A 144,179-nucleotide genomic window follows, 5' to 3' on the forward strand; every position below is an offset into this window, starting at 1 on the left:
GGCAGTCTCCATACGAGCTCTGATTCATTCCTTTATGACTGAACTCATTTCAGAGCCATGTGTGCCAGGTTATCATTTCATGTATGTACATACGCACATGCGAGAGAAAGAGAGAGAATGAATGGGGAACTATGTGGCTCAGAAGACTGGGGATGATGCATGAAGCCTTGTATCACACAGCAACTGATGATGACTGAAAATTATTACCATCCTATGGCTGTTCATTGTGTTATGTGAAATGACCAGCTCTTTGTGGACAAATGACTTCAAAAAAAGAAAAGAAAACACCCCACAACTGTTTGTGTCACCAGTCTCAGCAAAGAGGCTAAGTGAATGGGTCACAGGGACTGAGCTTCCTTGCAGCGCTAGGGGACAGTGAAAAAGGAAGCCTGCATCACTGGTGCCCGTTGTGTGGACAAAACTTTAATCCCCACTGCTGCCCATGCAGAAAAACTTTCAGCAGCACTACGTTTGCTTTCAAATAAAGCAACTGAAGCAGATTTTAGTTTTACGTGGCTGCAGACAGGCAGTAAGGGGCGTGGGAATGGTCTGAATACCTGAAGCGTCGCCATCCCAGAGTTTACTGTCAACGCAAAAAAAATCCCAAACCAATCCCAAAACAACCGGTGGCAGGGAAAGCACATGGCCTTGCGCAGTTACTATAGAAATGTAGTAATCCCACGTTGTCGCCATCTCACAAGGTAGGATCGAAAGGATTGCAGAGCTGTCACTCCAGTCTGGAAAGGAAGGAGTTAAAGCATTCCGTCTTTCTCCAAGTCAACAGACAATCAAGGCATTCAGGGATAAAGTCAAGAACATTTGGAGAATTGCTGCAACCATCTCCAGAAAATGAAGACATCGAGCAGGCAGCCCAGCAGCATTCCCAGGATTTCTGCTGGGAATACCCATCAGGGCTGTGCTGTGTTTCCTCAGGTGGGTAATGCCCTGGCCACCACCATCACCACACCATTTCAGCTAATTGCCTCAATTGTTGCTGTCACCCCTTAATGAAAAACACAATTTGCCATGGAAGCAGCTATGAGAGCCTGGCAGACACTGGAATGCTGAAGATCAGCAGACGCAAGACTGCTTAACAGCAGTTTACCTCAAACTACAATTACACTGAGCGCACTGGGAACGATTCTAAACGGCTTCAAACCAGTTTTCCTTTCAGAATACTTCCACAGTTCCTTAGGGAATGTACACAGTCAACTCTTCAGAAGTCAAACAGAATACAATCAATACTTTTGAGCTAATTTTTTTTAATATCCATATTGAACTTTTTTTAATAAAACATACAAGCTGAACAGTTAACAATTCTCTTAATTTAATGACCGACAATAGAATCATCCCAATTCTCTCTCTCACACACTTTGCTATTTTACAGTTTTTGAATCGTTTTCAGAAACACACAACAATTATAAATGGGTTGGGGAAGTGGCCCTATAGACTTGACAGCTGCCCAACTTTATATTCAGTCACTTTCCATATCACAGAACGGAGACATACCATCATTAAATAGAGTTTGGAATATAAAAAACACCTGTGTAATGATGCAGGACAAAATGTGACAGGTTAATTGACGTAATGGCTCTTGGGCTTATCAAGGAAGAGACACTTGCTCAAGCCCACATGATTTTGGCCATGAGGGGCTGTTGATCACTTAAAGAGTGTCAAACCTAGAGATCACTTTAGGTGGGTTTCAGAGAGACAAGGTGGGTGAGGTAAAATCTTTTATTGGACCAACTTCTGTTGGTGAGAGAGACAAGCTTTCGAGCTACACAGAGCTCTTCTTTGTCAGGCTGCCACCCACCACTTCTATTTCTAGGCCACCATATTCCCCCCAATCTGAAATCTGCCTTGTGCTATAAGTGTTTGTGCAAAAACTACATGTAACCTTTGCCTATGAATTTAAGGAGGAACTACTACCAGGTTGCAGCAGTTTCAAGACTGTGTGCATGGGAGAAGTTCTCTCTCTGGAACACTCCCAAACCTCTGCCATCCTGAGGTTAGCCCCACCTCTGGGGTCAGTTCAGTAGCATATTCTGCTGTCATAATTTCCCTTTTAAAAACAAGCTGCTTTATGGAAATTGAGCTGCAGTCTGATTCTTAAGCACAAGGACATAATTCAGACATAAACTAACAGACTCAGGAAGTAAGTGCATGTGTGGAGGCTGCAGGGAAGAACTGTTCAGCAGCAGAGAAACAGTGTTCCTCACCCAGTGGTACCCCCTGTATGCAAAAAGTCATTAGCATTACCATCACCGGGACAGCTATTCCTGCCACTGCCTACTACCATCCCCCACAGCACAGTTAGAACGTAGCAAAGACTGCAAGGTCCTAGAAACAAGTCCTAGAATTTATCGGTAATTAAACATTCCCAAGAATGAGACAATTTAGTTTACAGACACTTCCCTTGAGAGTTCTAAGTTGAAGTATCCCCTCACAGCTACTGTTCTAACAGGCTTCTCATTCCCAACACCTCCACTGTGTTGGGCAATGAGGAAAGTTTTACTGGGGTGACACAAACAGGGAGCAGATGTTTCCTGTTTCTGGCTTGACTTCCATTTGATTTTTGCCATTGCTGCCTGTCACTCTCAGGGCAGAGGGATGAACTAAGAGTGCTAACACTTGCCCTGCTGTTTGGGATTTGGCAGAACTATAAGAATGGACCATCTTTCTGTTACAGTATGACCATCAAATATGATGCCTCCAACAGTTGCAGTACTGGATGCTAGTGAGGAAAGTGCAAACTGCCCATAATGCACCAAATAGATGGACACTATACCACTTGGGCAAAGAGGAGACTTTCTCTCTGGTTCCAGCTTGGGATCAGTTTATATGCTGGAGCACGAAGACTGATCATCCTTGAAAATTTTATTGTCTCTAGTGTAGACAGATAATATTCAGATCAACTTTAACCATGGAGAAACACCTTGACCCTCCATAACAAATGTCTAACCTTTTAAAAATTATACTAAGCCATGTGTTCAAGAAAGATCCTGTGGCAGTGGGTTCTATAGGTTAATCACAGGCTAACCCTTGGCAATTTTTCAAATGAGGGCAGCTTATATGGGTTTGTTTGCTAAGTATGTGTTATTAATATACTGCACATACACACACCAGCTGTAAAGTGGAATTCCTGCAGATGGAGGTGCATGACAATCTATCCTACAGCACATTGTTTTCTGAAGAGGGTTCACATATACAAACATCTATTTTAGCTGTTACCCCAGTACATGGATCTGCTGTATGAACAAACAACTGTTCCATCTTGATAAGGAAGAGCTTTGGGGATAGCAAAACATAGTAATGGCAGAAGATACATTTTCCTCTCCATAAAATGTCTTTTATATTGAATGGACTTCTCTTCTATGAGTATAGCAGAAAACCTGAGATTTATACATACATATGAGAAGTGTAGTGATGGTAGGGATATCTAAGTCTTTAAATTAAGGAGACCATCCCCTTGGCTGTGATCTGCGTCAATTCCCACTTGAAATATTTTTCATTTAATGCAAAAATGTTTAGCCCCCTAAACCCTACAACAAAAGATTGGATTTTTAATTTTTTTTTAAAGAAAAACATTTATCTTGCTAAGCAAAAAAGCCAGGCAGGGATCTTTGTTGCTCAATTACTTAAAGCCAACAACTAACCTCAATGGAGGTAGGCATGCCAGCCTTATAAGGGGAAAAACAGGCTGGATACATGTTGTAGCCAGTATTGAAAGCAGTTTGCATTTATACTGGTGGTTGCATCAAACCAAAAGAGTGTATTTAACAGAACAGGGGAGTCGTGTAAGGCACTCCTTACACAGCAAGATTCTGCTTTATCCTTCTGTATAAGCAGGCTCCACTGGAAAAAAGTGTTTGGCATTTTCAGTAGCCACAAGCATAGAACCTGTCCTGTATTTGTGTGTAATATAGAAATAGCTGCAGTGCTCTGCATTACTGTTCTGTGTATTGTGAAGGATGGATTAATATATCAGAACCTGGCATTAATCCTCTTCCCCTCAGTTATAACCCACACGCTGGCATTTTCCTTCAAGGCCTCAGGCTCATCTTAGCACTGGTCATCTTTTTTCTCTCATTGTTTTTTATACTCAAGTTTGCCTCCGAGCTGCCTTTTTACAAGCTGCCGATGTTGGGGAAGCTCTTCAGTTTCTCAGGGAAGTCATCTTTGTACAGGACAGGATCAGCACGATGCTCCACCACTTTCAGGGGCATGGTCCCAAAGACAGAGGCAAACTTATTGATGCATTCGGACCTGTATGAAAAAGACAGCAATGTAACTAAGTGACCATGCCAGCTACTAGCTCCCACCCCAAAAAGAACTTGATAACCTTATCTCATGTTCTTGGAAATATTTCATCCACACTGGCTACTAGGAAATAGGAGAAGGAGCCTCACTAGACAGAGGGTTTGGAAGAGGGCTAGTGCTCTTTGATTTATCCATTTAATCACAGTGAAGAGCAAGGGGATGCTGCCAGCAACACATGTGCACATGGAGGTCAAAGCTTCCCTTCTCCCTCCCCCCAGAATTCCAGTCATTCTTAAAGCATCACATGCTGTAAAGCAGAACAGATTATCTGCCAACACATCTCAAAGTGCCACTGGTGGGTCAAATTTAACTCATAATGAAGGTTTTGCAAAAACCAAGCATTTATGAAACTGAAGACCTATGGAAATGATTTTTCTGTTTTTTAGACTCCAACAGAAATGGATTTTCTTTACTAAATAAACAAACATTCCCCTATAAAGTTAGCAGCATTGATTGTGCTTGGGATCCTAAAAGTGAAGCAGAATAAAAAACTACAAAGTGAAACTGACTAGTTTATCTGTCCATATGAAGCAAAATTGAACAGTAAAGGATCAAAATTAGTGAAAAATTAGATTTCTGATCATTCTTTCACTTGTAATAATCTCAGGTGTCAGTAGCAGAGTAACAGGGAGGGTTGTTTAAAAAAACAAAGTGCATGATTTTTAACTGTACAGTCCAGTCCCCCTTTAATCTCTTCATTGCAAGGCTGGGAGTGGGGGAGGCAGAGTAAGGAAAACCTAACTAATCTCATCTCAGCCAGTGCTTAGCTAATTTTAGGTCTGTGTTTAACACAATAGTTTTAAAAAGCTTCTGACACTGCAAGTCACAGCAAGTGAGCCTCCAAGATGCTCAAGCGATGGAGAGCCATCCAGAAAATAAAAGGTCACTGCTTCTTTTGCTGGTCACAAATTAAAAGAACAGACAAAAGAGCAGCAAGTATTTTGGCTAGAGAAAGCAAGGTAGGACTGTGCTCCAACACTGGTGTGCTGCAAACAGTCTCAGGGCAAGTCTCTCCACCCCCATGCTCACTTTCAAACCCTTCTAAGGGTGAGGGGGTCATTCAGTCTCCAGGCTAGCTTTCCTGAGCAGAATTGGCCAATCATACCAACTAAGTGTGACAGTTTTGCAATGGGGACTGCTTCAGCACCACCCAAAAAACTCTCAAGACTGGATTTCAAAAGTTAATTCCTCATCTTTTAAGCCATCCTCTAGCTCCCTATTTAACTACAATAAGAGTAAACAAATGAAAACAGTCAGAATTTTTGAAAGTGCTACATTTCTGCACAGTTGTTTTCAACCTGTAATATAGTCACTCTCGTACTGGCTTAAAAATGTGGAAAGGGTTCAAAGCTAAGCAATGCAGATGATTCATGCTCTGCCATCGCCCTCTTTCCCCCCCAAAAAGTGTTCAAATCCTTACAGTAGGAAACAAATGAGAAGGAGTTTGGGGGGGTAAGATGGGAGCAACAGTGAGCATCACAGAACACCTGATAAATTGGCACAAATATTCTCTGTTCAGGAAAGGCCCAGGCCTGGAATAGTAAGGGAACTGTAGGTCAGGACTGAGGGACAGAGAGAACCAGCTATCCAAAATGTGGACTAACCAGGGCTGTTGTAGGGCCTAGTTAGGGTGCACTGGCAGAGAGAGGAACCTGGGGACTAGAGGAGTAGGACTAGAACAACATGGGGTACGTCTTCACTACCCGCCGTATCGGCGGGTAGCAATCGATTTATCCGGGATCGATATATCGCGTCTCGTTAAGACGTGATATATCGATTCCCGAACACGCTCACCGTCGACTCCGGAACTCCACCAGAGCGAGCGGCGGTAGCGCAGTCGACGGGGGAGCCGCAGCCGTCGATCCCGCGCCGTGTGGACCCCAGGTAATTCGATCCAAGATACTTCGACTTGCGTATCTTGGATCGATCCCCCCCCCCCAGGGTAGACCAGCCCATGGAGTGCAGCAGACTTCAGGGTCAAGATTTTCAAAGTGATTTTTAGTGCCTTAATTTTTGGGTGTCCACTCTGAGCCACCATCAAAGGCCCTGATTTTCAGAAAGTGCCGAAAATCCACCCTCTCAAAAACTGAATCACTAGTTACTTTTGAAAATCTTGGCTGGGGTGCATAATCCAAGTTGTGTGTTGAAGTCCTGCAGAGGGAATAGCACAGAGTTCCATGAGCTAGATGGACTAGAACAGGGGTCGGCAACCTTTCAGAAGTGGTGTGCCGAATCTTCATTTATTCACCCTAATTTAAGGTTTCGTGTGCCAGTAATACATTTTAATGTTTTTCGGTCTCTTTCTATAAGTTTATAATATATAACTAAACTATTGTTGTATGTAAAGTAAAGAAGGTTTTTAAAATGTTTAAGAAGCTTAAATTAAAATTAAATTAAAATGCAGAGCCCCCCGGACTGGTGGCCAGGACCCTGGCAGTGTGAGTGCCACTGAAAATCAGCTCGTGTGCCGCCTTCGGCACGTGTGCCATAGGTTGCCTACCCCTGGACTAGAAGAACGGTGTGTGAGACGTTTGTACAACTGCTGTCCCTCAGTGGCTTATGGAATACAGAGCCTTTCACTTCTAGGTTACTGATTCAACAGATATGTCAACAGATATGTCCTGTGGTTTATTATCCCATTAAAACAAATAGGCAACTAATAATGACTGAAAGTCATTGTGACATAGCAACTGTTTGGTGGCCTGTGTGGAGTCAGTTAGTTGTCTCAGTCTAGTTCCTAATGGGCAGGTGTCCACATCATAAAAGCCACTGTCACAACTGGCACTAAATGGCAGCCCAACAGCAAAAACCAAAACTGAACGGATCCTCTTCCCTCCAGAGGTCATCCATCTAGGTCAAAGATTAGGCAGAATGGCAGAAAACAGTGTAGGGAAATCTTACATTGCTGTGGCTCATGCTGTACTTATTCTGGGGATAGACTATGCAATGCCAATATAGCACATGTAACCATCATGAAAGCTGCTTCATTTTTAAAAGAAATTATACAAGGAAAAATCCAAATTAAAATCCTTTATGAACCTTCACCTTCACTCACAAAAGTCATTTCTCAGCAAACATCAGAACAAGGCTGAAGAACAGCATTTAAAAAAAAAAATGTGTCAGACACAAGTCACACAATGTGTCTATGGGGAGAAGAGCCTCCCCAGGAGGGGAGCTTTCATCTCCTGCATGGAGCTTAACAGGTCCAGCTTGCATTCTACAGGATCTGCCACTTCTGGACAACACAAAACAACACAAACACCTAAAGCATTAAACATTTTTGGCTCGGAAGCCAAGAAAACACAGTAGGTCATCTCATACAGAGGGGCAGGTGTTTTGGCTGGCTACTTTCATAGCTCTGCACATTTAAATTAACACACGCATCTTTGCTTCCAAGAATTATTTCATCTTTTTCTTACTTTGCCAACAACACAGAATTGTGCTCAACATGAAATTAAGTTAGTGTGAATTGAAAAACAAGATCTCAGCTGGCTTTTTAGCAGATTGGATCAGCTTTCTGGACAATCAAGCCTTTGAATCAATTCTCTCCCCTGTAACCACACCTAATTTTAGCATAACCTCTGAGACAAGAAAAGAGTTCAGTTTTCATCATCTAGTCACTCTTTTCTCCCTGCTGAGACTGCCAACAATGGGCTCACTCACAGATGGTTTTGCCGGGTGATCATCTGTCCTCCAGGAATAGGATGAAGATCACCAATTCTTTTCACATGTCACTAAACAGCCATCACCTGGTATCTGTGGGTCACTGTGCTGGTTTTGAAAAAGAAACCCCAAAGGAAAAACTCTGTACCACCATTACTAGCCCTGTACACCATCCATTTCACAACAATAGATTGATCCCCGGTCATTTGGGCTTGGTACTAACTCATATGTCAAGACCAACGTGTGTCAGACTTCTGCAGTCCAGGGAATCAGTAGTCTGGTATGCAAATGGACCTGTTATGGAACACTGTCATATACCCAAGGGCATCATTCTGGGCACTGGACATTACAATTGTTCTTCAAAGTTTCTTGTTGTCAAGGGCACCTCTCTCATTTAGAGTCTCTCCTAACATAACAGAAGGCAGTTGACATATCTGACTAGTGTCTGCATGAATTATAGGTATGGATGCTAAGCCCTGAAACCAAATCAGAGTTCTATCCATTGCGAAGTTAATGGGAACTTGCACTGAGAATCCTGTGGTTTATTATCCCATTAAAACAAATGGGCAGCTTATGGGATTCCATAAAAAAAAAAAAATGCAAGTTTTTCAGCTAGCGCCCACTAATTTCAAATAGACAGTAGGAACATGGGACTACATGGACCCTGGCAGTTGATTGGTATGTCAGCTCACTCTCTTACAAGTAGTAATGGTTTATACTGCTGAAGCCAGGTCAACCTAAACAGTAAGGGCAATCTTTAAAATATAAAAATCAAGTATGACTATATCACAGTTGTGTATCACTGCAGTTCTTCTTCAAGGTGCAGTTGCTACATTCCTTTCTAAATTCCTCTAGCTGGATAATCAAGTAGTTTTATAAACAAGTTTGATTTGCTATTACTTTCTGACACTTTCTCCAGCTTAGTTATCTCCACTGGTAGAAACTTAAATGTGGGGAAGAACACAGTTTGAGAGTATACTCACTAAACTGTCAGTAACATTTTACTTTTGGGACACCAATATGGTTACATGATAGAGAACATATCCTTTTGATAAAATTATAATGTTCTTTGGGACAGAGACTGCGTTTTTGCTGTGTGTGTTTTAAAGGGACTAGCATAGAACCACAGATATACAAGACTGGAAGAGACCTGAGAGGACATTTAATCCAGCCACCTGAGCTGAGGTAGGACCAAGTATACCTAACATCATCCCTGACAGGTGTTTGTCCAATCTGTTCTTAAAAACCTCCAATGATGGGGATTCCACAATCTCACCTGGAAGCCTAGTCCAGTGCTCACCTAGCTTTATAGTTACAACGTTTTTCCTAATATCCAACCTAAATCTTCCTTGCTGCAGATTAAGCCAGTTAGTTATTTGTTGTCATACATTCAGTGGATACAGAGAACAATTGATCACCATCCTCTTTATAACAGCCCTTAATACAATTGAAAACTTATCAGGTTCCCTCTCAGTCTTCTTTTCTCAAGACTAAACATGCCCAGTTTTTTTAACCTTTCCTCATTTGTGTTGCTCTCCTCTGGACTCTCCCCAATTTGTCCACATCTTTCTTAAAGTGTGATGCCCCAAACTGGACACAGTACCCAGCTGAGGCCTCACCAGTGCCAAGTAGAACGGGATAATTACCTACCACCGCTTACATATTACATTCCTATTAATACACCCCAGAATGGTATTTGCCTTTTTCGCAACTGCATCACATTAGTGGATCACAAATTGAATACGAGCCAACATAACCCCTAAATTCTTTTCTGCAGTAGTACTGCCTACCCAGTTATTCCCTATTTTGGAATGGTGCATATGATTTTTCCTTCCTAAGAGTAATAGGGTCCTGGCCCATAACAAACTCCTAGGTATTACTGCAATACAAACAACAACGATAATAGGAAAGAACTACTAAATCCATGTAGTCCATTCTTCAGCCAATACAGGATTGTTCCCTACAATATATTTTCTAGTACTTCATCCAGTTTACATTTAAATTTCACAAGGCTTCCATACTCCTTCCTTGAGAAATTATTCTATACAATAACAGATCTCACTGTTAGGAAGTACTTCCTGATTTTCATCTGACTTTTTCCTTTTCTTAATTTAATCCCTTCTAGAGTAATATATTCTTGTAGCACTGTGAATAACTCATCTCTGTCCTCGGTATTTACACTCTTTGGTACCTGAAGACTGTTATATCTCCATTTAGTCGTCATTTAGCAAAGCTGTATATACTTAGCTCTTTTAATCTCGTGTCATAAATCAATCCTTCCAGCCTACTAACCACTTTTGCAGCTATTCACTGAACTCACTTCAATATGTCAATATCTTTCTAGTAATGAAGAGCACACAAATGAATGCAGTGTTCCAGGTGCAGTCTCATCAGTGCAACGTGGAGAGGGTCTGTAGATGTTATGGTGATAAGTGCATTCAAAATATCTACAGCTAGACAATTTCCTTCCTGTTTCATGACTTGATGCCCCTGCAGCTAAGGCTTGCATTGGCCTATTTTACTGCCCTATCAGCCACAAACACATGTCTAATTTGTTGTTTACTATCATCACTAGTGTAGATCTCCCACGGCATTATTGTTTCCATTGTTTCTTCCTCCCATGAAGGGGAGGCATGTGCGCATTTCAGATTATTTTTCTCCAGATGTGTTTGTGACCAAATGCATTATTCCGTGCACTTGACAAAGTGAGAATGACTGATAAAAAGTAGTCTGAACACAAAATATGCAGCAGTATAACTGATCTTGGAAGGAAGGATCATATATACTAACCACTCAGCAGACTATAGCCATGACGCCTGCAGAGGAGACAATAGACTAAAGAGCTCATGTGGACATGCTTGGGGTATGTAGGTGTGTCAGTTCTGGGATTCTGGCTAAATTCCAAACAAATAATTAAGAAGTAATATTTTATTCTCAGATAGCCCTTTATATACAAGCATCTCAAAGCACTTTACAAAAGGGAAGTAAATATTTTCCCTGTTGAGAAGCTGAGGCACAGAGAGCTTTAGTGGCTTTCCCAAAGTTACAAAACTAGTCAACTGCAGAGTGCAGAACAGAACTCAGATGTCTTCTGATTCCCAATATTTTCCTCTAAACCCTTTACAAAACTGCCTCTCCAAATACATATCACCTTTCAAAAATAATTCTCCCTGTCATATAATGTTGCAACCACTGTTAAATAGCTGCCATGTTCAACCACACAGGTGACTGCACTTCAGCAGGAGAAGTGGGCTTTGGGATCTTTGGAGGAAAGAGACTGTATAAACATCAGTTATTATTGCATCAATAACACTTTCCCTTTATCAGTCATTTTTATCCTTGTTGGCCAATTGCTCTCTGACAGTTTATCAACTTCCTGTGTTTTTAAAAATGTTTGAACACTCATTACATTTAAATTTCCATCATAAAATGAAAAATTTGTATAAAAAATATTGTTGGCAACCTAAATTTCATACAATCTATGCGTTTTACAACCGAGCTGTTGAACTGGGTGCCCTTTCAAAGCTCTTCCTTTAAGCAGATTACTTGTCACTACAGATCATGTGCAGTGCGCCCTATTACCCATTGCAGGAATGACCCCATATGTGGGTAGACCAGATTTAGACAGCAATTTCAGAGTTCAGGAATATGGGCAGTGTGCACTTTTAGTCCTAATTTCAGAGAGACCCAGAAACTGGCCCTGGGAATCACAGTGAGGCACCCTCAGCAATGAAAGGAGGCCCACTCACCTTTCCACCATGTGTGTCTGGTCCAGCGACAATCCATCTATGGCTGTGCACTCTGGACATTTAAACTTCTTTCGTGGGGTCACCTGCACAAAGGCACGACAGACGTCATCGACAGAAGGGATATTAATCCCCTTGGTTGGAAAGTATAGCAATGCCTCTGAACATGCCTGCAGTGTAAATCGAGCACTCTCGAAAACTAAAAAAAGCCATGCCATTCCCCCATTCAGCTCCATCTGGCCCGGCTAACTGCAAAATTCACAGGGGCCCAATAAAAATGGTTTGGAGGGGTTTTGCCTTCTGTAACTGAAAAGAAGTGGCGATGACAAGCTCCTTAATTCCTGTTTAATGACTGTTTTCTCACTGCCAAGGTCCCTGTATAAACACCATTTGTTCTTGCAGCCATAACAGTGATGAAATATAGCTTCCCATACTTCACCGTAACCTTAATCCAACAGACGCTCTTTTGCTCACTTGAGTTAATAGCTGACTGGCAAACTCTGCAAGACTTTCCCAATTGCATTGAGGTGCCAAATTACTCTACAGTGCCCTTGTACAGCTCAAAAACTTTTTCAGAAAAAACACACACTTTATCTTCTAAAGACTTTTCTAGGAAACACAGCCACCAGTCCCGGTAAATGATGATAGACAGGCGGGAAAGCGGACCTTGCTAATTGAAGTAATGCCTGGCAGCCTCTAAATCTCATTCCAAGTTGACACACTTTGAAATGAATGTACAGAGTGAATGTCCAGACCTGAAAACATGTCGAAATATGTCAGGAAATTAATTCAGGGATAAAAAGTTCATTTAAAACTGATCTTGCAATTAACATTCTTGCAATTAACATTCCTATAAATCAGCTGTTGCCAGTCACAATACACAGGGACAGGATAGTTGGAGATTTTTTCCCCCTGGCAGTCTCAAAAAATATTTTTTTATAATTTAACCTATCCTCTCTGTGTAGGCAGCCAAATGATCAATAGTCAATCCTGTGTTCCCAATTGGCATGCTAGTCTCAATGAACTGGGCTATTCCTACTGTGGAAGGGAAACAGAACCATTCCAGAGGTAAATGAGAGGAAGAAAGCAGATAAAGGAGGATATTCAAAACCCACTAAACTAAACTTACATATCAATTTGTGACATGTTTGCATTAGAGAGATACATCAGATAAAAGTTGCTGAAAATCAGACCTTAATAACCGCTTTGCCAGTAACATTTGCCACTAGAAAATTCATGGCGATATCTTCACAATTCATGTGGGCGTCCACCCAGTTCTTGATGTCTCCAGGCATTTTGTAGGTGTAAAGGTAGTTAAAATACTGCAGGATAGAAAGGCGAGGGACAGGGGAGAAAGGAGAATACAACTTTAAATACAATTACAGTGACTGCCTGCCTGCAAAATATTCCAGTTATTGGGAACAGTAGACAACTAAGGAATGGAATGTGAGCAAACCCTGCTCCTCACAGTCTAGCGGTTGGAGCTGCATTTGTGACATTTCACCTTAAAAGTGAAAGAGTTGCTGCTTCCTTTTAGCCAGTCACAGCTTTAGCCTGCTATGCACAAATAGAGAGCCATCTTTGTGTGCCTAAGAACTATGCCTTCTTTGCCACACCATGTGTAGAAAAAGGAAATATTTCTGCATTTGCTTTTCTTCTTTTAAAACTTTAATTGCACTCCTATATTCACTGTGCAATAACACGTCCCACAAACTTTTACTATTTAATTGTGTTTTTCTATAAGTTCACCAAAATAGTTCTAGACAGAATAGTAGTTTCTATAGCAAGAGCAGGAGAATATAGCTTTAGGAAGGTCTTCAACTGGTTTTTGGATTGCTCTAGAAACTGTAACCACAGACTCACAAAATGAACCCCAAACAACAGAGCTACAGATGTGGACAAAAACACACCCCATCCTTTTAAATATTTAATATGGTGTATTGTTGGAGTCTCTTCTGCACCTCCATGCACCTTGCTTGCTCTTAGGGGGCCTGAACCTTCTCACTTTCTAAGAATGCATCAGGTAATATTTTGTGCCTCCACAAAAAGGTGTATAGAGGCCATCACTGACAAAAGACAACAAAGAGGGAAAGGTATCAAACATTAGAGCCAGATTTTCAAATAGGCCCAGTTTATTCTCAGTGGAAGCTGCTGAGCCCGTCTGAAAATCTGGCCACTTTATTTAGATGCCCAAGTAGAGGAGCATCTCTTTGTAAATAAAGGACCATATTTTTAAACACAATTGCATTGCCATAATTAGGGTAAGATTGCAAGGGTGGGTTGGGGGTTGAGAAAGACCTTTGAAAGTTCATGTATAAGTTGGGAGTTTCCCAAAAGTTGTATATTAAATTGCAAGCTCTTCAGGGCAGGGACCACATCTTCCTATATATTTGTACAGTACCTAGCTCAATGTGGGTGCTATCATAATATAAAAAATACATTGATTTTTCATTTTTTTCCCTATTTAACCCCCTCCCCACACACACACACACACACACCCCAACCATTCACACAGTACCTTCCTGTGCCATCAATATTATACCGCTTTTAAAAGTTTTGCAATGCCATCTATAGTAAATGACCAAAAAGGCAGCACAATAAAACTAAGACTTGAATTCTCAAATGAAAAACGATCAGAAATGTTAGTCTGACATGAAATATCATTATATCATCTTATAGGACACTGCATGGTCCACAAACTTCCTAATTATCTTGGAAATCAGTGCTACCTTGTGATAAAAAGCTGCTCCAGTAAGCACCATGGAGACTTCATTGGTCCACTCTGATTCATACTTCCATTTGTTCATCTCATGGTCCCACAGATGCAGGCGACCTGGATACCCAACCAGCCTGTCAGGAAACTCCCGCCAAACCTGCAGAGAGTAACAGAGGTGTTAAAGCCAGCACTGGCACAAACAGTGAGCTAACTCAATTGAGACGATTCAGGGAAGCTACTTAGAGAAGTTACAATTATAGGTGTTCCCTGGACCACTCCACCAATTCCCATAGGGAAAAATACTCAAGCAGGTGAGGCAGCCTAGCATTTAGATCTTGGAAGAATGCATTGTATATTTATGGACATTTTTGTTGTGTAATAGCTGTTCAGTCCCCACGCTTTGTACAGTTCATCTTGCTTAGTAAACAAAAATCTTTTGATGAGTTTTTATAGCTCTGAACAAGAGCGTAGCTATTTAACTTACATTTTTTACACATGTTCCCACCACTGCAAATTCTCTGAGTTAGGTGTTAAATTCAGAAGCTAGGGATGGGAAAAACCTACTGGGTTCCAACCTATTAGGGTTCTTTCTCTCGGGCCATTGAAGGATTGTTCTTTATTTTCTACTGCTTTGTCCAGTCTAGTTTTAAATGGCCCAAGAGGCTTCTATCATTTCCCTTACAAAATTATAACACAAACTAACAAATTTCTCCATTAGGAAGCTTCCCCTGACTCAACCTATTTCTGCCCCTTCATTTCCTCCCATTTCTTCCAAGCTCCCACGTGCTTCCTTAAATGATCCTAACAGCTTCATCTTTCAAACTGCTGCTACTCAGTTCATTCTGTGACTCTAATGTGAGCATTTGTGACATTAAAATTCACAGTGCTGGAAGAAGCTTCTATTGGGAAACAAGGAATTCTGAAATAATGAATGTCTGGGAAGGAAATACACGTAAGTAACTGTTTTATTTTGAGTTTGTTTTAAAAGAACCCGACATTTCCAAGTGTGGATGTGGCTCTTTAATTAATGCAAGAAGACAGGAAAACAGCACCAATTTTCCTTTTAAAAGGAACACAACTTTTCTGCTCAAAAAGAGTTAACATTGTTTAAGAGCCAAGCATGGTTAAAATGAAACTTTATACATGGTGGTTATGGCTACAACCTAATCTGCTTTCAGGGGTGAGTTTGGATTTAATACGCCCCTTTCCTTTAACAGGGACATTTTCAAAAGCTACATGTTATATTTCTTTATATTCTTTAATGGGTGCTTTGGTGAAGCTATTGCTACATGACAGGCGTCTTTGCCCTTGACTTGTTCCAGGCAGCTGGATACAATCAAGATACCATCCTTGTCACTTCATACATTACTCTGCAGCTGACTACAGGATCAAACACAAGTGGGCAAGAACAGGCACAGGGCATCATTAATGCAGCCCCCGTTCTACACAATGCTGGCCACATTAAACAACAGTCAATTTCCCAGGAGGGGAAAACGGATACAGTGTTCAAATTATTTACTAGGAGCAAATACTAACGAAATAGATGGGATTTTCTATTTGCCAGTAACGATGGTAACATTTATTTTGTGCTACTAATTTTAACCTTACAGCAATATTTTATCCCAGTGAGTGTCAGACCCATTTGGATATGGTGGGTAACTATTAAATCTTAAAATATAGTGTAGGGCCACAAACGTTTCTGATTCAAATTGGTGGGGTGCACATGCAAACTAAACCATTCGTGTCCAAGTTTCACTCTTTCTACACGTCAACAAGGAATTCCCTTTAACTGCTTCATCTTCATTCCATAAGCAGTCTGTCTTCATTCATCCATAAAGCTGGATTCACAGCAAAAGGGTTATCAAGGGTTCTATTTCACTGAAAGCCACATTGTGCAATTTATCTGCAGTTCCCTTAGTCCGGGCACCTTGCACATGTCAGTGCCTTTTAACTACATGACCTGGACTGTAAAAACTCTACTAAAGTCTTTGGGAAATGCAAGTAAGATAAAACAGTCAGTACTAGTTCTTGATCCGTCTCTTATAGACTTCTACTGTAGGTACATTACTACTACTTTACATTTCTATATCCCTTTCCATTCAAAGATCTCCACACATTTTACAAATGTCAATGATTATAGTTTTGGAATTCCCCCTAGGAGGAAGATTATTAACCCTATTTTACAGATAAGAAAACTTGCCAAAAATCACACAGAAACCAGGAAAGAAAATCAGATCTTCTGACTCTGACCAGTACCTTAACCGTAAGACCACCTTTCCTAGTAATTACAGGGCATGATCTCAGTAGTATCTAAGTAATTATGTAAGAGATCTCTCTATTGGAAGGCTACTGCAGGCAAAAAATGTCTTTGGGAGCTTTATAGCTCTCAAGAGAGAAGAGGCACTCAAGTTTTTGTCATAACTGGGTGTCATCAGCTGATAAGGAACTAGATGACTGTCAAAGAACCCAACGAAGGCTTAAATTACATTGCACTGCTTCTTTATAACATAGCTTCAAAATATTCACGCACAGCAGAACAAGTATATAGCTCACACTTTCCCTCCAGAGTCCCATTGCACCTTTCCTAGGACTTATATTTTTAATTATTACAATTTAAATTTAAAAAACCCTACTATTAAAATACCAGTTCCCCAACTGTTGAACTGCACCACAACATAAGCTATTGAGGCTCAGCAAAGGATTTGAGAGAACACAGCAGATTTGTAACACACACAGAGCTAAGAACTCCTGTACAAAGAATGACATGCATATTGAAGGCAGCTGAAGGAAGGATTAAACTCAACTACTGCTTCCCAAGGGACTGCAGTGCCCTTGTAGCACAGGAAAGGTTGCTTCATATTCCTTTTAGCTTTGCTGCTCCTTCAGTGAAAGATTTGCTAAAGTCCCACTTGACAAAGTAAAAACTAGGTTTTATGGATGGTGCCTTACAGTCTTCTAAAAGCACCAATGCAGGACGCACCACTAGCCTTCTGGCCTCTGGAAACTGACAACTTGCAGCAGCTAAAATATATAACCCAGTTGTTTTAAACAAAGATTGCTTTTAAAACTACTGCTAGTGATCTCAATGGAAATGTTGGTTTTTTCCTAATGTTCATCAGTAGTTCATTCGATGGCTGTTCTTGGAAGGACTCCAGATAGCTACCTTCAATTCATAGCCCAAATCAATCCAAGTACTTCCACAGCCAAGTTAATACATCCAGCTTCTGTTTCTATGGGAGATTTCACAACAGCTTATACTTAACATTCATTTCGTATTACCATCCTTTTTTGATTTGAGAGTTAGCTGCCATGTATCAATCTGCTAGGAATCCTTGACACTTTGGCTTGTGTTCTTGACATTTCTCTAAAGATAAGGAAGGTCGGGCTTGGATGGGAGATATTTAAGAAATCCTTAAGTGTTGACAATTCAGTAGGGAGTACTCATCTCACTAGTCAGCACTGTTCCAATGCTTCAGCATGATAGAGTATGAATGCTTTTAGACATGCCATCTTTCATAAAATCACAGAAATGTAGGGCTGGAGGGAGATCTTGAGAGACCTTGAGAGATCATCCAGCCCACTGAGCTACAGTAGGACCAAGTACACCTAGACCAATGGTTTTCAAACTGTGGGTTGGGACCCCAAATTGGGTCACAACCCCGTTTTAATGGGGTCACCAGGGCTGGCGTTAGACTTGCTGGGACCCAGGGCTGAAGCCAAGCCCGAGTCCCACCACCTGGGGCTGTAGCCCTTGGGCTTCGGCTTTGGCCCCTGAGCATGGGGCGGTGGGACTCTGGCTTTGTCCCCCCAGCCTGGCCTGGCGTGGCAGGGCTCAGGTGGGCTTAGGCTTCGGTCTCCCTCCTGGGGTCATGTACTATTTTTTTTGTTGTCAGAAGGAAGTGGCGGCGCAATGAAGTTTGAGAACTGCTGACCTAGACCATCCCTGACAGGAATTTATCCAACCTGTTCTTAAAAACCTTCAATGAGGGGATTCCACAACCTCCTTTGGAAGGCTAGCCCACTGCTTAACTATCCTTATAATTAGAAAGATTTTCCTAGTAAACCTAAATCTTCCTCGCTGCAGATTAAACCACTTACTTTTTGTCCTACCTTCAGTGGACATGAACAACTGATCACTGTCCTCTTCATAAAAGCCCTTAACATATTTGAAATGTTATCAGGTCCCCGCTCAGTCTCCTTTCCTGAAGACTAAACATGCCCAGATTTTTTTTAACCATTCCTCATAGGTCAAGTTTTCTAAACCTTTTATCATTTTTGTTGCTCTCCTCTGGACTCTCTCCAATTGGTCTACATTTTCCCTTAAGAGTGGCATCTGGAACTGGACAAAGTATTCCAGCTGAGGCCTTGCCAGTGCTGAGTAGAGTGGGACAATTATGTCCCACATCTTAGATATGAAATTCCTTTTAAAATACCCCAGAATATTAGCTTTTTTTCGCAACTGTGTCACATTGCTGACTCATATTCGTGATCCACTGTTACCCCCAGCTCCTTTTCAGCCATACCACTGCCTACCAGTTATTTCCCACTTTGCAGTTGTGCATTTGATTTTTTTTCTTCCTAAGCGTAGTACTTTTCACTTGTCTTTACTGAATCTCCAATTTGTCAAGGTCATTTTGAATTCAACTCCTGTTCTCCAAAGTGTTTGCAACTACTCCCAGATTGCTGTCATCCACAAATGTTATAAGAATACTCTCTATTCCATTAACCAAGTCATTAATGAGAACAGTGAATAGCACTGGACCCAGGATTGACCCCAATGGGACACAATAGATACATCCCTAGTTTGACTTCAAACCATTAACAACTACTCTGAGTATGGTCCTTCATCCAATTGTGCTCCCACCCTAGTAAATTCATCTAGACTACATTTCCATGGTTTGCTTATGAGAATGTTAGGTAGGACTATATTAAAAGCCTTACAAAATCAAGATGCATCACACCTACAGTCTCCCCCTCTGCACTAGGCCAGTAACCCTGTCAGAGGAGGAGGCTGGTGTGGCATGATTTGTTCTTGACAAATCCATGTTGGCTATTCCTTATACTCTATTATTCTTTAGGTGCTTACAATCTGATGTTTAATAATTTGCTCCAGTATTTTTCCCACTATTGAAGTTTGTCCGATTGGACTATAATTCTCTGTGTCCTCTTGGTTCCCCCTTTTTCAAGACAGCTACAAAATCTGCCCTTCTTCAATCTTCTGGGACCTGAGTTCTCAAAGATCATTGCTAATAGTTCAGATTGCTTCAGCTAGTTCCTTAAGTACCGTAGGATGAATTTCATCAGGCCCGGGTGACTCAAATACATTTTGAGATAGTTCAGTGGTTTGAGCATTGGCCTGCTAGACCCAGGGTTGAGTGTTCAAACCTTGAGGGGGCCACTTAGGGATCTGGGGCAAAATCAGTACTTGGTCCTGCTAGTGAAGGCAGGGGGCTGGACTCGATGACCTTTTGGGGTCCCTTCCAGTTCTATGAGATCGGTATATCTCCATATATTATTATAACTTATCTAAATATTCTTTAATCTGTTCCTTCCCCCTTGTTGTTAATATTAACTGTGTTAAGTCTCTGGTCACCATTAACCTTTTTAGTGATGACTGAAGCAAAAGAGGCATTAAACACCTCAGCTTTCTTGACGTTATGCATTATTAGCTCTTCTTCCCTGCTAAGTAGAAGACTTGCACTAGCCTTCATTTTTCTCTTGCTTCTAATATATTTATAGAACCTCTTCTTATTGCCTTTTATGTCTCTTGCTAGGTGTAACTCATATGGTGCTTTACTCTTTCTGATTTTGTCCCCTAGATGCTTGTGCTATTCTTTTGTACTCCTCCTTAGCAATCTGTCCATGTTTTCACTTTTTGTAGGATTCCTGTTTGATTTTCAGCTGAATAAAGAGCCCCGATGGAGCCATATTGGCCTCTTTCCTATCTTTCTTTGGCATCAGGATAGTTTGCAGATGAGATTTCAAACAGAAGTTCTGAAAATCTGGGTTTATTAAAGATCTTAGGATGTTCTACACAAGAACAGGATATTAATCCAAGTGTCCAAGCCTAATTCCAAAATGAGTGTTTATATTATGTCTAGCTAAAGTGCCCTCTGTAGTTTCACTTAGATACAGTGTGCTTTACTTCTTGGCCCAAAACTATTGTGTAGTCTTGCTGTGCAGTAAGAAAACAGCTGCCACAGTCCATTCCAGAGGTGACTTGAGTGATTTCTTCTTGTAGAGCACAATGGATGAAAGCTGCTATTGTAAGAAAGATATCAGCAATGGATGCACCAAATTAAGAGTTTTCTGATCTATTTTAGAACCAGTAGCAGAAAGAATAAAGTAGTTCCAGAAGAAGGCAAGATAAAGTGCAGTCCTATAAAAGTGAAATGCTGTTACTATCCTATGTGCATTAAGGACAATGCAATAAATCAGGGCTCTGTATCTTTCTCTCTCTCACTCCACGGGCAGGCTTTTCTCACTAGCGTTGCTGTTAAACAACATAAATAAGAATCCCAGACAAAGACAATGGATGCTTTCCATGATTCCAATTTGCAAAAAAAAATTTTAACCGCAACAAAATCTCTGTGAATGTTATGGATCCAGCAGAGTCAGTTTAGAGAAGTCCCACGAGGTGGCATGTAGGTTCCAAACTAACACAACATACGGATCTCCTTTAGAAAGCAAATGGTTACATTATTCCTGCTTTGTAGGGGAGAAAGACTGTACTAAGAAGAACCCTTTTAATGGGGCTATCCAAAACTTTAATTAAGATCACTTTTTGATTAATATGGATGTAATGGGTATAATAAATTCATCAGTGATCAGGCCATGATTTTTTACTTTTGAAGTATGGCAGAAAAATTGAGACCTTCAAAGTGAACGTTGGGGCAAGGCAAGAAGACCATCTAACAGAAGCAGGCAATATGTTTACAATTCCAACCAACTGTGGCCAACTCTTTTTCCTAGGTACATACAGAGAAAATGCAATCTGAAAAACTTCAGAGCAAAAATAGCTTGGAGGGAATAAAGTAATTCCATTTTACGGTATTTTTTTCTTATTACTTTAGTATTCAATGGTTATACAGTACTTGAAGTTGTAAAGTGTTATATATTTATTAATAACTCCTCCCAAAATCCATGTTTGGAAACTATTATCCCTTTTTTACAGATGGACAAACTGAGACACAGAAAGGTGAAGCAATTTGCCTTGAGACCACACAACCACCCAATTGTATTCTAAAGAGCAGGCTCCAAGTTCCTTGCTCAAAAGAAAAAAACCAATGGATTTCCCTCAATTTTTTTTTAAATGATGATAATCTGAATATATTTAGTTTCTTGACTTTTTTAATAATCTGCCTTGAAATGAAAATAGCAGAGGCTAATGAATGTTTAGAAAAGTTGTCTCGTTCTGTTTAGCACTTTAGTTTGTCAGTGCCTCTACTTTGGTGAAATTTTGTCACAGGTTTCTACAGAGATCCTATTTCAATTTACAATATTTTAGGTATTCCTACACCTCCTTATAACAGCAGCAGACAGGAGCAGCTTGCTCCTATAGTTTTTACATTATGTAATAAATCACTGAACTGTAAAAGTTCACTTTTAACAAGTAAAAAATGTCTGACACTGAGTGTTACTATAATTTTTTATGGCTGAAATTGTATGGAGATCAAAGTTGTGGGGGGGGTTGTTTTGAGTTTTATTTTTATTTTTTTTAAAGATCCTATACATCCACATAAATCTGTGTGACAGAGGGGTTTTGCCACATGTTTAAAAACAGAGTCTCAAGGATGAGGGGAGAAGCGAAGAAAGTACCTAAATGTCACGTTTCCAAATGCTTCTTGTGACTGAAGCAGACCTACTTTTAAAAGAAAACTTTCTTGTAACATTATATGCTGCTACTATTCCCTCTGGATTCCCCTGCAAATGAGTCAAGAACTCAAGAGATACTTTCCTGGTAAAATACATAAACAGATAAATAAATTATCACAGGCTGAGGACAATTTAAACATCTGGTAGCCAGTTCAGGCCTGTCAAGCAAGTCAAAGACACTCAGGGCCAGAGAAGATCAATCTGCAGTCCCTGATTCCTGGGCTGGAGAGCAGGAACTGTATTACCCGCGGCCTTAAGAGGGAAAATTGTAGAAGTAAAATAAGTTGCCATACTTTTGTATGATTCAGTATTTAAAAAAAACAAAAAAACTAGTAATCTAAAAATATATTGATTCAAACTAGCCTTGGGCTTGCTTCAGTTACATATTTGATAAGGTATTTTACTATTCTACCTACATGGCAGTGTATTAAACTAGAATGGTTTTACAGTTAAACTAGGGGACTGCAAAATATGTCTCCCAGACAAAGTAATGCTGTATCCAAACAGCTAAATTCACCCATGCAAGCTGTTACTCAGGCAGTCCTGCAACCCAAGCATCTGGCCCACAGCAGGCAAATAAGGGTTTCTCTACATGCAGAATTACTGTGCAACAAGCCAGGGTGTAAATCTACAGTACACTAGCCTGCCGAACACTAAGTCACCTACTGTGTGCTAGAAGTTCCCTAGTATGCTTTGACATACTGCTGTTTCAAACATGGCAACTCAGCACACAACAGCCTAGTGTGCTATACAGTTACACCCTGGCTTGCCATTCACTAAGTCTCCCTGCAGACAAGCCCTGGACTGGATAACGTGGTCTAATGGTTAGAGCAGATGGGGAGTCATGAGTACCTGATTTAAATTCCTGATACTTAGTAACTGTAAACTTGAGGAAGTCACTTACACTACTTTTTGCCACAATTTTCCCCATGAGGATAATAATCTCCTAACATGGGGGCATAAGAGACTTAACACCTGTGAAGTGCTTTGTTATGTATGTGTAAAGTATTACTTCTGTGGATATGCACACTCCTTATTTTTGATTCTCATGATTTCTTGCTGAAATACAACCTAAGATCACCGGCAGTAGTGACCTTCAGTTAGAGTCTTTAAACAGAAGCCCTCAGAGCTTTGCACCACCAGTAGTGAAGGTTCATTTTGGAACTACTTAGGAAACTTTTTAGGTTTTCTTGTATTTATTTTTGTTTCAGTTTGAGCAAGACTTACGGTGACACGAGAATTAAACTGGTAACGGAGGCAGTGTTTACACCGCACGCCAGTCAGAAGCTCTGTTAACATGACATTTTTCTCCTCTAAAACTTTCCACCATTACTACCACCACTTCAGCCCCACAGCTGGTAGCAAGAGTAGAAGCACTAATATAGACAGGGCTCTGATGGCTGCCAATGATATCACCACTTTGCTATCTAACCCTTTTCAGAACAGTTCTATGCAGTACAGTGTTTAAAATGCTCAGGGCAGTAGACTTCCCAATGACGGAGATGAACTGTCATTAGCAATGGGGGGAACATCAAGGGGAAAACGCAGTATAGACCAACATGGCCATAAAGAACCCTTCCCACAATTGCCTTCTTTTAGTTCTCCTTTCATGTCTCACATACTAACATGTAACCGTTACACTCCCAAGGGACATATTTCCCTGTGAAGACATGTGGCACTCTGTCTCCACTACTTTAAAAAAATTGTTATTGTTTAAGTCAACACACCTAAGTTTCCACAAATAACTTCTTGAATCCAAAAACTGGTAATTGGCTAAAAGTTTCTCTCACTTGGAGAGGATTCACATTACAGGGATACTAAAGTTATACATCTTGACAAAAGCCTATGTTAGCAGGTTAGATTAGTAACAGCGAACAGATTGCAACATTTATTTTACTTTCCAGTATTTTATGCTGTTCGATTTTGTTATTTCACTCTGGGCAATGAAATTAACTCCTCGGTGTCACGGTCCAGCTCTCACGCATTAAGCCCAGTGTCATTCTGTTTGAACTCCCCATTCTCCAGCAAAGTGTAAATAATACATACATACAAACAACAACAAAAACCCACCCTTTCCTGACTTGGTTTTAAAAGAAAATTTAAATTCACCCAATATTTCTACTAATACTAGATTTTGGAAAAAAGACTTCTATTTCCACAACACAAAGCATTGTTGTTTTTACACAGGTGTTATAGTAATGTCAGATTCTATATACTGTGTCATATACCCAAATATAAAAAAGGAAGGAGAAAAATGCCATAAAAGAAATTTCAACCCCCTTCTTTAAAACCTAAATTTCAGAAGCAAGTGAAACTGACTACTTCCCTTTAAATGTGTGGTCATTTTGACAGATGACTCAGGTACAGATTTAAAAATTTCACCTTCCTTCTAATGCCATGGCTAATTGATTTGGACTCTATTTTTCTATTTGTTGATACCATCACTGTAACAGCAGCCACTGCGTCCTCACTGCCTCCACCATGTGTCTTGTGCATCTCTCACTTGACAGCCCATATCAACCTCCCTTTTTGTTGTGCCGCACCTAGTGCTAAACACTTTCCCCTCAGGAGGCCTTTCCTGTTCTTAATACTTAACCTCTGGACCTTGCTTGTCCACTACTTCATACAAAAAGGAGGTGTACATAGGGTACTATCCAGTGGAGCAACTGCTAGCTACTGATCTAAGAGACCAGTAAACAGAAAACTTTCAGTCACATTTGATTCCCATTTGTTAGAATAGCTCAGGTGTTATGCTTACTGAGAATCATTCATTTATTTGAAGGTGCTTAGCTGCTAAAAATATTCTAGAGCAATGCAACAATATTTCTATTGGTCACAGAACAAATTGTCACAGCTGGACCCACCAAATCCAAGATAAGCAATAATACAGAATGGACACATGTGAACCTTATTTACTGTGAAGCTCTCCCATAGAAACAGACCTGAGGTATTAACTTTGGCAAAAAAAGCGGTTACTCACCTTTGTAACTGTTGTTCTTCGAGATGTGTTGCCCATATCCATTCCAATTAGGTGTGCGCGTGCCACGTGCACGATCGTCGGAGAATTTTCTACCCTAGCAACACCCGGTGGGTCGGCTGTGGAGCCCCCTGGAGTGGCGCCTTCATGGCGCTGGATATATACCCCAGCCGACCCAGCGCCCCCTCAGTTCCTTCTTGCCGGCTACTCCGACAGTGGGGAAGGGGGGCGGGTTTGGAATGGATACAAGCAACACATCTCGAAGAACAACAATTACAAAGGTGAGTAACCGCTTTTTCTTCTTCGAGTGCTTGCTCATATCGATTCCAATTAGGTGACTACCAAGCCTTACCTAGGCGGTGGGGTCGGAGTGAGACATCGCTGAATGCAGAACCGCTGATCCAAATGCAGCATCGTCTCTAGACTGCTGTACAAGCGCATAGTGAGCGGCGAAGGTGTGGACCGATGACCAAACTGTCGCTCTACAAATGTCCTGGATCGGGACGTGAGCCAGGAAGGCAGTCGAGGAGGCTTGGGCCCTCGTGGAGTGGGCGGTGAGGCGCGGCGTCGGGGCACCGGCCAGGTCGTAGCAAGCACGAATGCAGGACGTGATCCAAGAGGAGAGACGTTGCGAGGAGACCGGCAAGCCTTTCATCCGGTCGGCCACTGCAACGAAGAGTTGCGTCGTCTTCCTAAACGGTTTCGTACGCTCAATATAGAAAGCAAGGGCCCTGCGTACATCCAAGGAGTGCATACGCTGGTCTTGACGGGTGGCGTGCGGCTTAGGATGGAAGACCGGGAGAAATATATCTTGGTTCACATGAAAAGCTGATACCACCTTGGGAAGAAAGGCAGGGTGGGGGCAAAGCTGCACCTTGTCTTTATGGAAGACTGTGTATGGAGGCTCAGACGTGAGCGCCCTGATTTCAGAAACACGCCTTGCTGAAGTGATGGCTACAAAGAAGGCTGTCTTCCAAGATAGGTAAAGGAGTGAGCAGGTAGCCAGTGGCTCGAACAGGGGCCCTGTGAGCTTGGAGAGAACCAGGTTAAGATCCCACGCCGGAACGGGTTGGCGTTGCTGTGGGTATAGCTGGTCTAAGCCCTTGAGGAATCTGACGACCATCGGGTTAGAGAAGACCGAGGAAACGTGTTCTCCTGGGTGGAATGCCGATATAGCGGCCAGGTGAACCCTGACCGAAGATATCGCCAAGCCCTGCTGTTTTAGGGATAGGAGATATTCAAGTATAAGAGGAATAGACGCCTGCAAGGGGGGCGTGGCCCGCTGCTCGCACCAACAGGAGAAATGTTTCCACTTGGCTAAGTAAGTGGTCCGTGTAGAGGGCTTTCTACTTCCCAGCAGAATCTGTTGCACGGGATGTGAGCATCGTAGCTCTGTCCGATTCAGCCATGGAGCATCCACGCTGTAAGGTGGAGCGATTGCAGGTCAGGGTGACAGAGTCGGCCGTGGTCCTGAGAGATCAAGTCTGGGCACAAAGGAAGCGTGATCGGAGTTTGTACCGATAGCTCCAGAAGCGTGATGTACCAGTGCTGTCTTGGCCAAGCTGGGGCGACTAGAATCATACATGCCTTGTCTCTGCGTAGCTTGAGCAGTACACTGTGGACCAGTGGAAATGGAGGGAAAGCGTATAACAGCTGGTCTTTCCACGATAGGAGGAAAGCGTCCGACAGGGAGCCCGGAGATCGCCCTTGGAGGGAGCAGAACACATGGCACTTCCTGTTGGCTCGTGAGGCGAACAGGTCGACCTGGGGAAATCCCTACCTCTGGAAGATGGAATGGATGATATCCGGGCGAATCGACCACTCGTGCGTCTGGAAGGATCTGCTGAGACGGTCCACTAGAGTGTTCTGGACTCCAGGGAGGAACGATGCCATGAGATGTATCGAGTGGGCAATGCAGAACTCCCACAGGCGAATGGCCTCTTGGCATAGGAGAGACGACCAGGCTCCTCCTTGCTTGTTGATGTAGAACATGGCCGTGGTGTTGTCTGTGAGGACTGACATGCAATGGCCATGTAGGAGACCGAGAAATGCCTGACAGGCTAGGCGCACCGCCATCAGCTCTCGAACACTGATGTGCAGAGCTAGTTGGGATGCGGTCCACAGGCCCTGGGTATGGTGCTCCCCGAGGTGAGCGCCCCAACCTAGAGATGAAGCATCCGTGACCAGGTGCAGGGAGGGTTGTGGGGCGTGAAACGGCACTCCTGCGCAAACCGCCTTGTGATCCAGCCACCAGGTGAGAGAGGTCAAGACCGAGTTCGGAACCGTGACCACCATGTTCAGGTTGTCCCGATAAGGACGGTACACCGACGATACCCAGGCCTGAAGTGGGCGAAGCCGAAGTCTGGCATGCCTGGTTACGTAAGTACAAGAGGCCATGCGTCCCAACAGGCTGAGGCACATCCTTGTTGTGGTGATCGGGAAGACCTGGAGTCCGTGGATGATGTTTGTGATGGTGTGAAACCGAGTGTCTGGCAGAAGAGCTCGGGCGAGTCTGGAGTCTAAGACTGCCCCGATAAACTCTATTCTCTGGGTTGGCTCAAGAGTGGACTTTTCTTTGTTGAGTAAAATGCCTAACTCGTGGAATGTTTGTAGTATTATCTGGACGTGAGCTTGAACTTGCTCCCTCGTGCAGCCGCGCACCAGCCAGTCGTCTAGATACGGGAACACCTGTATCCTTTGTCGACGAAGGTATGCTGCCACAACAGCCATACATTTGGTGAACACTCTCGGAGCCGCGGACAAGCCGAAGGGAAGGACGGCAAATTGGTAGTGCACATTGTTTACTACAAATCAAAGGAAGCGCCTGTGGGGGGGGTAGATTGCTATATGAAAATATGCGTCCTTCATGTCGAGGGCAGCGTACCAGTCTCCAGGATCCAGGGAAGGGATGATGGTCCCCAAGGAGACCATGCGGAACTTCAACTTTACTATGAATTTGTTGAGTCCGCGTAAATCTAAAATGGGTCACAGACCCCCTTTTGCTTTGGGGGTCAGGAAGTAGCGGGAGTAAAACCCTCTGCCCCTTAACTCTGGCGGAACCTCCTCTATGGCCCCCATAGAGAGGAGCCCAAAAACCTCCTGTGTAAGGAGATGCTCGTGAGAAGGGTCCATGAAGAGGGACGGGGAGGGGAGAACGAAGAAAACTGGAGAGCGTATCCCCTGTCCACCGTGCGAAGGACCCAACGGTCTGAGGTTATAAGGGACCAAGCACGGTGGAAACGGGAGAGGCGATCCCGAAAGAAAGGGAATGGATCCTGGGTAGTGGCTGGCACGCCGTCCTCGAGCGCACCTTCAAAAATTTTGCCTAGGCCCCAAAGGTGGTCTAGGAGGGCCTTGGTTCTGACCGGGTTGGGGGCTGGTCGACCTCCGTCTACCACCTCGCCCCCGCCTTCTGGGGAAGTCTTGTCTTGGACGAGGAGGAGGGTAGAACCTTTGTGGCTGGGGCCTAAAGGGCCTGCGCTGGGGTCCTGGGACATGCACCCCAGGGAGCGCATGATGGTTCTGGAGTCCTTGAGGCTCTGCAACCGAGAGTCCGTCTTGTCCGAGAACAACCCCTGGCCCTCGAACGGCAGATCTTGCAGGGTCTGCTGCAGTTCTGGCGGTAACCCCGATACCTGAAGCCAGGAGACGCGTCTCATGGCTATCCCCGATGCTAGTGTCCTGGCAGCAGAGTCCGCTATGTCCAGGGAGGCCTGCAAGGAGGTCCTAGCCACCTTTTTACCTTCCTCCACTAGGGCCCCGAACTCCTCTCTCGAGTCCTGGGGGACCAACTCTTTAAATTTACCCATGGAATTCCATGAGTTGTAATTGTACCGACTCAAGAGCGCCTGTGGGTTTGCGGTTCTGAGCTGCAGACCCCCCGCTGAATAAACCTTACGTCCAAACAAATCGAAGCGTTTGGCGTCCTTCGATTTGGGCGCTGCCGCCTGCTGACCATGACGCTCTCTTGCGTTCACTGAGGAGACTACTAGTGAACACGGCGGAGGATGTGTATAGAGGTACTCATGGTCTTTAGAGGGGACAAAGTACTTCCTCTCTACACCTCTGGCAGTGGGAGGAATGGAGGCCGGGGTTTGCAATATGGCATTAGCGTTAGCCTGAATCGTACGAATAATGGGCAACGCCACCCGGGATGGGGCATCAGCCGAGAGGATGCTCCCCACCGGGTCCTCCACCTCCACTATCTTCTCAGCCTGTAGGTCCATGTTCCGTGCCACCCTACGTAACAAGTCTAGGTGGGCACGGAGGTCTATTGGAGGTGGGCCTGAGGCTGTTGTACCCGCCACCGCCTCATCTGGGGAGGATGAGGACACCGCCTCAGGGGGTAAAGGATCCAGATGAGGGTCCGGCTCCAAGGGTTCCTGATGTGCAGGATCCCCTGTACCGGGGTCTGGGGCCTGCGTGGGTGTCGGCACGGGAGCCTCCATGCCCCCTGGGGGAGGACGGGAGATGGTGGCCTCAGGAACCCTGGGCTCAGAATGTGCCGAGCGAGAGGCCGCTGGTGGAGCCCCTTGAGCTTGGTGATATGCCCATGGGGTCCAGAAAGACCAATGTGCAGGGTCCTGTCGAGGGTCCTCTGCCCCATCCTGCCAATGACCCAAGTCGTCTGCAGCCTGACCCTGAGCAGGGTATGCTGATCGGGAAGCCGCTTCCGACGAGCGAGACGCCGATCTTGAGGGCCAGGGCGGTGCCGTGCGTGATTGCAGGGGCTCGTCCTGGTACGGTGCTGAGTGGTGCCGGTCCACAGGCGAGCGGTCTCTGTGCGGTGCCGGTGAGCGGTACCGGGATCGAGAACGGTGCCGATGGCCATGCCGGTACCGGGATCCAGATCTGGATCGCGAAGATGAAGACCGTCTGTAGACTCGGTGCCGGGAGCGGCCTCGCGAACGGGAGCGGCGCTCATACCAGTGCCGGGAACTGCGTCTGGACTCCGACCGGTACCGATGCTCAGGTCGGTGGCGAGAAGTAGATCGGTGCCGGGAGGAAGATCTGGGCCGCGAGTACGACCGGCGCCGAGATGAAGATCGGTTCCGGGACTGCGAGCGGCGTCGGGACCTGCTCCGAGACCGGGAGCGGTGCCGCGAGTCCACGCTCAGAGATGGAGGGCGTATCAGGGCAGGCTTGCCCCTGGATTGCACCGTGCGAAGGGGATGCGGTGCCGCTGGCTGAGACGGTGCCGGCTCCGTGAGGGCGATGAGGTCTTTCGCCGTTGCAAAAGTCTCCGGCGTAGAAGGGAGACAGGGCTCAACCACCGGACTCGGCAGTGAGCCAGTCCGCACCGGACTCAACGGCCCTACACCTGGTGCCGGAGTCAACGGTGTTGACGATGCCTGCACCCTCTGGCGCTCCGAAGCCGGACACGGCTCTACCACCGGTGCGGGGGGAGCCGGTGCCTGTTGGACGGCAGCATCCTGGGTCTTGCGGGGTCTTTTATGTCCCGGAGACAGGGAACGGCGCCGAGGGGCTTGCGGTGGACGCGGTGCCGAGGGAGGACGGTGCCGTGGGGCCTTATCCACGTCTGCTCGCGGTGTAGTACCGGACGGCGCCGCTGGGGCGCTGCGCACCGAGGCGCTCGGTGCCAGAACTTGGCGCGCCGAAGGAAGATCTGGGCTAAGTGCCGCCTCCATAAGGAGCTGCTTAAGTCTAAAGTCCTGCTCCTTTTTGGTCCTGGGCCTGAAAGCCTTGCAGATCTTACACTTGTCCGTCTGGTGAGACTCCCCTAAACACTTCAGACAAGAGTCGTGAGGGTCTCCCGTTAGCATAGGCTTAGCACAGGTCGCGCACAGCTTAAAGCCAGGAGCCTTGGGCATGAGCCCGGCTGCGCGCCGGGGGAAAGTGGGGGATAATAGTCCCCTTAACCCCCACTAACTATTTATAACTACTCTACAAAACTATTAACAACAAACTACTAATCTAAAAGTATATACCAACAACTATCTACAAGAATGAACAAGTAAAGCTAGGGAGAGTGGAGAACAGCTATGCCGCGCTCCACAGTTCCAACGACCGTCACGGGCGGTAAGAAGGAACTGAGGGGGCGCTGGGTCGGCTGGGGTATATATCCAGCACCATGAAGGCGCCACTCCAGGGGGCTCCACAGCCGACCCACCGGGTGTTGCTACGGTAGAAAATTCTCCGACGATTGTGCACGCAGCGCGCGCACACCTAATTGGAATAGATATGAGCAAGCACTCGAAGAAGAACCTCTGTGACTTTTCATGCCAATAGAAGTTACTGAAATTAAAGAGCCATAGACTCCATTCCCACCTAGCAGGGATTTCTTTTGTTTAAAGTATACAGAATTTTCTGGAGACTCATGGCACTGACAGGCCATTTACAAGGTATTTACTGTTGGCTAAGAATTTTCCTATAGCTAAAAGGCTTTTCAAAAAGTTATGAGCCTCCAACCTTTTTTAGGCCAGATCCTCAGTGGGTGTAAATTGGTACTGATTTACTGAAGTCAATGGAGCTATGACGACTTATACCAGCTGATCATGTGGCCCTCTTCCCCATGCGATACTTATATATACACACAGTGTTAGGCAAATAGCATAACACAGTGAGGAAAAAAACGAATCCTCTTACCTCATAACCAAACTGTAGTTCATCAGAGGTCAACATGATGATATCATCATCAATGGCCAAGACGGCCTCCGTTTCAATCTCATCATAGGGGAAGAAGCGGTTACTAAGCTTGTTTTCTGTGGTCTTCACAACCTTCAGTGGAACCCGAATCTTTGGCCATAGAGAGTCTGAGGAGAAACATTAAGAGAGAAAGAATTCACTATTAGATTTTGATTCTTATTAAGACTGCATCCCATCCTCAGCTTGATTTTTCCCCTCAGTATTCTAACCCCTCACAAAAGGTTGTGGGTGTTTGATTTATACAGTAACTCCTCACTTAAAGTCATCCCGGTTAACGTTGTTTCGTTGCTGATTAATTAGGGAACATGCTGGTTTAAAGTTGTGCAATGCTCCCTTATAATGTCGTTTGGCAGCTGCCTGCTTTGTCCATTGCTTGCAGGAAGAGCAGCCCATTGCAGCTAGCTGGTGGGAGCTTGGAACCAGGGTGGACCGGCAGCTCCCCGTCAGCTCCCCACTCCACAAAGTTCCCTGTGCAGCAGCCGCCCAGTAGGCTAGCAATTGCCTGGCAGTTCAGCTGTCCCTCCCCCACTGCCATGTGCTGCTCCTGACCTCTGCCTTGGAGCTGCTCCTGGGAGCCTCCTGCTTGCTGTGTGGGGGAGGTGGGGCGCTAATGTCAGGGTGTCCCCCTTCCCCCCTGCTTCTGCACCCCATTTACCCCATCTCCATGGTGGGGGGATGACAGGACAGGGCTCAGGACGGAGGGAGCTTCCTGGGAGCAGTTGCTGTCTCAACTTGATGATCTATTTAACAAGGCAGTTTACTTAGAGTGAGGTCAGTGTACTTAAAGGGGCAATGTGCATCTCTCTCTCTCTCTCACACACAGGGTGTGTGTCTCTGTCTACCATGCTGTCTCCCCTCCCTCCATTTGTGCTGCCTTGTAGAGTGTGAGGCTACATTAACAACAATGGGTTAACCCTTGACGGCTCAGCCAAAAGCTAGTTCATCATTTAGCAGTAAGGCATTCCCTGGGAAATATCCCACCCTCTGACTCCACCACCTCAACCAAGTTTCACAATCATCGCTGTGTACAGTATTAAACTGTTTGTTTAAAACTTATAGTGTGTGTGTGTCTGTGTGTGTGTTTGTTTTGTCTGGTGAAAAAAATGTCCCTGGAACCTAACCCCCCCCCCCATTTACATTAATTCTTATGGGGAAATTGGATTCGCTTAACATAGTTTCGCTTAAAGTCACATTTTTCAGGAACATAACTACAACGTTAAGCAAGGAGTTACTGTACCTTATTTTCAACTAGGCAAAAATAGCAACCAGAGAGATAACCTGTTATATTTCCACAGTGCAATTAAGATCTTTACAAACATATATACACAGGGGTTACTAGGCCTATCACTGAAATGCAGCCACCACTAGCGCAGTATGTGGGAACTGTTTAACAGGACATAGTATTGCTATGTGACAGCTTAAGACAGGAAGCAAATAAGAATATTTTATCCAATTGAAACTGTAGGGAGAATTGAGGGAGGCAGAAAGTAATCACCTGTTCAGAATCTGTTCAGGTCAAAGAATTTGAAGGGGAGTTTACTCTTTACAGCTCCAACAGAGCTAAATACTAAATGCATCAGAGAAAAACAGAGATCGCTAAAAAGTTCATTGCCATTAATGGTTATAGATTGAATTATCACATATGAGAAAATTAATTTGGGGGGAGGGGGGGAGGTCTTCTGAAAAATCTAAGGTATCAGGATTAAACCAAGCTAAAAAAAGAATTCTACAAGTACACCCTATTACACGAACTATGACAAATTATACACAATAGTTTAACTCATAATAAAGTATACATACGCAAATGGAGCATGTCAACTTTGCCATGAGAATATTACAGTTTGGGTTTCTGTGCTTAAATTTGGTAATTGAAACAACTGCATTAACACTTATTTGCAGTTAAAATATATTACAACATGCTACACATGCATCTATTGTTGCAAAACATTGTATTCTATTCTATCAGAGACATAGCTTGAGTAATTAAAAATATTGTAATAAGCACAAAGTAATAGAGCTAAGATTTCAATATTAAGCATCAACTCTTCATTTTCTAAATTTGCATGTTTAAAAACAGTCTTTCTAATGCAAAAGGTTAACAATGGTAGCTATTGCAAAATTGATGGTTCGCAACAGTATCAAATTATCTAAAAGCTTTTTAAAATAAAATAAAATAAAACAGAGCTAACCTTGCCTACTCCACAACCCAGCCAACACTGGTTGGCTGATCTCTTGTAGTCACAGTTGTTTTTTAGGACAATTGGAATGAGGAGAGGGTAGTGACCTCATGAAGAAGGGTGCATAAGAGAAAGTGTAGAAGATGATACAGATATTTGTGGGATAACAGACAATTGGACATTGAAAATTGGTATTAATGATGGAGTGGATTATGCAAGGAAGTAACAAGATACAAGAGCATTAAAAGTAGGGAGGCACATGTTAAATGTATTAAGAACTGGCTAACTGACTCATAAGGTCCACGGGGAATCATAATTGAATGTGGATGCATCTAACAGGGTACTGCAGGGACTGCTAGTAGTCTTGACGTTATTCAACATTTTCAGTGACCTCAAAGCAAATATAAAATCGCTGCTGATAAAATCTGCAGATGGCACCAAGATTGGCAGAACAGTAAATAATGATGAGGACAGGGCAGCCATACAGAGTGACATATGTTTCTTGGTAAGATAGGCCTATTCAAAATAATTGTATTTGGCTCTATTAAAACACAAGTTATACATCCAAGAACAAGGAATGTAGTCCATAGCTACATAACAGGAGACTCTGTCTGGGAAAGCAGTGACTCGGAAAAGGATTTAGGGATCACAATCGACAAGCAACTCCCAGTGCAATGCTGTGGCAAAAAAAGCCCAATGTGATCTTTGAATATCTAAAGAGTAGAGTAGTGAGTAAAAGCAGGGAGGTGACTTTACCTCTGTATAGGGCATTTATAGATTCCAAAGACAGAAGGGACCAGTGTTATCATATAGTCTGACCTCCTGTATGGCACAGGCCACAGAACATCTCCAAAATAATTCCTAGAGCAGAGCTTTTAGGAAAAAAAAATCCAATCTTGATTTCAAAATTGTCAGTGATGGAGAATCCACTACAACCTTTTGTAAATTAGTTTCAATGGTTAATTACCCTCACTGTTAAAAATGTATGCCTTACTTCCCACCTGAATTTATCTAGCTTCAATTTCCAGCCTTTGGACTGCGTTATACTTTTTGGGTGAGACCGACATTGGAAGTTCTAGCGTACACATTTTTAAAAGGTTGTGGAAAAACTGAAGCAGCTGTAGAAAATAGCCACAAAAGTGATTAGAAGGCTGGAGAAAATGCCTTAACACAGTGGCATACGTAAAGAACGCAATCTGTTTAGTTTATCAAAAAGAGAGATGACTTGATTACATTGTGTAAGTCCCTTCATGTGCAGAAAAGACTGGGTACAAAAGAGCTCTTCAACTGAGAGAAGAAAACATAAAAAGAACCAATTTCTGGAAGCTGATGCCAGACAAATTAAAAAAAAATTATATATATATATATATATATATATATAGTACCTTATTTCTAACAGTGAGGGTGATTAACCATTGGAACAAACTACCAAGACAAGTGGTGGATTCTCCACCTTTTGAAGTCTTCAAATCAAGACTGGATGTCATCAGCAGTGACAATGAATGCGGTGGGGAGGGATGTACAAATTATACATGCACACATTCCCAACTCTGTAGAAGTCCAGAATCAGCCCCCAGAGTTGAGTTCCAGCTCTGCTTCTTTTTACGACTTGCAAGTAAACAGACATTCACCCTTTTCCCACTGTCAGTCCATTAACACTAAAATGAGTTCAGAACCTAATTAAAGAGCAGAGACACTGTAATACTGTTAGTTCCACAGGGGAACACACACCCACTTCATTCCAACACTCACACAAGTGGAGCTTGCTGCTGTGGGTGAATGTGCATGTTCTCACTGCCAGCTAGGGCTCTCAAACTTTATGGCTGATACAATACTCAAAAAACTCCCAGAGCTTTGCACAGTTCATAAGCACTGGCGTCCAAACACAAGACTACTTTACTGGGAAAACAAAACCCCCTTTCCAAACCACACTGAAGAATCTTCAGGAGCAGGTTTTTCTTGGAAAGATATTTTGGAAGGAGGGGGCTGGCATGTGTGAGTGGCCAAAAGAAAGGAGAAGCAATAGCATGATATTTACTGGAAATATGATTATTTCAGATTCCTACCCTGAGGTGGTTCTTGAGACTGTAAAACAAACAAACAAACACTTCAGAAAATTCATTTTCATCTGGGTGGTTTTGTGGGACCCATGCTCTGCCTTTGCCACACAAGTGGTTTACATCTGATTCCAGTCTCTCTCCCTCCTTGTATTGGAAGGCAGTGAGATTAACACTAGTGGGTGCTCGAATGACTTGCAACACTCAGTTTTTGTCAGCACCACAGCTCAATCTGCAGACTCCAAAGTAAGTCACAACCAGTCATCAGCTGAAAGGAGGCAGCAAGTGACTTGGGGTCTCAAAGCTATGGAGGATAAAGTAATATGGGGGAAATGAAAGAATCCATGGGGCTCGGAGAGTAGGTGAAGAATTCATCTATATGAACTTTTTATATCCCTGAATAGCAATCAAACTGTGTGTTCACACTCATCCAGCACTACATACTACAGTGCTAAACAAAAGCTACTGGCTCTCAGCCATTCAGGTCATCGGTAGTTAAGCATGCGAAAGCTGCATTGTTCTGACCAGAAACAGTTTTAGGAAATCCTTTGTCATAGTTAGATTCCAGTCAAAGCCCTTGAAGCAAGCAAATTCTAGATTTCACTTTGCATTTGTAAAAACAACAGAAACAGAGTTGCTATTATTTAATGAATAGAAGACTAATAATTTTTCATGGCAATTATTAGTATTTTAATACAAATTCTCAGAACAACAGATTTCTGCACAGCTTAGAGCAAGGTGGCGTATAAGCAAATATGGAATAAAGTTGTATTGATTACTTTCTCTATTTAGGTTAGTAAGGAAGATGGACGTTTTAAAACAACTCTCGCCTTCCTTGCTCTCCATGCTAGTAGATGATCCAACTGATTTGAGCAGAGCGCTGGGTCTCTAATCCTAACCATTATCACCATGACTTACAACACAGTGCAAGAAAACTCCCTCCATTCACCCATTGCTAATCTCAGGTTCTTTTATAAGGAAAAAGTCATTGAAATTCAATGTCTGATTCAGCACTGAGAACATTTATTTTCCCTAGTAACGTTCAATAAAAACTCCAAACATTTTTCATTTTACTAGTCATCCTAACATCAGGAGATAGCAAGCTTTAATAGTTAGAACCATTTATCAGGAGCTAGGACTCTAATGTTCTATTCACAGCTCTGCTACCCATTTACTCTCTAATGTGTAAGTCACTTACACCTCTGCTTCCTTTTATCTATAATCATATGCATCTACCTCACAAAGGTGGTGTAAGGTTTAATGTTTGTAAGACACTTTGAGATCTTTTAGAAGAAACATACCTGTGTATATGAATGGGGTAATACAAATTTAAATAGTTTGTGAGCCCACTAAAGGCCCCTGACTGTCTTCTATGTTTCGGAAGCCACCAGAACCTTGCTAGAGCAGCAGCGTGTATTTGTAACTAGGCCTTAAATGTTCCATACACTTAGGTTGTTTGTATCTCCTTGTGTGGTTCCTTCATATTACATATGTTGTGTAAAAACTAAAAGACAACACTACAGAAGGACAAAGTATTAACTTTGTCCTGTCTACCCCATCCACCCTTTTAGTCCAAGGTATCCACCAAATAAACAATGGTGGAGGTGATACTAATGTCTAAATAAGCCAATCTCAACACAATTAAAAAATATAGTGTAGAGCAGCATTTTGGGCTGATGGCACTATGTAATACCCTGAATAAATGAAATTGCAGCACAAAGTAATAGCCACAGCGATGACCATCCAAAGTAAACACCCTCCAAAGTCATAGGCTTGGGAACAAACATGGGGGGTGCTGGAGGGGAGAGGTTCTTCTTCTGCCTAAAACTAACATGATGAAAACTTGTTGGAAACTTCTATCACATGCTGTATGTATTTTCTTAAACTTCAAAACCAGTAATTTAGACTTAAATGCGAGCAAAAAGGGAGGAGGGAAGTATTTGATAGGATGGAGAGAATTTAAAAAAAAACATTTCTGCCTACACAAATATTCCAGCAGCAGACACTTAGACCACAATATTTATTTTAGTAAATGCAGAGCGAGTGAAAAACATCACTTTCTCCTATAATATTTCAAAGCTTTAAACCATTTTTTATTAATACCGTACACGTAAAGTCATGTTTGTCTGCTGGCACTACAGCTGGGCTGACAACCCATTTACATACAGTTCATATCCCATGCGGTCTAAAGTGACTGTAAGACCAGGATCAGAGAGATGTGTTTAAAGGGGCAGTGAAAAGGGGTTACGTTCAAAATTAGACATGTTTTTAAATGGTTATCAGCCAGGGGATTTCTTCTCAATTTTGTTTCAAAACAAAAATCCACCACTCTTACCAAGAAATTAAATACAAACGCCACTAAAATTTCATGTGGTCTTCAAAAGATTTTTTTTTTTTTTTTTTTTTTTTTGCTGTTAGTGCATTCTTCTGCAGCTGTAATTAAATTCTATTCCTAGAACATTGCTCATGACATGGGTTCAAAGGCAAGGAACCGGGATCTTGTTTTCCTGTGTCATCAAAAAGCATGTCATCTAACACTACACTGGGACATAGGCTTAGCAGTGACTGAATCATCATTGCCACTACTTGTAAGCACCTTGGTTTCGGGGGGGGAGCAGGGAGAGCGCGTCTTCCATTCAAGTACTGGAAGAGCCCAAGCTAAGCTTACTTTACAGAATCTAATAAGATCACAGCTCAAGATGGAAGACTGCAGATCTTAAAATCCAAATCAATGCTTTCCCCCCTAACTTTTTATTATTAATAGGGCTGTCAAGCGATTAAAAAAATTAATCACGATTAATTGTACTGTTAAACAATAACAGAATACCATTTATTTAAATACTTTTGATGTTTTCTACATTTTCAAATATATTGATTTTAATTACAACACAGAATACAAAGTGTACAGTGCTCACTTTAATAAATATTTTCACTGTAAAAAAACAAAATAGTATTTTTCAATTCACCTAATACAAGTACTGCAGTGCAATTTCTTTATTATGGAAGTTGAACTTACAAATGTAGAATAATCTACAAAAAATAACTGCATTCAAAATTAGAACAATGTAAAACTTTAGAGCCTACAAGTCCACTCAGTCCCATTTCTTGTTCAGCCAATCGCTCAGACAAACAAGATTTTTTACATTTGCAGGAGATAATGCTGTCGTCTTCTAGTTCACAATGTCACCTGAAAGTGAGAACAGGCGTTTGCATGGCACTGTTGCAGCTGACGTCGCAAGATATTTACATGCCAGGTATGCTAAAGATTCATATGTCCCTTCATGCTTCATCCACCATGCCAGAGGACATACGTCCATGCTGATGACAGGTTCTGCTCGATAACAATCCAAAGCAGTGAGGACTGACGCATGTTCGTTTTCATAATCTGAGTCAGATGCCACCAGCAGAAGGTTGATTTTCTTTCTTGGTGGTTTGGGTTCTATAGTTTCTGCATCGGAGTGTTGCTCTTTTAAGACTTCTGAAAGCATGCTCCACACCTCATCCCTCTCAGATTTTGGAAGGCACTTCAGATGCTTAAACCTTGGGTCAAGTACTGTAGCTATCTTTAGAAATCTCACATTGGTACCTTCTTTACATTTTTGTCAAATCTGCAGCGAAAGGGTTCTTAAAATGAACAACGTGCTGAGTCATCATCCGAGACTGCTAGAACATGAAATATATGGCAAAATGCAGCTAAAACAGAGTCGGAGACCTAAAGTTCAGTCACAAATTTAATTAACACTTTTTTTTTTTTTTTTTTTTTTAATCGAGCATCATCAGCGTGGAAGCATGTCCTTTGGAATGGTAGCTGAAGCATGAAGGGGCATACGAATGTTTAGTGTATCTGGCACGTAAATACCTTGCAATGCTGGCTACAAAACTCCCATGTGAACGCCTGTTCTTGCTTTATGGTGACATTGTAAATAAGAAGTGGGCAGCATTATCTCCATTAAATGTAAACAAACTTGTATGTCTTAGCGAACGAGAAGTAGGACTGAGTGGACTTGTAGGCTCTAAAGTTTTACATTGTTTTGTTTTTGAGTGCAGTTATGTAACAAAAAGCCCTACATTTGTAAGTTGCATTTTCAGGATAAAGAGATTGCACTACAGTACTTGTATGAGGTGAAGTGAAAAATACTATTTCTTTTATCGTTTTTACAGTGCAAATATTTGTAATCAAAAATAATATAAAGTGAGCAGTGTACACTTTGTATTCTGTGTTGTAACTGAAATCAGTATATTTGAAAATGTAGAAAAACATCCAAAAATATTTAATAAATTTCAATTGGTATTCTATTGTTTAACAGTGTGATTAAAACTGCGATTAATCATGATTAATTTTTTTATCACGATTAATTTTTTTGAGTTAATCGTGTGAATTAACTGTGATGAATCGACAGCCCTATTTATTATTATTATTATTATTATTCCAAACAAAAAATGCCAGAAGGGAGATGTTCTATTACAGGTAGAACATGGATCTAGAAGTAAGGGCTCCTGGTTCTTATCCCTGACTCTGATTCACTGGCATGGTTTTCATCATGTTTGTAATAGGCGGAAGAAAAAGAATTCACTGTATGACCTTGCACACCAAACTTAACCTCTCTCTTACCTCACTATCTAAAACGGTAAAATGGGAATATAGCTCACAGGATGTGTTTTGCCAAGTGTTTTGAGATGCTCAGATGAAAAATGCTACGTAAACATAAAGTATGCAAAGTACTATACTTAAAGCAGTTTGCTCTTTTTGTACATTATAATTAAAGAGTTGTTTACATATTTTTAATTTCTTATTTTAAGGAAGACATGCCAGCTTTCCAGTATTCACAGGGGTGCTGGAACAATTTATATAATGGGGATACTGAGAGCCATCGAATCAAACTATAAACCCTGTACATAATGAAAACCACTTCAACCGAGCAGGGCCAGTGCAAGGAAGTTTCGCGCCCTAGGCGAAACTTCCACCTTGTGCCACTCCCCCACCCAGCTAACCCCCCTTTCCCCCGGCGGCAGCTAACCACATCCACCCGCCCCCCCCCCCCCCACCAGAGGAGCCCCCCCTGCGGCAGCTAACCCCGCCCGCCACCCGGGGAACCCCCCGCGCAGCAGCTAACCCAGCCCGGGGAGCCTGCCCCAGCTCACCTCCGCTCCGCCTCCTCCGCTGAGTACGCCGGCACCGCCCTAATTCTCCTCTCCTCCCAGGCTTGCGGCGCCAATTGGAGGAGAATTAGAGCGGGGGCTGTGTGCTCAGCGGAGGAGGCAGAGTGGAGGTGATCTGGGGCAGGGAGCGGTTCCCCAGTGCGGCCCCCCCCGTTACTGCGGGCGGCCCTCCCCGCGCCCCCTGCCCCAGCTCACCTCCACTCCACCTCCTTGCCTGAACGGGCTTTTAGGCGCCCGCCTAGTTCACCTAGTGCTTGCACCGGCCCTGCAACTGAGCATTCCCAGCACCTCTAGTTCCAGCACCTATGCTATTCAGACTAGAAATCGTCTATATCATTGTTTTTCAAGTGCTACATCCACTTTTTCCTATTTCATATGAACAGGTCTGAGGGTAGCTAAAACTCCCTTACAGAAGTCACAGGTGATTTATATGGCAGCTACTAAGGTATGCTTAGTCATGCAACAACACTGAGTATACAGTAGGTGATCACTTCATAGGAAGGGGGAGAAAATTTATGTGGATAGACACCACTAGCATGTATTTATTTGGTTACGTTTAACCCATTTAAAATTAACATTTTCAACTGACTGACCAATTGCAAAATTTGGCATCCAATTAACTAATTATCAATCAATCAAGCCTCATTTTCAATTCTGAATAAACTGGATTAATCCCATGGCCTATTTTTAGTTTCTTGCACAGTTATAGAAACCATCAAAAAATAGGACACTGATTTTCTTTAGCCTCTGAAAATTGGCCTCCATAATTGCATGTGTTAAAAGGAACACAAATTTATTTAAAAAAAAAAAAAAAAAAAAAAAAAAAAAAAAACCACACTGAAAAGTGATGCAAGTTCCCTGCCCATCCCAGAGCTCCTTGCAGCCTTCCTGACTCTGGTGAGTTTTGGGCAGAGGCAGGTGAGAACATAAAAGAAGAACAGCCATACTGGGTCATGCAGATGGTCCATCTAGCCAAGGACCCTGTCTTCTGACAGTAGCCAGTACCAGGTGCTTCAGAAGGAATTAACAGAACAGGGCAATTATCAAGTGATCCATCCCCTTTCCTCCTCTCCCAGCTTCTGGCAATCAGAGTCTATGGACACCCAGAGCATGGGGCTGCATCCCTGACCATCTTGGCTAATAGCCATTAATGGACTTATCCTCTATGGACTTATCTAATTATTTTTTGAGCCAAGTTATACTTTGGACTTCACAGCATCCCTTGGCAATGAGTTTCATAGGTTGACTGTGCATTGTGTGAAGAACTACTTCCTTTTGCTTGTTTTAAACCTGTCTATTAATTTCATTGGGTAACCACACCTGGTTAGTGTGTTATGTGAAATAGTAAACACTTCTTTATTTGCTTTTTCCACACCATTCATGATTTTAAAGACCACTATCATACCCTCCCTTAGTCACCTCTTTTCCATGCTGAAAAGTCCCAGAGTTTTTAATCTCTCCTCATATAGAAGCTGTTCTAACAGGCGGGAATAACAAAGGGGAGAATACACACAAACGAGGAAGTTAGTTAAACAGAAATTAAAAGGTACAGTAACAAAAGTGAAATCCCTGAAAGCTGCATGGAAACTTTTTAAAGACACCATAATAGAAGCTCAACTTAAATGTATGCCCCAAATTAAAAAACATAGTAAGAGAACCAAAAAAGTGCCACCATGGCTAACCAAGAGAAGCAGTGAGAGACAAAAGAGCATCCTTTAAAAAGTGGAAGTTAAATCCTAGTGAGGAAAATAGAAAGGAGCATAAACTCTGGCAAATGAAATGTAAAAATATAATTAGGAAGGCCAAAAAAGAATTGGAAGAACAGCTAGCCAAAGACTCAAAAAGTATTAGCAAAAAAGAAATTTCAAGTACATCAGAAGCAGGAAGCCTGCTAAATAACCAGTGGGCCACTGGATGATCGAGATGCTAAACGAGCACTCAAGGACGATGAGGCCATTGCGGAGAAACTAAATGAATTCTTTGCATCAGTCTTCACAGCTGAGGATGTGAGGGAAATTCCCAAACCTGAGCCATTCTTTTTAGGTGACAAATTTGAGGAACTGTCCCAGACTGAGCTGTCAATAGAGGAGATTTTGGAACTAACTGATAAATTAAACAGTAATAAGTCACCAGGACCAGATGGTATCCACCCAAGACTTCCGAAGGAACTCAAATGTGAAATTGCAAATCTACTAACTGTAGTTTGTAACCTATCATTTAAATCAGCTTCTGTATGACGGGAGGATAGCTCATATGACACCGACTTTTAAAAGGGGCTCCAGAGGTGATCCTGGCAATTACAGGCTGGTAAGCCTGACTTCAGTACCGGGCAAACTGGTTGAAACTATAGAAAGAACAAAATTGTCAGACACATAGATGAACATAATTTGTTGGGGAAGAGTCAACATGGTTTTTGTAACAGGAAATCATGCCTCACCAATCTACTAGAATTCTTTGAGGGGGGTCAACAAGCATGTGGACAAGGGGGATCCAGTGGATATAGTGTATTTAGATTTTCAGAAAGCCTTTGACATGGTCCCTCACCAAAGGCTCTTATCCTATAACAGTTTACTTTGCGTAAGAGGGAAGGTCCTCTCATGAATTGGTAACTGGTTCAAAGATAGGAAACAAAGGGTAGCAATAAATGGTCAGTTTTCAGAATGGAGAGTGGTAAATAGTGTTGTCCCTCAGGGGTCTGTACTGGAACCAGTCCTATTTAACATATTCATAAATGATCTGGAAAAAGGGGTAAACAGCAAGGTGGCAAAATTTGCAGATGATTCAAAACTACTCAAGATAGTTAAGTTCCAAGCAGACTGCGAAGAGTTACAAAAGGATCTCTCAAAACCGGGTGAGACTGGGCAACAAAATGGCAGATGAAATTCAATGTTGATAAATGCAAAGTAATGCACATTGGAAAACATAATCCCAACTATACATATAAAATGATGGGGTCTATGTTACCATTCAAGAAAGATCTTGGAGTGATTGTGGATAGTTCTCTGAAAACATCCATTCAATGTGCAGCGGTAGTCAAAAAAGCTAACAGAATATTGAGAATCATTAAGAAAGGAATAGATAATAAGATAGAAAATATATTGCCTTTATATAAATCCATGGTACACCCACATCTTGAATACTGCGTGGAATTCTGATCGCCCCATCTCAAAACAGATATATTGGAATTGGAAAAGGTTCAGAAAAAGGAAACAAAAATGATTAGGGGTATGGAAAGGCTTCCATATGAGGAGAGATTAATAAGACTGGAACTTTTCAGCTTGGAAAAGAGACGACTAAGGGGGGATATGATAGAGGTCTATAAAATCATTACTGGTGTGGACAAAGTGAATAAGGAAGTGTTATTTACTCCTTCTCATAACACAAGAACTAGGGGTCACCAAATGAAAGTAATAAGCAGCAAGTTTAAAACAAAACAAGGTAGTATTTTTTTCACACAACACAGTCAACCTGTGGAACTCCTTGCCAGAGGATTTGTGAAGGCCAAGACTATAACAGGGTTCAAAAAAGAACTAGATAAATTCATGGATGATAGGTCCATCAATGGCTATTAGCCAGGATGGGCAGGGATGGTGTCCCTAGCCTCTGTTTGCCAAAAGCTGGGAATGGGCAACAGTGGATGAATCACTTGATGATTATTTGTTCTGTTCATTCCCTCTGGGGCATCTGGCATTGGCCACTGTCAGAAGACAGGATACTGGGCTAAATGAATCTTTGGTCTGACCCAGTATGGCCATTCTTATGTTACATATCCTTATTCATTTTTGTTGCTCTTCTCTGTACCTTTTTCCATTCTAATATATCTTTTTTGAGATGGGGCGACCAGAACTGCATGCAGTATTCAAGATTCGGGCATACCATGTATTTATATATATTTTCTGTCTTATCTATCCATCCCTTTCCTAATGGTTCCTAACATCGTTCGCTTTTTTGACTGCTTCTGCACATTGAGCGGATGTTTTCAGAGAACTATCTGCAATGACTCCAAGATCTCTTTCTTGAGTGGTAACAGCTAATTTAGACTCCCTCATTTTGTATGTATAATTGGGATTATGTTTTTCAATGCGCATTACTTTGCATTTATCAACACTGAATTTCATCTGCCATTTTGATCCCCAGTCACTCAGTTTTGAGAGATCTCTTTGCAACTCTTCAGTCTGCTTTGCACTTAACTATCTTGAGTAGTTTAGTATCATCTGCAAATTTTGCCACATCACTGTTTACCCCTTTTTTCAGATCATTTATGAATATGTTGAACTGCACTTGTCCCAGTAAAGATCTTTGGGGGGCACCACTACTCACCTCTCTCCATTCTGAAAACTGACCATTTATTCCTACTCTTTGATTCCTGTGTTTTAACCAGGAGAGGACCTTCCCTCTTATCCCATGACTGCTTACTTTGCTTAAGAGCCTTTGTTTGGTGAGGGACCTCATCAAAGGCCTTCTGAAAGTCCATACACACAATCTACACTGCATCACCATTGTCCACATATCTGTTGACCCCCTCAAAGAATTCTAATAGATTGGGGAGACATAATTTTCCGTTACAAAAGCTGTGTTTACGTTTCCCAAACAAATTGTGTTCATTGTATGTGTCTGATAATTCTGTTCTTCACTATAGTTTCAACCAATTTTCCTGATACTCAAGTTAGGTTTACCAGCCTGTAATTCTCAGGATTGCCTCAGGAGCCTTTTTAAAAATTGGTGTCACATTATCTATCCTCCAGTCATCTGGCAGAGAAGCTAATTTAAATGATAGGCTACATACCATACTTGTTAGTGCTGCAATTTCAAGTCTGAGTTCCTTCAAAACTCTTGGGTGAATGTGATCTGGTCCTGGAGACTTATTACTGTTTAATTTATCAGTTAGTTCCAAAATCTCCTCTAGTAACATCTCAATCTGGGACAGTTCCTCAGAAGCATCGTCAGTTGCAGTTTCACTATATCATTCTAACTAAACCAATCAAAGAGTTTGGGTCCCACATATCTGAGATGCCATCTGTCCCTGTATCACATGGCAACAATTAAGATCAGCTTCAAATTCTTATATCGGGGCCAAAAAGCAGGACATTCTTGGTAGAGGCCCTTTGACTGGAATTCACTTTCAACCCTGGGTCTGACAGAGTCTGTAGTTGTTGACTTTTAGGATCCATTGCAAAGTTTATCTTTCTACTTAGGCTATTAATAATTTGGGGCCTGACTAGGGAGTATTCTAGTCTTTTGGGGACGGGGAGTTTTTAGTGAACATTATGGCATCTTCAATTTTGAAAATGTATTTTTATTCTGTATTGTTCATAAGCCTAGAGAACTCTGGTTCGGCTTCTATAAAGTCATATTTCATCCATTAACAGCATCTACAGGGATTTTAAAATTTGCATTTAATTTGACCCTATTCTTTCCTAAATAGAGAAGAGAGAGTTCATTTTGCTTCTTTTTGACTGTTTAGTTATGTGATGTTCTGTGCAAATATAAAACCCTTGATTATACAACCCAGTCTCAAAGTGAGTGATAATTTTAAGCAGGAAAAGCATTTGGTATAGTTTTAATTTATAAAATTACTCTGGAGCGGACATGGGAAAGTAAAGAACAGTTAAGTGACATGCTTGTGTAGCACCACACTAGCCTTACCTCTGGAGACCTGGGTTCAAATCTGAATTTACTGCAAGTAATCACAAGGGAAAATTACTTTGATGTTTTCATCCCAGCCACCATTTATGCATATTGAAAAACCCACTGGCTCTGACAGCAGAAGCCCTGATTTGCCTTTGCACAGCAGACCCAGAAATGTGTCCCCTATATGGCAATGACCAGGAAATCCTGCATTTGATGCACTAGTACGTTAACTGTCCCAGCTTTACAATAACCAATTAAAAAAGAATAGCCATAAAAGTGCTGATACTACCGTAGGGTAATAAACTAGACCTTATCAGTGACAGTGGTGCACATTACAAACTTCAAACTCATTCCTTGCCCTAATCCATCAGAAACTTCCTGGATTTAATAGGCTATAAATGGCAGAAGCTTTGAAGTCCAAGGATTAGAGTCGCTAATAGAGAAACTGAACGAGTGACTAAGTGCAGCCAAGGCCTGCTACCCCACTGAAGAGCCAGGTGGAACGCACTGCATGGATCTGTATTAAAACAAATTAAATTAACTTACTCAAACTGCCCTCTCCTCAGCTGCAGTCCAGGAGATTACATGGGTTATCAAAGTGTTAAAAATAAATGGACAAAGGGGGGGAGATAAGAGCCACATGAGGAAATATAATTTATTAAAACACATATTTACTACCATGAAAGACCAGTTTGAACCTAACAGCCCAATAACCAAAGCTCTCAAATGGGACCTATGATCATTAGGTTCATAGGCAAATGCATTCTTTTTGGAGATGATTTATGATTTAATAATATCTGAGGAAAATAAGGAAGACAGAAAATTAATATGCCTATAAAAAGAATTTACACCACTAAGATTATTAAACATGATTATTAATATGAGATTTTTCAAATCAGTAGTTTGTTTCAATTCTCCCTTACCTTCCTTACAGGAAAGAATATATGGAAACAACCCATTTGGGGCAAAAATCAATATTTTTTGTTATATTCACGCTGTGTGCAGTGTTTACTCTACTGGAGTAATAGTTCAACTACGTTATGAATTTGTTTTCAATAAAAACTTCAGAGTACACAAAAACAACACCTTCCATTTATATGCAACACTTTTAATCTCAAATGATTACCAACCACAATTAGATGTAAGAATCACTTCATTTGTCAGTGATGGGCAACCACATCTAGTGTGTTTTACACAGCAGTACTAAACAACCGTTTGAGACAAGAAATGAATACTGTGTCCAATTTAAACTGGAACAAGAATATAAAGAGGCAGAATGCAATGCACCAAAATTGGAAATGGGCCAGGACAATGGGGTTAATAGCCTGACTCCTGCAAAAGTGCCATGGAATCTTAAATGAGTGCAAGTGATCAGGAACTCAGTTTAACATTGTACCTAACATACATAAATGGCCAGTTTAACTCTCAGGTTGTCAGTACATTCTTATATAGGAATATTACAAACCCAAAGAGTTGTCTCGAAGATTCACTTTATTGGCTACTGGGGACAGAAGAGAGATTATTAATAATTCACAAGGTTCTACAGCCATAGATTTTAATATTTTAGAACAGTTATTCTAGTTAGAGGAAGCACTCTTACCCAAAGAGCATCTCCTTCATATTTTAGGGAGGATGCTAAGGAGAGGTAAGCTTATTTTTCTTAAATTAAAGGTCACTCAGACATTGTGGGTTGCAAAGTTTCATTTGCACACTAACATCAGAGAGTTCACATTCAGGTTAGGAAAGACTGAAAAAAGGAAACAGAGATCAGAGGAAATTCAATGGGGGAAGAGAGCAGAAAACAAGTAGAGTGAAAAATACAGAGAGCTTGCAAGATAAAGAAAGGGGAGGAAGAGAAAAATTCTAAATAGACACTGTATATAGGGCACCTACTTGTCGTGTTCTGATTTTTGGAGCAGGTGGCTCTTTCCCTCCAATACAGAGCAAACACTTTTCTTTGGTATGTTTTTGAAACCAAAGCTGCCTTGAAAATAATATGGATTTAAATGACATGAAAAAAGGTTCATGAGCATCAAATAATTTTATAAACCCATGAACTCAAAATAAGACTGCGAGGTTCAAAAGTCCTCAAATTCCATGAGGTCTGCTCATCACGGATATAAATAGAATCATCTGTGTTTTAAACATAAATATTTAAATAAAAAGACCATTCACCTCACTTTTATCAGGACAGTCTCAGAGTTTTTACATGATAACCCAATGTCCCAGAAACTTCTTTCTGGACACACAGAATGTCTCAGGTTTTATTTCATCAATCAAAATGTTCATTTATTTTATAACCACAAAATGTCCAAACTTTATTCTTGCATCAAGCCAAATTTGTTCTGTGTTTACAGAGAACAAACAGTTTAGTGGAACAAGTGTTCACTGTGATTAATAGTGTCTGTAGAGAAAAATCAAATGAGTGTAGACAAATTAAGGCACCACCCCCCTCAAAGCAAATGTTAATGACGTTTGTTCAGTATTTTATGGGTTTTTTTGGAAAAAATTCTCCATTGAGAAATTTGCATGGCTTGCTGTTGAATCAGCAACTGGCAAAGGCAACACCAGCACAGATCCTTTTAAAAGCGTAATTTGGCCTTTTGTATTTTGCAACTTTTAAAAAAGTGTCATGAAAACGTACCAGTTTTTTTTTTTATTTGAAAAGTATTACAAAACAGTTTAAAATAGTTTTATGTTTAAAAGTACATAAAAAGAGAGGTTGCATTGCACTAGAGGTACAGTAGGTGATCTGCCACTACTCTAACACGTACCACCTCCCTCCAACATGCATACCTTACCTTCTGGTGGATTCTTATTCTGATTATTCCAGACGACTAACAGCTTGGATAGACTGGGCACCTTGGACACCTCAGTGATGACTCGGAAGAGGCTTTCCACCCTGTCATATGTCAGGACTATAGCAGTGAAGCCTTGAGACTGTGGTGGGATTAATGGAAGGAAGAGTGGGTTGCTCACACTGCTCCATTTCTGTAAAAGCAGAGAGGATGTTCGATCAGATCAGGGTCAATTAAAACTATAAAAGGGGAATGTAGGCAGTCAGAATGTAAGTACCAGAGCTGGAATTTAGTTAAGGTAGGTCTCTTTGGTCAACACCCTAACTCTTGGGAGAAGTAGCCTTTCAAAAAGTCTGATTTTCTTTTTCATAATTCACAGTTCCGTAAAACCTTCATGCCAACCCCATTTCCTAATGTCAATTTCTGTCATTGCCTGACAATGACTTTCTATCTAGTGATGGGCTTCAGAAAAAGTGGAGTAGAAGGGATGGAAAGACTTGTGGGGAAAGGGAACTAGGAGACATTTTAAACCCAGCTAGCATGGCATGATTCTCATTTGCTACTCTCTGCTTGAAAGTATTTTGCTTTTCATAGTCAGTCGTTGGCCAACAAGCAGAGAGCCAGCTCTGAGCCACCATTTCAGAGTGGAAATAGAATAAAAAACAGCAAATGCATAATCTTGACACAAAATGGGCACACAAATAAAAAAGACAAATGCTGACATTGTAATAAAGAGGGATAAAATATTAACTTCAACAAGACTAAGTTTATTCTGTGTGAAAGAAAAGTTATTACACCGTTAAATAGAAAACCCTATAAGAGACGCAAAGATCGATTTCAGAGAGTTATTTACTCCATCTGAATTTTAACTAGGGGGTCCCTTTTAAGACTTTAAAGCTCTTATTTCAATGCACTGCCAGCATAAGGAAGCCAGCTCAGTTGGCAAGAGACAAGACAGACAACTCTGTTCTCACTGAGTGTGCCAACTCTGTTTGGAGCCGAAGATGTGGGGGAAGGCAGCTGCAAAGGAACCATTAGATGGGAATGAAATTGCAGGCATTTTGACTCTCAACTTTTTCATTCCAGCTCGCTATTCAGATGCTGACATCCAGGCTAGGACAGAGAAGCAGAGGAGAAAACAAGACTTATTTGGAGGTGGGGGAAGAAAGGGTTTGGGAGTTGGGAAAGGAGAAGCTGACACAGTTTTGGAGGGAAGCCTTTAAATCTCAGCCAACAAAGAACTAGGAATACTTCTAATAGTCTAGAAACACTGCCCAATAACTGCCAACACTTTCCTGCAATACTGTAAGAAACCCCAGTTAAATACATACAGTAACTCCTCACTTAACGTTGTGGTTATGTTCTGAAAAATGTGACTAAGCGAAACGATGTTAAGCAAATCCAATTTCCCCATAAGAATGTACTTGGGGGGGGGGGGGGGGGGTGTTAGGTTCCAGGTAAAAAAATTTCACCAGACAAAAGACTACATTATTTTATTTATATATATATATATATATATATATATATATATATATATATATATATATATATATATATATATATATATATATATATACACACACACACACACACTATAAATTTTGAACAAACAATTTAATACTGTGCACAGCGAGGATGATTGTGAAGCTTGGTTGAGGTGGTGGAGTCAGAGGGTGGAAGAGGGTGGGATATTTCCCAGGGAATGCCTTACTGCTAAATGATGAACTAGCTTTTGGCTGAGCCCTCAAGGGTTAACCCATTATTGTTACTGTAGCCTCACACCTCTACAAGGCAGCACAAATGGAGGGAGGGGAGACAGCATGGCAGACAGAGACACACACCCTGTGTGAGAGAGAGAGATGCGCACTGCCCCTTTAAGTACGCTGACCCCACTCTAAGTAAACTGCCTTGTTAAGTAGATCATCAAGTTGAGACAGCAACTGCTCCCAGGAAGTTCCCTCCATCCTGAGCCCTGTCCTGTCATTCCCCCCACCATGGAGATGGGGTAAATGGGGTGCAGGAGCAGGGGGACACCCTGACATTAGCCCCCCTCTTTCCTCCCCCCCCACACCAAGCAGGAGGCTCCAGGGAGCAGCTCCAAGGCAGAGTGCAGGATCAGCACATGGCAGTGGGGGGAGGGACAGATGAACTGCTGGGCAATTGATAGCCTGCTGGGCGGCTGCCGCCCAGGGAACTTAGGGAAGCGGGGAGCTGATGGGGAGCTGCTGGTCCACCCTGGTTCCAAGCCCCCAGCAGCTAGCTCCAACGGGCTGCTCTTCCTGCAAGCCGTGGACAAAGCAGACGGCTGTCAACGACGTTATAAGGGAGCATTGCACAACTTTAAACGAGCATGTTCCCTAATTGATCAGCAACGTAACAACGAAACAACGTTAACCAGAACGACTTTAAGTGAAAAGTTACTGTACTATAATTCTGCTAGTATTGGGAGGAAAATAAACTTTACATACCCAAAGTTATCAGCTCACATTTGCTGGGAGGAGGTATGGAGCCTCATCATTTCCTTAAAGAGTCTTTGGGTTCTTTTTCCTCACACTTCAAAGGTGGCTGCCTTATCCACCTTTACCTAATGCCACTTACACTACTAAAATAGTCTGCATGTCTACTGGTCTGTCTTGGTGACACTAGCAGTTGACATGTGCAGGAACAGCTCTCAGATTTCAGACGCTCACATTTTCTGAAATGCCAGTTTTTAGGCTTATTTTCTTTAATATTTATTGGGACCTGAAGAGCAGGGGTAGAACTCTCTTTGATTATGGAGCAGTCCCAAGAATTTCTAGGGTGAATCACAATCTAAACTTGAATAGAGCACAGTCTACCTCATTAGACCTTTAATGAGCAACTTCAAAAACTGCATTTTTTTCTCTCAAAGATCCTGAATATCAAGTTTTCCCCAATTTCCCACCTCCTCCAAATGATCCTTTTAATGGTGAGAATCTTTTTTGTGCATCCTTCACAAGGCTGCTTGTATTAATACTTGCAGCAGGGCTTTCGCTGCATATTCAATACAGTGCCAAGAAAATCCTACATTTCTGCCCAGCAAGAAGAAATAACTGGTGAAGTAATCTTACAGACAATATCCTTTTTATTATTTAATGATGACCCCCACCATCCAAATTAAGAGCTCCCATATGAAGTTTCCTCTATTGTGCAAGTTCCTTTCTGGCTGCAGTATATCTTAATAGAATGTGTTAGCACCCAGCACAATGGGGCCCTGGTCCTTGACTTCAGGCTCTTAGGCACTATGGTAATAGAAATAGTATATAACAGAGTCGGCAACGTTTGGCACGCGGCTTGCCAGGATAAGCACCCTAGCGGGCCGGGCCAATTTATTTACCTGCTGACGCGGCAGGTTCGGCCGATCGCGGCCCCCACTGGCCACGGTTCGCCGTCCCGGGCCAATGGGGGCGGCGGGAAGCCGCGGCCAGCACATCCCTCGGCCCGCGCCACTTCCCGCCGCCCCCATTGGACCGGGACAGCGAACCGCGGCGAGTGGGGGCCGCGATCGGCCGAACCTGCCGCGTCAGCAGGTAAATAAACTGGCCCGGCCCGCTAGGGTGCTTACCCTGGCGAGCCGCGTGCCGAACGTTGCCGACCACTGGTATATAATTTGCAAGGATTACTCTGTTCATCATCATCTTCTGACACTACTTTTATTTCCTTTTTTTTTTTTTTTTAAAAGAACATCCAAAACTGTGCTAGGTATTTCACAAATTATATACAGACAACCCCTGACAAAAGAGCATTAACATAAGCAACAATAAAGGGTTTTAAACATGACATGATGTCAATTCCAACTGATCCTACTCTCTGTCCAAAGTACAAAACTTCCTCACTACAAGATCTTCTTAGGGAAAGAAAGGTAACCTCTCAGAAGAAGTATGTTTATTTCATCTTATGCCCCTGGTAAGTGGTGTCCAAGTAAAGGAAAAGCTTGTACTCTGTTCCTTAGAACCTAATGGGGAAAGAAAACCAAGGCCCCTTGTTTGAGAGAAACATTTCAAAAGGGCATTTAGGCATCTCTGAAGTGCCATTAAGAGCCAACCCCCTGCTGCCTGCCTGAAGTGTGTGTCTACAGTCTGAGACCTCTTGACCCCACTTTCTGCAGGAAATTGGGCAAATTCAAACCTCCATAATTTACTTGAATCTTCCAGACTTCTGCTGGGGAAAGGCAAACAATGCAGGCAATTAACTCAACAGAAACCTAATTAAATCTCTGTTATGGCAGCAGGGCATGAAATGCATCATGGCATCAAGCTGACTACTCCCAACCACTGGCAGCTGGAGAAGTCAACATGGTGAGGGAACATTTGTTTTAGTCCCATCATTATTAACCCTCATGATGAGTACCCATCTGAACTTTCACTGTCAGAAAGAAGAGCAAGAGGTAGTGGTGGACAGATCATTTATCACTTTCCATGACAATGTGTTGACACTTAACTATGGATACAGCAATCCTTTCCCCTCTTCATCCCTCCCATGCTAATATTAATTACAGGAGCCATGATAATTAACCCAAGATTGACAGTTTGTTTATTGTGAATCACTTTTATGGGCAAGCAGTATCAGGTTGCAAATGGCAGCTTCCTAACAGCGATCTCACATCACTCTGTCTGTCTCTGTTGTTTGGCAAGCCTCTCCACAGACAACATGGAAAGCCCAAGGACTGGAACCCACAATGTGAGAGACGGCTGGGGAGATTGGCCTGAAGTTGGTGAGGTGTGAGAATTCTTTAAAGGGATGGGTCTGTGAGAAGAGATTCAAGGTATTGCAGCTGGCTTGTGCATGATTGCTACAAGCAAAAAAAAAAAGTTTCCATTTGCTAGTAAGGCATTTCCCCCTTGTTACAGGAAAACACGGGAACATTATTCTGCTCCTTCCTTACTGAATGCAACATGATTTTATTTTAAGAGCAGTTAAAGCAATGGGACAAGGGAAACCCCGCCATTAGAGATATCTAAGACTGCACTTGATACCAATCTTTCATGTGCAATGGAGCAAAGGTGTGTTAGGTATGACAAAATCAATCTTGCTAGGATCCAGGAGTGGGATATTTGACACCTGAGAAATCACATCCAACCCCAATTATTCTATAACTGGCTAATCACTGTAAACATTATAACATCTGTATAGCACCAATAACATGCTACACACAGCTAATACAATGCCTCTACCCCAAAAAGCTTACAATCGAAGTATAAACAAAGGAAGGAGAAATTAAAGGCAATATGCAAGCAGTGAAGCTAAACACACATTTTATGAGTTCCGTGATTTTTTTTTTTTTTAATTGTTTATGTTTGTTGAGTAACATTACTTTGTCATGTGGTAAAGGGACAATGGGAAGAGGTGCATATTAAGGAAAGACTTGAAGGGAGAGAAGGTGGAGGCATGAAAGACGGGGCCTCGGAGTGGGCTCTAGAAACTTGAGGCTGTGTGGAAGAAGGCCCATATCCTAGCAGAAGGGTTAACAATTCCAAGATACCATTTAGTAGGAAAAACTGGCAACAATATAGCACATAGATTCCCTTGCTCTCATGAACAAGAACTGTGGCTTTTTCCTCCCTATATATTTTATTTTCAACAACCATCAGACTTAATACTTGTTGTTAACCACACTTTTTAGTAAAACCATATTCAATTTGAACAAGGACAACCCACTGTCATTAAAAAGCCAAGAGGCAAGGACTGAGGAGTACGAGCCGCTGAATGGTACAGTAACTAAACAGTTCTTCCATGTACCAAGCAAAGCAGAGATGTACTTACCCGCTACCTCTGCATAGAGGGGTTTTTTGGTTGGATTGTTTTAAATATCAATCTTAACCTCAATGTGGTTTCAATTACGAATTAGAAGACCAAAAAAGCCTTGATTTATTCTATTTTGTTCCAATTATGCATGATGTGTTTCCTCGGAATACTTTGAGAAAGTATTTCATCATGCTTCCCATCCCTCAAGTGGTCAAAGGGCAAAACCAGAGGAGTTAACCCTCTCCACTTCTCCAGAATCAAAGTGATTACATTGTGGATTCAAAGGATTCAAAAACAGGATTTTTAGCTCATAACTACAAATATAAATTTATGCAGTACCTTTTTAAAGTCTAGCTAAATCTACTTTACTCTCTCTGACCTCCTACAATTGTGAATTCTATAGTCTGACTATATTCTGTGATTATTTGCAGTGTTGTTGTAGCTGTGTTGGTCCAGGATATTAGAGAGACAAGGTGGGTGAGGTAATATCCGTTACTGGACCAACTTCTGTTGGTGAAAGAAACAAGCTTTCAAGCTACTCGGAGTGCTTCTTCAGGTCTGTGTAGCTTGAAGCTTGTCTCTTTCACCAACAGAAGTTGATCCAATAAAATATGTTATCTCACTCATCGCCTCTCTCTGCATTCTGTGAAGTATTTATTTCAGTTTTAATTTTTTTCCTTCTTTCCATTAATTTCAATAATGTGCCAATGGAGTGGATTTGAGAAAGGGGGACGGTGAGCGCTGTTTAGAACAGAGTGCATATTTACAAATGTCATAGTGACTGGGATCTTTAGGATCTCTCCATCTATCAAGGTATTCATGTTCTATTGGTTCTCATCACCGTAGCATCTGAACACTGCTAAATGGGGGTCCAGGAATGGGATTAATGTTTTCTTTAAATTAAACTCTACAATGCAGTCTCCTGACAACGCAGACAGTGCAACATACTCTAAATTGGGAAAACAAAACTTGAAATCAATTGTACGGCTGCGAGGCCCCACCCCTAGGGACAGAAAAGGTTGAGTGCATTATGAAGGTGAAGCTTGGGATAAAAGGAAGCTGACTAAATTCTACTACTATACATTTTTATTGAGCCATTAATGAAGACCAAGCCTCCTACTTTCTAGGCCACAAGGCGAGCAAGAGACCAGCTGGTGAAATAAGAAGGGTTATTATAGGGAAAGGGGCAGATAATAAAGTCATTTCAGAATAAGATGGCAGGCAAAAATCCTACAGTTTCTTCAGGCCAGCCTACGTAAAACAACTGCCATGAGAATAAGAAACACAACCCCTACATATACATTTGTGTATGTACTACTCTTTTCAGGCTCTACCAGATTAAAAAGGCAAAAAGCTCTCTAAAAAAACCTAACGGTATTAGTCACAGACAGATTGCGTGTGGACTTAAAATTACAACCGACATTAAAGTGAAACATCTGAACCTCCACTGCATGCCAAGAACCAAGTCCAGGAGTCTGTTTCTCATGCCACAGAGGATATCGCAAGCAGATGAAGTTAAACTTTCTCTACATTAGGTACCAGCCACACTGCATTAGATAAGTATTATGTCATCTTTTACCATATAAGCAGAGAATCCTGAACTCTACTCTTGGCAGGTAAGGCAAGGAGAAATTTTGTTTCAGCAAGAAAATATATTTTTAAGTCTGAATAATCACATATTTGGTACACATGACCTATCATAATATAAACACTGCAGAAGTGTATTAGTTACTACACCTTGTAACAAGACATGGCAAGAAATCCAACATGGCAAATAAGACAAAATCCCACCCAACTGATCCAATGCATCTCACAAGTAAAATTTAAGATGCCTGGAAGTAGATTGGATGTTATGAAATCTAATCATTTCAGAAAAATGTAGCAATGAAAACTTGAGTGAGTTATACCACGTGTCAGCCAATAAGACTGCTGGAAGATTTCCTCTTATACACAGATAAATGTTTGTTCAATGTTTTGAAGGTGAAGAGTGTTATTGGGGCACAAGCAGAAAATACAATACAGTGGAATCATCTGTTTAACACTTATTGCTTAAACTTGGATGAGTGATGTTTTTAATTGGCAACCCTCAGGATCTAGATTATTCACAGGAACAGTGAGATGTAAAATGCCAGCCAAACAGCTCAGAAATTGTTTTAAGTGTTTTAAAAGGCTCAATTAGTTGCCAGTTGGCTGAAACACACAATCCATTCTCTAAATGAACATCTGACTTAGGTTTTGCTAAGTGAATAGCAACTATGCTACTGTTACTCAGAGAAAAAGTAATTTTTTGCATTAAATTAATTTGACTATTACTTTAGTTTAAATAGGGTGGAGATTCTCTTTTCTGCCTTACTGAAAAAACATTGTCTGGCAGTCACTCAACAGGAGAATGGAGGTCTGCTAGAGAAGTGCATTTATTTCTTGGCACACAGCGATTCTCTTAACAATTATTAAACGAGAAACTATTAAACTACAGTTTATAACATTCAAGTTCAAAACTCTAAGGCAGACAACAATGGGGCCAAACCTTTTATAGGTCTGTGCTATAAGCAGGCCTGAAAGAATTCCACTAACACCAGTGAAAGAAAAACTGGGAAAGAACAACATTATTGTCATTCTCAATCATCTGCATATGTTGGGAAGGTACAGAGACACACAGAGAGAGAGATTTAAAATAGTCTCCAAAATCTAGAGTTGCAATTACTAATTTATCTCTGTATTAGATCATTAGAAAGCATCTAATTGAGGGAGACTGATAGTAGGATAAGGAATCTTTCGACTCAAGGTTATTCGTTCTAATCCAGTTTGGTAGAGACCAAAAATCATGACTACCACCTGACAGATGGTTAGTGATTTATGTGAAGTCAGTAATCTCAGTCCAGTTTATAATGAGTAACGGCTGCATCAGTAAACAAAATGGCAATAACTGGCACATTTGCGTATTCTCAGCAAAGGTGCCAAGAGCTGGATGGTTCCAGAGCTGTCAATTTAGCACCTTTCACTAGCACTATATTAATTTATTAAAAGAAGGAAACATCGGGGGTGGGGGGGTGTACACATACACACAGTATTGTATCATAATATATAAAACAAAACAAATGTTTTGGTATTTGTTACTATTTTTCCCTTCTCCCTCAGCCCCAATGGAAGGATCTATTAACACAGATGTTGCTCCACTTCACATGGAAACCTTTATTTTTAAAAAGGGCTAAAAACTTTCATTCAGCCAACCAATCTGAATAGGTGAAATTGCTCTGATCACTTCCTTAATGTATAACACACTCAACATGTGATGCATTGCATTACATATGCATTCGTGTCTCATGTAACTTACATTCCTTTATGCTCAAAGAACATTCAAGTGTTGCTGTTGCACAGAATTGTGGCAGCAACACTCAGCATGTGAGGGGTTCAATGAAAGAAATAGAAATAAAGGTGAGCTACACACAGATCTAGCTGTGAACCTCCTCACTATGAACTTTAGTGTATAAACACCATTTCCATCCTCATTGTCAAAGACAATAGCCAACACCTCAAATACCAAAATCATTGAAATTCTTCTCAAAGGAGTATGTAACCATCTGAATATTTCCAAGATTGAAGGTATGTCCCTACCCCCACAGTTCAAGGTGATGGTGTGGTCAAGGTAAACCTTAAAATAAAAAAGCATAGAAAATTAGCCTGCATTTTGCAACAATCCCAACATGTTGTTGCCAATTAGGTGGAGACAGCATTGTGAAAGCAGCAGATTCCTCTTCAGAGATGAGGTTGTTAGAAACCTGTCTAAGGAAACATTCAGATCCCTGGCAAACTCCTGTGTGTAGCACTTTTGCAGGTTATCATCCCACTTTTTAAAAAAATATTAATTCAGAACTAATTCAAATTAATGTTAAAGTCCTGCAGCATTACATCAAATCTTGGGAAATAAGGGACTGAAATGAAAAGGTGACTCAAATCAAGGTAACCTCATGAAGTCACAGAGAAGAATTTTACATGCGGGGGAGTTACAGGAATTGAACAAGTTACGTGGACTGTTAAGCTGGAAAACAATCACTTACTGTTCTATTTTATATCTCTGAACTGGACAGTATTTGTCCAGTGACATAATTTGTAACATGGTAAGGCACGTTACTGAACACTTATTTCTGATGTTTGCAGTGACTGTAAGAGAGTCAGGTTACTATGTGGGGCACGAATCACATTTAATGTCTACAGATAAAAACATTACACAAATGAAGTAGGACCGCTAGAAGCGCAGATTAGAATTCTCACTAGTTCCTCCTTTGTGTGATGAACTTTACAGACACAGTAGGCTCTTATTCTGTTACATTAAGTAGTAAGGAAGGTTTCCCTTTTCCAGCTGCCCAAACTCATATCACTTGCTCCAATAAAAGCAGGTCTTTCATGCATAACTACCTGTAAGCAAATCTGTGTTCTCTGATTCACTCAGGGCCATTATTAGCTAGTGCACAGGGATCTGCATAATAAATGTTAGGTTAATAACCATATAGTGACCATATAAATCTTTGATGAGTTGCTGTAAATCCCTTAGTACCAAAAAGCTACTGCACTCTCTGAACCTCTCACTGATTTTGCCCACAGCACATAAGGTTGCCTCATCTTCTGACCCCCTCCCCAAATCTGTCACTCCAGTGTCCAATCTACACTGCACAGTGGAACCATAGTGTAGATGGACCTGCATTCAATATAAAATGTAGCATTAGGATGGGTGACAGAAAGAGGAAGGAGAAGGAGTCAGATGAGTCAGCCATATTTGTTTTGGGAATGTGAATTGCAAATTCTGAGGGCAAAAGCCAGTAACAGAAGAGGGATTTACAGGAGCCCAGATGAGTGCATATTTCACTACTAATGCTATAGTGACTTGAGGGTGCTCCTTGTTAACTGACTAATAACTATATCCTAGACTAAGAGAACTTTGATGTCCTAAGTTTCAGAGTTTATTTGCTGTACAAGTCTCAGCCTTGAAATTTATTTAGCCCAGAATACAGCTATCATTTGTAAACTGGTAGCATTCTCAAACTAACTTTTAATTACTCACTCTATTTTCATATCTGGATCTGATGGCACCTTTCACTCTCCTAAAAGATACTGTGTCAAATCTCTACATGCATAAATGTATCTTTAGAATCATAATTTCCCACCAGGACTAATCAGAAATTAACAGGGTCGTTATAAATGCATGTTATCAAGGCAAAACCAAGATAAGAAACATGCTTATGGCTCAAGCGGGACATTATTCCTTTTGACAAGCACAGACCATCTGTGGAATTCTGACAGCTGGATAGTGCAATTATTTAAAAAAATAACTCAATATTTATTAAGTTGACTGGCAGATACTATATAAGCACTCGCCGCCCAAAGTGTCTGAAATTATAAATTAGCTGGACCCTGCGGAGGAGGCTGCCTAGAAGACTGCAATGATAATAAGCTCACCTCCAAGAGATAAAATATCTCTAAAGCAAACATTTTTTACAATGGATAAATCATAGCTACTGAAGGCTCCAGTTTTTTGCTGCCACTATTAGCGCGAGGGTCAAAATATACAAGCTACAGACTATAGCCAGTTAAATAAGAAGTGATTGAATCAATTATACTTTTATATGCACTCATACTGGAGTGATAAATACTTATCAAAATCCATGGTCATTAATGTCACAGAACTGCATGGGTCTGTTCAGGAGCAATTAAATACAAAGAACAATTCCTGATCTGAACTGTATTTTCTTTTACTGATCCTGTGAAAGAGGGTCACAAAAGATCTCTGCATAGCTGGCTGACATAGAGCTTACACAGCTCAAAAAGGACATTTTTAGGACTTTTTTTCCATACTGAAGCAAGAAAAATATTCATGCATGTATTGAGACTCTTTCAGCTGAAATATAAATCCAAGGAACTGACTATTTGTGGGCATGGAAGAGTCTCAGTATGGTGTTTGGCTGGACAAATTCCAGTTTGGCTAATTACTAGAGCCTCCTCACGTTTTCTCTGCAATTTCAAATGGATAGAGTATTCCTCTTTACTACCTGTATTACTCTATTGTGTACTGTTGCTGTGTATTGCTGACCAGTTTCAGTGTTACACTCTAGAGATTGCTGTGTTTGTTTGGTGACCGATCTCTTGTAAAGTGCTTTAGGATCTTTCATCCCACAGGATCCCAAGAAATACACTTTCCTGTAAATACAGTTATAAACAAAAAAACAGGGGCTTATCTGTCCCCCACAGCAGAAGGAACTGTCACTGAAGTCAGTGGGTATCCTACTAGAGGGAGAGCAGGGAAGAAGCAGCCTGAGAGGTGGCTTTTAATGCTGCGTGTTTCCAAATTCCTATTTTTCTTTTACCATGGAACTCAGACCAGGTGTCAGGCCATACTTGCTGTACTAAGGCACGGTCTAAATAGTCTACTAAGATGTTCTGAGCTCCTCATTCTTGAGTAATTGCTTCCTTCTTTCATACCTCAACCTTCACACTAGACATCTGTCAGTGCCATGCTTGCCTCCCCCTCAGCGATGCTAATGGGTCAGTATCCTAGGCTAGGCACATTGAAAATGCTATCATTCTCCAATAATTTATTGAGTTTAATATCAAAAAGCTATTCCTGAGCTCTCTTCTCCTGTATAGTTGAAAACCGTCCTGCTACCAACCCTTTGACTGAGCTTTTGCAGGATAGTTTAGAAAAAGGAAATACAGGTATTAATTTTTCTGTATGTGTAAAATATAAACTAACTGAGGGAGAAATTAGTTTTCAAAATTCTGCAATATAAGAAAATAGAATAGGGCTGAATGGTGCAGCAGGTTAATTAACACACTAGCACTTCCTCCTCAGAGAGCTGGGTTCAAATCCTGGCCAAATAAAAAGTGAAATGAGTTTGTCCCAAAAGTAGATTACTCAGGATGATTATCAGTTTCTGTACAAGCGAATTCTAGGACTAGAATACCAGGGGTGTACATTCACAGGGCTGCGTGGAGAAGACAACAGCAGGAAGAAGAAAACTGGAGGTAGGGGAGGTATTCCTCACATAGCTCTGACAGAAGCTCACACAGAATCTATTTATACCATGTGACTTTTGCCAGTGTTATCACTTAAGTTATTCACTTTCAAAGGTATCAAATTCACACAAAATTTAACAAAAACACTCAAATATATATACACACACACACACCTGAATATCATAAAAACATTTTGTGCAACTTACAAATACAACAAACCTTTAAATAGTAATGTTACCAAGATGCATAGTACATACCAACGACCTGAAAGAAAAAAAATCTTATTTTATGACTAAGCCACAGAAGTACATTCTACTTACAACAGCTGGGGGATCATTCCATTCTTCATAAGACATGGCAGCATATGGGTAGATCCTGTCATTGATAATCTGAAGGGTGGCCAGAGCAATAGCTTTCATCGACCGAAAATACGCTTCCCAGAACCACCTTGCCTGCAAGGAAAGGATGAAATGCACTTTCAGGCCCTGCTAACTCCACAGACCTGATGCCTAATCATCAGTTTTCATTTATCATACGCAATCTGCTAAATGCTACTGAGAAATCAGCTGGAAATTAAATCAGGAGGCAATTTCACTGGAATGAGGGATGTTTCCACAGAGGCTGGAGACCTCAAAATGAAAAAGTTACTGAAAAAAAAAAAATGAACTGAAGTTGCAGAACAATAAATAAATAAATAAATAAAATAAATAAAAAGCAAGGAGGACATGCAGAGGAAAGCATTTCAATGCATTCGTGTGTGGACTAGTGGAATAAAACTCCATGCAAATATATGAAGGAGCCAGTTTCTTTCATATTTTTTATCAGTTTTTCCCCTCAAAATGTCAAAAATGATTTAACCACAGCAGGGAATAATTTACTGTTATATTTGTGTTTTCTAATTTGAGGGAACTCAAAGTGCAGCCCAATAGCCAACTGAAGCAGTGGAGCCTAAAATACAGCTGCCTTGTAATTGCAGCATGTGGAAAAGCTGATCTGCTGCAGGTTTTTGCTACTGGTAAACTCTACCAAACAAGCAATTTCTATTCTTCTATGAAGAATAAAGATAGGGTCCTACCAAATTCATGGCCATGAAAAATGCGTCACTATCCGTGAAATCTGGTCTCCCCCCGTGAAATCTGGTCTTTTGTGTGCTTCTACATTATATTATACTGATTTCATGGGGGAGACCAGCGTTTCTCAAATTGGGGGGTCCTGACCCAAAAGGGAGTTGCAGGGGGGATTGCAAGGTTATTTTAGGGGGGTTGAGGTATTACCATACCATGCCATCCTTACTTCTGCCTTGCTGCCATCAGAGCTGGGCAGCCGGAGAGTGCTGGCTGCTGACTGAGGGCCCAGCTCTGCAGGCAGCAGCACAGAAGCAAAGGTGGCAATACCATAACGTGACATCCTTACTTCTGTGCTGCTGCTGCTGACGGTGGCTCTGTCTTCAGATCTGGGCTCCCAGCCAGCAGCTGCCACTCTCCAGCTACCCTGCTCTGAAGGCATCACTGCCGCCGCCTGCAGCAGCGCAGATATAAGGGTAGGAGTACCGCAACTCCCCCCACAATAACCTTCTGACCCTCTCCCCACAACTCCTTTTTGTGTCAGAACCCCTACAATTACAACACCGTGAAATTTCAGATTTAAATAGCTGAAATCATGAAATTTACAATTTTAAAAATCCTGTGACCGTGAAATTGACCAGAATGGACCGTGAATTTGGTAGAGCCCTAAATATAGAAATGCAAGCAAATATTAGCATTTCTTTTATCTAAAAATGTACATGACTGCAAATTAGTTGTAGTCCTTGATCCCAGCAAGTTTTCAACTCAGCCATGGGTGTTGTAAAATTTGCATGCCTTTGGTCTAAACTGAGGCGCTTTTTAAAAAAAAATAAATGTGATATTCAAACAGATAAATATACAGAATTTCACAGATGAATCAATTCTAGGCTGAGACTCTATATGAAAAGTTTCAATCCAGATTCAGTTTCTACCCAAGACAAAACCTTGGTGCTGGAGGAAAAACGGGATTTGGTAATGAATATGCTGACTGATATAATTCTGTAGTACAGAGACACACACACACACACACACACACTTTAAGAGCCTGGAATCAAATGATACTAAAGAACCACATCCAACCCAAAAGGAAACGTGCTTTGCCAATGATCATAGCTCAAGTGCCTTGGCCTAATAAAAGTGAATTTCCTGAGCTTAGTTGTTTCTGCAGGAATTTCCAGCACCTTGAAGTGTCCAGAGGCACTTCTTTTTAGGATCTCCCCAAGCTTTAGCATTAGCCTGCAGGAGTGTGCATGTGCATCTAGGTGGGAGAGCAAGTGATAGGAAAGACATTTCCAGATGCACTGGCAGCATATGAAGCTTGCTGAGCCAGAAAACAAACAGAAAGGATAATATACCTCTCTGGCCAAGTGCTATTTAACTATGCCAAGGGGACTTTTCAAACAATGCAAAAAGGCCAGCTCTAGTGATATGCTAGCAAAGTATCAAATCTTCCTCAAAGTTTTTTTGGGGAATCCCATTGTCTTGGCAGAACAGGCTTTTGGATAACAAAATTAAACTGTTTTGTGTAGTTGTGCAATGCTAAACAGCTGCTGCATTCCATCCTACAGGTGGCTGCTCTTCACTGAAGCGCAAAGTGATTCCTATAGGTACAATTTGTAAAGCTCTTTGGGATTCTTCAGGTTGAACAGCACCATATATAAGTGCAATAAATCCAAAATTTTACTTCTAAAAGTGTTGAGGATGCAAGTTCACAAGCAGACTCAATTATGTTCCTGAGCAATGGCACCATCCTATGTGTTGTTTTGAATACTAGTAATACAACTGAGAAGAAAATGGGTCTGTTGCCAAGTCCTCACCCTCATCACTCACTCTGGAGACAGTTTTTAAGTCAGGTTTTTCAGAATGTTTTGGTTTTATACTTTGGAAGGGAAAAGCCACTCAAAAGGTACAAAAAGCAACAAACCCTTAGCTCATTAGGAAGAGTGATCATAGAGAACGACAATGGGTAGCGTCACCTAGAATACTTTTTACCCTACTCTGGGGAAAGAACAATAATCACAGGCCTCGACACCTAAGAATATTCAAAGGATATTCCAGGAGGCAGATGAGTTTATCCAACGATTAGTTACATTTGTACAGGGCCTCTGACCCAGAGGGAACCCAAAGTGCTTTACAAACCATATATAAACCGAATCACTTTGCTCACTACAGAAATACATTCTCTCTCTGGAACCAAATAGGAACTACTCACGAATTTAGGCCAAAAATGAACACTGTACCCAACTGGAAGTGCAGGAGAAATATATAAAGGTAATTTACCAATATTATAAAAAAATAAATATTTAGAACTCTAAAATACTTTACAAAAATTAAATAATCCTCCTAGTGTCCCCAGAAACCAGGACAAAAAGTGAAGAATCAGATGCCAAGGGTATGTCTACACTACAATTAAAAACCCACAGCTGGCCCGGGCCAGCTGACTCAGGCTCATGGGATTGGGCTAACAGGCTGTTTAACTGCAGTGTAGACATTCGGGCTCAGGCTGGAGCCTGGGCTCTAGGAATCTTCAAGATGGGAGGGTCCCAGAGCTCATACTGCAGCCTGAACCCCAACGCCTACACCACAATTAAACAGCCCCTTAGCCTGAGCCCCATGTGTCCAAGCCAGCTGGCACCGGGCAGCCACAGGCTTTTAATTGCAGTGTAGACATACCCATAGAGAGGAGTAAGTTACAAGTGTCTTACACAAGATCCTAAAGAAAACCAAAGACAGAGCAAGGATAAAATTTGACCAGGGCAGTCCATTTAATAGCCCTTCTCTTCCAAAATTTGTAAAGACCACAAGTAGATACAACTAGAGCGCCACAAATCCGCGGATATCCACTTTATATCCGCATCCACAGACCATTTTTGCGGATCGGATGCGAATACAAATTTTGTATCCTCACAGGGCTCTAGATAGAACACAGATTTTACATTACACCTGCATGTTAATTTATTAATTGATAAGTAGTTTTGGAGAACTATCATTTGTAAGAGAGAAATTAATTGCTAGAGGAATAAATTTTACATAGCCTACCTAGGTACAGTAGCAGCACAAGTTACATACAAATCAACTGCAGAACCCAACATGGTACTTCATGCTGGTAAGTGGTGCACCCCATTTCTCCTAATCTGGTAAATTTTTACTGGCAATGCTAGACTGGTGATTATTCACCTCTCTGATAACCAACTCCTCCTGACAAATGGTTATAATGCAGAACCTATTCAGACACTCTCTACCTCCTGTTGACTGCAGCAGAAATTAATCTGAATCCACTTCATTTTGCTGCAAGAATGTTTGCAGTGTCCGGTAGAATTATATTTTCACACCAGGAAAAAGACAGGAAAAGGGGGTGAAGGGAATTTATTCTTTACAAACTAATATTTATGTAATTATTAATTTTGGGTGAAGAGCTAGAAACTGTTTCAACATTTGGTTGTAATTTTTCAGAACTGAGTTTGTTTAAGGCAAAACCCAAAACCTTCTAGGGGGATTGCAAGTCTCCAGACAGATGTTTTGAGGGCTCATTACTTCCTTCCTATCTTGTTTGCTTTTATAAAACAGAAGTGATTAACATGGCTAGCTATTCTAGGTTGTCCAACATGGTAAGTTACTAAGCATTATTGGAAAATTATTCTACTAGGGAAATACGTTGTGTTTCCCTGTTTCATCCAAAATAAATTTTAATTTTCTAATTTACAGTGTATGTGATTGGAAAGCTTTTATCAGAAGGTAACAAAGATGTAGCAGGAATTGGGTGGGGAGTCAATGATACACATCATAGTCTACTAGCATAGTCCAGGGAATAGAGAAAACTTGAGTTCTACTCCTGGCTTTGACACCGACACCCTCTGTGTCCTGGTGCAAATCACAAACTCTCTCCCATCAATGGCTCATACATGAGCCTTCTCTTTTCTTTGTCTTTACAAGCCATCTATTATTGAAGTATGAAGGAAGGAGGCTAAAGGACAAGCAACAGAAACTTCATTCAGAGTTCAACAAATATTTTTTATGCCACCAACTGATGTTTTATGCCATGGCTGTGACTAAATGTTCTTGCTTCCTTTGACGAGGCATCTGCAGAGGGTTGATCAGTGGACTCGCTTCAGCATGTACACATTCTGCTGAATCTGGGTATCTGGCCTCACTCAGAAAACCCTTGAGTGTTCCTTACTGTGAGAAGTTCTCCCGTGTCACAGATAAGGTTGATCACACACGATGGATAAGATCAGCTGGGAAGCTCCCAAGGACAAGCCCTATTATATTCTAGATAGGCTCTTGTACCATTCTCAGTGCTATAGTAGCTCAGTACCTTCCAATAGTGCATTAAACACTGAGACTACAGATCTGTCACATGACATTTGTTCACTCATCCTCTCCCCCACGGGAGAAGCAAGTAGAGTGGGGTATCTTGTTTTGGTAGGGTGTACAGTCTTTTTTGTTTGTGTTTTGTTTTTTTAACATACATGCTGCTCTGTATTTATTTTGAGGGCAGCTCAAAGAAATGTGCCTTGCATTTGTAGTGGATGGTGCTCAGGTTTGTGATGGTCCTTAGCTCCTCGGGAGTTCATTCCATAGTCTTGGTCTGGCCCCCAAGAAAGTTCCATTTCCCACACAAATGAGCTGTACCCGTCTTGCATCCTAAATTCATACTAGCTGCTATGATACTGGCCTTACTACCGGATCTCCAGGGTAAAGGTACACAGGACACAAACTGGAGAGGACCTCCTGGATCATCAAGCCCAGGACACTGCTATTGCCTGCTGCAAAGATTATTTTCACAAGGTGACCATGCAGAGCTGCATTTCTTCCATGTTTTGAAGAGATTTTTCAAGTTTGTACCATTCTATGTTATTTTATAGATTTGGTGGAAATGGATGAGGGGAGGGATAGCTCAGTGGTTTGAGCACTGGCCTGCTAAACCCAGGGTTGTGAGTTCAATCCTTGAGGGGGGGCAGGTAGGGATCTGGAGCAAAAATCAGTATTTGGTCCTGCTAGTGAAGGCAGGGGGCTGGACTCTATGACCTTTCAGGGTCCCTTCCAGTTCTATGAGATAGGTATATCTCCATATATGGACACTTTATAAATTAAAAAATAAAATAACTATGCCCAAATATTAGCAGGGATACAGTTCTAAACCAAGAGGACGCAGACATCTTGTAAGACAGCAGCACAAACCATAGTAACAATGGTTATTCCCAAACCCAGATACCCACAATCTTCAAAATGTGCCATGATACCACTAAATTCAGCTATGAAAGGGAACTTGCTCATATATGGATGAAAGCAGGAGCACTTCAAGGACTCTCTAAAGCGTTCTCTATTTAACCCTGTGCAAGTCTCTTTCCCACCTAAATGCTGGTGCCTAGACAATCACCAACTTTAACTATATAAATTAGGCTCAAATATACATTTAAAACCACTGTTAAAAGTACCAGGAGTTCTCAATCTGGGGGGCTGTGACTTGCAGGGGATCACGAACAGGTCACCAGGAGTTGCTACCACCCTGACTTTCCCACATTGCTAAATGGGCAAGAGATCCTGGACAGATCCAGAGTGGAAAAACAAGAGAACCTCTGCCAGAGAGTCCTGCTCCACCAATCAGCAGAACATTCAGCTTTAAGAGACTGGATGGCCCAAAGAATGGAAAATGACCTAGAGAGCCTTTAAGTTGCCAGCTAAGCTGCTACCACTAAATGGCTGTTCAGTAACCTATATGAAATGAAATGCATCTCAGTCCAATAGCTACGGTCCATTTTACAAACATACCACTGCAGGTAATACCATTTGCCACCCTTGTACGTAGTCCAAGGAAAGTAACCAAAGACTGAACAAACTATGGAGACTGAACTCTCTTCTCACTCCCCTCCCCACAAGTGGTAATCTCTGCAAGCCAAAAGTTGTTCCCTCTTGTCAGCGTGGAGGAAGCTTTCACCACCATTGTTGACATTCTGCTAAGCTGTAAATTCCAGCATTTTCCATCTAAAGTTGCTTTAAATATATATTAAAAAAAGACTGAAGTGATCTCTTTATGAAAAGGATCCAACATCCAAACAATTTCATTTGTACAGAATTTTTTGGGGGGAGGGGAAAGGGGGAGTTGAGAAAGCCATTTGTGTAGTATATCTAGTAGCTGTAGCAATATTTGTAAGATGGAGAATAAATCAAGCCCCTAGCAAATTCAAGGTAGAAAAAATAGTTACAAAGCAAAAAAGAAAGGCACCGCTCCAATGTACTGCTCATAAATACTTATTCTCGGAATCCCTTTAGCAAGATGACACAAAGCATCCAAACCCATGATTTCCTTTTACTTGGCTGCAGCCTTACAACTTTGGTCCAGTGGACTGCAGAGACACTAAGGTGTTCCAGGTACCAATACGCACATCACTTTAATAGATGAGAAGCATGGGACAGAAGCATTTACAGCTAATTTCACAGGAAAGAAGACACAGCAACCTGCAACAAGAAGGTAGCCCACTCACTGAAAGGAACATTTATTTAAGCAAGGTGTTATTTTTCTTAGAAATAAACACACTTGGGGGCCCAGCATCTCTTTACAAGCTCTTTACAAGCCAGCATAGCGTCAGGTTACACAGTCCATTCATATGTTTACAAGACCTAGTGTTAATGACACTAATGGTGCTCCGACAGAGTACAAGACAGATCAACATAAACCTTCTGCTTATATTGATAAAAGAAAAACACTGGGCATGAGGAAAGGAGCACTGTAGGGTACAACTCAAGGGAGTGTGTACATCGGCAGGGAGAACTATGCTCCTTGAAAGGAAGATTCTAGGTTTCTATCAGTTACCCACCCAGTTTGGTGAGAATGGGGAAAGTCAACAGAAAAGAGATTTGGAAGAAAGCAATAAAAGTTAATTGCCCATAAAGCACCACTTCTCCCAACCTCTAGGTCAGGCGCCATGCTATTGTAAGATTTTATTCCATTGCAGGAGCCAAGTGCTCCCAAAGTGCCACACTTGAAAAGGTTTATGAGGCCTTGAAGTGTTACCATTTTCACACTGGCTGAGGTTACTCTACTTTAACCGCTTTCCTTTTATATGGTGTAGGTTCAGATACCCACTTCCATCCCACAGTGTTTTTTCAAATAAACTTTTTAGTCCCTGATCAGGTAGGTTAGGGAAGCTTTGGTAAAAGGAAGGCATGTAACCTAGAGGCTACACTGGGAGCCAGGTATCTTCACTTTTATTCCTGGCTCTGCCATTTATTCAGTTTAACTTTATACAATTCACTAACCCTCTGTGCTTCTGTTTTCCCATCTGTGCAACATGTGCAATCCCCACCTCATAGAAGTATTGTGAGGCTTAGTTGTTTGTAAAGCACTTTGAAATCCTCGGATGGATGGTCCTATAGAACAGTGTTTCTCAATGACCGGTCTGTGGACTGGCGCCAGTCCCTGAGATCTCCCTGACAGTTTAGGAAGGCAACAAGCCAGTCCTTGGTATTAAAAAGATTGAGAAACACTGCTATAAAAAGACAAAACATTTTCCCTCCTGTTATTTGTTTAATGCCAAAACTTCTAAACATAAAATTTAGCTAACCAGTATTACTACAGTAATTGATAACTGCAACTCTCTGGTCCTTTGCTAAATATTTTTTTCACAAAACGCAAAGTAAACCTGTGGAACTCCTATCCAGAGGATGTTGTGAAGGCCAAGACTATAACAGGGTTAAAAAAAGAACTAGATAGTTCATGGAGGATAGGTCCATCAGTGACTATTAGCTAGGATGGGCAGGGATAGTGTCCCTAGCCTCTGTTTGCCAGAAGCTGGGAATGGGCAACAGGGGATGGATCACTTGATGATTACCTGTTCTGCTCATTCCCTCTGAAGCACCTGGCATTGGCCACTGGCGGAAGACAGGATACTGGGCTAAATGACCTTTGGTCTGACCCAGTATGGCTATATTCTTTTGTTCTTATGGTACCGTGAGCAGACAGACTTTTTCAGACTGGCACAAACTAACATGCAAAATTTCACCCAGCTGAAGGTTAATTCGGAAGCTTGCCCGGAGAGGCCTTCAGGCTCAAAATTTACATAAAGTAGAACTAACTGAAGACATACATCTTCAATAAAAAAGCAGAGACCTCAGCGACTACATACCCTAGCATGCGATGCTCTATCTTGTTCCAAGTTGCCTCCAACCATACCATATGGACCCACATATGGGGACCCATGGTCTAACAGAACATTCCCACACTCAAATGTTTAAGCTGCCATTTCTCTATCCCCCATACTGGATGTCTCTCTATCTATGACTAGCTTGCTGTGCTGATGAATTCCTTACTGCCAGCATGTGAACCAGTTTCTCTGTATTCAGTTCCATGGGAAAGAAACCTCCAAAGGCTTCAGTTACAATCAGCATCATTTTTTGCTTCCTCTGCTAGGCAGGGCTTGAGAGAAATTTACTGACGACTGCACAATTTTGGGTTATGCAACAATTCTGTAGTTTACAGCAGGTGATAAAGATCTAGGGTAAAATTTTCAAAAGTGCTTAAGTGCCTTAGGAGCCTACATCCTATTTTCAGAAATGACTTAGACACTTAGGAATTTACATCCCATTGATTTTCCCAATGGGAGAAATAGAGTTTGCATGAAAGAGAAAAGAATGTAGGCTAAATGTTCAAAAGTGATTAGCCAGTTTTGGCTGACTTAGCAGGTAGCTCAACACTTCCTGAAAATCAGGCCCCTTTCAGGTGTCTTAATTTGGTTACCCAAAAATTGAGGCATCCAAAATTAAGTGACTTTTGAAAATTTGGGCTGAAAGCAAAAAGTTAAAGCCTCTTCCCATGTATAGGAGTGTTAATATTAAACCTATTAAATCAATGGAGTATTAGTAAACTCATGCTGTATTTCCTGACCAAAAAAACTTCTAAAATATTTAAGTTAATCGTCTATAAAATATGAAAAAGTGTCTTTCAAAGTTGAGCAAAGCAGGTTGTAGTGTGGCTAGTTTCCAAGAGGGGTAGAGACAAGATTTCTAAAGTGAGTGACTGTTTAAAAAGGGGGAGTTATATCGATAGATATCGATAGATATCGATATAGATATAAAAATCATTTGGTGCCACATCACCCGAAATAAAGACCAAACCATAATTTAACCTGGTTTGGGTTTCTGATAAACCAGTAAAGAGTGAACGGAGGAGAAGAGTGGCTTGTAGAAATATCACATAAATGTGAAAAAATGTACTAGGTAACTATTGCATTTTATTAAACAACAACATTTCTATTTACTCATGTACTTCTCCTCCCATTTCCCAATTGTGCTGAACTGCATAAGTCCCAGGACCTCATGAAGCCAGAAGTAGATTGCATTTATTTAACTTTACCTAACCACATGAGAGGCCTATGGAGGTAAAAATCCTTTATTTCAAGCAGCTTGTGTAGGCTGAACAGGACACAAATATACATCAATACTGTCCTACCTCTCAACTGTACTTCATTAGTCACAAATGTACTTGTTTGGTTTCTTGCCTTAGGCATCAGAAATGCTGGTTATAACAATGTATGTCACAGGGTAAGAGCAGATGTAAAATAATCCATGGCCCCTCTTGCCACCCCTACAACCTAAGTCCATCTGAAATACAGGCTAAGACACATCACAAGCATTGAGCAGATTTAGGTGAGGACCAGGGACATTCTAACCCAGATATTTTTATAGGGTGACTCAATACCAGGGGGGGGAGGGAGGAGTGTTGGTGCTAATATTAGGTACAGTTTCATTTTAATTTGACCTGATAAAATTATCTCAATGTATTTAATAATCTAATCCAATATCTGCTTTCAATCTATACTGCAGTCATTTTAATCATGGATTAAACAAGTATATTTGGCGTCTTCAGAAACAAAGATTTGGTTTCCTCTCTTCATTCTAACTGCCACTTTTTTTTATTTTTTTTTTTTTTTTTGTAGTTGTCAATGCTCAGAGATGGAGAGGTCAAGGTTCAAAATGCTAGTCTGACCCTCCAGATACTAGTCGCCTGGGAGTAGACTTCTAGGAGTTCTCAGTTTTATTGCTGTAAACTCCTGACATCACAAATGCTGACTCCTGGAGCTGAGGTTAAAGGGAAATGTTAGTGCTAGCAAGATATTAATTCCATTCACTTTAAGTTTCTTGCACTATGATTTTTCTTGGGTCCTTGTCTCACATTTTGGCTGTGGTAGTTCACAAGGTATTACCACCGCAATGCAGGCATGAGACACTCAGATACCAAAATGATGCACTACAAGCAAGTCTCTGTTAAAGATTAGCTTTACCAAGTCTTTCCTGTATCACATTTGTTTTGTTCGTAAGTTTTCATCCTCAATTCTCATCTTACTTTTGCTAGTTCACAATAGCAACACTTTGCTCAAAATCCAGCTGCAACTACACTACACACAAAACTACTACACCTCTACCTCGATATAACGCCGTCCTCGGGAGCCAAAAAATCTTACCACATTGTAGGTGAAACCACGTTATATCGAACTTGCTTTGATCTGCCGGAGTGCGCAGCCCCGCCCCCCCGGAGCACTGCTTTACCACGTTATATCAGAATTCGTGTTATATCGGGTCGCGTTATATCGGGGTAGAGGTGTATTTGACAGGAAGAAGGGTTTCCATGTTGGCCCATGAGACAGCTGCATTTTTGTGACCTTTAAATCCAAGAGTATCTTGATCCCTAATATACTGCCAACATACTAGGATTTAAGGCAGTGTTTCCCATCCTGGGGATGTCAGACTAGTCTTGGGAAGGGGGGCATGCATGACAGAAGAGAAGAACAGAGTGTGCAGGGAATCCTGCATAAGTTGGATCTACTGTGACTCCCCCATTACAAACATTCTGCTGTGAGTAATGCATGGAATAGCACGTTGAAACCCAACTCTCCTCTCTGCTCCTGAGTCTGACTGCTGGTAAGGCTGACTGACAAAAACTTAGCATCTTTGTCCCAGATCAGCAACATAAATGTGTTCCAGTCACAGAGCCAGCAAAGGACCCAAAAACATAGAGCCTTCTGGTTGAGGGGAATGGGGCCAAAACATGCAGAAGGACCCCCCGGGAAGAACAAAACTAAATGGTGTAAAGGGGAAAAAAATGGTTAAAGTGCACTTATCCTCTGAAGAGTATATGTATGCAGAAACAGACCCTATTTTCTGAACATCTTTGCTCCTGTTGGGTTTTCACCTTATATATTCCTAATTTACAGCAAACAAGGGTTTACTTTTGTAGACACCATAGAGCCAATGCAACTACAGGACAGCAAGCTGGACTCTATTCTGCCTTATGGATAATCATATTTGTCAGATACATTGGCGAAGGTGTAAGAAGCAGAGGTGAACATAGCTTGATTTTTTAGATCGCAAATGGAGTTTGCAATGTTGACTGATCCTTTTAGTTGAATAGGCAAATCATTGAGAAAAGACAGATATAAACCTATACAATGCCATTTTAAACAGAGTCATTTTGACTATAACTACATGATAAGATTAGTTTCTGCTTTGAACACTCCCTCTCCATTAACCACACAAAACCAAAATTATGATGATCTAGATTTCTGCTATAACTGTTACAAAGACCAGAACAGTCAAGAGAAGAACAAACATCAGTCATGTGTATACAATTGCAGGGACATTCAAATGTTATATGACTACCCAGTGAAAGGGGAGGGTGAGGGAAGGGGAGGTTCAGCCACATTTCTTGAAAAGTGATGGACAGCTCCTGAAACACAAAGCAATAGGTTTCAAGTCTCAGGGGTATTGCCTTCAAATATGTCTATGTTCTAAGGGTAGATCAGTTTTCTCTGTTGCAGGCATCCAGCTGAGAGGTGAGGTCCCAAGCAAAACACAGGAATCTGACTGCAAGCCTTTGAGGTGGCAGGAGCCAAGAGTGGTTCAAAGGCAAGGCCAGCGGGTGGGCAGCACCTTTGAGTATTGTAAAGGTTAGAGGTTAGTAAAGCAGGAGCCACTGGCCAATAAAACAGTGTTTGCAGAGCCCACTCTGCAGCTAAATTGGGGATCTGTTTACACCTTTCCCAGCTTTCTGAGTTACACACACCGATGCTTCCCACTGTGATCTTGTCCAGTGTCCGCCAGCATCTCCCCTGGTCAGCAGCTGCCCAGCTCTCTGCTGGCTAGCTTTATAACATGGCTAAAAGATGCTTGGAAACTTTTAATCAGTATCCAACATCAAAAATAAATAAATAAAAGCACAACTTGTGTCAACTGCTGCAATAAGATCCATCTTGTTTGAGATTTCCCATGACTGCCATACTAATGCCAGGAGAATGGAAGTTTCAATTCCCTTGATTGAAGAGGTTAAACACAAAACAAGCCCAGTGCCAATCACACACATGAAAGACCAGCATTTTGTAATAATGAAAAAAATGTATGTCAAGTTACTGCAATGTTCTAACTTGCAAAAAACCAGCACACTCCTATTTCAGAGCGCAAGCCATATTCCACAAGGCATGTTTATCCCCTTTGCTTATTCTTTTCTAACAACTGTGAAATATGGATTTTTATATATGTATAAACACCCGCACTGGAAGGTGTTAAACAGCCATAGGCATTGCTGCCAGCTCCGCCTACAACACACATTTTAGTGACATCTGTGTTGGTGAAAGCCACTGAAGTGACAGCTTTGGAGTCTGAAATTCTTTACCCAGCTTCCCCCATACCTTAAGCAAATGAAACCATCTCTCAGGGTGCAAAAGCACTTCATCCTCCATGGTCCAATCAGTCTTTTGCCTCTCTACTGAGGTTGAGATCCAAGGGGTCAATTACTGCCAAATGTGATGGTGCCATGTGATGTACAAACTTGTACAGCAAGAAAGTAGTTGGAGATAAAATTAATTCTATCTAGACCACAAAACAGCTGTTAGGCAGTTACTGAAAGCATTTATTTCAGCCTGGACCATATTCAAAACTCCATCCTAGAAGCAAGGCTTCTTATCCCATTATTAGTTCAATAGAACATGTAGCTCTCCTGTTAACTACTATTTCTGAACATCTCTAGAAATGCAAGTGTTACTTAAATAAAACATTTTTAATGACACGTCCAAGTTCTGTTCCCATGTCTAAAGGATGTTCAAAATTAGCAGCTAAAAAAGGTAAAACAAGAGAAAGAACTTCATAGCTGTTTCAGAACCTAAGGGCACCACAATGCATTCCTAGCACTGATTGACAGCTGGGGGATGCACATGAACTCTTACAGTGACATCAGGCAGGAGATGGAACAGGTTCCAAAGAGTTGTGTCAACACTAGGAGTTAGTTCACAACAGCTGCATTATTTCCACTTGCTCTGTGATTTATGCGGTGGTAGCTACTCAACTGCTGGCTATTCCACCCCTGAAAAAGCCATGTGGCATTCAAGAAAATGTATCCAAAAGGTTGATTTGCACAACTGCTATCCAACAAGTCAACAAGGTAACAAACATATATGAAAACTATCCAGCAGCAGATTGAGTGCCACTACAGGGCACCTAAAAACTTCGTAATTTAAAACCAAACATTCTTATTGTATAAGGAAACATGATCTAGTGGTTAAAGCAGAAAACTCAGAGTCAGGACTACCAGGTTCCATTAGACTACCAGTCTGACCTTGTGTAAGTAAATTATTTGTGTGGGCCTTACACATTTATATGTTGTATAAATGGGTATCATACCTACCTCATAGCAGCTCTGAATGATTTAATTACTGTCTTTACGATCCTTGAATAGAAAGTGCTATAAAAATGCAATGTTTTTATTGCATAGGTAAACACTAATTTTACAATGGTATCAATTAATAGGCAGGCTGTGGATTTGGGCAAGAGAACTGTGGTACAGGCCAAATAACAGAAATGGGGAAGCAGAGTGGAAACTGGGTTGCGCACCAGGACCAGGTGATCATAAACACTGTTAGTCTGCAACCAGCTGCTTCAGTCAAACAGTGCAAAATATTCTCAATTAGAAGAAATCCTGAGCTTTCAGATTTGGATTATCTGCATTTAACTGTTGTATACCCAAGATATCCCTTGACTAGGAATTGGCATACAGCAACCTTCCAAGGTTTGATATTAAGATATCCAAATTCACAGCAGCATTTTCACTAGTTTAAAGTGGAACGGTTGACTTAAGTTAGCGTAATTACTCTCTTAAAGCTCATGTCTAACCCTGTAATTTAGAGGCCAAAAACACAGATTCTAATTAGAGCTGGGCAAACAATTGTTTTTTTTATTCACAAAACATTCTATTCGACCAGAAACATTTTGTTTCCAGGCATATTTAAAGGACCAGATTTGCAAAACAGCCAGAGGAGGAGGTCCTGACCTCTCTTATAATCTTTAGTCCCACCCAGCGACTATTCAAGTACTTCGTACGAAGTGGAACATCTTCAAGAGGAGAGACTGAGATCGAGAGCTGTCCTAGAATACCCCATAGCCCAGTGGTTAGGGCAGTCTCTTGGCAGGTCGGAAACCCAAACTGAAATCCCGGCTTAACATGAAGCAGAGGGGAGAACTGAACCTTGGTCTTTCACATCCTAGATAAATGCCCTGACCACTGGGCTAGGAGTTATAGGAGGGTACCACACTCTCTTTGTGAATCTACCTCCTCCCCTGCACCCAAAAAAATGTTTGGCCCGAACTATTTATTTAATTCACGTCAAGTTTACAAATAGTTCTGAGTTGACCAAAACTGCATTTTTCAACTAAAGCTATTAATCCAAAAATTTTGCCTAGCTCCAATTATAATAAAACATAGCTCTGATCCATAAAATCATTGAGTGGTGTGCTTACTGCTCTCAAGGACTTAACTATCCCATATGTTGTAGCATGGAGATTGTTCTGCACCATAGGTAATATGAAGACAATTTGCTACTTTCTGGAAGGCAAAGATGGGGGTAGGAATAGGAAGAATCTATGTTAAGGATGCTCTTTTCAAGTGACTCAAAAAAATTCTGATCAGCGAATGCCAAGGATTCTGCAACTCCGCTAGTGCTCCTGGCAGTAAGCCAGGTAATCGTTTTTCCTTTCCCTTGCTGTCTGCTGCAACAGACCGTTCCCAAGAGGGAGAAGGGGGCTGGAGCTAACTCCAGTGCATCTGATAAGATGGCAAACTGTCCATGCCTGACATTTATGGAGGACCCAGGGTTCCATGGAAGCACTCTGGGAGGATTAAAACGGGGTTAGCCTCTCTAATCACACTCCCTAAAATTCTACAAATGTCAGATGGATGAAAGTTTTTATATTCAATAACGATGATTCTAAAGAGCCCTGAGACAGAAGTTGCTCTCCATCAAGGAAAGATATACAGCTGGAAGTCAATTTTTTTTTTAAAAAAAGCTTGTAAGACCAAACCAAGCACCCTTAAGAGCTGCCCTGCTGCTCTCTACAAATGGCAGAGCCAATATATCCTGGAACTACATTTCAAATGACAAGATAAAAAAAACAGATCTATGGAAGCTCACTCTTCCTCATTCCTCCCTCTATGAGTGTCCAAATATTGAAATTAAATTTGGCTGGAAATAGACACTTCTCTCAGTATCAACCAATTACAGCTAACAATCCTACTTCCTATATGTACCTCACCCTGCATTTCAGTGCAAGAATGAGAAGTTTCACACGCCTGCACTCACTGCCTGGAGCCAGCAGAAAGGCTCATATAGCTGTCAGCAAACTGATAAGGGCTGAAATTACTCCACAAAGTCCTCTTTAAATAGAAGAGTCAAAGAAGCCCATTAAATAGGAGAGGGAAGGGGTCAGAGACACTAGCCACTCATGTTTTAACGTGACACTAAAATAAGTCACTGATTTATGCATATGTTAGTGTCTTCAGTTCCATTTGACCTGGAGAACTTGAGGCATGGGGGATATGAGCTAGAAAAACTACAGTGGTATTGCTCAGACATTATTTGTTCTGGGAATCTCACCTCCCAATCCAACACTGAAAACTCACTCTAAAATGACTTGCAATGTCTTTTAAAAATTGGGCTTGTGACTTTCTTTTTTTAAACAGAGCATAAAGAAGGCCTGAAAAGTTGTGGGGTTATGTTTAAGTTTTTCTGACTGTTTTTGCCTCAGGGCAAAAACACAAATCTCAAGTATGGTCTTCTCTAGCTCTCCAAGTGGATCTCTTACGGAGTTTTGAAGGGGGTGTAGCATGAGCTCATATATTAGCTGAAGGGGTAAGGGTGTTGTACCTTTAACAAAGACATTCTTTTTCTAGTGTTCTCATTAGTCACTGAATTTAAACAAGTGTTAAAACACATTTTAAAACTGTGACTTAAAAAAATCCCTTTCCTCAGTTGCATCAGCTTTTAGCTTCTTCACTCTTGTCATCACAAGATCATCATCATCATCAGAGTACACAATGCCTTAATTTCTAATGTAAAAAACAAAGCAGGGGGGGAAAAACCAAACCTCCCCACACCCCCTGGCACTCCCCTCTGACCCCACCTTGAAGGTTATCCTTAAATTCCAGTCCTAGGTAGTAATGAATTTATCTGTGTTTGGTGGATCTGGGGCAATGAGTTGGGATTTATGATATCAGTAGAACATAAATTTTCAAGACATACAATACTCTGTTAAACGAATCTGCAAAAAAAAAAAAAAAAAAAAAATCAGAAAGACTCTGGAAGTCTGTTTATCCTACAAATTACAAAGTGAAAAAACAGATCTGTCCTGGGGGAGGAGGTTTCATAAGGGATGGTTTTAGTGGTAGCCATGGAGGTGTTGTGTTTTCCTTTCCTTTTTCCTCATTCTGCTCCTCTCCATCCCCTTACTTCAATCTTTCTCCCTCTTCCTCACCTTCATCTCTCACCCTCCACTCCTCTTCTCTGCCATACTCCTATCACATCCAGTCCCTGTCCTTCCCCCCCCCCCCCCCGCCTTCCTTCCTCAATATTCTGCCACAATATCGTTGTTGACTTGTGGCACAGGGGAAGTGAAAGTAGAACAATGGATGCTGTCCACAGTACAGTTCAGTAACTGCCTGTAGGCATTACCACCAATGTTACAGACTCCATATAGATCTCCAGATGAGGGAAGGATGGCTCAAGGAGGATGCTCACTAGGGAGCTTCACAGATAGCAGGATGGTAACACCACAGAACAACAGACATGAGGGCAGTCCCAGAAGTGCATGTGCTTCACACCCACTTTGTATCAATCTCACCAGCTCAGCAGGCTGGTGGCTTTTTTAGGTGGCCAGTCTGTTAGAGTGGAACACGGCCCAGATCAGGTGACCAAAATCTGGCTAAATCAGAGAATGGGTTGCAGGGCTTAGGCTGGCAGCCCTACCCGCCCCTGGCTCGGGCTGACAGCGAGAGCTCCAGCCACGGCTGAGGCTCGGACTGACAGTGGGACAACTGACAGCCCCAGCCGCCGTCAACCCCGGGCAGCTGGCGGTTCGGTAAATATGGAGAGCTGGATAATGGAGGCTTAGATAAAAGAGGGTCCTACTGTACGGATTTCTGTAAAAATACGAAAGCTAAGCTTAGAAAACAGGGATGCTTCCCTCTGTTCAGGGACACAGTATATATATATAGAAATGGAGAATCCCTGAACAGAGGGGAGCGTTCCTGTTTTCTGATCTTACCCATCAGTTATATGGTTGTAAATGTTTTCACAACAATGCAGAGTGGGGTGTGAACATGAAGATTCAATTTTGGGGAGGGGCACAGGATGCAGAGTTTGGGTGGGCTGGGGGCTCTGATGGCAAAACATTTTGCAGGCCAGAACAAAAAAAGCAAAGGCTAGCATGGCAAGGTTTCATAGCAAATCAGTGGCAGTGCAGGGAGATTGAATACAACTCAGGTTTCCTGATTTTCAGTCCCGCTCAAACCACTAAATACTGCTGCCTCTTTTCCCTGATTTATACCATATACTGTCCTGGTAAAGCAGCTTTGCAAAATGAAGTTGTATTGAAATCACAAAAGCCAAGTCACGTCAGCCCTGGAAAAACAACACAAGGGCTAATGTGTCTGTATGTTATCCTCCTCATGATAGCAATGATTTAATTCTCACAGCGACCAAACTATTTTCTCCCAGCCCAAACCTAAAAAAGAAAAAGTTTATTTACAAGCTCTTGTGTGCGGTAAATTTAAGACATTTCTATTTAATGGCTTTCGTGATTTCCCGTCAGATACTTGGCAAAGTAATTCCAGCAAGAAAATTTGAAAAATTAAACACAAATAAACAACTTCCTTCAACAGTCTTATTGTCAAAGAGATTTTTAATCTATATCAACTTGAAGGGAAAAAAATGTAATCTTGATATATGAACTCCACTGAGTTAATCACAGAAAGATGCTGTACAGAGAGCTGCTAACAAATGGAGAAGACAGCCAAATAAAATTTTAAATACTACGATTCAATTCCAGTGCTTTCCCATTAAGGGCAAAGATTTCTGCATCTGAGAAGCAACTGCTTTATACTGGCATAGTACATACAGATAGTTTAGAATTTAGCACAACTGGGGTGCTCTTTCATCGTGTGTGTGCATCTAATAGTGTATGTTTTACACAATGGTGTGGTTTTATCAGCATGAGATCAGGATAGCTGTATTATTTATAAAAAAAGCCAATGTGTGTTATTCAGGTCACCCCCAAAGAGGGACAAAGCTTTTACACAACACCACAGCAATATGTATTCCGTATGAGCCAGATATTTCACAGCAGTATTTTAGAAAAATGTTAGTTTCTATGAAGTTGTTTTCTTTGTACTGCTCTACTGTAATGTCTGGCACCTAAGTGATCATAAGTCCAACTGTACAGAGCTCAGGAATATCATTAAAACATCCAAAAAAAATTTTAAAAACCACCACAAAATGGCACACTTCTAAGGTCCAATATCTCAGGCCCTTCCAGGCTTAGAAGCAAATGTGATGGGAATGCATTGGGAAGCTAGTAGACATTTTTTTTCTGTACATAAAATTACGACATTACTGTCAAAACTGTGTCTTGCTCATTCTGAGCCTGGAGTAGGTGTATTTTTTTTTTCTTTTTAAATCAACACAAGAGGTGAAGGAGGGCATTTTGTGGGATTGCCTTCATTTTAAAAAATCAACCTATTTGAAATATTAAAATTAGCTATGGAGGAAACAGATTAGTGGACAGAGCAGAGGAGCCATTCAAAGGTGAATGATAAATTCATTTTATCACATGGTATCACCTCCATATGTGGAATTTTATGAAAGTTGTGGGTGATGGAGGAAAGGAGTTAAAAAGAACTCTAGCTCTTACCTGCTGGTATGAAAATACCTAGATCCAAGAGCACAATAATCAATCATTTCCATAGCAACTTTAATACAAGGATTTCGAACTACTTTATAAGCATTAATAAGCCTCACCACATTGTTATACTCATTTTACTACTGGACAAGTTCCATTCTTTGTTCCTCAGTTTAAACACAGTCAAAGTGCTTTAGGGTGTAAGAGGCAGAATTAGAACGGAGGATAGTCATGATTCCACTCCACTGTTCCAGCTACTAAACACTCCCATTTTAACCAGGAATCTGGCCACAGGTTTCACAGGTGATAGATGATACTTAAGGCTAGCTACAGTCAGTCTCTTTCAGGTCAGAGCCACATCCTCACAGAGATGAGCATCACAAGATAGTGAAGAAAGTGCTGTTATTCTTCAGAAGTAGGGTGACCAGACAGCAAATGCGAAAAATCGGGACAGGGGGTAATAGGAGCCTATATAAGAAAGAATAAAAATTCAGGACTGTCCGTATAAAATCGGGACATCTGGTCACCTTATTCAGAAGTGAAGCAATGAATAGTAGGAGAAGAAAACAGGGCATACATTGTTAAATACTGTTGAGCAAAGTAATTTACCTGCAAACAATGACAAATAATCCTCTGAAACAGTGCAAAGACAGAATGCAGGAAAATAATGCCCCTGAACAAGCAGAGTACAGATTAGAAAAGCATTCTGTAACCATTATATAAGAGACAGCAGCTAAGCAGATAGATACAAACACTGCCACACATCACAGTGGAAAGCAATGGGGCAAGAGGTGTAATTCACAGCTGGAAAAAGTGTAAACAAGCTCCTCAATTTATCTACAGAGGAGCATCTACAAATACTTATTAGTCAGGGTCCAGCTCAGGCAAGGTGTTACTAAAGCAGCAGGGCTGAGATGTTACCCACAAGTTGACTGTGCCTTTGACTCTTAGCACCTGACACTTCAAAGACTCAATCACATTCTGAAACTCTCCTTTCCCTCACCAGCCCCTGAAGTCTTGAACTGTGATTAATCTTCATTTATTAATTAATGCATGCACAGTGCCATACAAGTGCTGAATATAATTTAAGGAGTCAAACAGCAAAGAGTAGAAGATGAGAGTTTACAGAGTGAAGGTGTTGGCACTTGGATGTCGCAGGAGGACCTTCCAATTAGACAAGAAGTTTCAGGATTTTTTTTTTTTTCCAGAATAATTCCCATCAGAAGAAGGTAAGTATATTTTTAACCTCTATGTCAAGGGCCAACTAAATGTATCGTCCCATTGTGAAACTGACAGAACAGCAGAATGCAGACAGCTGTGAGACAGGTGATGGTTTACTTTGTGAATCAATCCTTTATTTTGCTATTCAATGTCATATCAGATGTTAGATATTATTTTCTGAATATCTGTCCTGGAAATATCACAAGACCAGGTATCACAGAGAGGACTTCACAGATGCTTAGCACTGGGAATTCAGCAATAAATAAGGCTGATAAAGTGTCAAATGAATGGATAACCTGTGCACGTGTCCTCAGCCTGCAGCAGACAGAGCCAGCCTCAGAAGACAAGAGGAAGGTGGGCAGAGAGCCTGTTGACAGACCTTGCTCCAATTTTATTCCCGAATTTTCACCAGCTAATATGCACAAGAATATTCACCACATGTGAAAAAGAATCAAAGTGTATGAGTAGTTTGGTGTGAATGAGGAATCAGAGAAGCTCTAAAATGGTCAGTGATACTCTGGAACTTACAAAAGTGGCTAGTGCAGACCATTTATATGCCAGAAAACTCCACATCAAACGCCACTGATCCTCTCCAACCAAACACTAACTTGACTTGGTGGGGAAGGAGAAAATTGGAGATAGCATACAAGTTCTGGGTACTAAAATGCATAAGGGTTGTGGTGAATATGGAGTATTCTACATTGGCAGCTCAGACATTGTAAGGAGCTTTTTTAAAAATATATTTTAATTCAAAGCACCTGGCAAAGACTTCATACGTATATAGGGGCATGTGTACATATTCACAACTAATAGGTGCTGTTTTTAGCACCTATTAGAGTTGTGAATATGTACACATCTCTGGCAGTTGACCTAAAGATAACACAGCCATAGTAGTTAACTGGAGTGGCGTGAATAAAGGGAATGGAAACCTCTGCTGGGATACTTGCACAAAGGCTTCTGTTCTGCATACAAGGAAAGTTAAACTAGTCATAGAAATTAGACATGAAGGAAATGGAAGATTAAATTATCTAGTCTATTCTTTGCACCAGCACACGCAGAATGGATCCATATAGTTAGGGCAATTTCATGGCCATAGGATTTGGAAATTAGTCAATTTCACATTTTCAGATGTTTATATCTGAAATGTCAGTGTTGTAATCGTGGGGGGTACAGACCCAAAAGAGGGTGGGGGTAGGGGGGGTGTTGCAAAGCTGTTGTAGAGGGGGTCACGGGATTGTCACCCTCACTTCTGTGAGCCCAGCTGTGGAGCTTCCTGCAGCAGGCGGTACCCGGAGGTGGGTCTCATCTCCCCCCAAGAGCAACTGTGTAGGGCAGGGGTAGACAACCTATGGCACGCGTGCCGAAGGCGGCACACAAGCTTATTTTCAGTGGCACTCACACTGCCCGGGTCCTGGCCACTGGTCCGGGGGGCTCTGCATTTTAATTTAATTTTAAATGAAGCTTCTTAAACTTTTTAAAAACCTTATTTACTTTACATACAACAATAGTTTGGTTATATATTATAGACTTACAGAAAGAGACCTTCTAAAAACGTTAAAATGTATGACTGGCACGCAAAACCTTAAATTAGAGTGAATAAATGAAGACTTGGCACACCACTTCTGAAAGATTGCCGACCCTGGTGTAGGGGATGAGGAAGTCCCGTGCCTCCCCAGCCCGGGGACTACCAGCTGGAGCCTGGGGAACAGTAGGAGACCCCAGCTCGAGTGTCCCCAGCCCTGCTCCTCCCTCTCCCCTCCAATAGCTAGATTTCATGGGGGAGAGCTTATTTCATGGTCCATGACACATTTTTCACGGCCGTGAATTTAGTAAGGCCCTACATATAGTATAGCTTCCAGCACTGTGTAGTTACAAGTGAGTTGAACAATGGGACTTTTATTACTTGGAGAGTCTATTCCACATATTAAAAATCTCACCATAAGGAATATTTTCTGATATTTATCTTACATTTCCTATTTCTGAATTTCATCTCCTTACTCCTACTTATACCTCTTGGACCACTTAAACATTTTCTCCCTCTCCTTGATATTTACAAGTATCATCAGGGAGGAAAGATGGCTTTGTGGCTAAGGTTATAACTTGGGACTCCAGAGGCCTGGGTTCAATTCCTGCTCTGCCACAGAAATCCTATATGACTTTAAACAAGTCCCTTAGTTCTCCATCTGTAAAAGCGGGCTAACAGTACTTCTCTACCCACAGTGGTGGTGTAAGAATAAATATATCAATAACTATGAGGCACTCAATGACAAGGGTGACAGAAATACCTTACATAAAAGTATCTGTGAAATGCAAATATCCTTCTTTCCCTACATCCTCTAAAATGTAATTCTCCAAGATGCTCAGCCACTTTACCACAATCTGCCTACAGCCAACAATTGTACTGATCTGCTCAGCTGAGTCACTGACACATACACCTGCATGAGAATGCTAAGGTCAGAGCAAGTATCTGGTATTATGGACACTAACAATCTGTGGCAAACAGGCAGCATCATCTATTGGACTGAACTGGGAACTGAGTCAATACTCCTTGATTATATTCCTGTCTCAGCTCAACTCATTCCATGACCTTATATAAGTCACAACCTCTCTATGACTCTGTTTTCCCCTTGTAAAACACGTATAACATCTATCTTACAGGGACGAGCTTGTGTAATTAACGTACATAAAGCATTTTGCATTTAACTACCACCTTTCATCCAAAGATTTCCAAGTATATTTATAGGTCTGGACATATGTAGGGTCAGCAGAATTCATGAATCTCTCACTTCAATGAATTTAGCTATGGTTGAGCAGGAAGCTACAAATTTGCACTATGCTTTTATCAGAAACTTGTCTTAACTTGCAAGAGCAGGGGAATAAAATTGAACTCTGCAGGAATTTAAATCATCATTGTGTGTTGAGAAAGCAGGGAGAACAAAGTAAAATGAAATTACTTACAGTGGAATTTGGCCAGCTACTGAAGTAAGCACCCCTGCTCTTGTGGAAAGTACCATGGGATCTTTAATGAACAGGTGGTCTGGACCTCAGTTTTTCTTTTCACAGTATTTACGCAGTCCATGCTCGGGAGACCCTGACCCTTGTGGGCACTGAAGATCCCATAACATCTTTCACAAGAGCATGGATGTTAACATAACATGCCAGAGAAATTCCAGTGTGGGTAACTAAATTCTGCCTACTCAAGTGTTCTTCTACAATTGCAATCATATGCAGTGTTCTTAAATTCCTGACCTAAACTACACTGTAGTACTGTTAAACAGCTGCTCTTCAGCAGATTTAGTTGTGCCAGAAATGGATAAAATTATCTTTGCATATTCAGTATTTAAGTATTCTGAGCATTATATAAATGTCAGTTATTGTATTTTTAGTGCAAAAAATCAGCGAGCTGAATGAACTGAACTTTAATAATATGAGAATATGCAGAATGCTTCTACTCCCAACCACACTTCACACACATACACAGGCAGTGGACACATATGAACTCATGTATAGATTTAAATGCTATATTCAGGCTATTTTACCTGTCTCTGCATCTCCTCAATCTGCCGCTGAGGAATGCTTTGCAGAATGCTGTACATTTCAGGCATCTTTTCTTCAGGTATCACAACAGAGGCTCTAAATGCAAAACAGTGAGGGGAAAAAAGTATAAAAATGCCACATGAGAACATACCAATAGTCCATCTAAACTGGTATCATAACGTGCTACGCTCTTGAGGTTTCAGAGGAAGGCATAAGCCCCTGTAATGCAATTAATTATTCAATACTAGATCATTGGGGAATTTCTTCATGACCCCAGCTGCTCAACCTAAGGGAAATGCCCAAAAACTCTGTGGGGTGCATTTGCAGAAGAGCAGCTGCAAGTGGCTACATAGAGGAGTGTGGTCTAATGAATTAAGTATGGACTGAGAGCCAAGAATTCCTGTGTTCTAATTCCAGCTCTGTCAATGACTTGGTGTAATTCTGAATAAATCATTTAGGGGAAAAGAGTGTTAAGTATGTAAACTTGAATGCATGCAAAATCTCTGCCGTGACTCAGTCACTCACACCTGTAAAATGGGGATACTTCTTTCCCTCACAGGGGTTTGGGAGATGTAAACTACTAGAAGTAAATTTAAACAGCTTGGGTGCAAACACAAGTGTGAAAAGGCCAATAATTTTTGTTCTATAGATTAATATCCTGAGCTGCAAGAATCAGGAAATCCAATACCAAGAATTGGACAAGTATCAGAGGGGTAGCCGTGTTAGTCTGGATCTGTAAAAAGCAACAGAGAGTCCTGTGGCACCTTTAAGACTAACAGATGTATTGGAGCATAAGCTTTCGTGGGCTTATGCTCCAATACATCTGTTAGTCTTAAAGGTGCCACAGGACTCAAGAATTGGACAGTCTGTGCTGCTCTCCACCCCCCTTTTGTCCCCTCTCATTTTCCTGCTCCATTACTTCCTATGCTTGGATGCATCCATAGGGTGGACTTCAACTGCCCTGTTGTCAGCATTCTCAATGCAGCCCCCTGCATATTCTGTTCCTTCACTTCTAGATTGTGAGGTTTCAAGTGGTTTGAATTTATTGCACATCACCAAGTGGCATGCATACCTTACACAGGTATGGAGGGTGCAAACCAATAAATACGAACCTCTTCCAGTCCAGAACTTCAGAGAAAGGCAAAATATAGGAGTCAGCAATAACAATAGGGACACAGCCAGCCTGAAGTACATCACTTAGCACAGCTTGTCCCAGGCGAGCACCACGCAGAACGATGCAGAATGTGGCTTCCTGTCAGTGAATAGCAACCACAAACAAAGATGAAAAAAGGAACAAATATTACATCCCTATAATTTATATATTCATTCCCCTCTGAACACAGAGGTTAAAGGAAAACATCACTCAAGTTTGCTCTCTGCCATCATCATGTTCTGAGTGATCATCAGACTCAAAATAAATGTGCAACTTTATTCTGCACTGGCCACTGGGTGTAAGGTGAAAAATGAGGACAGGATGAACTAATAGGGCTTTTCCATATTGTGTTTTAGTGATCCCATGTCAGAAGTTTAATCCATCAGGAAAGACAAAAGAATGCCAAACCCTTTACAAATTTAACATCTTAATGGCTGACTATGATCATGATTAAGGCTATGATTATGTCACGGAGGTCACAGAAGTCACGGAATCCATGACTTCCAGAGACCTCCATGATATTGGGGCACCGCAGCAGCCCAGCCACCGCCGGCAGCAGGGGACCCTCCCGCAGCAGCCCAGCTGCCATGGGCAGTGGGTTTCCCCCCCCCAGGCCTTCAGGGCAGTGGGGGAATCCCCCCACAGCTCCCAACCACTGGGTGGGGCGGGGAGCCACAATTCCCAGCCACTGTATGCAGCGGGGCAGGTTGCGGAACCCTCTTCCCTCCCCATTTTGTCAGGGATGTTTTTAGTAAAAGTCAGGGACAGGTCACAGCTTCGGTGAATTTTTGTTTATTGCCCGTGACCTGTCCCTGACTTTTACTAAAAATATCCATGACAAAATTGAAGCCTTAATCATGATTATTCAACTGATACAATATATAAATGCTCTGGAATGTCAGTGGAGACACTCTGAGAAACAATTTTCCCTGTGTTGATATATGCATTAGAAAGAAAGAAAAAAAAAAAGTACTATATAACACTGTTCAAAAATAACTGATGTTTGTTAAACGCTAGGGAACTGGTTCAGGGACTGTAGAGGGTCAAAGATTTTTCATCTCTAGGTCATTGGTTCAAAGCTAGCTCAGGATGTTAGTAAGTTACTATCTGATGTCTGTTCTATGGCCTATGTACAAAGAGTTTTCTGGTTACAATCCTGTTTCCAGAAGACAGTATCCACAGAAACCACCATTCCTATTGGCATTGACAACTTGGTTGGCAACAAAAGCAGAGAAACTGAGAACCAAGTAGGACATGAAGGCGAAATATTCTTTCACCTTATAGGTGGCCTTTGCAGGGCAGGGATGAGGTACAGTGGCTAGGCAGCATTGGTGAAGCTTGCACTGCTGCTGATGTATTAGTACTGCACTAACAGGACTTTGCTCCCCAGGGCTGTCAGTCTGGCTTTCTCCAGCACCAAAAAAGGTCACTCAAAAATTGTTTATAGATTTATTTATTAAGAAAGGATCTAGTGAATCTATTATCCAAGAGCCCAAGAAAAGAGAAGGAACACAGTATGTGAGGAGGCATATAGACTTTAAGGCCAGAAGAAACCATCATGATCGTCTAGTCTGGCCTCTTGCACATCACAGGACACAGAACCTCACTCATCCACTCCTGTAATAGGCTCATAACCTCGGGCTGAGCTACTGAAGTCCTCAAATCTTGATTAAAGGCTTCAAGTTACAGAGAGTCCACCACTTACTCTAATTCAAACCAGCAGTTGACCTGTGCCCCACATTGCAGAGGAAGGCAAAAAACCCAGGGTCTCTGTCAATCTGACCTAGGGGGAAATTATTTTCCAACACCAAATATGCCAATCAGTTAGACCATGAGCATGTGGGCAAGGCCCACCCACCAGACACATAGGAAAGAATTCTCTGTATTAATTCAGAGCCTTCTCCATCTAGTGTCATATCTCTCCCATTGGAGATATTTGCTAACAGTTGTCATGGATGGGCCATGAGCCACTGTAGGCAACTTCATCATACCATCCCCTCCATAAACTTATCAAGCACAGTCTTGAAACAAGTTGTTTTTTGCTCCCACAACTCGCCTTGGAAGGCTGGTCCAGAACTTCACTCTTCTGACGGTTAGAAACCTTTGTCTAATTTCGAGCTTGAACTGGTTGGTTGCCAGCTTATATCCATTTGTTCTTGTGTCAACACTGATCCTTAACTTCAGTAACTCCTCTCCCTCCCTGGTGTTCATCCCTCTCTTGTATTTATAGAGTGCAATCATATCTCCCTTCAGCCTCCATTTTGTTAGGCTGAACGAACCAAGCTCCTTAAGACTCCTCTTGTAAGGTAGGTTCTCCATTCCTCTGTGATCCTAGTAGTCCTTCTCTGCACCTGTTCCAGTTTGAAGTAATCTTTCTTGAACATGGGTGACCAGAAATGCACACAGTATTCCAGATGAGGTCTCACCAGTGCCTTGTACAATGGTACAATATTCATATGAGACTATCCATTCAGGGCATCCAATTTGCTTTCTGAAGGGGGCAGTTAAATATGAGAACTAGGATTTAAAAGTCTTTGCTGTCCCCTCACTTGCTTCCCAACAAAGCTGTGAAACCTATGTTCATATCAGAACACTGCTGAGCAGTCCTAAAATCTCAGCCAAGAGAAGATTGTAAAACAGGATGCATTAGCAACCCAGCAGTCCAGGAGTCTGTTTAATAAAAGCAACAGTAAAGGGAGTGCAGGATCAAATCTCAGACTGCTTTGGGGAGGATGGAGGAAAAAGGAGCAAAACACATTTTAAACACCTACTCGATAGATCACAGGGCAGCAGGTGGAAGACTTTGGGTAGGTCTGGGGGAATAAGAAAAGAGCCCCAGATGTGGACACACATGCTCATCTGCCCAGATAACCATTTTTCCTGTCTAGACAAAAGTTACTATAAATATATCTCCTCATATCATTGCTGTTATCAGCCAGACATTCCAAAGGGAGATGCAGGGCTCTGCAAAGGAAACTATTTTAACAATCTCTGCATGTGCCAGCTCTCGAGTTAAAAATTATATATATCTATCCCCCCTCCTGCTATCCTTGAATGATACAGTCTTCATTAAAGAAGCAAAGTGAAGAGAAATCTTTTTTTTTTTTCTGGATGAAGGTTTACAACTCAGAACAACCCTTCCCTTCCTCTCACCCTCCTCCACTCGGAATTTTAAACATCTTTCCTACAAAATGTAACAGAACTGGAGGAAAAACAACAAATGCACAGCAGAAAAACAAATTTATCATAATTTGTTGAAGTTCAATGATGGATTACATGCTGGTGGCCAGAGATGGAATGCAGTGGAATATTCCCCAACTGGCCAAAGGTATAGCTGGCTTCACCACACTGCATGCTAAAGTACTTCTACTCTGTATTGGGGGCTTGCCAGAAGACACAGAAGTCTGAGAAAGCTTATCTGGTTTTATCTTCATATCATTGACACATCAAAAGCCCTCTGGAAGTTGGGCCAAGGCCATCAAATACATTTCACCTAGATGTTTCCATAGTTGCATGCTGTCAAATCTTCTCTCTCAGTTTGTCATGGGTACACAGGGCACTGTGTGGAATTGTTTTTCAAACACTAAACTGCATACCCCTTTAATCCCTGTATATCCCTTCAAGTTCATAACACACTTTTAGTCCTTCGAGTTCAATGAGGATAACTGTAAATTAGAATATAATTTACTTTTAGGATACTGTTTAATGCAATAGACTTTTCATTTTCAAATTCTTCCAGCAATTTCACTGAACATTAAGGAAGCGTGCTATCGAAACTAAACAAAAACTCTTTGCTAAGTTAAGCATCATTGGGTCTGTGGGGCTATGCAGGTTAAGCAGCCTTACCTGAAGCACCTGAGGGTAATCAAAGACCTGGTTCTTGTGACAACGTTTACGAACAGAAGGAACTCCCTCGGACAGATTTGTGCACTTGTCCAGGATCAGCACAGACTCTCCGTTCTCAGCTTGAAGAGCCTCCAAGTCAGAACGGTATTCCGGGTGAAGAGCCATTTGGGATGACAGGATGAAGTACCTACGAGGACTGAAAAGTGGAACCAAGGTGACCTGACATTTCCAGGAGTTTGCTCTCTAAAGAGTCTGGAACTCATTTCCTTCTATCTGGGCCCAGCAGAGTCCAGATTTACTTATCTGATGGACACACTTCAAAACTCAGCTTTTTTCCTCCAACGTTTGGGGACAGAACAGGATGAGAGTTGGAAGGAGTTATTAACTAACTGATATCACATAATTAAGATTTGGCCAGATCTAATTATTATTGTATGGATAACAAGAAGTAGAGATAAGCTCCTCAAAGCGACGTACAGATTATTGTAAATTTTAAGTCTTGAAAAGGGTGCCCAAAAGCTTGAGATGGGCAACTCTTCATCTGTTTCATAAACTGAAACAAAAATAACTTTGCAACATACTGAGAAAGCCTCTGATGCAAGACTATTGCAGTATGTGTTCACTTGGTTATATTTTACATGATGTTAGTGTTTTATTGTAAAGCACCCAGAACACTTTGGATGACTGATGCTACGTTCTTCTGCTTGTAGATATTTTAGTTAATTTTATATGGATGAAAGGTGCGGACAGCCCTGGCACCCTATGTTGATCCACAGAATAGATACAGTAAGGGCAGTAGTTAGATAAGTTCTCTGCACTGACTCAGCCTTGTGCCTTTGTGTTATCCTAGAAGGACCACTTATAGGACAGAGGTCTGAGTTTAGCATCATAGCCCCATTCAGCCATTGACCTCTGCTGAGATTAAATAATTTATATTTATAATGTAAATTGCTAACGTGTTAGATAACTTATTTTAATATCAACATATTCAAAAATGTATTTTAACAGCTCAGGTCAAAATGCAGGGATATAGTCTCAAGTTAGCTGTTCATGTCTTTAAGCTGTGCAGCTCGTTCATGCTGGAGTACAGCACACTGCACCGAAAACAGTCCTAAAATTTATTCTGATCCTTCATTTAAAGATCAGCTAACACAGACTACTCCACTATGTCTGATGCAAGGAGATACACAGTATGTGTGTCGTCCCCCCCTCCCCCCCCCACGCTGCCAAGAAAACTCAGGAAATATGAGGCCTCTATTTAAGATTCCAATTTCCCTTCACTTGATGGCTGGCTTGCTTTTTTTTTTTTTTTTTTTTTTTTTTTTTTTAATATACAGCTCTGAAGCACACACATTATAAAGCTGAACTCTGCCCCACCCACCCTCCTTACCATCTCCACACCAGCAGTTTTGGCTGCTCCAATTAGACAGTTGAGTTACATGGACTTTTTTCTTTGTAATGCTATTTTTGTAACTCGCAGAGGCTTGCTGGAATATTTACTCCTGGCATCACTGAATTTATAACTCTGTTTTAGGCAACTAAACTATAAAGAAACTAAATCACAAATTCTAAATCCAGCTCTCTAAAGGAAACAAAAATAAAATTTACCTTACAAGCCAGCACAGCTGTTGGTAAGTGCTAATAATGGCAATGGCCAGCCAGAAGTTGCACAAGGTTGTTCATTTTTATGCTTTAATGGTTTAAGACGAAAAATTCTGGCATAACATTGTCAACATCCCATGACACCAAAACCCTGTGATCCAAGTCTTGCTATAAATGGATGTAAAATCCTAACATATACCAAGCCTGACAGTTTAGAATAATGATATATAATTGTATCTACCGACCTACGATTGAATTTTGACCAGCTCTCTTTTGTCATTTTTTCCCCACTCCCACCACAAAAGAAAAATAGAACTCATGGTGACCAATTGTTTTTAAAATTACATCAATGATTGGCCACCAGATGACGCTCTACCCAAGCTGTAGCCCACCAACTCTGCCAATAATCAGTGTGCAATGATACACGGTGGTTGCAAAATATTCACTAAATCAGTGACTGAGGCACTTGCACTTGATCCCGATACACATCTGTTCTCTCATGCACTGCAACTAGCCATGCCACCTGGCTGATCATGTGGGACATGAACTATGAAGAAGTCTGTACTAAAGAGAGAAACCATAGATGCTGAGGTCTACCCGATTCATTTTGTTTCCTAGATATGAATATGATGTTCTCTCCCTCTGTGCTTAAGGTAACAATTTATCAAACGCCAAATGGGATTCACTTAAGTGTCACTGCATTGTTCACATACAAGAATATTTGAAGCAATGAGAAAAACATGTACATGATTACCGCTCCGGGTTGTCCTGCAATCATTCGTTTACCTTAGAGTTTGAGGTGACCTGAAATTCAAAATAATGCAGGTTTACAGCCCTCAAAAGACAATAGCAAAAACACTGACATTATCAGCAGAAGAGATTACTGACATGTAAGGTAAACTTCTGATCTGAAGTTGACAGCATCCCTTTAACCACTTGGGTGCTGCCTCAAGTACCCAGGGTACACAGGTTAAAAATGCATCATTGTTAGCACCGCACTATGTAGCAGATATTTCATATGTGAAGGGACAACTTTTGACAGGGAGTGATCATCACACAAAGGACTGAAAGTTTCTGGGTCATATTCATGGCTCCATATCGGTTTTACTGTGACATGTGAACAACTCACTTAAGCTTACTGCCTCAGTTTACTCATCTGTTAAATAGGAATAGTGACAGGCAAGTAAGGCCTCATTGTCGAGTGCTTTCGGCTGCTCAGATAAAAAGGTATTATGAACACAATATTTTTTTTAAAAATCATAGATTAATAGATTTTAGGCCAAAAAGGACAGTTAAATCATCTAGTCTGACCTTCTGTATATTACAGGCCAGAGGATTTCATCCAGTTACTCCTGTAATGAGCCCAATTTGTATTTGGCTAAAATATATCTTCCAAAAAGGCAACCAGTCTTAATTTGGAGACATCAAGAGATGAAGAATCCATCACTTTCCTTGGTTGTTTGTTCCAACAGGTTAATGCCCTCACTTAAAAATGTGTGTTTTATTTCTAATTTTAAACTGTCTGGCTTTAACTTCCAACCATTGGTTCTTGTTATGCCTTTCTCCACTGGATAAGGAGCCATTAGTATCCAGTATTTTCTCCTCATGAAAGTACCCAAATACTAATCAACTCTCTTGCTGATCTACTAAACAGATTGAGCTCTTTAGATAAGTCACTTTTTCTAGCCTTCTAATTATTTGCGTCTTTTATGCACCCTCACCAAGTTTTCAACATCTTTTTAAAATGTGGGCCACCAGAATTGGACACTGTATTCCAATGATCAGTCTCAACAATGCCATATACAGAGGTAAAATCCCTCCCTATTCCTACTCACTATTCCCCCTTTACACACCCAAGGCTGCATTTCCCCTCCTTTTTTGCCACAGCATTGCAATGAGAGCTTATGTTGAATTGTTTTTCCACTAAATCCTGTTCAGAGTCACCGCTTTCCAAGATATAGTCCCCCATTCTGTATGTATGGCATACATTCTTTGTTCCTAGATGTATAACCTCGCATTTGGCTATATGAAAACATTTTTTATTTTATTTTATTTTTTGGAGTGGGCCCAGTTTACCAGGCAATCCATATTTCTCTGAATAACTGCCCCACCCTTATTATTTACCATTTCTCCAGTCTTCATGTCGCCTGAAAATTTTATCAACAATGATTATATATTTTGAATCCCAGCACAACTCCACTAGAAACATGCCCATTTGAAGATGACCACCACTGCAATCTCTGGAGCGGGGCCAGCCAAAAGGCAATATGCTTCATTCCATGTATCACCTACATAAGTCTCAGCCAGCTATCGGTGAGGGAACATGACTATATTCTAACAGCAATCCCCCCCACCATTCCCCAACACATAAGAATGGCCATACTGGGTCAGACCAAAGGTCCATCTAGCCCAGTATCCTGTCTTCCGACAGTGGCCAATGCCAGGTACCCCAGAGGGAATGAACACAACAGGTAATCCTCAAGTGATCCATTCCCTGTTGCTCATTCCCAGCTGGCAAACAGAGGCTAGGGACACCATCCCTGCCCATCCTGGCTAATAGCCATTGTTGGACCTATCATCCACGAATTTATCTTGTTCTTTTTTTAACCCTGTTATAGTCTTGGCCTTCACAACATCCTCTAGCAAAGAGTTCCACAGGTTGACACTGCGTTGTGTGAAAAAATACTTTTGGGGTTTTTTTAAACCTACTGCCTATTAATTTCATTTGTTGACCCCTAGTTTTGTGTTATGAGGAGTCGTTAATAACACTTCCTTATTTACTTTCTCCACACCAGTCATGATTTTATAGACCTCTATCATATCTCCCGTTGACGTCTCTTTTCCAAGCTGAAAAGTGCCAGTCTTATTCATCTCTCCTCATACGGAAGCCGTTCCATACCCCTAATCATTTTTGTTGCCCTTTTCTGAACCTTTTCCAATATATCTTTTTTGAGATGGGGCGACCACACCTGCAAGCAGTATTCAAGGTGTGAGCGTACCATGGATTTATACACACAAACCTATAACACTTCCGTTATCACCATTTCTTACAAACCTGCCCAGCACTATATGCAAGTCTGAAGTTATATCTAAATGCTAACACCACACATTTAACAAGTTAGTGAATGCAACCAGTCCAATTCACCAGGATCAGCTTACCCTGGTCCCCTCTCTGGCAGCTCCACCTCTGCAGACAGAGGGCTGTAAACAGGAATACTGACATCGTAGCCTTGCCGATAGGTCCATGTGGAGAAGCCTCCTCCAGCCAACAGGGCTCTGAAAGTGTAAGGAAATCAAAAGATTGTGAATGGAGCACATAGGATATTACATTTAAATTCCGGGTCATGATACTTTGTCATCATTCCTAGCATATGAGCAGGCTTTTCTGCTTTGAGGTGTCAGTGTCTGTAGCACTTTTATCAGTGGCTTTCCCATGAAGTTTTACCTTTATTTTAACTTACCCCAGCTGCAGTACAAAACTAAAGGGAACTGTGAACATTTCTTTAACATGCAGTTATACTGGTTCAGAACTAAGATATCAAACTCCCCCAAAGGACCAGCCTGCTTTGGATGCCCCAGAATAGCTTTGATAATTCAAGAGGTGGTACTCTTCTCTTTGAATCTTTACTGAGCCAGTGTCTCCACTGTTTTTTGGAACATAGTGCTGGTAGAGGTGGTGTATTTTGGATGAGATGGTCCTGATCACTTGTAGTCACTAATGATCCTGTTGTCATAGCTAAATTTCAGTTTGAGTAATTACATCCTAAATTAATTCTATCAGTTTAGCTCAACACCAAATTCTTCAGTTCCTGCCCTACTTTTTGTCTAACGTTGCTCTGAACTGTTAGAGGCAAGCTGCGTTTCAGTTATAGGTGCAGTGATTTTGTATTTCTTAAAACACAAAGATTTTTCAGGATTGAAGGCACTATAGAATTGTTAACTATTATATTTCAGAATACACCACATAAAATAGTCAGTTTACTTAGATTTTACATTAAGGAAAATGCTATAAATGGCAAACACACTGACAGAGGATAAACCATATGCTCTGAAATAAACCTCAGAGCAGATGAAGCTTGTAGTACTGTCTACTGAGAAACAGAAGAGTAATAAAAGATGGTTATCATAGAACAATAAAAATGTATGGCTGGAAAGGATCTCGAGAGGTCATCTAGTCCAACCCCCTGTGCTGAGAGAAGACCAAGTATGCCTAAATCATTCCTGACAAGTGTTTGTAGAATCCCCATCACTGAAGATTTTTAAGAATAGGTTAGAAAACCTCCCTATATGTAGAGCCCTGCAAATCTGCAGATATCTGCTTTATAGCCATGGATATCCGCAGACCATGTTTGCAGATGGATGCAGATCCAAATTTTACACCTCCACCCCGATATAACGCTGTCCTCGGGAGCCAAAAAAAACTTACCGCATTATAGGTGAAACCGCGTTATATCGAACTTGCTTTGATCCGCCGGAGCGCGCAGCCCCACCCCCCCGGAGCGCTGCTTTACCGCGTTATAGCCGAATTCGTGTTATATCAGGTCGCGTTATATCGGGGTAGAGGTGTATATCTAGAGAAGTGGTTCCCAAACTGGGGTTCGCAAAATGTTACAGGGGATTCTCGGGAAAAAATTCCCTAATGGCGGACAGAGCTGTCCCTAGGGACCCCGGGCAGCACGGGGCCAGCAGCCCGGAGCCCCTAGACTTCCAAGAGCTAAGCAGATCAAAGCAAGCGTATCTATCACACTGAGAAGATTTAAACTTCAAGACTCTAAGAAACGGAAAGGGAGGTGAATATTTTTTGCTGTTTTTAAAATTAAATAGGCAGCTAGTATTGTTTTTAAAATTATTATGAAGAACAAGTTTAAGCTTTGTTGTAATGTTCACTGTTTGCCTGGACTGCTCAAGAACTGAATGCTTGTGTAGGAGGAACTCTTTAAGTTGGCTTGCTTAAATACCTTCATGCTGTTTCACATCTGATACTCCTTGATGAAACATAGGAGCCCTGTCTTATAACAGGCTTACTCAAAGGGTACGTCTATACTTACCCGCTGGTTCGGCGGCAAGCAGTCGATCTTCTGGGATCGATTTATCGCGTCTTGTCTAGACGCGATAAATCGATCCCGGAAGTGCTCGCCGTCGAGGCCGGTAATCCTGCTCTGCGAGAGGAGTGGGCGGAGTCAACGGGGGAGCCTGCCTGCCGCGTGTGGACCCGCGGTAAGTACCTTTAAGTTCGAACTAAGATACTTAACTTCAGCTACGTGAATAACGTAGCTGAAGTCGAAGTATCTTAGTTCGAACTGGGGGCTTAGTGTGGACCAGCCCATAGTGATACAAGCTACGAAAGTGAGATCTTGGAAGAGTGTTGCCGTTTTCATAATGTAATAAAAATATTGTAATGATAAATAATAATAAATAGTGTGTAATAAGCATGTCATAAAAACAAATTTTATATTTCCAAGATCACTGCTTTTATAATTTATACTCAGGTAAAGGAGAAAAACCCTGGAATATTCATTTTTAAGAGGGGGTTCGCGAGATTTTGATGTGTTAGTGAAAGGGGTTCACAGGCTGTTAAAGTTTGGGAACCACTGATCTAGAACCCTGCAAATCTGCAGGTATCTGCGGATCACATACGGATACAAATTTTGTATCTGTGTAGGGCTCTACCTATATGAAGATACAGTGTATCCTCCCAATGGGAATGCCTTGACTGTCATGGAGATAGTCCATCTGTGGCTTTTCCTGTGTAGGGCAACCTTTTGCCAGACAGAAGGGAAGAGCTTTAAGGACTGGAAAAGAACATGTAGGAGAGAAAATAATGAATCTTTCATATTGCCAGCAGAAATTTGAACTCTAGTGTATTACACATTTGCTATTCCTGACTGCGCTTCTTTGAAACATGCTAGTAGAGAGACCACCTTTCAGTCCTCACTTCACCCCCAATGGCCAGGTGGCACAATGAATGCATTGTCCTAATTTAGGAAATCCTGGATTCAGCTTCTTTCACTCAGCCTTCCTGAACAATTCATTACACCCAGTCATTCACTACAGAACGCTATACTTTAAATTGTCCTAGGAATACTGGGTCTGCTCAAATTACCATATAAAGTAATTTACATTGTAGAAAAATATATATTTTTCCAATGCCAGTTCCACCCATTTTCTGGAGAAAAGGAGCAGAACATGACATACCATTGTACTAGGCAGTACTGAAAGAATCCTGAGGAGCAGCATTCATTGTCTGTAATGATTAAGACGATTATGGATAGTAGCCATATTGCCAGAGTTCACTAGCTAAGCAGGGATATGTCTTGTCAGTACTTGAATGGGAGATATCCAAAAAATGCCAGCGTGTGACAGGAAGCAATACTGATGATTCATTACATGACTCTCTTGCCCGGAATTAGCACCGAACCAATTCCTTAGCATGATGTTTGGAGATGTTGTCTTTCACATTTGATGTAAAACTAAACTTGCAGATTACTCTCAAAGACTCTAAATTATTTTTCATCAGAGCAAGGTGTCCTAGTCAGATTCCAATAAATAACTGCTTTAATAACCTTGAAGTTTCTATAGGATGCTTCACTGCCTGTCCTAAACAGTAGTGTGGAGTTGTTCTGTTCTGTTAAAAAGCTACCACCCTTTACTCCAGATATGGCTGCACTGCAGTGGTGATGCAAGCAAAATATATTTAGTTTGTGAAGTGCTTTCAGAGTTTTCTGAGTTCAAGACAAAAAGGTGCTACAGAAACACAAGATATTTTGAACTTGCAGTTCTGTATAGGTGATCAAACCCAAACATAAATTTAATTTAATTTATACCAGCACTGGCTAATTACACATTACAGAGAAAGAGGTTACTTGAGCACAGGATGAAAAATTAAAAAGGTGCTGAGTGAGAATTCAGGTTCCAAAGCCAGAGAGTGATTATTTTGGATTGCAATGCCCTACCTTCAGTGACTGTGTGTGTCGAATGTTGCTGTGACTATTTCCCACCCTTCAAATTTCATGTTCCTTGTCTCATTCACATTAATTCAATTGCAAGGCAAGGAATGAAAATTTGGATTTGGCTCATGTCTTGCTCCTCTCGCGCTTTTACACCCAGGTTATTTTTATCCCTTCATGAGAAAACTGCAAACAGATTGTTTTAATTGGATCCGCCGCATAACATGACAGCATCTCATCAGCCTTGAGAAAGCAGGTGTGCATCACACAGACTTTTACCAAAATAAACCCACAGGAACCAATACCAGTTAAATAACTCCAGTCAGATTTTCATCATACAGTGCAGTAAGAGAATCAAGGTATTAGCCTTTAGAGTACTGAAAGCAAGTAGTCTTTAAATTGCATTGAACTAAAGATGAGTGAACATGTTCTCAGTTCCTTTCTCCTCCCTTCCACCCCACCCTAACCTCTTCCCAGTCATTGATCGCTTTTTTCCTCTTCAGAAAGTACAAAAAACTGTCTGCATTCCCCTCTGCTGTAAGTTTTCTTGTTCATGTCCAATACTTACTCTGGAGCATCACTAGTTCTCTCCCCAGTCTTGTAAACCCACCCTCCTAAACCTCAGTGCTGGGATGTAAATAGCGGTTAAAAAAAGTAACCATGTAACCAATTAAAAATTTATCAGTTAAACGTTTAACCAGGGAACGAGGAGTGCGGGGGGTGCTGTAGCACCCCCACGTTTTATGCAGCCCCCCCATCCCTCCTGACTGCCAGGCCCCGGGACAGCAGTGGAGTCCTGGGCTCGGGACAGCAGTGGAGTTTAATTGTTAAGCGAAACTGATAAGACTGATGCTTATCAGTTAACGGTTAAACTTTTACATCCCTAATCAGTGCCCAACTCAACAGTTAATTCAAGAACCAACAGCAAGGAGGCAGGCTGCCTGGGAACTTATTAGGTAGGTTTCCTTCTATAGACTAGGTTTAGATTTACCCCAAGAAAAAGTTCTGAATTGCCTTGTCTACCAGCTAATGGAAATCTTTCTTCATCCCTATGAGAGCAACCACTATATTACCTGATAGAAAATTCTGAGAGTCTCTGTTTTCCAGGCATTAAGGCTAGAAGGCTACATATTCTACAACACTGTCAGCAAAGCAGTTTCTACACCAATTAAACATACTACTTAGTACTGACAACCCATGTTTCCATCTTCAAGGTCATGAAACCAAAAGCTTTCAAGCTGCCTTCTGGAAACCCTGATATTGGTTTTAAAGCTCTAACAAAACAAACAAACTAGTGAGATAACCTAGCTAAAAGTTTTCCAGCTAGAGGAATACCATAAAAGACATCACTACTCTCCTCTGCACATAAGGTCTTATTTTACCCAGATTAACGTTCAGCACTGAATCAACACAACATATTTGTCATATTTCATGAACCTTACAATGCACTGTTTTTGGGCCACATACCAGATTTGGTACATGCCAAAGAAATAAAGTAGGCTCTTTGTGCAAGCTTCCCAGACAGCACCAATGTATACTTTAATGTTGACCTGCTGCACTCCTAGGAAGTCTAGTCCTAGAGCCTTACAGAGACTACTAATGCACTTCATTCTTGACCTTCAATTCTGTACAGCTGGTCTTGTTAGATTTGAAGTGAGGTCTTCAAAAGTGAAAGCCTCATATAATAATCCCTACCACTCAGGCTCTCTGAAGATATTCTGCTACAAACAAATGTGTCACTGATGGCAAGTTTCAACAAAATGGAGAGTCATGATTTGTTACATAGGACTTCATGACTTTCTGTTGCGACAAAGCAGTTTCTTTCACTCTTGTCTGACCCTGTTCCCCCTGTAACTAATAGACCTCAGAGGATTCAGAACTACCTGATTTCTCCCAGTAGTATGCCATATGCTTAAAACACCCACCTAGTGAAATAATATATTTGCTGTGTATGAAGTCCAAGACACACAAGGCCAGTTTTAAATGGATGCCTGATACATAAGAGGTTAATAAAACGAAGTTGTGAAGCACATAGTAAATCTATTGCATTAATTCAACAGATCTATTCCTTTCATAGGTACAGTTACTATTATATATTATGTACCAAAACCAGAGCATTCTATTAAACAGAATGCAAATGAAATGAAAAACTCTCAAAATGATAGAACTTAAGAGAACGCGAGTGTGAGAGAAGTTACATGTTTAACAAGTTTTGATTGTAAAAGAATTATGCTTGACTGCCCTCTTCAGGCCAAGTTTGTGTCAAAAGCACCTAACGTGTTTTGGTTTTTACCTTTTCTGACTGCAACTACAGTTTAATGTCAGTAAAGTAACTCCAAAAAGTATACTGAACACTGCAGAGAAAATCTACTCTGTCTTTTTATTTCAAAACAATCTGTTGCCTATGTTGCAAACAAACCAAGATCTAAAAATCCAGCCACATTCTGCCTCATATGCTATCATCGGTAATAAAGATCTTGCAATCAGATTTTAGCCAGAATTTTGCTGATCATGTGGCAGAAGAGGTCCATCTTGCTCTCTAATAGCTGTATTGGTTTTGTAAGGCCTACTGCATGTGGGTCAGTAAAGTAAAATTATTTACTTTTTTATGCTTAATATAATTGGAAATTTCTTCCCTTTCCCATCTTTCCACCTAAAGTGTCTGGTCTTTATTATAGCTATGTTCTTCATACCCTTACTCCCTCTTTTCCCCTTCCCAGAACGCCTGTAGAGAAACCTACCCTACAACTAACAATTAAGATAAGGGTTCAAAACTAGTAATTTCCTGGCAGGAATTTTCAAAATGCACAAGCCAGAGAAGGATAGAGAAAACCAACAGCGTTATAGTCAGCGTTAAATTACTGGATCAGTGCAATTCCTGAAATCACACACAACACAAATCAAGCTCTGGTGTCAAAATCATCACATTCCATGTTGAGTCAGCTAGAATAGCAATATTGTTTCTTTTGAATACAAAGCAGGAGCAGCCAAACTTTGCCCAGCAGAGGCAGCTAGAGAGAAGCCCAAGAATGGCTCCTAATTTGATTTAAATGGAACTAAGTCTGTCATTCTTCATCTTCACTAAAATGCACCCTATGGAGGCTACAGGTCTAAGCATAGAATGTTTCACCTTGATCAGAGGAGCCTAGCAGCTCAGATCAAGATGGAGCATTGATAGCTGCAATATTACCATGGGCCACACTCCCTGTGAATTTAAGCATGGGCAACATTGTAGAATGCCATGGGCAAACAGTTGTCCTCTCAACTTAAAGAAGCTAGACAGTCCATCTCCTATCAAAACAGGGTAAGACATACTCCACCTATGTAGGACTCAGGAATTGTAGCATTTATATTGGGACTACCAAGAGTTCTGAGCCCCACTTCCTCTTTAAAGACATTTTATCCTACACACGCCACTCTCCAATGCACTCAGAGAAGCAGCATGATGCCTACCTATCTCTGGGAACATCCAGTGCTGTGTTGTAGTCAGGTGGCCCCCCAGGCAGCATGTTGAACAGCAGGTGGTTTGTGCCTCGATCCCACCTAAAGAGAAGAAATAATTAAAGCCAGTTTGAGAGCTGTTCCCTGAGACATGGATGCCAGACTCTCCCAAATTCTGATCTCAGCTCTGACCAGGGCTCACTGCAGAACTTTTCCCATCACTAACCTTATCCTCGCCAGCTCTAACTTTATGATTCACAAAGTAAGGTTTCTGTAGGTACCTGGATAACTGTGCCAAGGCTTGAGCAGTTTCCTTGATGCGGAGCGTGTTCTGGTTCAGCACATCTATGGACGGCACAAAGAGGCAGGCCCGGTTGACATCATCTGTGTAGAAGTCACTGTCAGAGATAGCAGTCAGCAGCTCGTTGTACTCCCGAGAGATAGTGTTGCTAACCAGCATCCCATACTCATCCACGTATTTCTTCAGTGAATAGATATAGACCTTGATCTTGTTTTTGGGGTTGAAGCCACACCGATAGACATCAAAGCAGGTGTGCATCCTACAGCTAAGGTCTCCCCGTTCTGGGATGGGGCTGTCAGCAGGAAGCTTGATTACAGGCACATCATGGACACTGCGCTTCTCCACTGTCCAGTCACTGGATGACTCAATGGAGTGTGGCCAGAACTGGAACATACCTGTGGCAATAAGGCCAAGCAGGACAATGGAAAAGAGTGTGATGTAGTAGATGCGGTGCTTGGTCTTCATTCTTGGGATGAGGGCTGGACCCCGGGTGTTATATTTGGCTGACGCACACATAATGGAACTAGCCACTTCTTCCTCGTGTGTCTAGAGAATGGGGAGACAAATGCACAAGGTAAGAATAGGGACAATTTTACGTGCGATAGAAGAGACAAAGGTATCACAAAGAACAAGAACAGCAGGGCAGAAATATATTCAGCTCCCTTTTGGGAAGGCTCCTTTGCCTCAGAGGATTGCACTGACATTCTTCAGATATTCAGGTCTTCCATTGGAATGTCAGGTGCTGGCTGCCCTCTGTATCAGGGATGACACTTGGAAGCACCAACACGGAAACAGTTACTTGCTGGGACCAACATCCTTATAAAATATTTCAGCCAAACTTAACAACCACAATGTCAGAATAACAAATGGGCCTGAGATTTAAAGAAAAATAAAATCAGATAGATAGAAAAAGTCATTATATATGTCCCACCCAGTCCGTCTCCCAGAGTGTTCCCAATGTACGTTTCCTAGTATTGTGTGCTCAAGGACTAGGGAAAAGTAGTTAAATGTACATTAAGTATATAAACTGAGGGAGCAGGGGAATCTCCAATGCCAAACTCAACCTCATTCAACTCCGATTAATGGGAATGTGTCACTGATGCTCTTTATTTGCCCAAAGCTGGGTATCATATAGGACTCGCAATCAAGATGCAGTCACTAATCTAGGGTGGGTTGTGTAAAAAAAAAAAAAAAAAAAAAAAAATGTATACAGTAACCCTGTATAAATACCACCTGTCCATCCTGTGTGGACTAGAAAGATACTAACATACTTTTTGTAAGAGCAGGTGATTGCCCTAGTGTCCTTGGCAAATGTGCTCTTTCACCCAAGTGCAGCATCAGTTGGTTTTCTCCCACCACTGAAGAGGGACTTCAGTAGTGCCATATGTATATCCTTGTGAAATACTTTGGGATGAAAAGCACAATATCAATATAAAAAATTAACTGTAGCTGGGGACTGATGATATTTTCCAGGACTGATCATGTAGGTTAATTTTTGTGCTTTCAAAATTGTGGTTACTAAACAAGTAAGGGCGGCCAGCATGTCCCTCGGCCCATGCCGCTTCCTACAGCCCCCATTGGCCTGGAGCAGCGAACCGCGGCCAGTGGGAGTCACGATCGGCCGAACCTGCGGACGCGGCAGGTAAACAAACCGGCCCGACCCGCCAGGGGCTTTCTCTGAACAAGCGGCGGCCCTAGTTTGAGAACCACTGCTCTAGAGCATGGCTGATCTAATCATATATTCTTCCTTTTGTGGGAAAGTGTAGAAGGCAATTTTTGAGAACTAAAAGAGAAATTTAATGGGAAAATGTTAGCCAGACAGAAATTATACAAACAACAACAAACCACCACCACCACCAAACATGAAGAAATTGAAGAGTAGGTCAAAAACAACAGTTTTTACCAGAGAATGTTGGGACAGAGGTTGTTTGCAACTTGAAGTGATAGCACTTACGCAGTACAGCAAGATGTTTTAGGGTATGTCTACACTACAGGATTAATTCGAATTTATATAATTCGAATTTAGGAAACCGATTTTATAAATTCGAATGTATTCGGCCACACTAGGCACCATTAATTCGGTGGTGTGCGTCCAAGCTACCATAGTAGCATCGATTTCCAGAGCGTTGCATTGTGGGTAGCTTTTACATAGCTATCCCATAGTTCCCGCAGTCTCCACCCCCCTTGGAATTCTGGGTTGAGACCCCAGTGCATGATGGGGCAAAAAACATTGTCGCAGGTAGTTCTGGGTACAGCCTCCCCCTCCCTCCCTGAAAGCAACGGCAGACAACCATTTCGCGCCTTTTTTCCTGAGTGAACTCTGCAGACTCCATTCTGCATCAAGCATGGATCCCGTTGTGCTCCAGAACGCAGTCTTGAACATTATAAACACCTCGCGCTTTCTCGTGGAGTTTATGCTTACACAGGACCAGAAAAAAGAGGCGAGGAGGAGGAGGAGGCGGCGATTGCAGCGCAGCGACCAGCGTGATGAGGACATGGACACGGACACAGAATTCTCTGAGACCGCGGGCCCCGGTGCTTTGGAGATTATGATGTTAATGGGCCAGGTTATAGGCTTTGAACGCCGATTCTGGGCCCGGGAAACAAGCACAGACTGGTGGGACCGCATAGTGTTGCAGGTGTGGGACGATTCCCAGTGGCTGAGAAACTTTCGCATGCGTAAGGGCACTTTCATGGAACTTTGTGACTTGCTTTCCCCTGCCCTGAAGCGCCAGAATACCAAGATGAGAGCAGCCCTCACAGTTGAGAAGCGAGTGGCGATAGCCCTGTGGAAGCTTGCAACGCCAGACAGCTACCGGTCAGTCGGGAATCAATTTGGAGTGGGCAAATCTACTGTGGGGGCTGCTGTGATGCAAGTAGCCAAAGCAATCACGGAGGTGCTGCTACGAAAGGTAGTGACTCTGGGAAATGTGCAGGTCATAGTGGATGGCTTTGCTGCAATGGGATTCCCTAACTGTGGTGGGGCAATAGATGGAACCCATATTCCTATCTTGGCACCGGAGCACCAGGGTACCCAGTACATAAACCGCAAGGGGTACTTCTCAATGGTGCTGCAAGCACTTGTGGATCACAAGGGACGTTTCACCAACATCCATGTGGGCTGGCCGGGAAGGGTTCATGACGCTCGCGTCTTCAGGAACACCAATCTGTTTAAACGGCTGCAGCAAGGGACTTACTTTCCGGACCAGAAAATAACCGTGGGGGATGTTGAAATGCCAATTGTTATTCTTGGGGACCCAGCCTACCCCTTAATGCCATGGCTCATGAAGCCATACACAGGCAGCCTGGACAGGAGTCAGGAGTTGTTCAACTACAGGCTGAGCAAGTGCAGAATGGTGGTAGAATGTGCATTTGGCCGTTTAAAAGGTCGCTGGCGATCCTTATTGACTCGCTCAGACCTCAGCCAAACCAATATCCCCATTGTTATTACTGCTTGCTGTGTGCTTCACAATCTCTGTGAGAGCAAGGGGGAGACCTTTATGGCAGGGTGGGAGGCTGAGGCAAATCGCCTGGCTGCTGATTACTCGCAGCCAGACACCAGGGCGATTAGAAGAGCACACGATGAAGCGCTGCGCATTAGGGAAGCTTTGAAAACCAGTTTCATGACTGGCCAGGCTACAGTGTGAAATTTATGTTTGTTTATCCTTCCTGAAAACCCGCCCCCTTTATTGACTCATTCTCTGTAAGGAACCCACCCTCCCCCTTCCCCCAGCTTGCTTTCAAAGGAAATAAAGTCACCATTGTTTAAAAATCATTTATTCTTTATGAATTGATTATAAAAAGAGGGAGAGAACCTGAGTGGGGTTTGGGAGGAGGATCAGCGGGAAGGAAAAGCCCAGTAAAAAAAGGTTAAGAAAATGGCAGCCTTTTGCTTGGGCTGTCCACTGGGGTGGAATGGGAGGGTGTACGGAGCCTCCCCCCCCGTGTTCTTACACATCTGGGTGGGGAGGCTATGGAAAATGGTGAGGAGGTAGGGGGGTTATACAGGGGCTGTAGCGGCACAGAACCTGAGTGGGGTTTGGGAGGAGGATCAGCGGGAAGGAAAAGCCCAGTAAAAAAAGGTTAAAAAAATGGCAGCCTTTTGCTTGGGCTGTCCACTGGGGTGGAATGGGAGGGTGTATGGAGCCTCCCCCCCCGTGTTCTTACACGTCTGGGTGTGGAGGCTATGGAACATGGTGAGGAGGTAGGGGGGTTATACAGGGGCTGTAGCGGCACTCGGTTCTCCAGCAGCCGTTCCTGAAGCTCCACCAGACGCCGGAGCATGTCTGTTTGCTCACGCAGCAGCCCCAGCGTTGCTTCCCGACTCCTCTGATCTTCCTGCCGCCACCTCTCATCTCGAGCGTCTCTCCTCTCCTCACGTTGGTCCCTTCTGTCCTCACGTTGGTCCCTCATGTCCTCACGTTGGTCCCTCCTGTCCTCACGTTGGTCCCTCCTGTCCTCACGGTCACTGGCTTCTTTCCTATACTTGCAAACCGTCTCCTTCCACTCATTCAGATGAGCTCTTTCATTCCTGGTGGATTGCATGATTTCGGAAAACATCTCTTCTCTCGTTTTTTTTTTACGACGCCTTATCTGGGATAGCCTTCGGGAAGGAGGAGGGAGGCTTGAAACATTTGCACCTGCTGGAGGGAGTGAAAAAAGGAGAGAATTTTTTTAAAAGATACATTTTTCAGAACAATGCTTATACTCTTTCACGGTGTATACTATTCACATTACATAGCACATGTGATTTCTGTGCAAGGTCGCATTTTGCCTCTTAATATTGAGTGCCTGTGGCTTTGCTGCTAGAGATCACAGACGCAGGTCGGGGCAACAGAATTCACCTTGCATGCTGCCATGGTAAGCCACTGTCTTTAGGCTTCTGCGCCCTGCTTTCCCACATACCAAGCAAAGCCCGTTGTGCTGCAGTTTTCCTGTTAGCTTGTTTTCTGCTGCTGAAGGTTAACACCCCCCCCCCCCCATCCAATTCTCTGGGATGAGTGCTTTATCCCTCCCCCCACCGCCTGGCTGGTATCAGGGAAGATCCCAGCAGGAACCAAACTAACACCCCCCCCCCACCCGCCATGAATTCTCTGGGATGAGTGCTTTATCCCTCCCCCCACCGCGTGGCTGGTATCAGGGAAGATCCCTGCAGGAACCAAACTAACACCCCCCCCCCACCCGCCATGAATTCTCTGGGATGAGTGCTTTATCCCTCCCCCCACCGCGTGGCTGGTATCAGGGAAGATCCCAGCAGGAACCAAACTAACACCCCCCCCCACCCGCCATGAATTCTCTGGGATGAGTGCTTTCTCCCTCCCCCCACCGCGTGGCTGGTATCAGGGAAGATCCCTGCAGGAACCAAACTAACACCCCCCCCCCACCCGCCATGAATTCTCTGGGATGAGTGCTTTATCCCTCCCCCCACCGCCTGGCTGGTATCAGGGAAGATCCCTGCTAGCAAAACGCGAAAAGCTCTGGGCCAATCCTCCCCCCCCCCCTTGCACTTGGCTAAATGCAGGGAAGGATTTCTTTTCAGCCACAGGCAAACAGCCCAGTAGGAACGGCCACCTCAGTCCCCTTAATTAAATTCCCTTATTTCAACCAGGTTACCCTAAGCGATATCACTCTCCTGAGGATTACACAGCAAGATAAAGAACGGATGTTGCTTGAATGCCAGCAAACACCGGGACCATACGCTGCCAGGCTCTGTCAGGCAATGATACCAGATTACTTGCTACTAGCATGGCGTGGTCAAGTGTCCTACCATGGAGGACGGAATAAGGCTGCACTGCCCAGAAACCTTGTGGCAAGGCTTTTGGAGTACCTCCAGGAGAGCTTCATGGAGATGTCCCTGGAGGATTTCCGCTCCATCCCCAGACATGTTAACAGACTTTTCCAGTAGCTGTACTGGCTGCGAATGCATCCCAAGTGCTCAGGGCAAATTAATCATTAAAAATGCTTGCTTTTAAACCATGTTTTATATTTTAAAAGGTAAACTCACCTGAGGTCCCTTCCATGGGGTCATGGTCTTGGGTGCTGGCTTGGGAGGCTTGGGAGGGTACTTCAGTCAGGGTGAGAAACAGTTCCTGGCTGTTGGGGAGAACGGAGAGCTGGGTGCTCTCTGCCAGCTCGTCCTCCTCCTCCTCCTCTTCCCCTTCCGCGGAATCATCAGGTGTCCCTGATGAGATTATCCCCAGCTCGGAATCCACAGTCAGAGGTGGGGTAGTGGTGGCGGCCCCCCCTAGAAATGCATTTAGCTCAGCGTAGAAGCGGCATGTCCGCGGCTCTGACCCGGAGCGACCGTTTGCCTCCTTTGCTTTTTGATAGGCTTGTCTGAGCTCCTTGACTTTCACGCGGCACTGATCTGTGTCCCTATTGTGGCCTCTCTCCATCATGCCCTTGGAAATTTTTTCATAAGTTTTGGCATTTCGTCTTTTCGAACGCAGTTCAGCTAGCACTGAATCCTCTCCCCATATAGAGATCAAATCCAGTACCTCCTGTACGGTCCATGCTGGTGCTCTTTTTCGATTATCAGCCTGCATGGTTACCTGTGCTGATGAGCTCTCTGTGGTCACCTGTGCTCTCCACGCTGTGCAAACAGGAAATGAAATTCAAATGTTCCCGGGGCTTTTCCTGTCCACCTGGCCAGTGCATGCGAGTTCAGATTGCTGGCCAGAGCGGTCACAATGGTGCACTGTGGGATAGCTCCTGGAGGCCAATAACATCGAATTGCGGCCACACTAACGCTAATTCGAATTGACAAATTCGATTTTGGCGCTACTCCGCTCGTCGGGGTGGAGTACAGAAATCGAATTAAAGGGCCCTTTAATTCGAATTAAATGGCTTCGTTGTGTGGACGGTTCCAGAGTTAATTCGAATTAAAGCCACTAAATCCGAATTAAAGGTGTAGTGTAGACCAGGCCTTAGACACCACTTAAGAAGTTCTCAACTTTTAATGCTTCAAGTCAAACTAGGTTCAGATTCTGATTTCAATTAAATAGTTTTGCCAGCCTACTGTTGAACATTCAGCAGATAAAAGACTGAAGTCATAGTGTAGCCAGGAAAAGAACAGGAATTTCACAGTATTATTGTCAGTATTATAGCCCAAGATCTTCTATGTTACTTCTGCCTTTTAGTCAAGTTATTCCCTCACTCCCCCCATACATCGCTGGAATCATCTGATTTATCACAGAGATCATACATTTGTGACAGGCTCTTGAGTCACGGAGAAAGACTTTTTTCCCCCCTCAGTCTCAGTTTCAGACAAGGAACTATTTAATCATTTTTACACACTGCATAATTAATCTCTAGAACGCACTGCCACCAGATAAAGGCAAAGTCCTTAAGAGACTTCAAAAAGGAATTAGACATGTAAAGGATAATAAGAATTAACACAGTTACATTAGAAACCATTGAAAAAATTAAGAGGGAATATTAGCCTTTCTGCTTCAGGGCATCAAGGATAAAATATCAATGATTAGGAAGAAGCTTCCCTGATCAACAGGCTATCCCATAACCATCCATGAACAGATCCTTTAATCGAATTTCACTAAGTCTAGACTTCCTAGAGATTACAGGGTTGCTTCCATCTTCCTCTGAAGCAAGTGGTACTTGTCACTACTAGATGGATACCAGTTTAGACAGACCTCTGGTCTGATTCAGCATCGTATCTCCCTCCCATGTTCCTAAAAAACTATGAACCTTGAGTTGAGTGTGGGAATGAGTTTGTGGAGAATTCTCAGATTACAAGTTTATAAAATTATGTTAGAACCCCTTAACACTGAAGTTGTCAAAGAACGGGCCTAGCACTGGTTAGCCCAGAAAGCCTTTGTTAAAACAAAATTTCTCCACAAAAGCACTTCATACCTCAAGACCTCACACAGAGATGCATCCATATAAGAAAAGTTGAGGGAGTGGAATGAAACTTCAGCAATACTGAGACACACTAACACGAGAATTGAAAGTAAGTGGGTGATAGGTCCTCCTCCCTCAGTGATTTCACCTGCACCTCACAACGTAAGATTTAAAATCAGTTTCAACCCATATTATTAACAAGGGGTTAAATAGATGTGGTTTATGGCCCACCCACATGTAATAAGAAAAAAAAAGTCTTTAAAATAGTAGGAAACATGTAAGGGGTTGGACTAGATGGTCTCTTCCAACCCTAATAGTCTATGGCTAGACAACTGCCTTACTTCAGTGCAAGTTTTCGGAGGAACACGGCACCTGAGCAGTGAATCCTCCCCTCATGTGATTCTAGGGTGACCAGATGTCCCGATTTTATAGGGACAGTCCCGATTTTTGGGTCTTTTTCTTATATAGGTTCCTATTACCCCCCACCCTCGTCCAGATTTTTCACATTTGCTGTCTGGTCACCCTATGTGATTCCCAGTCAGTTTCTCCCCGTATTGTGTCAGTCGCAGTCCGACACTCCCAGTCACAGATACAGAAATGTTGTAAGGGAGCAAGGGGCTGAACGCCTCGTGCTGGCGATGTGCTCCCCGAGCGTGTTCCCCCACCTGCCCGCTGCAGCGCCCGTCAGGATCCCTGCAAGGCCACCGGACACATCAGTCAGTCACCCACCCACCCACCCCTTCCCTGTGACCCGGCCTCCCCTAGCCTGGCTGGAGCTGGCTGCCTCCCTGAGCAGCTCGGCCAGCCCGCCCCGCCCGTAACCCCTTGTCCCTCACGGCGGCAGCGGCACAGGGCCCCCCGAGCGGTGGCTGCCAGGCCGCAAGTCTCATCGCCCCCCGCCCCCAGCGCACGCGGCCAGGATCGGCAGGGCCCGGGCCCGGCTCCCCGCACTCCCCGGCCTCACCTCAGCCGGCAGCGGTGCAGGCTCACGGCCTCATGTCAGGCCGAGCGGCCCCGTCCAGCAGCAGGGCTGGAGCGCTGGGCCGGCGTTCGGGGCAGCCGCCGGCGCAGAGCTACCCACCCCGCCGCCGGGCCAGGGCTCAGAGCGCATGCGCGGGAGGGAAGGTTTAACGCGCATGGCAGCTATTAGCACAGCGACCCAGCGTCTGCAACCTGGGGTGGGTCGGTGCGCATGCGCGGTAAAAGTAGCTCGCTGGCCCCGTGGAGAAGCAGCAGCTGGCTCTGCGTGTGCCCGCGCCTACTCCAGGACCGGGAGGCGGCCCCGACGCACCGCAAACTGGCTGCGCTTGGGTTGGACATCGCGGGTGTCGCTGTCTGGCGGCAATTCTGTATGGAGCAAGAGTTGGGGGACAAAGCTGGGGCCAGCGGAGATCGGGGGCACGGGGTTGCCAACCCTCCAGGATTGGCCTGGAGTCTCCAGGAATTAAAGATTAATCTTTAATTAAATATTATGTCATGTGATTAAATCTCCAGGAATACATCCAACCAAAACTGGCAAACCTATAGGGTGACCAGGTGTCCACTTTCAACTGGATGTAAGGGTCCCTGGCAGCTCCGGTTAGCACTGCTGATCAGACTTTTAACGGTGCTGCGGGTACGGTGACCAGATGTCCCGATAAAATCGAGACTGTCCTGATATTTAACCCTTTGTCCCGCATCCTGATCAATGTATGATCAGGACACCATTTGTCCCGATATTCAGGTAAAGAGGTGAGCAGGAGGGAGGCGCTGACCCCGGGGGTGATCCGGGGCTGGAGCACCCACAGGGGAAAATTGCAGCCCCTCCTCGCGTCCTTCTCCCCCTCTACCTCCAGTGCACTGCGTCCCCGCTCCTCTCCCCCTCCAGCACTTCCCGCCGCCTAACAGCTGTTTGGCGGTGCTTAGCGCTTTCCAGGGGGGAGGAGGGAGGACGTGGCGCGCTCAGGGGAGGAGGCGGAGAAGAGTCAGGGCAGGGACTTGGGGGAAGAGGGTGGAATGGGGGCAGGGCGAGGGCGGTACAGGGGCAGGAAGAGGCAGGGGGTGGGCGAGCACCCACCCAGCAGAGGGGAAGTCAGCACCGTAGGGGTGAGTAGCGGGCGGAGGGTGAAGAGGCGGGCGAGTGAGCGGGCGGGGAGGCGAGTGGTGGGTGGGGGTCTGAGGAGGGACACAACAAGCCAGCGGCAGGCTAGGGATGAGGAAGGGCGCATTGGGGGGGCTGAGCAGGGAAGGGGCGGGACTGGGGGCAGAGCCTGGGAGGAGCAGGGGTGGACTGTGGGCAGGGCTGATGGCACCCCAATGTGTCCCGATATTTTAGTGTGGTGATCTGGTCACCCTAGCCGCGGGGCTAAAATAGGCTAGTCCCTACCTGTCCTGGGGCATCATGCTGCGCCCCAGAAGTGGCCAGCAGGTCCGGCTCCTGGGCAGGGGCAGCCACAGGGTTCCACGTGCTGCCCCCGCCCTGAGCACCGGCTCTATACTCCCATTGGCCGGGAACCAGCCAATAGGAGCTGGGGGGCGGTGACTCCAAATCCCTCAGCCCCACCGCTCTGCCTGGAGCCCCCTCCTGCACTCCACACCCCTCATCCCCAGACCCACCCCAGAGTCCGCACCCCCAGCCAGAGCCCTCACCCCTTCCCGCACCCCAACTCCTTGCCCCAGCCCAGAGCCCCTTTCCACACCCTGAACCCCTCATTTCTGGCCCCACCCCAGAGCCCACACCCCCATTTAGAATCCTCACCCGCTCTCACACCCCAACCCTCTGCCCCAGCCCAGTGAAAGTCATTGAGGGTCGGGGAGAGTGAGCCACTGAGGGAGGGGGAATGTAGTGAGTGGGAGGGGGTGCCTCGGGGCAGGGGGCGGGCTAGGGTGTTCGATTTTGTGCCATTAGAAAGTTAGCAATCCTACAACCCTAGGAATGGGTGCTGGTGGTGGCGGCAGGGATGGGTACATGGCTGGTGGTGGGGATTGGGGGTGGTTGGTGGTGGTAGCAGAGATGGGGATATGGCTGGTGATGGGGGTGGGGATCAAGGGCGTGGTTGGTGGTGGAGGCAGGGATCGGGGGCATGGCTGGTGGGGGGATCAGGGCAATGGCTGGTGGGGGGATCAGGGGGCATGGCTGGTGATGGTGGGGATTGGGGGCATGGCTGGTGGTGGTGGGGATCGAAGGCATGGCTGGTGGGGGTCGGGGATCAGGGGTGTGGCTGGTGGATTGTGGGTGTGGCTGGTGGGGGGATCAGGGCAATGGCTGGTGGTGGGGATCGAAGGCATAGCTGGTGGGGGTCGGGGATCGGGGGTATGGCTGGTGGGGGACTGGGGCATGGCTGGTGGGGGTGGGGGATCGATTGTGGGCATGGCTGGTGAGGGTAGTGGGGTTCGGGGGGCACTGCTGGTCCTAGCTGTGGAGAGGATGGTGTGACTGGTGTTGCCCAGGGCAAGGGTTAGGGAGACACTATTGGTGCCACCTGCTCCAGGCTGTTTAAGACTGCCCGCATAGCTCCAGCTTCACAGGGGACCCCACAGCTACACGTCCAAAATCATTTCCAAGTTCTGTGGTACACTATCAAGTTAAGTCTCACCATTAGGAGAGGATCGTGTCCTGACATGATGACATCATGTTACATCGGGGGTGATGACATTGCAATGGAATGACATCTTTGACATGAGGTCACAGGCCTATGGCATGCAGGTGTTCTGATAAGATGTAACTGAGTTGTGTAATCAGGTGATAACATTGCAATGTACTATGATAACATTTTGGCTCAATGTTGTGTTCCATCACCTTGTTATTTATTTTCCACAAGGTACCAGTGTTATAAATATGGCCACGATCATTCATATGGTTTCTGGGGCTCAGATTGGGTGATCTTCAGCATTAAAAGCTCAAGCCCCTCTCACTAGAGCAAAAGGAGTAACTTCTTTAGCTGTAAGTAAGGGTACGTCTACACTTACCGGAGGGTCCAGCGGCAGGCAATCGATGTTCTGGGATCGATTTATCGCGTCTGGTTTAGATAAATCGATAAATCGATCCCGGAAGTGCTCGCCGTTGACGCCGGTACTCCAGCTCGGCGAGAGGAGTACGCGGCATCGACGGGGGAGCCTGCCTGCCGCGTCTGGACCCGCGGTAAGTTCGGACTAAGGTACTTCGAATTCAGCTACGTTATTAACGTAGCTGAATTTGCGTACCTTAGTCCGAAGTGGGGGCTTAGTGGGGACCAGGTCACAGAAACAGGCTGTAATACACACTGGAGAGTAGGGTTAGCATTCATCCGGATTCTCCTGGACATGTCCGGCTTTTTGAGTTTAAAAATAGCATCCGGGCTCCGGGGGGAATTTGTAAATGTCCGGATTTCCCCCCCCATGCAGAGCGCGGCATGGCTGACAGGGCAGCCAGCCGGATCGAGCCACTCGCACGGGGCTCCGGCAGCCAGAGCCCCTCCTCCGCTTCCCCCTCCTCTCCCCTGCAGCTTCAGATCACTCCCCTCCTCTCTCTCCCTCCCTCCCCCTCCCTGCATTCGCAGATCGCCGGCCATTCGCATCGGGCCTCCAGCAGTCTGGAGCTCCTCCTCCCCTGCTGCCCAGCGCGCCGCTCAGCAGCACTCTGCGAGGGCGGGAACCGGGCTATGCGCTCTGTGGGGGAGCGCGGCACCGTGTCGGGCTTCGCGTGGAGCCCGACACGCTGTTCTGAGCGGCACGGTAAGGGGGCCAGGGGGTCGGAGAAGGGGCAGGGGGGTTCTGGAGGGAGCAGTCAAGAGACAAGGAGCAGGGGGAGGGTTGGATGGGTCAGGAGTTCTGGGGGGGGCTGTCAGAGGGCGGGGGTGTGGATAAGGTTTTGGGCAATCGGGACAGATAGGGGCTAGCGTCCTAGGGGGGCAGTTAGGATGGGGGGGGGTTTCAGGAGGGGGCAGTCAGGGGACAAGGAGCAGGGGGGTTGGGAGTTCTGGGGGGGCTGTCAGGGGGCAGGGGTGGGGAGAAGGATCGGAGCAGTCGGGGGCAGGGAGCAGGGCGGTTTAGATGTGTCAGGAGTTCTGGGGAGGGGGTCTGTCAGGGGGCGGGGAGTGGTTGGATGGGGTGTGGGAGTCCCAGGGGTCTGTCAGGGGGTGGGGGTGTGGATAAGGTTTTGGGCAGTCAGGGGACAGGTAGGGGGTAGGATCCTAGGGGGGCAGTTAGGATGGGGGGGTCTCAGGAGGGGGCAGTCAGGGGACAAGGAGCAGGGAAGCTTTGGTAGGGGGTGGGGTCCTGGGGGGCAGTTAGGGGCAGGGGTTCCAGGAGGGGGCAGTCAGGGGACAAGGAGCGGGGGGGGGGGAGTTGGGAGTTCTGAGGGGGGCAGTCAGGGGGTGGGAAGTGGGAGGGGCAGGGGCGGGGCTAGGGCGGGGCTCCCACCGTCCTCTTTTTTGATTGTTGAAGTATGGTAACCCTACTGGGGAGTCTAGTGCATATCTCATCACACACATTAAACTGGTGCACCTCACTAGGCATTGTGCTTAAACAGAAAAAGATACTCTGATACCTACAAAAAAATTGACAGTGGTTAGGCCACTGGTGTGCTGAGACCACAGCCTATCATGCTGATCAATATTGTCTCATTATTTCCTTGTACACCCCCATCTGTCTTTCAGTATTCATCTGTTAGTCTCTTGTCTTAAACTTAGATTGTAAACCCGTCAGGGCAGGGATTGTCTTTGTTCTGTATTTGTACAGCACCTAACACAAGGGAGCCCTGGTCCATGTCTGGGGTACTACAATAATATCAATAATAACTGTCCCACCCCAAAAAACTCACATGGAGTGTGCAGAAACAGCATTGTCACGTAATACTCAGATCACAACAGCCATGCTTGTGCCATATACAGAACTGAGAAAAGTGGAACACCCCAGAAATGGGAGACGTTAATCCTATTATAAGTATCACCTGCACTTTGTGCTTCCAGTGCAGCTGCAAGCCTATTCATGTGCCACCAGAGATGGTATGAAAGGAATTCCCTATCTTCAAGCTGCAACAATTCAAAATCCCATTTCCTCTCTTCCCCTTGGGCATTTTTCCCTTCACTTGCAGTGCAAAAACTGGAGCCAGGAAAACTACATTCTCTTAGGAAGGGGATTCATTTCTTCAGCAGCACTTGCATCCTGCAATCATTTCCTCATCTGCCACTGACGTAGGGAGCAAGAAACCAAGGGAACTGACTAGTGCAGAAGCTCTAAGTAGTTTGTTTTCATTTCTAGCTTCTTTAGAAGCTTCCACCAAGTCTCCTCAAGCACTTCAATTTATAGTGCAACGAGCCAAAACCCACAAGTGACAAATACCAAGATCTACTTTGAATGTTGGGGTATTCCTTAGCTCTAAGTGACCTTTGTGCTGCTGTGCCAGATTATTAAGGACCCTGAGGACTGAAGCCTTATGCACAGAATAAATCCAGCACAGACAGCAACCATGCAAGCCTTTCCCAGACAAACCACTCCCTTCTCATTGCGATTTAACCCTGGCCTAGAGGGACTAGCCCTGAAAGGGGAGTTCAGTGATTTGTTTTTTAAACTGAAATGTATAATGTGCTTTCATTTTTCCAGCTGCTGCCTCCCTGTCTCTTTTGTACATTTTCATTTGGTTTCATTCTTTGCTCATATTCCTTGCTAACTAGTAGGAAGGGACTGATGGAGAAAGAAGGATTTTCTCAATTTCTTACTGTAACAACCACTCTCAGCACCTCTGAACTACTGCAAATGCCAAAGCATCCTATATTTGATGCATGGATTCTGCACGGCTGGCAATGCTGCCATTTTTCAGAGCTGAGTGAAGGGCTTCCAAATGGGGCTGGGCCACAATGTTGACCATGTAGCCAACTGTGGAGAGAGCCACAAGCAGAGTGAGGATGGCTGGAACAGTTGTCTATGTTTACTAACTGGGGAGGGCTGCACCAGATACTGGGTCACTTCTGCAAAATTGTATAATCTCACCAACCCCCACCAACTAAAGCTCAGGCAACCACTCCTATTGGGCACTCTCCCTTCCGTCTCCCCCAACTCCATCCACCCTCACTTCCTGACTTTCTATCCCAGGTATTGGTCTTTCCAGCCTCTCTCTTTCCCCTCCAGCAGTGTTAGAAGCCAAACAGGTCTTTGTCATTGTTGCCTTTTTGATGGCTGGGGGCAGCTTCTACATCCATCTGATCATCATGTGCTGCTGCTCTCCTCTCCCAAGCATGGCCCAAGCCAACCACTCCAGTTTAGGATTTTGCTGCAGGCTGCACTGCTTCCTTCAGGTGGTATAGTGCAGGGAAGCTGCTTTCCCTAGGTGGTGAGACTTGGTCTTTGACTGTAGTACTGCTGAATTCAGCCACTCCACCTACCCTGAAAAGGGAAATGACATCATGAGGCAGCTAGATGTTGGATGCACGGGAGTGGAGATGGCTGTGCAAAGATGTATAATGTACATTGTTTATTTCCATCTGGGGTTGGAAGTCCTGGTGTCTGTCTTAGTGGGAGCAGTCAGACTTAAGGCAAGAGTGAAAAGCCTGAATTGGGCCAAAAACAATTAAATGAAATCTCATAGTTAATTTAAAACTGAAACATCAATGGGAGTGTGTTAAGGGCGAGACAAAGCAATAAGCACTCCTAGTGAAGTAAGAGATTGATCATGGCCAACGAGTCCCTTCCTGGATTCTCAGCAAGGCACACTACCAATTAACATCATCATTCTACTTAACCCACCTGCCTAGGTGCTCAGAAACCATAGTGCTAGGCAATGCCCAGACTGGAGAGATTACAAAGCTGTCCATTACCATAGTATCCACATGTCATTTCTAACCATTCCAACAGCACAGTGATGGGTCCCATATGATAACTCAGATGGACAGATCCTTCCGCCCCTCCTCCCCCACCACAAACAAGATCAGCAGAAAATGCGACATAATTAAAACCTAACTAAAACAATTTTTGTAAAATGTAAAACCCTCTTTTAACATTTCAAATGGATAAAACCAAATGGATATGTATGCAAGCAACAGGTGATTCGACATACAAAGGAGGAAAAGGGATTGTGGGTAAAGGGACCAGTAATACATCTGCTGTCAGAAGAGGTCATCATAGAAAAAATAAGAATTTTTTTTTTAAAGTTTGAGAGCTCTTTCAACAGTGGAATGAGCTAAACAGACATGGATTGAGGGTGGAACAAGCTCTGAATTATAGGGCAAAGGGCACCTCTCCTAACATCCTAAAGTACGGGTGGGGAGAGGAATTGCTAAAAGTTAGCAGGTGTCAGAGCACAGATATGTGTTGGGCTGAGGCTCAAAGGATGAGGATTTTCAAAGAATGATTATTGTTATTTATTTACTATTAACCAAGTGGTGGAGATCACAGACATATGATGAGAAGCTGCCCCAAGGAGCTTTAAAATCTCCATGAAGCTACAAAACCCAAGTAAACAGTCAGTGATGTTTAGCCCATGTCTGGATAGTCTGCTATTTTAAATTATTGCATAAATGCTTCCTTGATGGGAGGACTTGAGCAGGTGTGGGGCACAAGAGTTTATTTTTATCAAATGTGCAGACCAGAATTGCCTTAGTCGGTTTCTTGGAAATAAGAAAAAATACTAGCCTAAGGATGCTCTGGCAATTTTCCAGACGCCTAATGGCAGCTCTAGTTTACAGAAAACAGTGCAGACTGCAGTCACCCTCTTCTGTAATCCAGAGTGGTATGCCACAGGGACTCAGGTACCAGCATGCAATGCATCAGCTTGTTCAGAAGCAGAAAACCAAAACACACAAGGTTGAATTCAGCCTTAGCATAAGTGAGCACATTTCTACTGAAGTCAATAGAAATTGCATGCACTTACATCATTAATGAAGCTGGTCCCTTCTGTCACCTCTGATTAAAGCAGAGGGCAGATACTGGCCATATTTGCTTGCCCCCGCCCTCCCTCAACCCCACTCTAGCTCTTTGTCCCACTCCCTGCATTCACCCCACTACAGCAGGGTGCTGTCAGAAACACTAAATGCATGGATTGGATTCAGTTCACCTCACCTGCTTTGTGCTTTTAAATTTATGGAGATATCCTATCTCCTAGAACTGGAAGGGACCTTGAAAGGTCATTGAGTCCAGCCCCCTGGCCTTCACTAGCAGGACCAAGTACTGATTTTGCCCCAGATCCCTAAGTGGCCCCCCCTCAAGGACTGAGCTCACAACCCTGGGTTTAGCAGGCTAATGCTCAAACCACTGAGCTATCTCTCCCCTCTAACATCCCTTCTTTGCTGTTGCTGGCTGGATTGATTGGTTTTCACAGTGCCGCGGGGCCGCATTCAGGGGGATAGTAGGAAAATCCCAGCTCGATCCTAGCTGTGGTTTGCTTGGATCATTCCCTTGGGACTTGTGCCGCGTGCCAATGCCAACCTGTTGCATCACAGCACTTCGGTGGAAGGGCAGGCAGCAGCACCTTGTGGCAGCTGAATTTCAGCCCCTGTCGCAGCATTACCATGCTGGGGCCTGTGTTCCAGAAGACCGGCCCATGGCGAGCGCCACCCACAGGACATAGTGGTTGGGACCTGGCGAGAGCCGCCCTATCGGCCAAGGCAGGTACTACAATTCATGCTGCGGCGTATGCGGCTCGTGGCGGCTAGGAGTCAGCTGGCGGATCCCACTGGGTGGGTCACAGTGAGCTCAGCTGAGCAGCAGTGTTGCTGCTGGGACTAGAAGGTGGCGGGGGAAGACTGCCTGCGGGGGCTCCTGGTCTGGGAGAGTCGGGCTGGGAGGGAGGTGGCAGACTTCCCTCCGGGTGTAGGAGCAATGGGAAGGGGAGGGAGCCTGTAGGGGTAAATGCTCCACCACGAGAGTCAGGCTGGTACCTGGTGTGATCTGCGAGGTGCTCCGTGGGAGCCTGGCTGGTTTGTGTGCCCTCTGTTCTACACAAGTGATCCAGAGTTTTCATGAGCAGCACCCCGCTTAGATGCTGCTGGGCCCATTTCTGGTTAAAAAAGAAAATCCCAGACCTGGCACCCCCACCTGTTTTTATTTTTTTGCTCTTTATTTTTCTTTTCCTCTTTCTCTTGTCATGATGAGGCATGGCCATGGCCACTCAGTGGGGGAACCTCCCTCTTTTCTTAGTTTTTCAAGGTTTGGGTTTTCTTTTCAGTTTCAATGTCTTTCCATTATCTTTAATGGTCCTCCGTTGTCGCCTTCTGACTGGACAATACATGGGTACAAGTTATTTTGTGTAAACAACTGGTTTGGGAATAGCCCCTCCCTGCTGTGAGCAGTACTTTAAAATGTAGTACCAGTCATGAGCCTACTAGTCTCTACACATTCGTAACCACGTTCAGAACATTACAAGATTTCATAAAAGATTTTACTTGACATATTTTTATACACAATAACATTGTATACACCCAGTTGTTTCAATTGCTTACTCTTTGGAGGGGTTAGACCCCCTGTTCTCCCCTGGGGGTGTGGCAAAGTGTTCTTCCCCCCCCCAAAAAATGATTTTACATCACTTTGATGGGTCGTCCCCCCAAACCTGGGGATAGCTTAGGGCCAGTTCAGGCCCTGGAGAAACTTAGCCCAGTGTCTAAGTTTTGGCATCTGATGATAACATCTCATGGGGCAATTCCATCATTCAGGGCCCTACAGAGCCCAATGGTGCTCTGGCCATGCCCTCTTCCCCTGACATCATCCCTTCAATAGTTCTGCACCACCTGGGAACTTCCTCTATGCCAAAGGCATCCCCACTCTGCTAATAAAGGAAACATTTATTCCACCAGCTGTGTGCTGCCAGAGTGGGGCAAAGCAGGCAGGATGTGGTAGGGACATGAAATGGCCCTCTTGCTACCTAACCCTATAGCTAAGTTACCCAGGTGTTTAAAAGGACCTTATCATCTTAGTATCTGAAAGTGTCAGTCTCCTTCCCCTAAAAGCACATTTCTCCCCTCTGCTATTTTATTGCAACCATCTTCATCCATTGTTACCTCATGTGTGGTTGCAGTGCTGTGGCACTGCCGTGTGAGTGAGAGAGAGATTGTGTGGTGCCTGACCCAGTTTTGTAGGGAGGGTCTGTTGCACATGTTGTGTAAGGCCTTTTGGAGCAATCTTAACCCTTATTGTCAAAGGGTTAACCCTGTTCACCTCAGCTTCTCCAACAACAAAAGTGCCTTGTGCAATGCCCACCTTTATTCACACACACAGAGAGACCTATCAGTGCTTCCATGTGGAAAAATCATCAGAGAAATGTTCTCTCTGCAGTCAGCCCTGTTCTCTGCCATAGGCTCCTCTATGCATTAGGTAACAGATGACATAACATGTCCCCATTTTTATTTACATTATCTATATCTTTATAATATTTTCTTTATATTATCATGTTCTTCAGTTTATGAAACACTTGCATCAAGCAATCAGGCCACAGTGTCCCCATTGACTTTGACGTGTTTGTGACTAGGGTTTTTCCTGTCATTAATTCAGATTTTATTTATTATGACACGAGAGGCTTTTGTTTTTAAACCTTCTGTTAAAAGGTGCTGTGAGGTTTCTTGTGCATTGATCAAAAGCAATAATTTTCCTTGATCTTAGTTTCATTAATAAATTGAAGCAAACAGTACAGTGAATTGACCATTGCCACTTTTATGAATCGAGCAAGGGGCCATTCATGTGCTAGGGCTGTGTGCTGATATGAATGTGGTGATCTCTGTGAGCAATGGGACTCATCTGTGTGAATGGTGATTGGATGTGACTGAGCCATAGAAGGGTGAGCTGTGTCATGTGACAAGAACATTGGCTAGTCCATGTGCTGCTGAGGGAGGGGAGGGGGACAGAGGGTTGCTGAATGCAGTGTGCTGATGGATGCCCATATAATGCCCACAGGCACCCTCTCTCTCTCTGTGCTCTTCTAGGGAGAATAAAGTGCATCTAATCAATCGTAGTTGAAAGATTTAAGGAGGCTTTAACGGTAGTTTCTTTCCCATAGGAAAATTTGGGAAGTTTTCCACTGAGAAAGAGTTTTGCAAATTATTAATGTCTGAGTGAAATAAATGCAAGGAGCCCTTGCTGTTCTGTTTAGCAACCGCAAGAAGGACACTATATATCTTTTGACAGAGATTTCCCTGGAACTTCAGAAACACTAGCTTCACTAGTTTGTATTCCAGTGGTGTAGCTGAACCAGACAAGTCTGCAGCATGCTGTATTATTTTTAGACTCTTCTAGGTTGCCATTTTTTATCTTGTAAAAATACTCATCAGCTTCTGGGTGCCAGGCCACCAATTTTTATAAATGTGTCAGAGTCCAGATTTTTTTTCACCCTGCTCTCTCTCCTGCTTTTAAAGCCTGCTATATACAGGTCTTTTGAGATGGTGGGGTGTGCATGATTTCAATTCGTGCATCGGATTCTTCCGTTCACAGATCTTTAGCATCACACGGTGCATTCCTCTGCTGCACACAGCTCTGCTTATTGTCTGTTATGGGTGAACTGCTCAGGTACATAGAATTGAAGGCACGGGCAGGAAGAATCACCATACTGCCTGGTTATGACTCTTCAGTCAGCTCAGCATTCCTTTGCAATATTGTATCTCCTCATGTACAATGGTGCAATCACTGTGTCAGATGCAGGGCTATTGCCAGGTACTCAGTGCTGCGACAGCACATTCTCAGAAGCCACTTTAATATAAAGGGATATTATTGCAAAAGTGAATTACCAGTTAATGTACTGGGGCCATCTCTTCCACTTTTCTTCAGCCCTATGACACAGCATAACCACCAAATAAGGGTTCATATTTTGCTTTTGAAACATCTGGTATAGATACCAGTCAGATGTAGACTAGATACGACACAGTTCTGTTCTGGTACAGGAGTCAGGATATCATAATAGACTGACCATTGGTCTGATCCAGTATTTCAGTTTTCTGTATTCCAACAAAATGGCAACCTCATTGAACTGAGCCTTTTCACTTCCTTAGTCAATGCAATTGTAACCACTGGCCAAGTGCAAAGTTATGCTACTGAGCAGGGTGCATCACATAGTCTATACTGATTGATATATCTCTGTGCCCCCCACTTGCTGGGGAAGATGAAATGTAGTGTATAGCCATGACAAAGCCTATACTGCTTGATGTCTACATCCCAATGCCCCCCACTTGCTGGGGAAGGGGGGGGGGGAGAAGAAAGGTATTGCACTTTAGAACCCTGCTTCTCATAGCACCAGTTGAAGGGCATGAAATGCTAGAGGGACCTTGCAGCCAAGCTTTCCACAGAAATGCTCATGTAATAGAAATACTGATTGCAAGTTGTCTGTCATTCCATATTCTTCTCCTTCCCAAAAGCACTCAGAGGAAAAGGCAGCTATCACGTTTTGCAGCGGTATTAATCTTTAATCAGTCAAGTGTTTTCCGCATTCAGGTGTTCAGGGAAAAAAGGGTCACGAGGAGGATCTGCCTAGAATAACTAAGCACGTGTGCATGGGCTGTGCAGTCAGAATCTGGTGGGTAAGGGCAGGGAACAGACAGAGCAGCTAAAAATAGTATTTGCTGCCAGGGTTTCTCCAGTCTATTTTTGATGCTAGATTTTAATAAGGTTGGTTGAGTTCTTACTAAAAATGATTGTTCCTAGCAAGTTAAGGACAAAAAGTAGAATATTTTTAACCAACACAAACTAAAGTACTTATGTTGACTGCAGCTAAATTGAGAACAATGCAATGGTCAGTTGCCAGTGATTTATATAATCACTAATAAAGAAGACACTGCTTACTACCCTATTAATTTTGGTGAAATTTGGAAAACTGGAAGGAAGAAATGGGGGGCACACAGAGCCCCTAGCATCTGGTTAGCCAACCCAGCACTTCAGTCAGGTCATAACTGTCTACAAATCAAAGAACTGGTTGATGGCAGCCATTAACACGCTCCAACATAATAACCCCCATCTCAGCCCTGGGTCATCCTCTCAATAGAGTTTAACATGTTGATACCTTGAATGATTTATCTCCCAAACACAAAGAAAATAAGTAATAATTGTGGGGGGAAAGGACTGAGAGGAGCACATAGAACCCCTGGTAAGGGGAGAATAGGGGAGACTGGTGAGGAAAAGGGGAAATGGAGGGGAATATAGGGTCCCTGCTGTGGAGGGGGATAATGGGGGACAATGGGGACACAGAGCCCTGTTGTGGAAGGGAAAAGGGGAGACACACAAAACCCCTGCTGGGAGAGGAATGGGGGACTCTGCTATGGGGGAGGAGGGAATGGAGGGACCCAGCACCCCAGGCTTATGGCAGAGATTGGATTCTCCCCGTGCCAGGTGCTGTGTATGGGGGACAATGGTAGGGGAAGGTGAAATTGGGGCAGAATCCCAGGCAGAGCAGAGGTGAGATTGGGGGGGAGTTTTAGGGAGTTCCTGAAATGGAGCAGTGTGGGAGGGTGGAACATAAGGAGATTATGGTGTGAGGGGAAATGGAAGAATGCAAGGAGCCCCTGTGGTGGCCAATGAGCTCAGCCTACAGAAGCTACAAAGTGTGCATGGTGTTCTGTCGGACCTTTTCACATCAGCATCACAGTCTTACTCCCATCCAAATGATGAAATACATCCTAGAATATCCAAGGAGCGGACTGAAGAGAGATCTGAGCCATTACCGATTACCTTCGAAAAGTCACGGAAGACTGGTGAGATTCCAGAGGACTGGAAAAGGGCAAACATAGTGCCAATCTATAACAAAGGGAATAAAGACAACCTGAGGAATTACAGACCAGTCAGCTTCGCTTCCATACCCAGAAAGATAATGGAGCAAATAATTAAGCAATCAATTTGCAAACACCTAGAAGATAATAAAGTGATAAGTAACAGTCAGCATAGATTTGTCAAGAACAAATCATGTCAAACCAACCTAATAGCTTTTTTTCACAAAGTAACAAGCTCTGTGGACAGGGGGAAAGTGGTAGACGTGGTATATCTTAACTTTATTAAGACTCTCATTACCTTCTCATAAACAAACTAGGGAAATACAACCTAGATGGAGCTACTGTAAGGTGGGTGCATAACTGGTTGGAAATTATTGTCTGGGAACAGTTTATCAGTTGTTCACAGTGAAGCTGGAAGGACATACCAAGTGGGGTCCCGCAGGGATCAGTTCTGGGTCTGGTTCTGTTCAGTATCTTCATCAATGATTTAGATCAGGGGTGGCCAACCTGAGCCTGAGAAGGAGCCAGAATTTACCAATGAACATTGCCAAAGAGCCACAGTAATATGTCAGCAGCCCTCCATCCGCTACACCCCTCCAGCCCCTCCTGCCCACTGGCAGCTCCGTTAATCAGCACCGCCCCCCCCCCCATGCCTCCCGCCCACCGCAGTCAGCTGTTTTGCAGTGCACAGGAGGTAGGGAGGGGGGAGGAGCGAGGGCATAGCAGGCTTGGGGGAAGGGGCAGGGGCCTTGGGGGAAGGGGTGGAGTGGTGGCAGGACCTGGGGCAGAGCAGGTGGTTGAGCAGTGAGCACCCTACATTGGAAAGTTAGTATCTGTAGCTCCAGCCTTAGAGTCAGCGCCTATGCAAGGAGCTGCATATTAACCTCTGAAGAGCCGCAAGCAGCTCTGGAGCCACAGGTTGGTCACCCCTGATTTAGATAATGGCATGGATAGTACACTTATAAAGTCTGTGAACAATACCAAGTTTGGAGGAGTTGCAAGTGCTTTGGAGGATAGGATTAAAATTCAAAATGATCTGGACAAACTGGAGAAATGGACAAATGCAAAGTACTCCTCTTAGGAAGGAACAATTAGTTGCACATGTACAAAATGGGAAATGACTGCCTAGGAAGGAGTACTGCGGAAAAGGATCTGGGGGTCCAAAAGCTAAATATGAGTCAACAGTGTAACACTGTTGCAAAAAAAAAACAAAAAAAAACAAAAAAGGCAAACATTCTGGGATATATTAGCACAAGTGTTGTAAGCAAGACATAAGTAGTAATTCTTCTGCTCTACTCTGCGCTGTTACAGTCTCAGCTGGAGTATTGTGTCCAGTTCTGGCTGCCACATTTCAGCAAAGAGGTGGACAAACTGGAGAAAGTCCAGAGCGCTCTCCCGTTGACTCCTGTACTCCAGCTCGGTGAGAGGCACAGGCAGAGTCGACGGGAGAGCGGCAGCAGTCGACTCACCGCAGTGAAGACACCACGGTGAGTAGATCTAAGTACGTAGCTGAAGTTGAGTAACTTAGATTGATTCCCTTCCCCCCCTCCCTCCCCCCAGTGTAGACCAGGCCTTAGCTGGGACAGACTTTGCCTTTTCTGTTCCAAAGTGGAATTCAAACAGTCACAACTCGTCTTGCCTCTGCTTCCACAGCTACATTCTCAGTTTCTGGGGACAGCCAAGCTTAAGAGTCTGGCCCACGGATACCTTCTTAGACGGTCCTCACACCTGTAAAACCATTTGCACGTAAAAATTGGCTAACACGCAGCACACATGAACAACAAAGCATGCAACCCTCCAGTTAGGGTTACCAGATAGCAACTGTGAAAAAAATGGGACTGGGATGGAGGGTAATAGGCGCCTATATAAGAAAAAGTCCCCAAAAACGGGACTGTCCCTTTAAAAACTGGTCACCCTACCTCTAGTATTGTTTTCCTTACATTTAAAAAACAACAGTCTTTTGCCCTAATGTATGAGCAGTATATTATGCCCCCTCTTGCAAATATACACGTCTTGTTGGCTCTTTTAGTGTACAAGAAGTAAAATAAACCCCTTAGTATTGTTAATAAGAAACATTTTACTGACCAGTGAACATGCACATCTGGGAAACACCCATTTTAGAGTTGTATATTAAAATAATTTCAGAGTTGTATATTAAAATGCACCAGTTCTGGGAATGACTAAAAACCAAAGAGAAAATAGAGCCAGCACTAGTTAATGGGTTGCTTTTGTTTATTACAGAAATCTAAAAAAGAAATAAAATAGTGTTTTGATTTATTACTGCTTGAAGAGTCCTTTCATGTTCTTCATTTCAGAGAGCCGTCTCCCTCACTTTGCTACTGCTAGACTGAAATTTGTGCAGCTCAGCGACTCCTTGGGAATGTCACAAAGAGGAAAGGAGTCAGTTTGTCTTTCCTTTGGCTATCTATACTGGCATTTCTCTTCCCACCCTCTTCAAAGATATAACCAACTCAATAACTTAGGTCATGCTTTACCTTTCACAAGCAGAAATTCCAGTGTAAATGCGAAATAAATTTTAATCAGCACAGAGAATTTACTAAAAAAATATGGCTAAAGTCTGAGAAAAAAGGATGAATTAGTAAGCAAATAGAAAGCTTTTAACTATTGCATTGTTTTGGAGCCATACCCTTTTCTAGCCTCCTCCACTTAGGCATCTAAAAACACTTGATGAAAATTTTCACTCCATGCCTGAAAGCTGGGGAAGCATTATCCCCATTTTACATTTGATTCACCTTTGTCACATTGATTATGGCAAGAATTAATTCACTCCTAAAATCAAATAAACCCAATTTTTAGATAATGTAAGCTGCTTCCCATCCCATTTAATGATAGACACTGCTACCTTATCCCTCCCTTTATACAGATTAACTGTTCCTTTTTCCTTGATAGAGAAGAGACTACATACTTGCATGGAGTGAGCTGGGAATTGCTATCTGCATCGGCGACGTCTTTCGGTAAGAGGAAAGGTGTCTCTTTTGAAGCCAATGGCTTCTTGAGAGATAAACTGCAGGAAAGGACCTTCCTATGTAGGGTGAGTGGTTGCATGTACGGAGTGCTCTTTCCTTTATTGCTTGAAACACCCCAATCATTGTTGGTGTGAGTGCCTCTGAGATCTGGGAGCCCACCTCTTTCTGATAACTCTCAGTCCTGCTCTTCACGTATAATATCAATGCTGAGAGGAAAGTTCCAGGCTGGATAGAAGAATACTTCTGTCAATGTAGCTCCTGTTGCTCTGGAAGATACTTTTACTCCACTGATGGACAAACCCCTTCTATTGGCATAGGCTATACTACAGAATTTTGCTAGCACAGCTACAGTGCCGGGGCTGTGCTGGTATAGTCCCCATAGAGGTAGACATGACCGTTATGAGATTTCAGTAAATTCAGCTATGTTAAAACACAAGCTCAGTTACCACCAATGGTACACCGGGGCATGTAACAGCAGTGGAGACCCCCTTCACAGGTTATATTCACAATCATATTTATTTCTTTTCCAGGACACAATTTGCTCTTGCTCTGGATTAACACGGATGGCCTAATCTACACTTAAAAAAAGATAGGTTGACAGAGCTACAGCACTCATGGGTGTGAAAAACCCACGTCCAAATACCATAGGTATGCCCATCTAACCCCCAGCATAGCTGCAGCTAGGTCAACAAAAGAATGCTTCCATCACTCAGGGAGGTGGTGTTCCTATATTGCTGGACAAAACCCTTCCATCACTGTAGGAAGCATGTACACTATAGCACTACAGTGGCATAGGTGTGCTGCTGTAGCACCTATACCAGGCGTGGGCAAACTACAGCCCGTGGGCTGGATCCGGCCCATCAGGGCTTTGGATCCGGCACATGGGATTGCCACCCCCGTGGCCCCGCAGGCCCCACACCGCTCCTGGAAGCAACCAGCACCACATCCCTGCGCCCCCTGGGGGAGGGCAGGGGCAGAGGGCTCCGCGCGCTGCCCTCGCCTGCAGGCAACACCCCCTCCCCCCCCCGCAGCTCCCATTCGCCAGGAACTGGGAACCGCAGGGATGTGGTGCCAGCTGCTTCCGGGTGCGGCGCGGGGCCAGGGCAGGCAGGGACCCTGCCCTGGCCGCGCGCCGCTGCCACCCCGGAACCACTCCAGGTAAGCGGCGGCAGGCCAGAGCCCACACCCTGCACCCCTCCTGCACCCCAACCACCTGCCGCACACCACACCCTCCTACACCCCAACCCCCTTCCCTGAGCCCCCTCGTACATCCCGCATCCCTCCTCCACCCCAACCCCTTGCCCTGAGCCCCTTCATGCACACCGCACCCCCTCCCACACCCAACCTCCTGCCCCAGCCCTACATTCATGGCCCTGCATGCAATTTCCCCACCCAGATGTGGCCCTTAGGCCAAAAAGTTTGCCCACCCCTGACCTATACTATAGACATTCTGTAACTCCTGGATGTGAACATAATAAGTCTTAGTTTGATTTCCTCTGAGACAAACCAAGGGCAAAGGAAAATGCTTTATACCGAGAGATCAGTTTACCAGCTAGATTACAGTTTACCACCATCACACAGAATGCAGCTCAAACAGGCCCTTTCAAAAACTAAAGAATCTCGTGTAACCAGAAAGTTACCCTCAGAAGCTGTCTGATGTAACAGTTTGGATTACTTTTTTTTTTTTTTTTTTAAGTTCTTTGATTGTGGGGGAAGAATCATAGAATATCAGGGTTGGAAGGGACCTCAGGAGGTCATCTAGTCCAACCCCCTGCTCAAAGCAGGACCAATCCCCAACTAAATCATTGGAAGGTGCTGGCTTGACAGCTCTGAAGAGTCTGGCAGCAGCAGGGTGAGCACTCTCAATACTGTCCTGCCAAAGTGCCTTATTTCTAACCAGAACATCCTCCTAGCATAATGGAGCTGTCTACACTCCGTGACCCTCTGCATCCTTTGCCCATTTTGTTGGCAGTTCCTGCTGAGAAGCTATCAGATCCAGTTGTGATGATGTTCTTTTATATGAACACAAAAAGCTGGACTGAGATAGCCAAGCTCGTTTAAACACAGGGCACCAGATCACTATATTATATATTTTAAAATCACAATGAGGCTGTAGGGGAACTAGTGATCCAGAAGTGAAAGGCTCCATAGTACTAGTTACCCAAGTCATTCGATCCCTTCTGTTGGAGTTTCTCTCTCTCTCTCTCTCTCTCTCTCTCTCTCACAGACAGACAGACAGACAGACAGACAGACACACACACAAAAAGTGGTCTATATATGAACACACTCTTATTTACCCCCAGCTGAGAGTCAGGGCAAGTGCTTGGTTCTAACTGTCAATACATGTCATATTACAGTGGCTTGATGAGAAACACATCTTCTGGGGCTGAAGGAATTAGTTGTCTCTGCACCTCATTCAGGGAAGAATATAAAACATCTTAATTATCTCAAGTTTCTGTCTCCCTGGGAACAGTGAGAGGAAACAAGAAGCAGCATAAAAGATGACACCATGGTGCCTTATAAAAAGAGCCAAGAGCTTATTCATTTGAAATGAATTATAAAATACGAGGCAAGGGGCAGCGGCAGAAGCTAGCCCTGCATCCCCCACCCATACCCCAATACAGGGAAATGGGCTATACAATACAAAGCAGAGATTCCAAAGAGGAGGCCTGGGTAGCAGGCTTTACAAAGTGATTTCCTCGCTATACAGAAAATATATTCTTTGCAGGAGGTCAAATATCAAGCAGTTAGGGGCTTCGGTGTCAGTCCCTGCTCAGATAAGGCCCATGGAGGAACAGGGGTCCCTATTGTTTCCCCACCAGTTTGCTGAACACGTCATAGATCTCTGGCTTCTCCTGTGCAAACTGCTCTGCTGTGTTCTTCTGCAGCCAGTCAGATGAGCGCATCTGCTGCTGCAGGAGGCCAATGAGGTCACCGAGGTTGGAGCCACCAGTAGAACCAGGCTCCTGGTGACGGGACACAAAGATGACCTCATCTGTACTGTCTGCTTTGCCGTCCTGGTCTGACTGGCAGGGCTGGTCCTTGTCCTCAGACAGAATCTCGCGCTCCCTCTCTTCCAGGACTCTACGGATCCGCTGCATGCCTGGGGTGGTGTGAGGGAGAAAAAAACCCACAAGGGTTACAACAAAAGCACAAGAATCCCCAAACCCTTGTCAAATCCAAATGGACTTGGGGTAGGGAAGTGAAGAAAAATAGAGGAGGCCAGGGATAGAGGGTAATTTGAGAAGGGAATGAGGTGGCCAGAGCTGCAGGCAAGATTGGGTGATGGAAAGGGGAAGGAAATGCCACACACCTAACTGTAGTCGGTGGGTTTTGTCAGCAAAAATGATACGGAACCACCCTGGCTCACTGCACTCAAAGGCTTTGCCACAGGACAGCAGAACCTTGTTATCCAGGAATCGCCTCCAGAGCAGCATCTCCTCCTCAAATGTTCCTGTCCTAAGGTACTGGGAGCAGAAGGGTAAGGCGTTAGTAACATACAGGTCACTCCACTGAGAAGCCTCAGTGCTCAAGATCAGTAGTAATGGAATTGGGACCCAGCAGCCACAGAGCTCTAAGGAGAAGGCTTTCACATGGAAGATGGAGAAGTTTGGGTACCCAACTCTCTTTAGCCACAGGGAGGAGCTGCAGGACATGGGTTGAATTGAGGGGGGGAGAAAAGTGGGCAGCCCCCAACAAGGAAAAAAATTAGTAAACTATAACAGCCTGGGGAGATTTTTTCTGTCTCCCAGCTCCTGCAAATGGGTCAAGCTGTGATCCCCATGGGACCTGGGGAGACTGGTGAGTAGCTAGAATCCCTGAGGAATTGAAGCAGTTATGGTTCCTATGAAGTGGGCTGGGGCAAAGATGGTGAAAAGAGACAGAATGCAGTTAGAAAAGATCCCAAGCAAGAAGAAAAATGTGTATACAAACTAAAGGGACCCATGAACCGTGCTTACAAAAATATCCTGCACCTCTTCCTTCCAGCTCATCAGAATGATTAATTACGATTCAGCAATGTGTTTGTACAACTACATCCAATTCTCCTCCAGAATCTATTGTGCCAAATGTTTGCCTAGCCAGAGGAGCAGCCTCCTCTCCTGAGACCACTGACCTTTCGGAAATCGATCCAAACAAAGAAGCCGGCATTGCGATTGAGGAAGGGAACCCCAAGGGTCTTCAACTCATCTGTCACATAGGTATGGGCAGCTTTCAGACGGGCATGGTTGGCCCGCAGATATACTTGATTGATCCAGTCTAGCCAGGAGGAGAAGAAACTTCACAAACTGACCAATAATTCAGTTCCAAAAAGACTTCCTCCATGATCATTTATGATATATGGAGTGGGATTATAAAGCCTCTATCCATCTTTCACCCTATCCCCTTCTTTTTTCATCCTCAGATTCTCCTCCACTGCAGTACCCTAGAACACAAACACTATTCAAGAGCTTAGTGCCTGTCTTGAATTCTATCCTCCTTTATCTAATCTCCTGGTGGAAGTTTCCCTAGACCTCAGATGTCTGTTGTGAAGTCTCTGCAATTTGTTAGTGTGCAATCCAAGACAGAGCTAGAAATCTGTTTCACAACTCCCAGAAGCTCATGCCCCTTTAATTCTCCTCAGCAGACTTTTCAAAATGGGGACCTCTGTTGTCTAAGTAACTGCCTCCAAGCTGTTCCTTTAACCCTGCTCACCCTGAGTGCACCTTCTCTTTCTATGACAATCCTGTAGAATTGTCAACCTCATCTAACATGCAGCCCCAGGATTATGGAAGGTTGTCATTTTAGCTGCTTTAGCTAGAGACCCCTTGGGAATGTAGGGGACAGATCCTCTGAGCTCCCAGGATAATAGAGAAAGGCAGATGACTATGTACGAAACCACTCTCTCAGACTCACCTCTGTCTCGGAGCAGCTGTGCCACTTTGTATTGGACAGGTCCACAAACTCCATGGAAGTAACACAAGGAGGCCACTGCATTGGCAACATCTTGGTTCTCTGTATACAAAGTGCCAAAACGAATCCCTGAGACAGCAAAATCCTGCAGGAAACACACACACACTGATTACCCTACTGCAAAGGAATGCAGGATCCCATCACCACTATCTTATTCTTTCCAGAGCAGGGTCAAGGCCTCATGGGACATCAGGCTGATTGCATAGCTGAGTTAGACCTGGCATGACTGCACTCACCTTGCTAATTCCCCACATCACATGGGTCCTCTGTGGATCAGGCAATCTGCATGTAGAAGGATGCACACAAGGCAGTTAGTGTCATAGGTGCTGAAGCTTTTGGATCACCAGTGCAACATTCCAGAAGCAAAGAAGCAACATTTCACAAGGACAGACAACACGCCAGGGGACATGAGTGAAGCAGTATAAGGCTAAATGGAACCTACCTTTAAAGGGACACTAGGAACTAATTTTATACAAAAGTTGGGTCTATCTTAGGTATTTATAAGGCATACATCACTATATCATCTAAGTGTGACATTGTAGTTGCAAATTATAGGCCAGACTGTTAGAGCTGCACATACAAAAGTGCACTCAATTCTAAAAGAATCAGGCCCCTGCCAATATGTTTTATAAAAACTAAAATGACTTTTTTCATCAATTGTTTTTAAAATGTCAATGAAACATGCAAGGTTGTGAATCCAAATTCAGGAACAGTGGGCTAGCATCCGAAAGTGAAACTGATTAGAACCAGAAAATAAAATGGACCAATCCAGTTTCACTGTCCCAACTGAGTGGTGCACAAATAAGAAAAACAGATTCATTGGGAAAAAGTAAAAGTAAATTTAAAAGTTCTCTATTCAGCAATCAAATGGGTTATTAGTAACACAAGCAAGGAATATTTTTAAGTATGAGCTTTGTAACTGCTGTGTCCCTTTAAAGCATTAACTAATAAAACCCGTTCCCGGACAAGTAGTAAGATCTCAATGCTGCTGCTTCTGCATAAAACAAAAGTAAAGAATGAAAAAGACTACAATCCTTACATGCACCATTAGAACCAGGGGAAGGGAACAGCAGTGTTTAGCAAAGAAAAAGAAAGATAATGATCAGCAGGAAATGAAACCTCCTTTTCAAGTTTTTAGAAACGTTGCAAACAATGGACTAATGAACACATTCAAAAGTGTATCAACTTGCAAAGTGCACTGGAAAGAAGGAAACTCCGAAGCAATCAACCTGAGGCAGAGTCTACTGGGGCACAAGTCAAATCCCAGTCACAAACCACTAACATGACAACATGTTGCACAGTTGCTAACGGGTGGCCAAGGAAGCAGTGCAGACTTTACCTGTCCATGCCAAGAACGCTATGGAATGTGGCTGATTCATCAAAAACCGACAGCATGTAGATTTCATCTACTATTACATGCAATTCATGCCTGGAAGGGAGAAAATGGAGATTGTGAGGGAATAATACTCTCATAGTCTGAGGGCTGCATCATGTATGCAGAAAAGCAGATTGAGGTCCATCAAACTCATTTCTTGTCACTCACCACAACCATGATACAGAAAGAGTTTGCAGTCATTGCTAATTCAGGCTTATTAACTCTCTCATTTAATATCCCACTTGAGTAAACTCTATCACTATCTACAAAGGATGGACAGAAATTTAAAGGGGAGTGGGTGGTACGTGAGAAGGCTGGAATCCCACAACTGTCTGTCTTCTAATGTGCACATATGAAACAGCTGTGGAAAATGAACCCCGTATCCCATGAAAGGAGCATAGCAGAGCTGCTGTATCTCACCATATCCCCATGAGTATAGAGCAGACATAGCAAATTAGTGTCTTGCATAGCTCACTAGGACTCCAATAAATTGGTATAACCAGTTTCTCTTTGGGCAAGTGCTTGGCCAATCCAAGGGTGAAGAAATGACTGCATGGTCCACCATCTTATCTCCCCATTCTCTAGTCTTAAACCCTTTGCTGTGTGGACCAGAATAAGTTATTTTCATGGCAGGGAGGAAAGTTAGAGGCAGAAAGACACAGACACACTGACTGGTTCATCAGACTCAGAAAGCCATCTCTGATCTGAGTCTCCTCAGACCCTTAAACTGCCACACCTTTTAGCAAACTCCAGGTAGTCCCGTAATTCTGACAGGGTGTAGATGTCCCCTAAAGGATTTTGGGGGTTCAGGAGAATTAAGGCTTTCACACCAACACCCTATAAAACAAAAACACAATATAATGTTAAAAGAACAATACCTGTGGGGTAAAACTTCAGCCCCCCTTTTCTAAAACCGTGAGACTCCCCTAATAACTCACACCTTCACCATGCACAGCAATGGCATTGCACCCAGTGCCCAGAGCTATAAGAGAAATTCAACTATGGGATGTTTTAGCAGGAGGATGAAGAGATTCTTGAAGCTACCTGGTTCATAAAGTACTTTGGGGCCTGAGGCCTGCTTTTAAGCACCACGAACATCTGGTATACTCATCCCTGACAAAGACTCTCTTACATTTCCCCCACTGTGAAGAGGAGCTGAATAGATGCTGCAGCTGTGCCACTGTAGCGCTTCGGTGTAGACACTACCTGCACCAACAGGAGGGATTCTTTCATCAGGGTAAGTAAAGCACCTCCCTGAGAGGTGGTAACTAGGTCAATGGAAGAATTCTTTCTTCAACCTAGTGCAGTTTACATTGGGGGGTAGGTTGGCTTAACTATGCCGCTGAGGGGTGTGGATTTTTCATACCCCTGAACAATGTAGTTAAACCAACTTAATTTTCTAGAGTAGACCAGGCCTTAGATGGGAAGAATAGAGTTGTGATGGCATCAAAGAGTGGAGTGGGGAAGTCAGAACTCCAACAGTGTGATCAGAAACTGCTCACATCCCAGAATATGCTTTGGAATGGGAGACCCCAGAGTGGATAAAAATTGATTATTAAAAGAATAATAATAAAACAAATCAGATGTTTTAAATTTAAATTAAATTAAATTTGAAATTGACAACCTACAGTAATGCCTAAACTTCTTATAATCTATTAAAATAATTTAAATAAAATAAAAATTATAATATTAAGCAGTACATATCTGCTTTCAAGTTTTAAAGAAAGTCAGATCACTGAAATGTTGGAAGTCACTGGCTAAGCACCTGGAACCAAAGTCTGTTGACGTGCTAAACCAGCTTTTGACAGCCGTAGCCTGTTCCACAAGTAGAGAGAGAATATTTTCCTCATTCACCTAGTTCAGTTCAATGATTAATTAATTCAAAGTTAAGAACCTAACTGGGAGTTGAAAAGGCAGGAAAGCTCGTTTTCCCTCTTCCAATCTATGAAAAAAAATTAGGTGTGAGAAGATGAGATCTGCTAGTTCTAAAATCTTGAAGAACATGGTGACCAGAAACAACTGAATTCATTATCTACAGATAATACTTCATTTGTTTAATAATTAGTTTTAAATGCATACGTGTTTTGATAAAAAAAATTCCATATGTATCCTGAACATTTAAGGTCATTTTATTTCATTTAAAAAATGCTGTTTTTGTGCATTTCCATCCAAACAAAGCTTGACACAAATCAAAATTAAAAAAATTAATCATCATATAGTAAAATGTCAAATTATATAATTGCTTAAATAAAAGTGAATAGATACAGTGTATTCTCCTGTTAGCAAAAAGAAGCACCACATTTAGTGCAAAGGCTATTAGTTTCAAATCAACATTTTTTAATGGTTCCCAACCAATGAGAATCAATCTTTCTTTAGGAAAATAACAAAAGTGCAATGGCAAAACACGATTAAGATTGATGATCTAAATCATGATTAAAATTGGTGATTAAAAATCAATCTACCCTGGGAGATCCCAGAGCAGATGACGTTCCAATGATGCAGAAGTATGTGTGAGGAGGTTCTACACCTGTATTAGAACTCGCAGTTAAAAACTGCCCAATGCTTCTTCATCCTTCTAGATCTGCACCCCCACTTTCTCCTACAGACACCACCAATGGGCCCAACAAGACCAGGTTCAACCACACTCACCTCTGACCGGGCATCCTGTAGGGCCTTCTCTAGCTTGTCCACTGTGAGCTGGAAGGGCCGGGTGCTTGTTCCAGTGATCTGAAAGGCACCCACAAGATAAAAGCAAACAATGTTTCTACGGATCCTCCATTAACCATTTCTGCACCGAAGTATTTCCCAAACCACAAAAGCCCAGTAACAACACAGATTCCCTCTTCCTCACACTATGGAGGGAACAAGGAAATAAATAAAATAAAGGAGACATCGATACTGGATCTGCCATACACACAGATATTGTCTGGTTATCCTTGGACAGACAGGACAATGCAAAGTTCCCATATGCTGCCCCATCCCTGGGATCACCTTGAGGAGGAGAGTTCAGATGATACTTATTCTGTTCTTGGTTTTGCTTTGTAAAAAATGTCAGGCTTGCAAATTTCCAAAATTCCACTGATGTTTATTTAATGGGAGTAGAATGCTGGACAGAAAGGGTCATGGGCTAGTGATCACATCATAAAACTGGAAGCCAGTCGGGAATCTAGAATTCTAATCCTGGTTTGCACACTTAATCTCGTTGTGGCTTGGTACGTCACTTAAACTCTATGTGCCTCATTTTCTTCGGCTGTAAAATGGTGGTGCTACATGTAAGCTACAACTAAGGGGTGTTGTGAGGACTGTTTGCAAAGCTCTCTGAAGCCAGAAAGCACCATGGCAGTGTTATTGTGCCTTTCACCAATACCAATTCTTTCTACCTGCAAAGATTTGTCCTCCCACCCCAATTCTTACCTTACTGTCTAAATAGGCATAGACCAGCTTGACGTTACCATATAGGAACAGACTCTGGGTGATACCACCATAAAAGGGGGTGGCAATCAGAACAGCTTCTAAAAATCAAGAAAACAAAGCCAGTTATCCACTAAACTCACAATCTTTTCTTCCTTACTAGGGCACTCCATCTGAGCTTGGGAGCTTTTGCTTATGGTTCCATTTTTGAGGTCCATGGGAACGTTGAAGAGTTAAATTTTGTCTGCTTTCCTTTAGCAATAATTTTTGTGTTTTACTTTTAACTCCCAATTCCAGGTCTCAGAGCATCAAACATTCACTCTTGAGAATCCACTCAACATGAGTGCAGTCCACATTTCTAGAGCTACATCCAGAGGTGCAACTACATTAAAATGGCAAAGAGAGCAGGGAGAGCCAGAAGTGAGAATGCAGGAGACCCACAGTCCTACTGAGGAGGATATACATTTGATAATAAAAAGTTCGGGGAGACATCCTCCTCACTTATGGTTGCACTGAAAAAATACGGCATTTGGCAGAAACTTGGCAGAAATTCCACAGTAAGTCACGGCCACTCCGCAGTTAAACCCCGACATATGGTATTTGTATTGTGACTACCATGTTGCCACCAAACATAAAAGGTATATTTAAAAAAAAGTGGATAATAACCCCACTTACCCCCTGGATCACAGAGAACTGTAGCTAATGCAGAAAACAGAGAGCCACAACCATTCAACACAATCACCTATAGAAGAGACAATGGGAGCAGATGTTAATCCTGTTCATTGGAATGCACCACCACAAAAATAATTCCTGACAATAGCACTGGAATCTGCTCTCTCCTCAATCCTTTAGCAGAGCAAAACTACTCTTGACTCAGTTATGAATCCAGCTTCAGGTGAATCAGCAGAACAGTGCAAGGGGGCCCTGGGACTGGAATAACTGAGGTGCACTGGCATAGTAGGGCCCAAGACTGGTGCAAAAGGTGTTACTACAAAGCATGACTGAGGGCCACTTGGCAGGATGGTGTGGGAGGCAAGAGTGAAAGAACATGGTAGGACTGAAATACATTAGCTGAGCTGAATGTGAAAAATGTCTGGAAAGGTTGCATGTCACCTTCCTGACACTAGTGATCAATCCCTCCCATTTACATGATAAAAGATTCAGACAGCTCACACTTAAACATTAGTAAAAGAAGATAGAAGAACCTGTTTCACAGTGCATAGCAATATGTTAGAAGACACATCAGTGAAAAGCAATTACCCACATTTTCTGCCTTGAGAGGTGCAGGGGCCTTGCAATAATAAGTCAAAAATCGAGCCACTTCCTCCCGTAAACTGAGAAAGACACAAAAGCAAAGATTGATTCAGTTTATTCTCCAAGAGGCTGGGCTCTCCACAGGTCCTCATCACAAAGAAATAAACCCAGGGCACATGAGAGACTAATGTGTACAGCTAGGAAAAAATAAACAAAGAGGAAAACACATACTCCAGGCCACTTATTCCATACTATGGACGTGGCTTGCATACACGGCAAAAGTCATGGAAATGATTTATAACTCCACACATATTTCTGAAGGATTTAATTTGTCAAGACATAGAACATAGGAAGGACTAATGGTCCAGCAATGTCCACTACAATTGTATAGAACAGTGGGCACACCCACCTACTAGACATGCACAATACTTTGCTTTAAAAAAAAAAAAAAACTGGAACCCATTCAGATATTTTGGAATTGGATGAACACAGGGAGATCATTTAGGGATTTGGGAGGAAGAGGAGAAGGATTTAATAGCCTAGAGAAGCTTTATCCAACCAATCCAGCAGAGCTGTTTGTACTTATGCATTCTGAACAACCTCAAGGTGGCCTTTTCCCATAGATGCATGAGGAGAACATCCGTATGCTTCTTAGAAGGCAAGTATTTACAAAGGGAAACTTCTGGGAGATGAGGCTACTTACAACATATGTCCTTTCCAATCAGGATATTGCAGCAGTGGAGGCTCCATGAGGTTCATATCACTCTGCGTCAGCTGTCAGCAACAAGAAGGGGACAGGTACAACCATTAAAATCAGAAACACAAGCAAATATATGGACAGTACTCACATGTACATACACACACACCCCAATGACTTCAGCAGCCTTATAAGGGGTTTTAGAAACTATTTGGCCATCAAAATTATGCAGCAATGCTTCCTTGCACAGAGATCTGCAAAAAGGAAGCACAAAGGCTAATACAAAATGAACGCCATGGAAAAGAGATCTCTGTGGATCACTTTTTGAACAAAAAAGGTCTTGCATCTGAAGAAGTGAGGTTCTTACCCACGAAAGCTTATGCTCCCAATACTTCTTAGTCTTAAAGGTGCCACAGGACCCTCTGTTGCTTTTTGAACAAAGCAGCCCTTAGGGCCCTGATGAGGGCCTGACCCAAGTTCTGAGGATAGTAGCTTTCAACTAACTGGGAATTAAGTCCATGTTATGAGGGCTTCCTATACACGTCCAGAGAGCCTCGGTATGGCCATGAATGGCAGATGGGTGGTTATTTTCTTCTCCTAATATGAATGGATTAAGTCTAGCTTTCAGCTACGCCTCAGTTTCAAATAGCTGTGGCTCCTCCACATCTATAATTTTGCCAGGACATGGTAAAGGGTAACAGGAGTTTTCAAGAGGCCTAAGAAAGGTGAAGTTAACCTCTTGAAAGTGCTCCTTTGGGTCTTCCTTATGAGGAAGGAACTCCTTTGGGTTTCAAAGGGAGTTTCACTGAGTTGCGGGGCTGGATCAGTTGCCTTTAACAATTTTTTTCCAGATTACACTTAAAAAAGTAAGTATACTGTCTTCATTTAATCATTTTCAAAGCTATAACTAGCAGAGTTTCAAGCAGTCCAGTCCAAACAAGTCACAAAGGGAAGCAGAGCAGTGATCAGAGGGGGTGTATTTTATATGAATGGAAACGAATCAACAAACATTTACATGCATTCTCATAGATTTCATAAAAGGAGCCCAGATTTAAGGGTGGGGACAAAAGGGGAACAAAAGCAAAGGAGTAGGAGGGAAACCAACATGCAGATGTTAAATCTTATAAAGTAATTTAAAAAAAAATCTGGGTTGGGGTTCAGATGCCTTGAGCTGGGGCTCTGATGGGTTTAATGGGATTGCCTTTCATCCCATGTAGAATAACCACCTTTGGTAGTATAATCCTTTACAGTTGGATATGTATCCCGAAATGTGTGTAACACACAAGCAAGCCTCGTTTGCTTTCTCTCCTAAACTCAGCTGGCACAGCACTGCATCAGCAGGCTTGGCCCAAATGACAACACAATGGGAAGTGAAGGAGTCCTTGAGGGTGATGCTGCAGAGGATGACAAAACCAGCTGGGCCAACTGGCAGGGAACAACATCGGAGACCTCATCTCTGGGCTGTCAAGTCCACAGAACATCACTGGACTTAGGGGTAATGAACTGCAGACAGAAATCTGGTCAGTTACTGTTTTCACTTACAAAATATAGGCATTGGCTTCCAAGTTAGTGGCAAGATTAACGTCTCATAACCTCCAGTAGCATGCTGTTCTGTGAGTCAGTGCAGTAGCACTGGAATGTGGCAGTTCATAAGTTGGAAGAAACATCTTTTCTCAGCTCTGAGCCTATTCCAGTATGCCTGAGAACAAGCTCATCTGGCTGCTGCTGATAGGCAGGAGCAAATAACCCACTGTCATAACAAGCTAATCGAGATACAGCTGTCCATTCTCTGACATGTTAACTGCAGACATTACACTAAGGGTATGTCTACACTACCCACCAGATCGGCGGGCAGCGATCGATCCAGCGGGGATCGATTTATCACGTCTAGTCTAGACACGATAAATCGACCCAAGTCGATCTAAGTACGTCAACTTCAGCTACGTTATTCACGTAGCTGAAGTTGCGTAACTTAGATCGATTCCCCCCCCCCTCCCCCCCCCGTGTAGACCAGGGCTAAGTCTCAGGAGAAGAGGTAAAGGGGGAAAGGAAGGAACAACCTAGACATTCTAAAAGGCACCTTGCAGGCTTCTGCACACAGCTATTAGGCAGCAGTTCTGCCTTACCTGTTCTGTTA

At 43.1% G+C, this 144,179-nt stretch overlaps 1 protein-coding gene across 1 annotated transcript; it reads right to left on the minus strand.

The window, feature by feature from the left end:
• Positions 1–4,127: 4,127 nt before the first annotated feature.
• Positions 4,128–113,769, minus strand: EXT2 (exostosin glycosyltransferase 2). The gene is made up of 14 exons (XM_065403525.1): positions 113,703–113,769; positions 104,862–105,427; positions 104,593–104,682; positions 97,352–97,468; positions 92,591–92,786; positions 88,704–88,843; positions 87,594–87,687; positions 62,878–63,009; positions 49,790–49,979; positions 31,904–32,070; positions 14,459–14,602; positions 12,923–13,051; positions 11,733–11,815; positions 4,128–4,266 (listed from the first exon to the last, which is right to left on the minus strand). Exons 2-14 carry the CDS (start codon positions 105,395–105,397, stop codon positions 4,128–4,130), a joined length of 2,157 nt encoding a protein of 718 aa, XP_065259597.1. The 5' UTR covers positions 105,398–105,427; positions 113,703–113,769.
• Between the last annotated feature and the right edge of the window lie 30,410 nt (positions 113,770–144,179).

The sequence above is a fragment of the Emys orbicularis genome, chromosome 4, assembly GCF_028017835.1.
Source record: "Emys orbicularis isolate rEmyOrb1 chromosome 4, rEmyOrb1.hap1, whole genome shotgun sequence".
NCBI lineage: Eukaryota > Metazoa > Chordata > Testudines > Emydidae > Emys > Emys orbicularis.

Excerpts from the sequence above, each read along its gene's own strand:
- EXT2 (XM_065403525.1), bottom strand. The coding sequence starts at position 105,397 with ATGTGTGCGTCAGCCAAATATAACACCCGGGGTCCAGCCCTCATCCCA. Across the intron at positions 32,071-49,789 it reads GAATAAGAATCCACCAGAAG|ACTCTCTATGGCCAAAGATT; the intron begins GTAAGGTATGCA and ends GTTTCTCCTCAG. Across the intron at positions 4,267-11,732 it reads CAGACACACATGGTGGAAAG|GTCCGAATGCATCAATAAGT; the intron begins GTGAGTGGGCCT and ends TTTTTCATACAG.